Raw genomic sequence first — 144,179 nt, forward strand, 5'->3', positions numbered from 1 at the left:
GTTGATGTCTTCACTGTTATTCTACAATGTAGAAAATAGTAAAAAATATAGAAAAAAATAAAAACCTTGAATGAGTAGGTGTGTCCAAACTTTTGACTGGTAGTGTATATCACTTGTTGGTTGATCTCTCTGTACTGGTATAGATCTACTACTCACACCACTCCTCACAGGATCCCTCCGTCTTGACCAATTTTCCTCTTCACTGCCTCAGCGATGACAACTTCCATACTACTCCAACCCTGGAAACCTCAACCTGCCTCTCTCGCACGGGACATTTCTGATCCCCAGCCCCATGGGTACCTTTACAATTAACACATACCAATACATTCCCCAATGCTACACATTCCTTTGTCTCATGCCCTTCTGCACACTTCTCACACCTAGGAACCTCCCTCCCACACACTGCTGCCACATGCCCATAAGCTCGACACCTGTAACAACATAATGTATTTGGCACAAAAGCTTGTACATGACAACTTATATATCTTAACATCACTTGGTCGGGCAAACACTCAACATCAAAACTCAAAAGAACAGACAACGACTCTTCTGTTTCACCACTCATGCCACCCTGTCTGCGTCGCACTAAACGACGAGCATCACTCACAAACACCGGGAATCTTCCCCTTCAGCTGGTCAACTTTTACATTTATCGCTACCCCAGTAATCACTCCTTTCAATAGCGCCCTTTTCTTGAGAGCAAAACAATTCACATCTCTTGCACCCACTTGTTAACATGGGGGGCCTGCTCCCTCTGATCAGCAGAAACACAAACAATTATCACAAGACTACTTCTGGTTACCCTCACCGATTCCACAGCACCCAACTCTGTTTTCACACACACTGAAACTACAAATGGATCAGTCAAAAGGCAAGGGTCCACTTTTTCCAAAATCTTCACTCCTAGGGCTCCCGAGTGGCACAGCAATCTAAGGCACTGCATCTCAGTGCTAGAGGCATCAGTACAGACCCTGGTTCAATTCCAGGCTGAATCACAACCGGCTGTGATTGGGAGTCCCATAGGGCGGCACACCATTGGCCCAGTGTTGTCCGGGTTAGGAATTGGATGGGGTAGACCGTAATTGTAAATAAGAATTTGTTCTTAACTGACTTGCCTAGTTAAATAAAAGTCAAATAAATGTTTTTTGTCACAGACTCATCTTTATCCCGACCCTCGGGCTCCGGGAACTTCACCACACCTACCACCTCCGAAACTTTGCCCTCATTCACTTCCATTTCTCCTCCTGTCTTCAGCTCACTCTGCTTACACTTTCTATTATTCTTATTTAATTAACAAACCACCTCCTTTATCCCCACAATTTTTAACCGACTCAAGCTCGCCCTATTCCTCCCTCCCTCTCTTAGACCATCTCTGCCTCTCTTTTTCCCTCCATTCCTCCTCCGTCTCCTTATGATAATATTGCACTTCTCCTGAAATACATCTTGTTCTTGCATTCTCAAGGGACGCAATTTAATCGGCTGTCACAATCTCCGTATAATCAGCAGAAACCCCTCGGGATGTATCGCTCGCCAGTGCATCCCACTTATAAAGCAGCTGCCTTGTGTTGATGTTCTTCTTTATCAATAGCTACGCATTAATATTTTAAACAACCACGCTCTTCCAACCGCCATCCACTGTCTCGCTTCCTTCAGCCTCCCTTTCCTTGACCCAACACCTTCATCTTCTTCTTTGTAGGGGTTTTACAGCGGACTACATCCAAAAGTTGTATTGCTGCCTCCTACTGTGTGGGATGAAAATAAAAGACCCCAAAAGACAACAATTGCAGCATGTGGATAAAAATACTCATACTGACAACCAGAAAGTCACTCAATATGCTCTATCAGTCCGCTAATACAGGACTTGTATAAGCTCGGTGCACTACTTCTGGGGGGGTGGGGGGGAGGGGGGTACTTAGGAGCCTGGGATGGGGACACATCTTCTGTTGCTAATTCATGAAGCCCCAAATACTTTCCCACCGCAGCCACAATGATGTCCAATTTCTTCGACTTCCATGCTTACTTGAGCCTTGCAGTTTATCACAGTTGCAATGAATGCCACAAAATCCACTTTCTTTACATACAGCATGTCTGGTTTTCTTAGTTGACAAACATTCACTATGGGCTATGGTGCATTCACAACCATCTCTTAAACACTAGTGTCACTTTCTCTCTCAATACTTTTGATTGCCTCCACATAGGAGATCCAATTGACCACCCTAACTTTAGCCACCTTAACTTCCTTCACCCTTAGAGAGTACTCCATGAACACTGGGTCATGATCCCCACCACAATTTCAACATGGCCGTTCTTCACTTCGATCTCTCCATATACTCCTTCCATCTGCACACATTTGAAACAATTTTGCATTGTTGTGGTTTTGACACAAAAGATCTTACTCCTTACCTCTTATATTCTAGCTTTACATGCGTAGGGGGGTATTCACTATAAAAAACAAATGCTCCCTCGGACATACTGCTGCAAGGTCACCCCAGTTATCACTCCTTTTAGCTTTGCTTTGCTGCAGAGAGCAAAGCAGGACAAAACTCTCATCTCGAGTCGCGAAACGCATTGGCCCTCTCCCTCTGGGCAGCAGACACACAAAAAAATAACCACAAGTCCACTTCTAGATACTTTGACGAATTGATATAACCTTCTTCACCCAGTCTGATACCACAAACAGATTGGCCAAAATGCCTCTCTATCATGGTTGACAACTCCACGGTGTTCGCCTCCCAGAGCGAAAAGAACCTTGGTGTGACCCTGGACAACACCCTTTTGTTCTCTGAAAACCATCAAAGTAGTGGCTCGATCCTGCAGGTTCATGCTCTACAACATCTGTACCCCTGCAAGTTATCCATAATGCTGTAGCCCGCCTGGTGTTCAACCTTCCTAAATTCTCCCATGTCACCACGCTCTTCCGCACACTCCATTGGCTTCTAGTCGAAGCTCGCATCCACTACAAGACCGTGGTACTTGCCAATGGAGCAGCAAGAGGAACTCTCCCTCTTTACCTTCAGGGTCTGTTCAAACTTTACACCACAACCCAGAGGTTCTGCCACCTCTGGTCTCTTGGCACTCCCACACCCATGGGAGGGCAACTACCGCTCTGCCCAGTCCAAGCTCTTCTCTGTCCTGGCACCCCAGTGATATGTGGTTGTCTCACTTAGCTATCTTAAGATGAATGCACTAACTGTACATTGCTGTGGATAAGAGTGTCTGCTAAATGACAAAAATGTAAATGTCCTGGATTCAGTTTCTCCACGAATCATACTCCCACTGGGCCAGAGTCATCTCAGGTATTTTCCTGATCATTGGGGTGTGGCTTGGAAGTCTTCACCTCACCTGTCGGCACAAGTTCGTCGTCTTCACTTCTGTCAGGTTCAATTTCTGAGAGTTCACTCTCCGTTGACTGTTCAGGGTTTTCAGGAGCGTAACATGTAATTATCTCAAAATGACAATGTCCTTGGCTTGTATTTCGCAGATGTTGCTTTGGGTTTTGAACATCGTGCCTTTATTTTTGCTTTGCGTCTTCTCGCCATCCACCATCTTCTTCCTTTCTGGCCTCGGCCTCCTCCGATGCAGTTTTCATCACCCAAGGACTGCAATTAAAATGTACACTCCTGTTTCCTTCGGAAAATCGGTCACTTCACCGCAAGATAACAGTTGACCAACCATCAAATGGAATGTTTTCTAGTACCCCAACGACTTAGATGCGCTGTGATAGTAAACGTGTGTGATTGCATAAAAACGGACAGAAAACCCACAGTTCTGCGGAAGTCTACTGCCCACAGTGTGGAATGAGCACACAACTACGGTAACATTACCAGAAATTTGAGATGTTTGTCGAATGCAAATGACTGATACTGATTTGTAGTATAGTATACCCCCTTTTATAATAAATAAACAGCACCACTATCTTCAGCCAAAGAAACAAGAAAAAGAAGAATGGATAATCCACAAACTCACATGATATGATCAATTACTGACACAATTAACAAACTGTCTGAAAATGAACAAACTTCATGGCAGGTTGTGTAATTATACCAACTGTAACCTAGGGCCTATATGTCAGGGTTCCCCAACTGGCGTCCCGAGGGTCGAATTGTGGTTTTATTATCCCTCCAAGTTTTCTGAGCAAAAAAACTTTTTATATATTTTTTTTTATTGTTGGACATAAAATACTTTAAAAACAAGTGATTTCAATTGAATAAATCAGTTCCCAAGCATTCCTACTCTTAATAGTGAGACATGTGATTGGATACAAATGTAAGCAGGGTTTGAAATGATTATGTTTTAGTCAACCATTTATATCTATTTGGACTTCTTGCGGTTCATTTGCAGTCTACAAATTATTTGTAATTATGTTCCGGCCCCCGACCATCAGCTAGAGAAGAAATTGCCCCGTGGCTGAATCTAGTTGATGATCTGTGCGCTGAGTAGAAGTTGGAAAAAAAATTGTGGCATGTGTAAGAAAGTACAAGCAATGGCACTGAACTGGGACCCAGAGGTTTTTAAATGAACACTGCTTCATGAACATCTCTGAGGCAAGTTGTACCAACTGTATCAACACTGAAATTACTAGTTATTAGTCAGACTTTAATTACATGGAACAATTTTATGGCACGTAGGCCTACATCTGAACAAGGAGAGGACAGCTTTTTGTTAATGACTATACAATAACAAAAACAGAGGGGAGCTCATGTGGAACATGACTCATTGTGAGTGGTAGAGATTCCCACAGGACTAATTTTAAACACAGGTCTCATAACCCCTAGAATTGAGTTTAGCTCAGCTATGTGCATGACATCACATAGCGAAGGTTGACCCTAAGTTATTTCAAACTCCAAAGCAAAGTATTTGGATCAGTACCTCTGACCTATGGGCCCCTACATCAGGCTAACAAGGTCTATATGATCAACTGAAACCATTTCTGAGTTAAACATGGTCAATGGTTAGTGATGTTACGTTTGATTACGGAGCTCCGAGGCATGCGTCGAAATCGCTAAGCAGTATACTTCAAAGCAGAGTGTCGATGCCTTTATCACTTTATCAGAAGCACGTGATCAATGACGTCCGAAGCTTCATTTAGTTGAACCTGATTGGTTTGGTATTGGTTTCGGTAGAAGACAAAAAGGCTACGCTGCACAAGTGCTATGGCATGTGGGATGTTATGTTGAAAAATGTGTCTGTTCTAAATGATTTTGACCAGCAGGTGCCACTACTGTACACTGTTGATCAAAGCCTAGAGTAATGAACCTATTTTTGACACAATTGGCTGGAAAGCCCCAATGCTTCAGGAAGCTTTATTACCCCATCACTAACAATTCTGAGTCTAGGTAGCTACATTTTACACTAGAAGGTCTGAGCCATTTTTGTATCTAGATCCATCTCTGAGTTTGAAACACAATTTACCAATGTAAGGCAATTAACTCATATTGACACAGCTGAGGGGTAGCCTAAGAAGCATGCTAGATCTACGAAGGGTTCTCTAAAACTAACCAGCTTCAGATTCCAGCTCAGGCTTCACCCGAATTATGACGGTGGATATTGCTTGTCTGACCGTCCCTTCACCCATGATTATAAGGGCCATTCTGATCCAACCATAAATTCATACACATTTTACTCCTGGATGGAGAGGATAGAAATTCAATATGTAGCTAGATGTAGAAGGCTAATGGTAACTAGCTGGCTAATCGCTAACGTTGCCCATGAAAGGAAGTTAGGCTAGCGAGCAAGTATTTTAGACAGGTAGCCTATGACAACAAGAGTCAACATGTTTTTTACTACTTGCACACACACACACAAATCAAAACCATGGACACCAATATCATATTTAGCTAACAATCGTTTTAGTATATTTTAGTTGTCATTGTATTAGACTAAGCATAGCTAGGTGATTTGATGATGTTGTAGTTTGTAGAAGTGGAAATGGTGCTGTAATAGGAGGCAGCTGCTGTTTTCTTTGCGACTTGTGGTTTCTAAATTAGTTGTTTAGTAATCTAAACATTAACTTGATGGACCATGTTGTAGGTCATGTAACTATCTGTTACACGCAATAGATGTTGCTCTCCAGTTTTGTGATGAAACAAAAGTGTGGTTGAATATATTCTGCTACTGTGTCTCCTTATTGTCTCGGCCTTAGGGCTATATACAGTATCAATATTGGAAGGCATGTGAACAAACAGGTTATAGAGCAAACAAAGCAATTATCACAACACATAAACTCAGCAAAAAAAGAAATGTCCTCTCACTGTCAACTGTCTTTATTGTCAGCAATCTGAACATGTGTAATTATTTGTATGAACATAAGATTCAACAACTGAGATTTAAACTGAACAAGTTCCACAGACATGTGACTAACAGAAATGGAATAATGTGTCCCTGAACAAAGGTGGGGTCAAAATGAAAAGTAACAGTCAGTATATGGTGTGGCCACCAGCTGCATTAAGTACTGCAGTGCATCTCCTCCTCATGGACTGCACCAGATTTGCCAGCTCTTGCTGTGAGAAGTTACCCCACTCTTCCACCAAGGCACCTGCAAGTTCCCGGACATTTCTGGGGGGAATGGCCCTAGCCCTCACCCTCCGATCCAACAGGTCCCAGAACGGGCAGTATGGCTGGTGGCATTGTCATGCTGGAGGGTCATGTCAGGATGAGCCTGCAGGAACAATACCGCATGAGGGAGGAGGATGTGTTCCCTGTTATGCACAGCTTTGAGTTTTCCTGCAATGACAACAAGCTCAGTCCGATGATGTGGTGACACACCGCCCCAGACCATGACCGACCCTCCACCTCCAAATCGATCCCGCTCCAGTGTACAGGCCTCAGTGTCACACTCATTCCTTTGACGATAAACGTGAATCCGACCGCTGGCGAGACAAAACCGTGACTTGTCAGTGAAGAGCACTTTTTGCCTGTCCTGTCTGGTCCAGCGACGGTGGGTTGCTGCCCATAGGCGACGTTGTTGCTGGTGATGTCTGGTGAGGACCTGCCTTACAACAGGCCTACAAGCCCTCAGTCCAGCCTCTCTCAGCCTATTGCGGACAGTCAGAGCACTGATGGAGGGATTGTGCATAACTGGTGTAACTCGGGCAGTTGTTGTTGCCATCCTGTACCTGTCCCGCTGTGTGATGTTTGGATGTACCGATCCTGTGCAGGTGTTACACGTGGTGTGCCACTGCAAGCACGATCAGCTGTCCATCCTGTCTCCCCATTGCGCTGTCTTAGGGGTCTCACAGTAAGGACATTGCAATTTATTGCCCTGGCCACATCTGCAGTCCTCATGCCTCCTTGCAGCATGCCTAAGGCACGTTCACGCAGAGTAAGGCCTCTTTAGTGTCCTAAGTTTTCATAACTGTGACCCTAATTGCCTACCGTCTGTAAGCTGTTAGTGTCTTAACGACCGTTCCACAGGTGCATGTTCATTGATTGTTTATGGTTCATTGAACAAGCATGGGAAACTGTGTTTAAACCCTTTACAATGAAGATCTGTGAAGTTAATAGGGTTTTTATGAATTATCTTTGAAAGACAGGGTCCTGAAGAAGGGACGTTTCTTTTTATGCTGAGTTTAGGTTGTAGTAAGACTTTTTTTCTGGCTTGGCTTTCCCAGTGATTTTACCCACACACTGGCAGTTTTAGGAAATGTTTTTCTTCCTGTAAGCATTACATGGCAAGGCAGGTATTTTGATAGCGTACAGGACTGCAGGCCAGAAGGTTGTGGGACAACCATGAACAAGAGTAGGCGTGGAAAGATCTCCTTTAAAGTAAAAGCATTGCATGAGTATCTCATCGTATTTGCAGATCAGAGAAAAAATGGCACTTTATAAAAATGTCATGCAATTCTATCAAGAAAAAATTATACCACACAAGTTACTGAAATTACAGGCTAAGAATGGGTAGAGAGATAGAGATGTGTACATCTTATCATACTTCTCCAATGCCAAATGTCTTGTTAGTAATGAAACTGTCCCTGTTTGCAAATAATTAAATCTACAACATCATTAGAAATCTGAACATGGGTGTCAGGTAGCCTAGGTTGCGGGATCAATTCCCTGAGTTGACATGGTAAAAATCTGTTATTCTGTCCTTGAGCTAACTCACTGTTCCCTGGGTGCTGTGGATGTTGATTAAGGTAGCCCCTTGCATCTCTTTGATTCAGAGGGGTTGGGTTAAATGTGGAAGACACAATCCAAATGTTCAACTGACTAGGTATCCTACTTTCAAAAGCTGGGCCTATCTTTGCACCCAAGACAGGCAATGCCTACAGATGAATGTGAGTTTTAACTGCTGGCTACTCTTCCGTAGCTTAACCCAATGAGAGAAGGTCACACGTGTTTCCCTAAAAGCTGTCTCGGTTTAAACACCTACAATCTAAACTTGATTCCCTCAATCTCACACAAATTATCAATGAACCTACCAGGTACCTCCCCAAAGCCTTAAACATGGGCACCCTCATAGATATCATCCTAACCAACTTCCCCTCTAAATACACCTCTGCTGTCTTCAACCAAGATCTCAGCGATCACTGCCTCATTGCCTGCATCCGTAATGGGTCAGCGGTCAAACGACCTCCACTCATCACTGTAAAACGCTCCCTGAAACACTTCAGCGAGCAGGCCTTTCTAATCGACCTGGCCGGGGTATCCTGGAAGGATATTGATCTCATCCCGTCAGTAGAGGATGCCTGGATATTTTTTTAAATGCCTTCCTAACCATCTTAAATAAACATGCCCCATTCAAGAAATGTAGAACCAGGAACAGATATAGCCCCTGGTTCTCCCCAGACCTGACTGCCCTTAACCAACACAAAAACATCCTATGGCGTTCTGCATTAGCATCGAACAGCCCCCGTGATATGCAGCTGTTCAGGGAAGCTAGAAACCATTATACACAGGCAGTTAGAAAAGCCAAGGCTAGCTTTTTCAAGCAGAAATTTGCTTCCTGCAACACTAACTCAAAAAAGTTCTGGGACACTGTAAAGTCCATGGAGAATAAGAACACCTCCTCCCAGCTGCCCACTGCACTGAAGATAGGAAACACTGTCACCACTGATAAATCCACCATAATTGAGAATTTCAATAAGCATTTTTCTACAGCTGGCCATGCTTTCCACCTGGCTACTCCTACCCCGGTCACCAGCACTGCACCCCCAACAGCAACTCGCCCAAGCCTTCCCCATTTCTCCTTCTCCCAAATCCATTCAGCTGATGTTCTGAAAGAGCTGCAAAATCTGGACCCTTACAAATCAGCCGGGCTAGACAATCTGGACGCTTTCTTTCTAAAATGATCTGCCGAAATTGTTGCCACCCCTATTACTAGCCTGTTCAACCTCTCTTTCGTGTCGTCTGAGATTCCCAAAGATTGGAAAGCAGCTGCGGTCATCCCCCTCTTCAAAGGGGGGGACACTCTTGACCCAAACTGCTACAGACCTATATCTGTCCTACCATGCCTTTCTAAGGTCTTCGAAAGCCAAGTCAACAAACAGATTACCGACCATTTCGAATCTCACCATACCTTCTCTGCTATGCAATCTGGTTTCAGAGCTGGTCATGGGTGCACCTCAGCCACGCTCAAGGTCCTAAACAATATCTTAACCGCCATCGATAAGAAACATTACTGTGCAGCCGTATTCATTGATCTGGCCAAGGCTTTCGACTCTGTCAATCACCACATCCTCATCGGCAGACTCGACAGCCTTGGTTTCTCAAATGATTGCCTCGCCTGGTTCACCAACTACTTCTCTGATAGAGTTCAGTGTGTCAAATCGGAGGGTCTGCTGTCCAGACCTCTGGCAGTCTCTATGGGGGTGCCACAGGGTTCAATTCTTGGACCGACTCTCTTCTCTGTATACATCAATGAGGTCGCTCTTGCTGCTGGTGAGTCTCTGATCCACCTCTATGCAGACGACACCATTCTGTATACTTCCGGCCCTTCTTTGGACACTGTGTTAACAACCCTCCAGGCAAGCTTCAATGCCATACAACTCTCCTTCCGTGGCCTCCAATTGCTCGTAAATACAAGTAAAACTAAATGCATGCTCTTCAACCGATCGCTACCTGCACCTACCCGCCTATCCAACATCACTACTCTGGATGGCTCTGACTTAGAATACGTGGACAACTACAAATACTTAGGTGTCTGGTTAGACTGTAAACTCTCCTTCCAGACCCATATCAAACATCTCCAATCGAAAGTTAAATCTAGAATTGGCTTCCTATTTCCACAAAGCATCCTTCACTCATGCTGCCAAACATACCCTTGTAAAACTGACCATCCTACCAATCCTCGACTTTGGCGATGTCATTTACAAAATAGCCTCCAATACCCTACTCAACAAATTGGATGCAGTCTATCACAGTGCAATCCGTTTTGTCACCAAAGCCCCATATACTACCCACCATTGCGACCTGTACGCTCTCGTTGGCTGGCCCTCGCTTCATACTCGTCGCCAAACCCACTGGCTCCATGTCATCTACAAGACTCTGCTAGGTAAAGTCCCCCCTTATCTCAGCTCGCTGGTCACCATAGCATCTCCCACCTGTAGCACACGCTCCAGCAGGTATATCTCTCTAGTCACCCCCAAAACCAATTCTTTCTTTGGCCGCCTCTCCTTCCAGTTCTCTGCTGCCAATGACTGGAACGAACTACAAAAATCTCTGAAACTGGAAACACTTATCTCCCTCACTAGCTTTAAGCACCAACTGTCAGAGCAGCTCACAGATTACTGCACCTGTACATAGCCCACCTATAATTTAGCCCAAAAAAACGACCTCTTTCCCAACTGTATTTAATTAATTTATTTATTTTGCTCCTTTGCACCCCATTATTTTTATTTCTACTTTGCACATTCTTCCATTGCAAAACTACCATTCCAGTGTTTTACTTGCTATATTGTATTTACTTTGCCACCATGGCCTTTTTTGCCTTTACCTCCCTTCTCACCTCATTTGCTCACATTGTATATAGACTTGTTTATACTGTATTATTGACTGTATGTTTGTTTTACTCCATGTGTAACTCTGTGTCGTTGTATCTGTCGAACTGCTTTGCTTTATCTTGGCCAGGTCGCAAGATTGAGAACTTGCCTACCTGGTTAAATAAATAAATAAAAATCTGTTTGTCATTGTACAGAATGTGAACAGCTTAATCAATTGATAGTGACATAATTAGTTCACTTCCCAAGCAAAGTACATTTTTGTATCCTCGGCTATAGAAGGTTGTAGCTCAGCCTCTCAATGTCAACTAAATTAAATAATGATATCCCCATATGCATCGGAGTCACTTCTTTCCAGGGTATTTTACTGCTTGTTTCTAGCATAAAGATATACGGACCAAGGCGCTGTTCTAGACAAATTTATTTAATCACATCCGTTTAATTTTCTTTAAAATCTTAAGCTAACAAGGGGTAGGCCTGTGCTTTTTGAAATGCTCTTTAATAAATAGAACCCCTTCAATTTGAGTCTTGGTAAAATATTTAAAGAGTGCATGGTGGGTGGAGGAAATGACCAACAAATCTATGGATATAGCAGCCTATAACCTAATTTAGTCTGTCAAACAGGTAAATGTACACTACCTCTCATTTATTAAATAGGAAGAAATAGGCTCCAACACAAATCCCTCTTGTTGTTTGTAAGTCTAATTAAAATGAAGCCAGTTTAAATGAATTATGACTACTTGAATTTGCCTACTTTCAGCACCATGAGCTGTCCATTTCTGATTGAATGTGCCATGTCTGCTGCTTCAAGTTTCAGCAGCACAATGTAAGTTACTCAAATATGTCTTATTGTCAGGTCAATAACTATGATAAATAGGCCTACATCATTGGCAAAAAACATATTGTTTTTAATAAAAATCAATATAGGAGTAGCACGTTATCAAAGTTGACCTCTGGTCGTTAACTTCGCGCTCTCCTTCTCAAACTGAACAGAACATAAACTGCGTCCTAGATTATTTTCAAGATTATTTCCCCTACTAAAATACTTAATCAGTCGTCTTCATCACATGAAGGGGATGATGACACCATCTTTGTGAAAGGGAGGCTTTCTGATTTTATTGGTACTCAACTCGTGGCTCAGACACTTCATTCAGGATAAATGGAGTTAGCCCAAAGTTAGCCTGCCCCAGTGCAGGTTAGTTCTGAAGCAAGTTATCCCGAGTTGAACTCAGAGTTGATCAAAGTTACCTCGCTAACTCCTCAATTCTGCTTCGTAGGACACCCCTCAGGGCTAATAGACAAAGCTTACACTCTTGGAAAAAAGGGTTCCAAAAGGGTTCTTCGGCTGTCCCCATAGGAGAACACTTTTTTGGCTCCAGGTAGAAACTTTTTGGTTCAAGGTGAAACACTTTTGGGTTCCATCTAGAACCCTCTGTGGAAAGGGCTATGCATGGAACCCAAAAGGGTTCTACCTGGAACCAAATAGCATTATTCAAAGGCATCTATGGGGACAGCCTAAGAACCCTTTTAGGTTCTAGATTGTAGAGAAATGAGTTAATGCCCTCATGAATCATGACCCTAATGACTGATGGTTTGGGCACAAACCCTGGCAGAGCATTAGTAGACTTCATACATAGGCACACCCTTCCCTTCACAGCTGAATCCACGACTACACTCATGGAGTGACATATGCATGATGTTTTCACTGTCTCTGGGTCAGTTAGCAACCCCACTGGAACAATGTTTTTGCAGAGTGAAGGCTATCAATGCAACACTTTGAAACATCTGTGTGACCGAGACAGAAAAAGTGAAGTGTTTTGATTCTGTGTACCAGGATGTAGTGTTTCATAGAACCGTGAGATGGCAGCAGTTGCTTAACATGTTTCCTTTTTACTGTACTTGAAAATGCACTACATCTAATGTATCATGTTATATAAGCTCTCCTCTTCATGTTACTCTGATGTGTAGCATGTGAATACTGAATTGGGAAGATTAAAATCCTGAGCCTCACCCTCTGCACTATCTCCTCTAGGTGTGATTAAGTGGTCTTGATCATGTTATTCATCCACTGAAATCAGTTAGAATCTAGGCCTACACTAACTGAACTCCAGCATTTTTGGGATACTATAGGGCTATTTCTTTCACCTTAATTTATTCAACATAAAAACTATGAATATTCATTTCTCAAGTCTTATTTTTTGACATATTGTTTGGAACAATATACTCTTCAAACATATCAAATTTCCAGAGTGGGCTCTCTGGTACTTTTAATTATATTACCAATTTCACACATAGAAATGTACATTACAGGTTATTAACCAATCACAGTCCTCTTTTAGGATGGCACATTCTGAAAATCACCAGCAGAGGGAGGTGTCGTTGAATCCATTTTCCCATTCACTCTATTGGTGCTCATAAAATTCATCAGAACTTCAGAATTAGCAGAGAGCCCACTCTGTGAATTTGATGTACTTGTAGAGTATATTGTTGCAAACAGTAAGTCTTAAAATGAACTAAATCTAAATCTACTTTTGAGATATTAATATTTTTAATGTTGAATAAATCAATGGGAAATGTGTCTAGATTCTGAACTAAAATACTTGATATGTTACAACACACTATAAGGAGTATAATGACACTAAGATGTTGTCTGTATCATTTACGGTGTGTTCATGTGAGTGTCTCATCTGTAGGACCTTGTCTGGATAACGTGTATGGACCATTATCCTCTCTGTGAGGTCAGCCCAACTGCCACAGCAGGCCAGTATCAAACCCTTATGGGGGCAGTAAAACAAAATATAAAACAGCCCCACATCAATTTTATGTCCTCCTTGTGAGTGTGCGTGTGTGTGTGTGTATGTGTGTCATGGCTAAACTCATACACATGCAAAGAAAATATTGTAAATCTAATCTGTCAGGGAGCAGTCCATCACAGTGTGTGTGTGTCTGAATGTTTGTGTGTGTGTATGAGTGAGTGAGTGAGTGAGTGAGTGAGTGAGTGAGTGAGTGAGTGAGTGAGTGAAAGAGAGCGATACAGAAAGAGAGGTGGGGAGAGAAAGTGCTTGAAAAAGATTGTGATACGTGAGCTCTTCAGATTGATCCTTTCATCTCCAACATCAAAGTTACCATCATAAAACACTTAAGACTTTATTCTCTTCTCTGTAAATGTCATCAACAAATACACCATAAAACTACAGTACTTAGAATAGGAATTTAGAAAAAAATAATTGCAAAACTCGCTCAGAGCTGCTCTCTACATTGTTTTACATTGCCACGGTGGGCCTCCATCTGAACAATCAGTCAGTATAAAAAAAAACACAGAACAAACAAGTCAAAACAGGTCAACTAGCTAGTGTTTAACAGTTAACAGTACTAGAAGCATACAATAATAAAAGTGTAATACACATGGATGAGGAAGTACAACTCTGCTGAGATGCTCTATACAATCGTTCCTTTTCAAGACGGAGTCCAGGTGCATGATGCCACAAAGCCCACAGATTGGGGCGCGATTAAACACACATGTCCATATAAGGTCCATTGGTGATGCTAATGAGCATCAGCTCATGGGTGGGGCTGGGGGGTCAGGGGTCGATCTCCATGGGAACGATGGTGATGATGACATCCTCGTTACTACGGCGCACCACCACCTGCAGCGTGGCATCCTTCTTGATGATGGTGCTCACGTCGGTTGCAGAGGAAATCCGCTGGCCATTGATGGAGATGATGACATCATGCTCCTTCAGACCGCCACTAAGAGAGGAGGAACACAACAGAATGAGAACTACAGCAACAAACATGCTTGATAGAACGGTTAGCTATAATAATAAGATTGTTATTTCAAGGTATTGATTGCTCTTTATTGCACCTACATTCAGCTAGGAATGGATTGGCCTTTATATTTCTTCTTTTTTTTTTTACCCCTTTTTCTCCCCAATTTCGTGGTATCCAATTGTTGTAGTAGCTACTATCTTGTCTCATCGCTACAACTCCCATACGGGCTCGGGAGAGACAAAGGTTGAAAGTCATGCGTCCTCCGATACACAACCCAACCAGCCGCACTGCTTCTTAACACAGCGCGCATCCAACCCGGAAGCCAGCCGCACCAATGTGTCGGAGGCTACACCGTGCACCTGGCAACCTTGGTTAGCGCGCACTGTGCCCGCTGGTGCGCGATGAGACAAGGACATCCCTACCGACCAAGCCCTCCCTAACCCGGACAACGCTAGGCCAATTGTGCGTCGCCCCACGACCTCCCGGTCGCGGCCGGTTACGACAGAGCCTGGGCACGAACCCAGGGACTCTGATGGCACAGCTGGCGCTGCAGTACAGCACCCTTAACCACTGCGCCACCCGGGAGGCCGCTATATTTCTTGTTAGAAGGTAAATATAGTTCACACATTATTTGATGCTTTAATCTGTAGTGCAGGACAAATGTGTTGGAATGAACTGAAATCTGCGGCAGGTAGCCAAGCGGTTAAGAGCGTTTGGCCAGTAACCGTAAAGGTCGCTGGTTTGAATCCCCGAGCCGACTAGGCGAAAAGAAAAATCGGCCGATGTGCCCTTGAGCAAGGCATTTAACCCTAATTGTTCCTGTAAGTGGCTCTGGATAAGAGTCTAAATGACAACCGACTTGTCAAAACTATAGTTTGTTAACAAGAAATTTGTGGAGTGGTTGAAAAAACGTGCTTTAATGACTCCAACTTAAGTGTATGTAAACTTCCGACTTCAACTGTAGATGTTTGGTTGAGATGGAGACGTGAATCCAACATACAGTAAGTATCAATCACTAATTTGTCGACAAACTGGAATCAAAGCAAGACTAAGTCAGTGACATACAGTGCCTTGCGAAAGTATTCGGCCCCCTTGAACTTTGCGACCTTTTGCCACATTTCAGGCTTCAAACATAAAGATATAATACTGTATTTTTTTGTGAAGAATCAACAACAAGTGGGACACAATCATGAAGTAGAACGACATTTATTGGATATTTCAAACTTTTTTAACAAATCAAAAACTGAAAAATTGGGCGTGCAAAATTATTCAGCCCCTTTACTTTCAGTGCAGCAAACTCTCTCCAGAAGTTCAGTGAGGATCTCTGAATGATCCAATGTTGACCTAAATGACTAATGATGATAAATACAATCCACCTGTGTGTAATCAAGTCTCCGTATAAATGCACCTGCACTGTGATAGTCTCAGAGGTCCGTTAAAAGCGCAGAGAGCATCATGAAGAACAAGGAACACACCAGGCAGGTCCGAGATACTGTTGTGAAGAAGTTTAAAGCCGGATTTGGATACAAAAAGATTTCCCAAGCTTTAAACATCCCAAGGAGCACTGTGCAAGCGATAATATTGAAATGGAAGGAGTATCAGACCACTACAAATCTACCAAGACCTGGCCGTCCCTCTAAACTTTCAGCTCATACAAAGAGAAGACTGATCAGAGATGCAGCCAAGAGGCCCATGATCACTCTGGATGAACTGCAGAGATCTACAGCTGAGGTGGGAGACTCTGTCCGTAGGACAACAATCAGTCGTATATTGCACAAATCTGGCCTTTATGGAAGAGTGGCAAGAAGAAAGCCATTTCTTAAAGATATCCATAAAAAGTGTTGTTTAAAGTTTGCCACAAGCCACCTGGGAGACACACCAAACATGTGGAAGAAGGTGCTCTGGTCAGATGAAACCAAAATTGAACTTTTTGGCAACAATGCAAAACGTTATGTTTGGCGTAAAAGCAACACAGCTCATCACCCTGAACATAGCATCCCCACTGTCAAACATGGTGGTGGCAGCATCATGGTTTGGGCCTGCTTTTCTTCAGCAGGGACAGGGAAGATGGTTAAAATTGATGGGAAGATGGATGGAGCCAAATACAGGACCATTCTGGAAGAAAACCTGATGGAGTCTGCAAAGGACCTGAGACTGGGACGGAGATTTGTCTTCCAACAAGACAATGATCCAAAACATAAAGCAAAATCAAAAATAAACATATCCAGGTGTTAGAATGGCCAAGTCAAAGTCCAGACCTGAATCCAATCGAGAATCTGTGGAAAGAACTGAAAACTGCTGTTCACAAATGCTCTCCATCCAACCTCACTGAGCTCGAGCTGTTTTGCAAGGAGGAATGGGAAAAAATGTCACTCTCGATGTGCAAAACTGATAGAGACATACCCCAAGCGACTTACAGCTGTAATCGCAGCAAAAGGTGGCGCTACAAAGTATTAACTTAAGGGGGCTGAATAATTTTGCACGCCCAATTTTTCAGTTTTTGATTTGTTAAAAAAGTTTGAAATATCCAATAAATGTCGTTCCACTTCATGATTGTGTCCCACTTGTTGTTGATTCTTCACAAAAAAATACAGTTTTATATCTTTATGTTTGAAGCCTGAAATGTGGCAAAAGGTCGCAAAGTTCAAGGGGGCCGAATACTTTCGCAAGGCACTGTATATGTATCCTTCATCAGGACCACAATAATTAGTCAGGGGAAAGTGCTTTGCGCAACACACTCCCACAGACCAAACACACCCGGAATAGAAATCTAGTAAAACCAAATTACACAAAGACTGGAGTGGTTCCCAGAAGTGATATCAAAGCCTCCACTTTCACACAACTACTCTCCCACCACCACTGATAATACTCTCACATTCCCCTCATTGTACTCAGGCTAACAGGACTAACACTTACACCACCAATGAGACACAGAAGGCCTAATATAAGAACTAGGGCAGGGTGAGAGGGACGAGGAAAACCACAGCAAACCCCTTGCTACTTGAGGGATGAATGGAATAGCTGACCTCAGCGTCTCTCCAACCACAACCCTTCTCTGGTAGAACTGTGGTCACCAGAGATGATCACACTGAAAGTGCTGCTGAGGATGTGGCAGGAGGATGATTTTTGAGTGGGTGAACAAGCAATGTTTTACTAAGGGGGGTTGTGTGTGTATGCATTTGCACGTGAAAATGGGAGAGTGTGTGAATGTAAGTGGGTTTTTGTGGGGAGAGTTGGGCGTTGAAGGTCTATATACATTTTAAACGTGTACATACAGTGGAAAGAGACAAAGACAATACCCCTGAGCAAATAAAATGTCAGACAACTTGTCCTCACACTCATAAGAAGCTCATATTACTGGTGAGATGGAGTGTGTTTGTACTTTCTTTCCCTGTTAGTTTGTACTTACGCTGCGGCCGGCGTTTTGGAGATCACCTCCATGACGTACGCTCCAGAGGTGATATCAGGGAAGTCTTTGTGTCGCACCTTTAGCTCCTTGGTCAACCTAGAGAGTGAAGGGGAAGAAATTAAGTAACCCATTAGGAAAAAGTGCTTAGTTGTCTGTATCCAACTGAAATGCAGTTTACCAGGCCCAGTTCAAATATGTTATTTTTGACAGCTTTGGATAACTACATTCTCCAGTTTAGTGCACACTTTCACAGTCTCAAGTCTTTCATTGTATTTATCAGGAGTTGACAAAAGAAAACGTGCCATCCTTTTCATGACAAATATTAGGATCTACTTACGCTGGAGTGAGTGTCATCATCCTCACACCAATGTATCTCTTCTTTGCCCCAGCTCTTCCTAAGGGAACACAATAAGAAGGAGAAAAAAAATCAGGAAGAGGGCAGCTCTTTAATCATATGCAAAAGGGGTTTCCTTTTGACTCGAAGAATATCTGGGTGATTCTGAGGCTGGGTCAAATCAAATGTTATTTGTCACATGCTTTGTAAACCACAGGTGTGGACTAACAGTGAAATGTTTACTTCTGGGCCCTTTCCAACAATGCAGAGAGAAAGAAAATAGAGAAATAATAGAAAAGAAAAACACATCATACTAAAAGTAACAATAGATACACAATCCATAATGATAACTTGGCTATATTCAAGGGGTACCAGTACAGAGTCGATTTGCAGGGGTACGAGGTAATTGAGGTAGACATGTACATATAACTAGGAATAAAGTGACAGATAGTAAACAGTAGCAGCAGCGTATGTGATGAGTCAAAAACGTTAGTGCAAAAAGGGTCAATGCAGATAGTCCGTGTAGCTATTTGGTTAACTATTTAACTAACTATTTAGCAGTCTTATGACTTGGGAGTAGAAGCTGTTCAAGGCCCTGTTGGTTCCAGACATGGTGCATCGGTACCACTTGCCGCGCGGTAGCAGAGAGAACAGTATGACTTGGGTGGCTGGAGTCTGAACATTTTTAGGGCCTCTGACACCGCCTGGTATATATAGGTCCTGGATGGCAGGGAGCTCGGCCCCAGTAATGTACAAGCAGTTGCCATACCTCCCTATAGGCTGTCTCATCGTTGTTGGTGATCAGGCCTACTGTACCCCCGTCGTGTCGTCTGCAAACTTAATGATGGTGTTGGCGTGGCCACCCATGACTGCGTGTGTGGCCACGCAGTCGTGGGTGAACAAGGAGTACAGGAGGGACTATGCATGCACCCCTGAGGGGCCCCTGTGTTGAGGGTTTGCGCAGCAGATGTGTTGTTGCCTACCCTTACCACATGGTAGCGACCTGTCAGAAACTCCAGGATCCAGTTGCAGAGGGAGGCATTCAGTCCCAGGGTCCTTAGTGATGAGCTAGGTGGGCACTATGATGTTGAAAACTAGAGCTGTAATCAATGAGCAGCATTCGCACATCGGTGTTCCTTTTGTCCAAGTGAGTCAGGGCTGTGTGGAGCAGTGTCGTCATTAGGCCTGGACTGCTGGGGCTTCAGCCCCAGATGTTTTTGGTCCAAAAAACATATTTTTCACAAAATGTTTTTCACATTTCAGTCTATGAGTTTCCTATAACTACACATCACTTGTGAGATGCAGTATACTGGCAATTTTTTATGACAAAAATAAACAATACAATATACTGCACTAGGCAGTATAAGCACTGCAATAAGCCTTTTGTGTCACAGTGCCTGCTGTGATTGGTCAAGATTTCACAAGACAGTGCACTGCTCATGTCCCTTGACCCCTTGCCCACCCTTACAGCACTGGTTAGATGTCAATGTCATCACTCAGCAAAACGCATGTCACTCAGTCAGAGTTTTCAGCATAGCACAGAGCGAATATGGATATTTTGAACTTCTTCCGAAAGAGAGGCAAAAAAAAGTGAGCCGGTTGAAATCAGCAATGAATGAGGTGGAGCGGACTGAACAGTCAAACTGCAGCTAAGCAGCAGCAGATTTAGCCACATGTTTGTGCAGGGTTGGTGGTAGCGAACTAGCTAGTCTCCTTTAGCGTAAGGGCTGGCTAATGCTAATAAGCTAGCCTTAGCGCTCAGCATCCTAAAGCTATTGGGTGTCATTCAGAGTTATTTAACAGTATATTTAGTGAATGCGCAAGCAAAGAATGTTGATATAAGTTGTATTAGGACAAGTGTATATTTACTGCGAGTGTATTTAATGGGTTTCGTATCTGTAGCTAGCTTGGATGGCTAGCCACTTCGGTAGCTACTGACTGGCTAGCTAGCTGAGACCTAAGAAATTTTTCTGACTGAAGCATATACGGTATCTGTGGACTGAAGCTCAACTTTACTACAACATTATATTTAACCTTTTATTGCAGTGGGCTAAATCAGGGTCGCACAGAGTGTTTCTTGGTAGTCTTAAACTAATCTACTTTGAAACAAAAGTATATACCTCACACACATGGTTATTGGGCTTCAAAAAAGAAGACACCTGTACCATGTCAGATATAGAATTGAAATGTATTCAATTTTGAGTTTGCATCCTAATATTACACTTTATACACATAGCAGAAGAATGAAATATAACAAAACCATTTGACATAGAAACACCGGATTTTGGGCCGTTAAAAAAAAATATGTTCATTAATTATGAAATTATGAAAAAGATTAATAAAATCCCACTCATGAGGCCACTAGAGGGCACTTTGGTTATTCGACTGCAGGAAAGGCTACCCCTGTTGAAAATGAGCAATGTTGAGTTGGTAGAACTGACTAAATTAAATGAATCACAGAGGTCTTATAACCTATTCCACTCTAAAGGTAAACATGCTTGGCTCATGTCTGTTATTTCCATATAGGCTAAGTAGCTATTTGTAAAAAAAAAAAACTGGCCATTAGTAACTTTAAAGACAACTGCCCCTATAAACCAACTTCTCATTTATAAACAGCTTATGTGGCATTGATATGAGTCAGAAACATGTATTGTACTGTCAAAATGGACTAAAAACAATAAATAGGATAATTTTGGGAATAAGGTCAGTCTCATCCAAAACAGAGTTTTGTGAGACTTGAGGTCGTGACTTCATAAATTATGGTTGGGTTTGTTTCAATCCCTCCTACATGCCCACAGCACACAAGTAGGCAGCACACAAGTAATCATCAATTCGGAGTACAGCTGCACGCGGCATGATCTTAAATCCTGTGGTAAATTTGGGTTGACTTTGAATATCCCTATGGGGCTAGTTAGGGACAATCGGTTAATTACAAAATGTAATGGGACAACATGTTAAAATTCCAATAGCTCCAAATATCAATTACTTAAAAACCTCAAACCAACTATACATTTCAGAAATGCATACATAAATATGGAAATGAGAAAAAATGAAAAGGTGTGCAACATGAAAATATTGTCTCATTTACATTCATTTATTGATGGTCCCTAACTTGCCCGAGAGATAGGCTATCCAAATTCAGTCAGGTTGTACACCAGCTGGCTGAAGCTAATTGGCTAAATAATTTGGCTAACTCTTCCCTCCAGCGAACACACACAGGAGACACCCACATCAAACCACACCCCGAAACCAACTCACATTTGAATTCAGTCATGGACGCTAGCATTTCTTAATAAACTAAATCTATAATGCAGTCACCCTTTAAAACTAACTAATGACATGCTGCACCTCTACCTTGAGACCTTTCTGATGAGGCAGACAAGAAAAAAAGTGATGTAAAGAAAGCGATATAGAGAGGCAGAGGAGTAGACCGTATCACTTAAAGCTGCTCTATGGATTCTAATTACGACACAGTTTGTGTGTGTGCGTGTGTCCCTCTCAATTTGTGTTTGAAGTTGTTGAGTGGTTTTTGGCAATACACTGTAGATGTATGTGTTCCAGAGTAGAGACCCCCACAGTAGCAACTGTAATTGAGTACTGGCAGTGTCTGCTGTGTCAGGTAGGAAGGTACAATTTACCTGAACATTTCCTAAACTCTAAATGTTCTAATCTCTGTGTTTGTGTCAAAATGCGCCAAATTCAAGCATTTAGCTGTTGAAATTCCTTTCTTTGGGGGCCAGGGAAAAATGCCCATGGCTTTGGGCCCGAATGTCTTCAAATCCAAGAAATGCCCCTGGTGTAGAGTGCAATAGAGATTGGTGTGGATCTTTTTTTGCAACTTGGAGTGGGTCCAGGGTGTCTGGGATGATGGTGTTGATGTGAGCCATGGAATATGCTTAGTTATAATGGGGTCTGAATCAAAATGTCTGTAAGTGTTTATGGTTATCCTCAAAACATGGCTAACATGCTGACCAGACCGGACACGTCATGTGCGCGAGCGTCGCAAAATAAATGTAGAAATCCATGTTATTCAATTATTGCACACACACTGCTCGCACGTGGCAACGAGCGCCTGCGATGCCAAGGGCTAAAATATAACCCCTTTCTATTTCTGACGCAGATCGCGCTGCAAGTCCTGCCTCTCCCATCTCCTCATTGGTTTATAGAAGCAGGTACCCATGTGCCATCTCCTCATTGGTTATACCCATGTGGGTGATTGAAAGACAAAATGTTTTGCAGGTTGTCGTGGAAATACTGTGTAGATGCCAATCACCATATAAATTCAAAGAGGAAAAAGCCTGGAAGGAGGAGAGATGACTCAATTATTTGGTTGGCCATTTTATGTGTGGATTAATTGTCGGAGTAGAGGACCTTGTGCATTTCAGGTAAAATAACAACTCAATGTTTATATTCCAGGACAAATTAGCTAGCAACAGCAAGCTAGCTAAATAGGACAAATTAGCTAACTAAATAGGACAAATTAGCTAGCAAGTGCAAGCTAACTAGCTAAATTGCCATACATATTTAATGCTTTTCGACCTGTCCCCAAATTCATGTCGTTGGTTCAGAGTTTGTTTTGATATTTTAACCTGTGTGTCGTGATTGCGTTTGGTGTAGGGGGACAAAATACATTTATGCACGATAGCGCACGATGGCTCAAGCGCAGCCGGTTTAGGTTCCGTGTAAACAGGACCATACACTAGGGGGACATATTTAGATGTTACACCCAGGATGATTATAGGGATTCAACGTCCTACCTCGGGACTGTCTGTCGTAGGATTCAGTCAGGAACTCTCTGATCTTATCAGAGGGAATGGCGAAAGAAATACCAGCTGTCACTTTCAGAGTGTTGATCCCGATCACTTCACCATCCTACAATAACACCGTCAATAATGAAGTCAATAATACAATCATCCAACAACAATATACAATAGTCAATATAGTGTCTGAAAACCACACAGTGACACACTAATAATACTAACATAATCACACATTTGCATTTGCAGTTTCAAACTAGAATGTGCCATCATGCAGACACAGTGTCTGCCTTCTATTAGACATGTAGAACTACTGTTTAACTGTCAATAAACAAAGAGTATTCTCACCAGATTCACCAGAGGGCCTCCTGAATTACCATACTGTCAACAAAAAAAAAGGACATCACTTCAGTTCTCAGTTCACAATCCTTTGGGATGTGTGTGCATGTGTTCACAGACTCACGTTGATAATAGCGTCTGTCTGAATGTATTCCATTTCAGAGTTGCGTAGGCCCAACTCCTTGCCCCCTCGTTGGGTTGTGCTGACTATCCCTGTGGTAACTGTGTTCTGGAGTGAGAAGGGGCTTCCGATGGCCACCACAAACTCCCCAGGCCTCAGGTCTGACGAAAGCCCCAACATCAGCACAGGAAGCTTGATCTGTAGGGGGGACAAGTTAGGGAGGGCATATTTATTTACAGCATTAATATTTACAGTGAAGCTAAAGTCCTTCAAGCACAATTCCATAGACCCTTCCAATTCTTCTCACTCTATGGTCAGTCCACCCCCTCAACAGTGCATCTATTTTATAAGTGACTACTGGCCGGTACCTCATGAAACACTACAAATCCATTTATGTTAAACTCAGGGACCACAGACTCCATGGCTAGGCAACCATGACAAGCCAGAGACAGTGCCTAGACAGACAGACAGAGGGTATATTTATCCAGCCACAGTTTCTCTCTGCATGAAATAATTTCCATTCCGTCCAGTCATAGCCAATGAGTGAATGGTCCTAGCCAAAGCGTCACTGCATCACGTTGAGCCGATAGTGCCCACCATGAATTCCCTGACAACAGCACCATCTTGAGACCTTTCCCATGTGTTCCTTGTATCCATTTTGTTTACCCTGGGTTATAAATAGAGTCACCGTGTGGGAAGCTAAGGTAACTGAGACTTACTGGCCAACAAGCCAAAGATCTACACAGCCAAAAGTCTCTGTATGCAAACACCAAAACACGCCCTGTGGTCAACTACCCAGGCGTATTCATATTGCCATCATGAAATATGATAACGCTACATTCCCCTTTCCAATATAGTGTATACACATGTTGATTGGCATCCCTACACAACATTAGAGTCATGTTTTACTGCTGACTGTTGCCTACAATAGCTGAATAGGCCTACAAATAGTATTAATCCATAAAAATTGATGTAAATTATAAGACGCCATTTTAGCTTGCAGGAACTCGATGTGAACTCGGCCCGAGTTGTAGCGTAAGTATTAATAGTAGATGACAGTGAGAAGATGAGTGCGTAACTGAGGGGAACTTTTCACATCCCCTAATCTCACCTTCTCTTCCTCCCCCTTCTCATCCCCTTCATCCAGACATGACACCGGAATAGCAGTCTGAACTGCTATTCAGTCTGTGACTCCCCACCCTCACACTCACTCACACACACACACACACACACACACACACACACATACACACACGCGAACAAAGACACACACACGTTTGTTTTACTATCCTTGTGGGGACCAAACAATTGATTACCATTCAAAATCCTATTTTGCCTAAACCCTAACCCTAACCTATAACCTAACCCTAACCTTAACCTCAAACCGAACCATAATTCGAACCCTTACCCTAATTGTAACCCTAACCCCTAAGCCTAAAATAGCATTTTTCCTTGTGGGGACCGGCGAAATGTCCCCACTTGTCTCAATTTTCTTTGTTTTGTTATCCTTGTGAGGAAGTACACACACACACACACACCGCCCCTACCCCTGACCAGGGTGAGGGGATAACCAGATAGAAAAGGCACACGGTGGCAAGAGGAGGTCAGGTGAGTCTTAGTCACTGAGACAGTCAGGACTGGTTGTCTACCAGCCGCTTGCTGTGGTGATAGTGGTAATAACAGCGTGATTGTTATACAATCGACTGGTACTTATTGAAATGTCTCGGCCTAGTGAATGATGAAAACACATCTTGACACACACCTGCACATATCCATCTGCTTACACACAATGCTGCCACTGTCTTGAGGGCGGTACAGTCATGCTTACACACATTCACTCATAAACTGTGAATGCCTAGACTAGCTGATATGAGCCCTTTGAGAGTGGGAGTGTCTGTGTGTGAATAGGCACAAAGGAAACATTAAATGCAGTGACTCTTCATGTGTGATGACTGTTAGTCTAGCTATCACCTACTAACCACTTGCAGCTACTTTTTTGTCCTTGTGGATTCCGTGTCATATACTGTATATGTAATTTTTGGTGGTTCTGACCTTCACTTGACCATAAGTGACTCACCAGGTTATTTTGAACCATGGGCTGGTCTTAATGCCTTAACACTCATCCCCAACATTTACCACACTACAGTGTGCAGTGATGAAGATAATAAATGTCCTGGACTGTGAGAAGCTCCCGTACTGTTCTTGCCGGACAGCCTGTAGTGAGTCAGAACCAAGTATATCAGCATTCAGTCACTAGCGGGTGAGAGGGCGCAGAAGCCAACTGCACAGACAGTTTTTTTTTCTCTTCATGGATCTTGCCGGATTTAACTACCAACAGTTTTTACACATTAAGAAGAGGTGGTTGAAGGTAGAAGACGAGGAGCAGGAAACCCTCTCCTGCATTGGCCGCCCCCTGACATCATGCGAGATGCTTTCAGTTAAAGGCCCTAATACCTGGTCCTCAGCCTCAAGTTAAAACTTTTTAATTGAAATTTCAACCACTCTATTCTTAAACAATGAATGTTTTCCAAGCTCTTGATTGCTTCATACATAACTGAGAATGGCACAATTTCAGATTTTAATAGAGGCAGAGATAGTGACAGAGACAGTATACTTCATCAGAAAAGCCCATATTTACTAGTAGCCATCCAGAAAAAGTATTGCATGACAGGGGCACCTAGAAGTGGTGGTATCATTCCAGATATTCATATATTCATCATCTCAACCATCTCTAGAAAATTGTACAGTACATCTAGAGTGTCTGCTATGGCAGTGGGTGGAAGGACGGACAGGGAAAATGCCTCCTTTGTTGCCATAGACGAGCCTTTGTTTCATATTACAGCTTTGGCAGTTTGGAATCGCTTTTAAAACCTACTACATTAACTCCTATTTTATGACTTGAGCCTAGGTGCAAACTTGTTTTGTCAAGCTTCATGCTGTGATGGACTGTCGCTAATAGTTTAAAAGGCGCACGTAAATATATGAAAACGGGTTCATTTGACTTAACCCAACAAATTCACAACTGTAAACTGACACCAACACAGCTGGCACCCGTTAGTTCAAAGAGACATGCTAGTGAAATACATACACCCTTTGTTTGGTGATTAAACCTATTACAACTTCTACGGTCTTTACTATGGTCACGACTGTGTTCTTCCTATAGGGGAAATCAAGGCAGTGGGTATTATGTTATCTTTGTAGCACTGTGCTACCATGCAGAGATCATATTGTAGGTATCATGGGGAGGACTAGCAAGTGGTGTGACTGTTGGTGGGTGTACAGTACTTTGGCTACACGTGAACTTTTAGCCCAAGGGTTGTGCCACAATGAATAAAGAGGAGCGTGATCTGACATGCTCACACCAGTAGAACCATCAGCTCTGGGGATCGGCATTAGCTGAGGGGTGGCAGGAAACGTATGTGTGTGAGCTCAACATAACAGTTAGTTTCAGGGAAAGAGTAACGCGTGGACCCTAACTATATCACAGGGGCTGGGGAAAATCTATGTCATAAGAAAAAGAAATGTCCCTTCCCTCACTGATTGCTAGCCATCTGAACAATATTTAATAGCATAGGCTAGTTAATATAAACACCTTTCAACCATACTGGCTAACCTAACCTTCACTGATATCGGACAGAAAAACAATATGCGCACATTGTTGTAAATATCCCAGCCAACACGTGGTCAAAAGCTCCCTCTGTGTTTCCTTCAGGTTTACAGACACCCTGGATGACATCTCACTGACGGCGGCTAGATGCCACACACTTTTGATCTCTGGGCCATGCAGACCTGACGAGATGCGGTTGGGATGTTTGGGTCTCTCTTCCCTGCATCGCTGGCTTGAAAAACAACCACCTACAAACTAGGCCAAGTCTGCAGCGTGGAATAGAAGAGCAAGACCAGTCGGCTTTCCTTGGCCCTCGTCCGCACACGCTGCATCCAAATGGATGAGAACGATTGTGGGAGAGCGAGTGAAATGGAGGATGAGACGAGGATGTGATTCATTTACCCTCTGCTTCTTTCTAGAAGAACACCACTTTTTCCACAAGATGAGGAGCAGAGCATGTCCTGGATGACTCGTAAACCAATAAGAGCTAATGCATTTAGTGATGATGATGTGGCGTCCTCTTTTGGCTAGGTATGTTTAACCGCAATCAGTCTGTCGACATGACTTCCTCAGTTTTTATTGGCATTGCCCAAATTGAGGACATCGTCAGTGAACTATTGTGTATGAGAGACAAGTTAGGCAGTGAGTTGATAGGGTTAACAAGCTGCTCCTTCCCCTGCATGATGACCTCTCTCAATATCTTCCCAGCGCTACATCACACAGAGAACTCATTAGCCTATTAGCACACTTAGCTTTCCAGACATATGGAACTGTTTCCCTCTCTTCCTATCCCACTCTCTTTCTGTCAGAAAGGAGTGTAGCACTTTTTCCCTTCCCATCCTCTGAAGTCCCAGCTGCTGCAGACAGACTAATGTCTTCCCCAGAGACGGGGGTACACCACACCACACCACAACCCAGGAACGGACCAACCCAGCCACCAATAAACTCTGCTTCTCATGGAGCACCGAGGGGGAAGAAAGGGTATTCTACATCCAAAAAATACATTTTCAAAGCTCACATGTGTGATTGATTCTTTCTCAGTGGGCTTATATACACTACAAAGTTTGACAATAGTAACCCCTACTCATAATGACTCCCAATTGAAGCAAGAGAGATACAGAGAAGGAGGGAGAGTGAGGAAAAGAGGGAAAGAGATGAATACTTAAAAGAGTACAGACCTGAAGCACTGAGGACAAAACTGTGACAACTGACTATATTTCAAATGAAGAAATTCCAACATTCCCTTTATTTTCCCGTCTAATTATCTCCCTCCCTCTCTCATCCTCTAATTTCTCTTTCACTGACTCTCTCCATCTCTATTCGACTCTTTCCCTCACAAACACCCTCCCCTACCCCCTGTATCATTAGCATTAGGGATGTGCTGTCCCCCATGGAACTGGGTAGACACTGTCTCACATAGAAGGGACAACTGGGGCAAAGATTTCAACAGTTGGCTCAACAAATTGAGCCATTTTGTGACTAAACATAAAAAAATAAGAAATTATATTCCCAAACAAAGATAAATGACATAAAACACAATGGAAAAAAGACTTTGGAGTACCTTAAATGATGTCATGGGCAGAAAACCCATTGAAGGTAATGGGTTATCGATAACAAACCTTTCGATATTGCCAATCATTTTAACGATTATTTCACTCGTAAAGTGGAAAAACTCAGAAGTGAAATGACAACATTGAACAGTGAACAATCATATTAAAAAAAAAAATCAAATATCTAATAATGAAAGAGAAGGATGGCTGTTTTGAATTTGGTCAAGTTAGTGTGGGAGAGGTGGAAAAGGTATTGTTATCCATCAATAATGATAAGCCACCAGGTATGGAAAACTATTGAGAATGGTAGCAGACTGGATGTGCCAATCCTATTTGCTATATCTTTAACCAAAGCCTAAAGGAGTGTGGGTGCCCACAGGCGTGGAAGGAAGCGAAAGTAATTCACTGCCTAAAAATAGTAAAGCACCCTTTGCTGGCTCTAACAGCCGACCAGTCAGTTTTCTGCCTGTTCTTAGTAAACTGATGGAGAGGATTGTTTGACCAAATAGAATAATATTTTTTCAGGGAACAAGTTAACTACTGACTTTCAGCATGCCTACAGAGAAGGGTATTCAACTTGTACTGCACTGACTCAGATGACAGATGATTAAAATAAATGGATATTAAGATAATAGTTGGAAATGTATTGTTAGACTTCAGTGCAGCCTTTGATGTTATTGATCCTAAATTGTTATTGAAAAAAACTCACTTGCTATGGCTTCGCATCACCTGCCATCACATGTTTGGTGAGTTATTTATTCAATAGAACCCACAGTGTGTTCCTCAATGGAAGCTTCTCTAACATCAGATATCTACAGTGCCAAATCCCTCAGGGCAGTTGCCTTGGGCCGTTACCTTTCTCTATTTTTACAAATGATTTGCGACTGATCTGAAGCTAGAATGACTATGTATGCTGATGATTCCACACTCTACATGTCAGTAGCCAAAGCCAGTGAGCTCACTGAGATTCTAATAAGGAGCTACAGTCCGTATCAGAATAGGTTTAAAATAGATCTAAAACTAGAAGCATTGTATTCGGTTCAAAACATTCTCTAACACCTAAACCTCAACTGGAGTTGTACATAAAGGGTGTGACCATTGAGCAAGTTGAGGAAGCTAAACTCCTAGGTATAACATTGGATTGTCAATTGTTACATTTTTTAAAATTGAACCTTTATTTAAGTAGGGAAGTCAATTGTGCACCACCCTATGGGACTCCCAACCACAGACAGTTGTGATACAGCCTGGATTTGAACCAGGGTGTCTGTAGTGATGCCTCTAGCACTGCGATGCAGTGCCTTAGACCGCTGCGCCACTCGGGAGCCCAAATTATCATGTTCAAGTCATATTGACAAAGTTGATCTGAGGAAGGGGAGGGATGTATGTCTGTTATTAAAAATAAGTCCTGTGTTTTTGACACAAAAATCAACTGTACTAGCTATTAAGGTTCTGGTCCCATCTTGATTACTGGCTGGTAATATGGTCCAGTGCAGCAAAGAGAGACATTGCAAAGCTGCAGCTGGCTCAAAACAGAGCAGCAGGCCTTTCCATTAACTGCACATACAGAACCAACATCAACAACATGCATGCAAGTCTTTCCTGGTTGAGGGTTGACGAGAGATTAACGGCTTCTCCTAGTTTTTCTGAGAAATATTACTGTGACTTAAATTCCAGATTGTCTGCATAATCAAACAACATTCAGCTCAAACACCCATACATACTCCACAAAACATGCCACCAGGGGTCTCTTCACAGTCCCCATGTTCAAAACGAGTTCATGGCATGATACAGAGCTATCATCACATGGAACTCCCTTCCACCTCCAATTACTCAAGCAAACAGCAAAATTACCTTTAAAAACAGATTAAATAATAACTCCTGGGACTGTGATGGGGACACAAACAAACACAGACACAAATATATATTTGTATTGTTTGTATTATTTTTGTTGTTGTATTGTTTGTATATCAATGGTGTGACTGTCCTTGCCTATCAGTGTATCAGTGTTTTGTTACTTGTCATGTTTTGTGTATTTTGTGGACCCCAGGAAGAGTAGCTGCTACTTATGCAAAAGATAATGGGGATCCAAATCAACTAAATATAAAGAAGTCTTAGCTATGGAGCCACAATGGGGCCCCGGGTGTATGGTCAATCCACAATCAGCGCTGGGCTGTCATGGTCCACCAGTCGTTGGGTGATAGGTAGTCTTTACCACCATGGAACAAAGCATTCGACTTTTCAGTGTCTTGCAACTGGTCCTGTTTTGAGAACTATAATATTTATGCTGGTTTTCATTACAACAACTATTTCCATCCATAATATTTTCTTCAGACATTGATGGATCACTGCCTTGGGTCTGATATCACCTGGCTGTTGTCTAGCATAGGTCTTGAATGTAGACCTGAGAATATAGCACAGTGGTCTTCCAGGGCCAGTATGGGGAACCAATGTAGGCTGCATAAAAGAAAACAGAACCTTGTGCTTGTCTTGACATTTTGGGCTGATGCAGTGTGTAGCCCTGTTCTTGTCGTGAGTGTCTTTTCAGCTGTGCATTGAAGCAAGGGAAAGCTTGGTGAGGCATTCTGCTGTGCAGTTACTCCTAGCCCGTGGCTTTGACTAGGTGCCAGGCATTCCTTCATATGGTTGTCGACTATGATTCATGTGGGATGTGTATCCCGCTGGTCCACAAAGCAACAGCCTCTCAATATTACTGTACTTTCCCGTGGCAAAAACCTTACATGGCCTGTAAGGCCATTTATGAGCAAAACTTTTGCAATCCAAACTATTTTCTCATTGGAGCATAACATGGGTTTTCATCTGCTGTTAATGAGTCTTTGCGGAATATCTTCCAAGTACGGTATATTTCTGAGAATCGTTGTGTAATGACTGCTGTTTTATGAAGTTTTTTTTTCTGAATGCCATTTGCCAACAGCATTTACAAGGACCATTTGGTTGCATCACTCAAACAATCACCTCTCTATTTTATCAAGCTGAACAACACTTTTCTATCAATAACATCTTGCAATTCTGACTCCCCTGCTGTTTTATAGGGAATAATATTGAGTAATTGCTGTTCAATTGTTGCTCACGTTGCCAACGGTGTCTCGATATGCAGTTGTAAAATATAGGAAAGTACGGCACCAAGATGGCTGCTGTTGACCTGGAAGGCTGTATTTAAAATCCAATCTGCTTCCCGGGTGTTGAAACTGTCAATGTCATTCCCACACACTCTCATAGGCAGGAATGAAAAAGCACTGAAGCGTGGGAGCTACTGTGTAAAGTCACACTCCTCAAACCCACTATTTATGCCGCTTATAATATTCCATAAAGTTTCCATTTGAAGAAATAATGGGACAATCTTTGTGAAGGAGTGGGTGGCACACACAGGCAAACTAACATGTTGCAAATGTTTCTAACTGCAAACCCATTCCTTATGCCTCCGTTTGGCTCCTATGTTAACTATTGATGTGGTAAGTTGTTTGAATAAAGTTATTTCAATTTGGATTTGTAACTATGACCGTGACCTCTAGTGACCACTCTTACTGGTGAGTCGATCTTGAGGAGTGCGATGTCGGACTTCTCATCCACGTCTTTGATCTTGGCGTCGTAGGTGGCGCCGCTCTTCAGCTCCACCTTTACTCTATGCTTATTGGCCACAACGTGGGCGTTGGTCACGATCTGTCCATCCTCCGACACCACGAACCCTGAGCCACTGGCCACCGCCACCTCCCTCTTAGAATATGCCATCCTGAGTGAGAGGAAGATAGAGAGAGAGAGAGAGGTAGAAAGGGAAAGAGATACAGAGAAAGGGAAAGAAAGAGATGCAGAGAGAGAGAGAGATACATTTATAGAGAAAGGGAGGAATAGAAATAGGGAGAAGGGTGATGGAGAGACAGGGGATATGGAGAAAGAGAATGAGAGGCAGAGATAATGAAAAAGGATAAGTACTTAAGTGTTGTCCCAACTAGTGTATTCTTACATCCAGGTGGGTCGTAAAGAAAACTCTGGTATTTGTCTACAGATATTCAAGGACCTACACACACACACACAGCTCTTACTTGCGGTAGAGTTCAATGTGAACCACGGCCGGAGCGATCCTCTCCACCACGTCAGCGATGAAGTTGTATTTGTGTCTCAGACTGTTAGGGTTGTCCTGGGCTAGAAATACAACAAAGACAGGATGTTGCAATAAGAATTTACTCACCAGAAACACAAATACAATGACAAAATGTAACAGCAGTGCAAGAATAAGTCCAGCATATGAAACTGGTAATTATCTGAAGAGAAAGGGAACGATGACAGTTTGTGGCATAGACACTATCCTGTGTTTGTGTCTGTAAGTGCCTTTTGAAGTCTTCTGTAAAGAAGACAAGTCAGGAAATGTTGATGATATACCGTGTAATTATATCATGCTGTCTTTTTCCAGGTTGTGAATTAAGCCTTTTCTGAAGATTATCATAGACATTTTGCTTTTTAAATCGGCAATCTGTGATTATTTATATTTTATACTTTTGAATTAATATACACTCTGTGGCCAGTTTATTAGGTAAACCCATCCCAGGTTGGACACCCCTTTACCTCCAGAACAGCCAGAATTCTTTGTGGCATGGAAACATTGCGCAATAGGTATCGAGATGTAAGGTGTGCCAGGAAAACATTTCTCACACCCTTACACCACCAGCCTGTACCATCGACACCAGGCACGATGGGGCCATGGACTCATGCTGCTTACGCCAAATCCTGACTCTGCCATCAGCATGACGTAACAGGAAACAGGATTCATCGGAACAGGCAATGTTTTTTCACTCCTCAATTGCACAGGGTTGGTGATCGTGTGCCCACTGGAGCCACTTCTTGTTTTTAGCTGGTAGGAGTGGAACCCGGTGTGGTCGTCTGCTGCAATAGCCCATCCATGACAAGGACTGACTAGTTGTGCGTTCTGAGATGCCGCTCTGCACATTACTGTTCTACTGCGCCGTTATTTGCTTCTTTGTGGTTCGCCTTTTAGCTTGCACGATTCTTGCCATTCTCCTTCAACCTCTCATTAATGAGCTGTTTTTCGCCCACAGGACTCCCGCTGACTGGATGTTTTTGTTTGTCGCACCATTCTCTGTAAATCCTAGACACTGTTGTGTGTGAAAAGCCCAGGAGGCCGGCCGTTTCTGAGATACTGGAATCGGTGAGCTTGGCACCAATGATCATACCATGCTCAAAGCTGCTTAGGTCACTCGTTGTTCCCATTCTAACGTTCAATCGAACAGTAACTGAATGCCTCTATGCCTGTCTGCCTGCCTTACCTAGAAAGCCACGACCATGCAAACCTTTTTCTTAAAAATGCCTAATGAGCTTAGTTCAACTGTTGTACCCGATCAGAAACCCCAAATATAAGATTGTTTTACTCCAGTTTGTAAACAATGTAATTGTAAACAAACATTGACTATGTAACCTCAAAACATGGTTAAAACTATAATTTTGACATCATGGATGGTCATTCCTTGCTTTCATAGCTCAGTCTATGAATGTGAGAGAGGTTACATTTCTCCAACCCAATTCCTGAGCTGTTGACCAAAACCGAGGTGGGGTGTCCGCTTTGTTATTATTTGAACTGCAGATTGCCCATTTAAGTAAATACAACAATCATGCTTTTAACAACTCTTATCTTTCCACATCCTCTTCAAATAATTATGTTATTACCATGGAAAGAGAGCACAAAATATGTTTTGTCGTACAACCCCACACCTTGCTGTAGTGGACTTATAAAGGTTGTTAAATTCAATTATATTATGTGCCTTCCAATGCAAAGTGGTGTGCATAAACATAGAAGAATAGGTCTACCAATGATTAGAAGTTACTCCGAAATCTCTTTTAGTCTAACTTTAAAGTTACTGTGATTGGTTGAGAAAGAAAAACGTTCTACTTGAGGCCCAAGACAGGTGTAGAATGAGCCTGACATACTGCACTTAATTATACGTTCAGAATACCCTATTTCTTTACTGTTCAAGAGGGGAAATTCCTAAATAGCTGTAATTTCCCCCCAAAATAAGGCGGTCATATAGCATGATAACTTCAGGCAACTTGTTTCATTTTAGTCTAACAAAAGCCAATGTTAAAACTTCATCCATGAATGACTGGGTTTGTTACACCCAATAGTATCTTAAATCAAATCAAATTGTATTAGCCACATGCGCCGAATACAACAGGTGTCGACCTTACAGTGAAAATGCTTAGCTACGAGTCCTCAACCAACAATGCAGATTCAAAAAATATAAGAAAATATAAGAATAAGATATAAAAGTAACAAGTAATTAAAGAGCAGCAGTAAAAACCACAATAGTGTGACTACATACAGGGGGGTACCGGAGTCAATGTGTGGGGGCACTGGTTAGTTGAGGTAGTATGTACATGTAGGTAGTTATTGAAGTGAACATGCATTGAAGTGACAATGCAAATAGTCTGGGTAGCCATTTGATTAGATGTTCAGGAGTCTTATGGCTTGGGGGTAGAAGCTGTTTAGAAGCCTCTTGGACCTAGACTTGGCACTCCGGTAATGCTTGCTGTGCGGTAACAGAGAGAACAGTCTATTACTAGGGTGGCTGGAGTCTTTGACAATTTTTAGGGCCTTCCTCTGACATCGCCTGGTATAGAGGTCCTGGATGGCAGCAAGCTTGGCCCCAGTGATGTACTGGGCCGTTCGCACTATCCTCTGTAGTGCCTTGAGGTCGGAGGCTAACGTGATGCAACCAGTCATGCTCTCGATGGTGCAGCTGTAGAACCTGTTGAGGATCTGAGGACCCATGCCAAATCTTTTCAGTCTCCTTAGTCGGCGTAGGTTTTGTCGTGCCCTCTTCACGACTGTCTTGGTGTGCTTTGACCATGTTAGTTTGTTGGTGATGTGGACACCAAGGAACTTGAAGCTCTCAACCTGCTCCACTGCAGCCCTGTCAATGAGAATGGGGGCGTGCTCGGTCCTCTTTTTCCTGTAGTCCACAATTTTCTCCTTTGTCTTGATCACGTTGAGGGAGAGGTTGTTGTCCTAGCACCACATGGCCAGGTCTCTGACCTCCTCCCTATAGGCTGTCTCGTCGTTGTTGGTGATCAGGCCCACCACTGTTGTGTCATCGGCAAATTGGATTGGGTCTAGGGTTTCTGGGATAATGGTGTTGATGTGAGCCATGACCAGCCTTTCAAAGCACTTCATGGCTACAGATGTGAGTGCTACGGATCAGTAGTCATTTAGGCAGGTTACCTTAATGTTCTTGGGCATAGGCACAATGGTGTTTTGCTTGAAACATGTTAGTATTACAGACTCGGACAGGGAGAGGTTGAAAATGTCAGTGAAGACACTTGCCAGTTGGTCAGCGCATGCTTGTTGTACAGGTTCTGGTAATCCATCTGGCCCTGAGGCCTTGTGAATGTTGACCTGTTTAAAGGTCTTACTTACATCGGATGCGGAGAGCATGATCTTACACAGTCTTCCGGAACAGCTGGTGCTCTCATGCATATTTCAGTGTTATTTGCCTCGAAGCGAGCATAGAAGTAGTTTAGCTCATCTGGTAGGCTTGTGTCACTGGGCAGCTCTCGGCTGTGCTTCCCTTTGTAGTCTGTAATCGTTTGCAAGCCCTGCCACATCCGACGAGCATTTGAGCTAAGCTGGTGTAGTACAATTCGAGTAGATCTGCAATGAAGGTCAGGGTCTGAAGTATTCTCCTTAAAGTTTAAAACAAGAAAATCACGGAATGGAAAAGAACATAGCTCAAACACAATGGGATTGGACAGTAGGGATAAGTCTCACATCTAGACCTAAGATCAGTCTGAAGTCTCTCTAGAGAGGTCATAATTTACAACCTGTCTTCTTCACTTCTCAACGTTATGATGATACCTGGCTCTCCCTCTTGACAGACATACCTGATTTTTTTCCACAGACACATCATTGCAGTGGAAATGAAGGAGAGTGGGTTTGTGCCAGTTGATGACGAAACCTTTCTTGCGGACTTGGGAAAATCACAAACCAGATGTAGTCAGTAAGGTACTGTTGCCTTGTACGTAGACCGTGACAGGTTATTTATTAATGAAACACTGTCGGAGGAGCTGGGGTTCAGATCAGGTCAACGCCGGATGGAATGAAGTCGACCACGAGACAAATCAAAAAGCATATGGACCAAGGATGGAGAGCATCTACTTAAACCTGGGCGGCAGGTAGCCAAGTAGTTAGAGCATTGGGCCAGTAACCAAAAGGTTGGTGAATCGAATCCCCGAGCTGCCAAGGTCAAAATCTGTCATTCTGCCCCTGAACAAGGCAGTTAACCCACTGTCCCTAGGCTGTCATTGTAAATAAGAATTTGTTCTTAACTGACTTGCATAGTTAAATAATGGTAAAAAAAAAAAACTCCCTCCAAAATCGTGAATATCATTGGAATGCCTTTGAAAAACGACTATCAGTTTTTACTGTTCTGAAATAGAGGACATCTGCATAAGCTTCCTTACAGAATTATATACTGTATAAGTTTAGTCGACCCACATTCACTGGCAATATTTATTTCAATGTTGAATTGTGTCAAATAAAATATACTTAAAAAGGTCCTACAAACAAATAGTTAAACTGAGACAAATGGCTTTTTGATTTGAGTGCTCAATCCCCAGGCAGGCATGCTTTATTACAGACTGAGACAGAGGAAGAGAGAGGGGTACCATCAGAAGCAAAGAAAAGCCTATCGTCAGCTAAGGATGAAAGGGGGGGATACCTAGTCAGTTGTACAACAATGCATTCAACTGAAATGTGTCTTCCGCACTGAACCCAACCCCTCTGAATCAGAGAGGTGTGGGGAGATGTCTTAAACAGCATCCATGGCACCCATGAAACATTGGGTTAAATGCCTTGCTCGGGGACAGAACAGATTTTTACCTTTCGGTTACTGGCAAAACACTCCTACCCTGCAGGCTACATGTTAGTCATGTCTTTTCTGGCTCCCTGAATGGTGGTCCACATTGTTTTATCAGTTACCTTCGTCTGGCCTGGCTGTCTGGCAGAGTGGCCGTGCCCTCAACTTTGTGCCCTCAACTTTACCTCCTCAGAAGTGGGGGAACTGGGGGAAAGAGTAGAGGAGGATGGAGCCACATTTTCTCTCTACATGTCTCGTTATGTCTATGCAACATGTAGCAACACACAAAACCACTCAAATGCTCATGAAACAATGAGCTTCTTTAGATGGTCATGATCTCCAAGGGCCAGCTCAGTAACCTCCTCTCAAAGAGACATTCCACCCAGGTATGTATCTCTCCCTCTAATTAGACACACTCCAACTCACTAACCTCATCAAGAAACCAAACTTCACTCTTGTATCAAGCACTCCCCAACACACACCAGTCTGTGTTTTACTTTATGAGAGTTTCCCTAAGGAAGCTGCTCTTCCTTATCCCCATCCTACATGCAGAGGGATTGGGTTGCAGTGTCAGATGGATTGCATTCCTTCTGCAGTATTACTGTAATTCGCAAGGCTGTGATGCAGCAAATGCATTGGCTGCACTGAATACACATTCACTAAGCCTTCGAGAGAGTCCCTAAGTCAAAGGAAACATAGTCACTGAGCTCTGTGAACATACACAGAAAAGCACAATCCCAATTCAATCCCTGGTCACTGTCCCTAGGGCCTAGACCCTTGCTGATGAACTGAAAGTGTGAAACTAGAAAGGGTATAGTCTAGAGGACTGGGTAGTGAACTACAGTCTGGGAATGTGCCTTATATTTGGGATCAGAGACTGGGAAAGGAATGGGGAAAGAAATATGGAGAATGATAAAGCAGAGGAAGGAGTAAACTAGGTTCTCTTCAAATTGCCGACATATTTTCATGAGTATATTCTAGACTCCACATAAAGAAAATATGCACATTTTCTCCACCAATGGTACAGTATGTTTCCACCAAATGGACTTGTTGCAGATAAAAATCACTGCGTGATGATGTAGTGAACACAAAATATATTTTTTCACTTAATTTCTCATGTACCGAATACAAATCTAAAGTTCAATGCGTTTCCATTGCATTTTCAACTCTACCGATAGTTTTGTCACAAAAACTGTTGCGTTAAATACCAAATGGCCTCCTCCGGTCTTGGTACATGGGCTCTAGCCAACAGCTCGCAGACAGTACGGGTAGGCTGTGCAGGTTGGCTAGTCTACATGACGAGATTCACCAATTATGGATAACATCAAGAATATTCGTATTTGTGAAACGGCAGTCAAGCATCGATCATCATGTCACCAGAATGGGACCTTCAACATTTATTGGAAAGGAGCATCATGCTCATACATCACCCTGTGAAGTTCATCATCATTTATTTAATCTATAGCCTGAAAACTGCATGGTTTCCCAAATTTTAGTGGGAGGACCAAACACCATATCATCGCATGACTCCAAATGTACTTTCGATATGATAGTTATTATATCAATATTTTCGCATAAAGGGGTTTCCAATGCCATTTCCTGCATAATTCATTTTAACAACACAAAAAGATCCCACCATATAGAACGAACACATTATCTGTAGGCATTTATAAAATTACACCAAACCCTCCTGTTTCCAAACTTTTTTTTTTAATACAATATGACTTGACTCCCTGAAACTGTGGATGGAAACATGGTGATAGAGAAAGAAAGAAACAGGGGAAGAGTGGCAAAAGCGAGGCAGAGACGAGGAGGCTGGGAGGAAAAATGTGCACGGTCAGCATACTGTATATGAGCCACCAAGCATAATCAAAGACAATTCACATTCCCCATTGAACACGACCAATTAACTTTCATTTGATTTGAAAGCACATCAACACAGCTTGCCATTGTAAAAGCAGCAAGCCCCAATCACTCACCAGAGATATGCATAATGTTGCTGTTCCTTTGGGTGTGAATTTAAATGAATGAAAAGGTTGTTCTCAACATCCTAAAGTCAACATTTGTATTATCTTACCTCTTGTAAAATACAAATAAATCTAAAACTAGTTTTTGCAGGTCATATATTCCAGTCTGTGACTAAATGAGTTGAGAAAACACAAGAGGGGCCCATGGGACAGCAACATTTTACCTAAATCATGTGCCACTTCAAACAACTTGCATAATCGACAACTTCAGAAACTAGATCCAAATTACATCATGTACCAAGTGTAATTTCATGCGTTTGCTTTAAGTGAGGCCAGTAGTCTGGAGCCTCTCTTTACTTGGCCAGAGGCCTTCATGTAGCTTGGCACAGAGCTGCACTTTGCTTTTTTAGGCTGACTGGAGCTGGAGAAGAGCTGGATCAAGTATTTGCATCCCAAATGTTTGCTCAATCACGGAGGAGACACTCTCAGACATAACTTTGGCCTGCCTTGTGTGTCCTCATGTTGGAAAAGGTATACACATGGAGACCTTCAAAAAGCTTCAGATAGCCTTCTGCACACTTACATTAACTGTCTGACAATGAAGCAGCATTTTGAAAACAAATACTGTGATATGCACTGGGCACATGCACACACACAGCAGCTGGCGCAGTGAAAGTGTCCTCGCCTAGAGGTGGATTCTGCTACAGGTGTTGCGGCGTGGTCCAACTATAAGAACTAAACACATCAGACATACACACAGTTAAAGAACACAGTTAAATAACCTCACACTCAACGTCAACAAAACTAAGGAGATGATTGTGGACTTCAGGAAACAGCAGAGGGAACACCCCCCTATCCACATCGATGGAACAGTAGTGGAGAGGGTAGCAAGTTAAGTTCCTCGGCATACACATCACAGACAAACTGAATTGGTCCACTCACACAGACAGCATCGTGAAGAAGGCGCAGCAGCGCCTCTTCAACCTCAGGAGGCTGAAGAAATTCGGCTTGTCACCAAAAGCACTCACAAACTTCTACAGATGCACAATCGAGAGCATCCTGGCGGGCTGTATCACCGCCTGGTACGGCACCTGCTACGCCCTCAACCGTAAGGCTCTCCAGAGGGTAGTGAGGTCTGCACAACGCATCACCGGGGGCAAACTACCTGCCCTCCAGGACACCTACACCACCCGATGTTACAGGAAGGCCATAAAGATCATCAAGGACATCAACCACCCGAGCCACTGCCTGTTCACCCCGCTATCATCCAGAAGGCGAGGTCAGTACAGGTGCATCAAAGCTGGGACCGAGAGACTGAAAAACAGCTTCTATCTCAAGGCCTTCAGACTGTTAAACAGCCACCACTAACATTGAGTGGCTGCTGCCAACACACTGACACTGACACTGACTCAACTCCAGCCACTTTAATAATGGGAATTGATGGGAAATGATGTAAATATATCACTAGCCACTTTAAACAATGCTACCTTATATAATGTTACTTACCCTACATTATTAATCTCATATGCATACGTATATACTGTACTCTATATCATCAACTGCATCCTTATGTAATACATGTATCACTAGCCACTTTAACTATGCCACTTTGTTTACATACTCATCTCATATGTATATACTGTACTCGATTCCATCTACTGTATCTTGCCTATGCTGCTCTGTACCATCACTCATTCATATATCCTTATGTACATATTCTATGTCCCCTTACACTGTGTATAAGACAGTAGTTTTGGAATTGTTAGTTAGATTACTTGTTGGTTATTACTGCATTGTCGGAACTAGAAGCACAAGCATTTCGCTACACTCGCATTAACATCTGCTAACCATGTGTATGTGACAAATAAAAATTTGATTTGATTTGATTTGTTGATCTCTCTACCACCAGTGGGTGAGGTGTGAGCGTAAAGGTCGTCTCTGCATCATCCTCCTCAGAGTCATTCACATTTTGAAAATGTTAGGAACAGATGCAGTCCCAATATTTATACATGAATTTCTACAACTTATAGTTGGTATGACATTAAGTCATTAATATTGTGTGCCTTTGACATTTAAAAATATTGTCCCATTTACATTATGTAATGTAAATGGGACCTTTTTTATTTATTTTATTTAACCAGGCAAGTCAGTTAAGAACAAATTCTTATTTTCAATGATGGCCTAGGAACAGTGGCCCTTGAAAAGGCCTGACATTTTAGCCTATTTTAGTGGGATGGATTTGTGGCCAATGGTGACATCACCAATAAGAAAGAGTTCCAAACCTCTCTGAAAATAATAGCTAAATTCTTGCTTGAGAAATTGCCCTTTGCTGAGAAGCTATTTTTGTTTCTCATTGACCATTTCATTGAAAACAATCACAGTAAGATACTTCATTGTTACCCAGAAATGATTAGCATTGGACCTTTAAGAAATAATTTATCCCCTCCGCAGTGACAATCCTAAATAAGATTCTGATGAACTGACGTGAGTTAATGCCCAATTGTGTGTAATGTGTATGTTTTATGTCTGTTTTTATATTTTTTATGTAAGTGAGAGCGCCAAAGACAATTTTCCATTCTGTGTAACTTAATGGACAATTTTTCTAATCTAATCCTGGAAATTAATATAGGCAACAAGTCAGCAACAATGACCTATTGCAATAAATGCAACGTTGTTCATCCATCCTCAGTTTTCTGACATCACAACAATTAAACTCCGGAACTGTTTTAAAATCACCATTGGCCTCATGTTGAAATCCCTGAGCAGTTTCCTTCCTCTCCGACGACTGAGTTAGGAAAGACGCCTGTATCTTTGTAGCGACTGGGTGTATTGATACACCATCTTAAGCCTAATTAATAATTTCACCATGCTCAAAGGGATATTCAGCTTCTGCTTTATTTATTTTTGCATACTGTATCTACAACCAGTGTCTATCTTTGCGAGGCTTTGAAAAACCTCCCTGGTCTGTGCTTTAAATTCAGTAGTCGATTGAGGTACCCTAATAGGGTAGGGTGCCATTATCAAATCATGTTAACCACTATTATTGAAAATGGAATGAGTCCATGCAACTTAATATGCAATTTGTTGAGTAGATTTTTTCTACAAACCAAATTTCCCTCTAACATTATTGGGTATTGTGTGTAGATCAGTGACATAAAATCTTGATTTAATCAATTTCAAATTCAGACTAACACAATCAATTGTTGTTTTGAGGGCGCCCCAAACCAAAGAGTATTCTTTGCTTGACATTAATTCTGAATAGTCGTACTTCTTCATTTCTCAAAGGAAAAACATCAACCAATTTCCAATAACTGTTGATATCTAGTGGAAGCCATAGAAACTGGCTTCCACTAGTTTTGTTATACTCACATACATTATTCAAACAGTTTTAGAAACTTCAGAGTGTTTTCTATCCAAATCTACTAATAATATGCATATCATAGCTTCTGGGCCTGAGTAGCAGGCAGTTTACTTTGGGCACACTTTTCATCCAGATGTCAAAATATCACCCCCTATCCCAAAGAAGATTTATAGCCAGCATGAGAAGAAGAAAAAAACAGCCTGGGGAGCACCTCCTACTGGAGAGTTAATCTATAAACAGCTATTCATTTGATCTCCCATCCAGGGTTTTAACCAAGCCTAGCTCTGCTTAGCTTTGAAGTTTGTCACTGACTACAACCAATGTGGTATCATGAGAACGATTATTGACAGTTATTTTAATAGCTAAATATATTCACTAATGCTATCAGTCATTTCATAGGGTAGATTTAACAGGGGAAATTAAACTTAACCATACTTTATAAATCATACAGTATAACAACAACGATACTATTTTGGACTATATAGCATTTTCAACGTCATCAACAGCTGGTGTTTCAATTCAACCCAGGGTTCAACTTAAAATAGACAATACATATAGGCGGCCTAGGTTTTCAAGCTTAGGTTGATTTAAAAAATAATCATTGTGTTGGATTCACAAGTTAAAGAATAGGAATAAATCAAACTTTATTTAAAGTGCATTTCAAGTTTAATTAGATTTAGTCCTATTCTATAACACACAGTTGAAGTCGAAAATGTACATACACCTTAGCCAAATACATTTAAAAACTCAGGTTTTCACAATTCCTGACATTTAATCCCAGTAAAAAGTCCCTGTCTTAGGTCAGTTAGGATCAACACTTTATTTTAAGAATGTGAAATGTCAGAATAAGAGTAGAGAGAATGATTTATTTCAGCTATTATTTCTTTCATCACATTCCCAGTGGGTCAGAAGTTTACATACACTCACTTAGTATTTTGTTGCATTGCCTGTAAATTGTTTAACTTGGGTCAAACGTTTTGGGTAGCCTTCCACAAGCTTCCCACAAAAAAAGTTGGGTGAATTTTGGCCCATTCCTCCTGACATAGCTGACGTAACTGAGTCAGGTTTGTAGGCCTCCTTGCTCGCACACGCCTTTTCAGTTCTGCCCACATATTTTCTATAGGATTGAGGTCAGGGATTTGTGATGACCAATCCAATATCTTGACTTTGTTGTCCTTAAGCCATTTTGCCACAAATTTGGAAGTATGCTTGGGGTCATTGTCCATTTGGAAGACTCATTTGCCACCAAGCTTTACCTTCCTGACTGATGTCTTGAGATGTTGCTTCAATATATCCACATAAGTTTACCCCTCATGATGCCATCTATTTTATGAAGTTCACCAGTCCCTCCTGCAGCAAAGCACCCCCGCAACATCATGCTGCCACCCCCGTGCTTTACGGTTGGGATGGTGTTCTTCGGCTTGCAAACCTCCCCCTTTTCCCTCCAAACATAACGATGGTCATTATGGCCAAACAGTTCTATTTTTGTTTCATCAGACCAGAGGACATTTCTCCAAAAAGTATGATATTTGTCCCCATGTGCAGTTGCAAACCGTAGTCTGGCTTTTTTTATGGTGGTTTAGGAGCAGTGGCTTCTTCCTTACTGAGCGGCCTTTCAGGTTATGTCGATATAGGACTGGTTTTACTGTGGATATAGATACTTTTGTACCTGTTTCCTCCAGCATCTTCACAAGGTCCTTTGCTTTTGTTCTGGGATTGTTTTGCACTTTTCGCACCAAAGAACGTTCATCTCTAGGAGACAGAACGCGTCTTCTTCCTGAGTTGTATGATGGCTGCGTGGTCCCATGGGGTTTATACTTGCGTACTATTGTTTGTACAGATGAACGTGGTACCTTCAGGCATTTGGAAATTGCTCCCAAGGATGAACCAGACTTGTGGAGGTCTACAATTGTTTTCTGAGGTCTTGGCTGACTTCTTTTGATTTTCCCATGATGTCAAGCAAAGAGGCACTGAGTATGAAGGTAGGCCTTGAAATACATCCACAGGTACTTCTCCAAATGATTCAAATGATGTCAAATAGCGTTTCAGAAGTTTCTAAAGCCATGATATCATTTTGCAGAATTTCCCAAGCTGTTTAAAGGCACAGTCAACTTAATGTATGTTAACTTCTGACCCACTGGAATTGTGATACAGTGAATGATAAGTGAAATAATCTGTCTGTAAACAATTTGTTGAAAAATTACTTGTGTCATGCACAAAGTAGATCTCCTAACAGACTTGTCAAAACTATAGTTTGTTAACAAGAAATTTGTGGAGTGGTTGAAAAAACGTGCTTTAATGACTCCAACTTAAATGTATGTAAACTTCCGACTTCAACTGTAGATGTTTGGTTGAGATGGAGACGTGAATCCAACATACAGTAAGTATCAATCACTAATTTGTCGACAAACTGGAATCAAAGCAAGACTAAGTCAGTGACATAGAATATACATCTTCAAATGTTGATATTTGGTTGCGTTGAGAACCAAACACAATTCAATATCACTTTTTTTTTCAATATCACTGTATTTTTTTGTGAAGAATCAACAACAAGTGGGACACAATCATGAAGTGGAACGACATTTATTGGATATTTCAAACTTTTTTAACAAATCAAAAACTGAAAAATTGGGCGTGCAAAATTATTCAGCCCCCTTAAGTTAATACTTTGTAGCGCCACCTTTTGCTGCGATTACAGCTGTAAGTCGCTTGGGGTATGTCTCTATCAGTTTTGCACATCGAGAGACTGACATTTTTTCCCATTCCTCCTTGCAAAACAGCTCGAGCTCAGTGAGGTTGGATGGAGAGCATTTGTGAACAGCAGTTTTCAGTTCTTTCCACAGATTCTCGATTGGATTCAGGTCTGGACTTTGACTTGGCCATTCTAACACCTGGATATGTTTATTTTTGAACCATTCCATTGTAGATTTTGCTTTATGTTTTGGATCATTGTCTTGTTGGAAGACAAATCTCCATCCCAGTCTCAGGTCTTTTGCAGACTCCATCAGGTTTTCTTCCAGAAAGGTCCTGTATTTGGCTCCATCCATCTTCCCATCAATTTTAACCATCTTCCCTGTCCCTGCTGAAGAAAAGCAGGCCCAAACCATGATGCTGCCACCACCATGTTTGACAGTGGGGATGCTATGTTCAGGGTGATGAGCTGTGTTGCTTTTACGCCAAACATAACGTTTTGCATTGTTGCCAAAAAGTTCCATTTTGGTTTCATCTGACCAGAGCACCTTCTTCCACATGTTTGGTGTGTCTCCCAGGTGGCTTGTGGCAAACTTTAAACAACACTTTTTATGGATATCTTTAAGAAATGGCTTTCTTCTTGCCACTCTTCCATAAAGGCCAGATTTGTGCAATATACGACTAATTGTTGTCCTATGGACAGAGTCTCCCACCTCAGCTGTAGATCTCTGCAGTTCATCCAGAGTGATCATGGGCCTCTTGGCTGCATCTCTGATCAGTCTTCTCCTTGTATGAGCTGAAAGTTTAGAGGGACGGCCAGGTCTTGGTAGATTTGCAGTGGTCTGATACTCCTTCCATTTCAATATTATCGCTTGCACAGTGCTCCTTGGGATGTTTAAAGCTTGGGAAATATTTTTGTATCCAAATCCGGCTTTAAACTTCTTCACAACAGTATCTCGGACCTGCCTGGTGTGTTCCTTGTTCTTCATGATGCTCTCTGCGCTTTTAACGGACCACAGTGCAGGTGCATTTATACGGACACTTGATTACACACAGGTAGATGGCATTTATCATCATTAGTCATTTAGGTCAACATTGGATCATTCAGAGATCCTCACTGAACTTCTGGAGAGAGTTTGCTGCACTGAAAGTAAAGGGGCTGAATAATTTTGCACGCCCAATTTTTCAGTTTTTGATTTGTTAAAAAAGTTTGAAATATCCAATAAATGTCGTTCCACTTCATGATTGTGTCCCACTTGTTGTTGATTCTTCACAAAAAAATACAGTTTTATATCTTTATGTTTGAAGCCTGAAATGTGGCAAAAGGTCGCAAAGTTCAAGGGGGCCGAATACTTTCGCACGGCACTGTACTTTCAATGTAAGTACTCAACCCCTTTGTTATGGCAAGCCTAAATAAATTCAGGAGTAAAAATGTGCTTAACAAATTGCATGGACTCATTTGGTGTTCAACAATCGGGTGTCATTAATAAATAATAATAAAAAAATAACCACTATCTTTGTACCCCACACATACAGTACAATTATCTGTATGGTCCCTCAATCAAGTAGTGAATTTCAAGCACATATTACACTAAAGACCGGGAAGGTTTTTCAATGCCTCAAAGAGACACCGGATGCTAGATACAGTGTGTAAATTTTTTTTTTTTTAAAGCAGACGCTGAATATCCCTTGGAGCATGGGGAAGTTATTAATTAGGCTTTAGACGGTGTATCAATACACCCAGTCACTACAAAGATACAGGCATCCTTCCCAACTCATTTGCCGGAGAGGAAGGACACTGCTCATGGATTTCACCGTAAGGACAATGGTGATTTTAACAGTTACAGAGTTCAATGGTTGTGATATAAGAAAACAGAGGATGGTCAACAAGATCGTAGTTACTACACAACACTAACCTAAATGGCAGAGTGAATATAAGGAAGCCTGTAGAGAATAAAATATTGCAAAAGATGCATCCTGTTTGCAACAAGGCACTTAAGAAATACTGCAAAGAATGTGGCAAAGAAATTAAGTTTTTGTCCTGAATATAAAATGTTATGTTTGGGACAAATCCAACACAACACATCACTGAGTATGACTTCATATTTTCAAGCATGGTGGTGGCTGCATCATGTTATGGGTATGCTTGTCATCTGCAAGGACTAGGGAGTTTTCTTTAGGATAAAAATAAACCAAATAGCACAGACAAAATCCTAGAGGAAAACCTGATTCATTCTGCTTTCCAGCAGACACTGGGATGACAAATTCACCAGGACAATAACCTAAAACACAAGTCCAAATCTACACTGGAGTTTCTTACCAAGATGACATTGAATGTTCCTGAGTGGCCGAGTTACAGTTGACTTAAATTGGCTTGAAAATAAATGGCTGTCTAGCAATGATCAACTTGACAGAGCTTAAAGAATTTAGAAAAGAATGGGCAAATATTGTACTATCCTCGTGTGCAAAGCTCTTAGAAACGTACCCAAAGAGACTCACAGCTGTAATCACCGCCAAAAGTGCTTTTACAAAGTATTAACTCAGGGGTGTGAATACTAATGTAAATGTGATATTTCTGTATTTCAATACATTTGTAAACATTTCTAAAAACGTGTTTTCACTTTTTCATTGTGGGGTATTGTGTGTAGATGGATGGGAAAAAAATATTTTCAATTCAGGCTGTAACACAACAAAATGTGGAGTAAGTCAAGGGGTATAAATACTTTCTAAAGACATTGTATTTGCGTCTATAGTTACACTAGCACTGATTTAAAGTTAGGAACCCACCAGAAGGACTGATCAAACAATTAGAACATTCAAGTGGTGGAATGAAAGAATATGCCTAATAAATAAGTTACCTTTTCCACAAGCTCCCCGTTGAATGAACAGAACAGGTGGCTGCTGAAGTTTCAGCGCCCGGTTGCTGACTCTCTTGAGCTCGCAGATGTTACGATATGATACACCGTCGCTGCCACATACAGGGTCGGTAGTTTTGCAGGCGCAAACGCCGCTCTTCCCTCTCCTTCTGACGGTGGCAGAGTAGCTCACTCCGCCCGATACCGAACACTCCAACCCCTCTGCACACACCGGGTCTCCAAGCTTCCCATTGCCGCCGCACGCTTCGCCCTCTCCAGAGGCGCACACCGGGCAGCAGTTGCAGTGGTCGAGGATTTTTCCTGCTAAGCACTCAACTGGCATACGTGGGCACATCGCCTTGTCACAACGACTGGGACAGCCGATAACGTACCTATTTGAGATCTGTGCTTCGGCAGGTAGGGATGCCAAGCAAACGGTTACGCACAATAGTGACCAAAACATGGTGGATTACTGTGAAACGGACTGTTGCCCAAAAATTGTGAAGTAAACAAAAAGTGTCAGGGCTACTCTAAAACTTGCATTACGTTTGAATATGTTAGCTGAAAATTGTGGAGCAGAGCAGCCACTGCAGATACAGCGGGATTTGGAAAGCTCCACTTCCACTGCGCACCAATATGAGATTTAGCGTTTTTTAGCTGGCACTGCATTTTTAAAGCCTATTCAATTCCACATGACCCGGCACACTTTCCAGACAATAAAACGCATTGCAATTGGTGTATGAGTGTGACGCCCTAACGCTTCAGTATTTATTTATTTTGCATTTAGGCCTATTTGAATTAATTATAGGCTTAACTTGGAATATGCTACACTTATAGAATATACAGTGGATCGAAGTACTGGACTGGCCTGAATGACTAGACCCTTTGAACAGGCTGGACGAACCCACGATGGTAGTTAGATACAGTGCATTCGGAAAGTATTCAAACCCCTTGACTTTTTCCACATTTTGTTAGCTATAGCCTGACTCAAAATGGATTACGTTTTTCCCCCTGCATCAATCTACACACAATACTCCATCATGACAAAACAAATACAGGTTTAGATATTTTGGCAAATCTATCAACAAATAAAACTCAAATTTACATAAGTATTTCTCAGTACTTTGTTGAAGCACCTTTGGCAGCTATTACAGCCTCAAGTCTTCTTGGGTATGATGCTACAAGCTTGGTACACCTGTATTTGGGGAGTTTCTCCCATTCTTCTATGCAGATCCTCTAAAGCTCTGTCAGGTTGGATGGGGAGCATCACTGGACAGCTATTTTCAGGTCTCTCCAGAGATGTTTGATCGGGTTCATGTCCGGGCCACTCAAGGACATTCAGAGACTTGTCCCGAAGCCTCTCCTGCATTGTCTTGGCTGTGCGCTTAGGGTAGTTGTCCTGTTGGAAAGTGAATCTTCACCCCAGTCTGAGGTCCTGAGCTCTCTGGAGCAGGTTTTAATCAAGGATATCTCTGTACTTTGCTCCGTTCATCTCGATCCTGACTTGTGTCCTAGTCCCTGCCGCTAAAAAACATCTCCACAGCTTGATGCTGCCACCACCATGCTTCACCATAGGGATGGTGACAGATTTCCTCCAGACGTAACTCTTGGCATTTAGGACAGTGTTAAATCTTGGTTTCATCAGACTAGAGAATCTTGTTTCTCTTTTGTCAAACTCCAAGCGGGCTGTCATGTGCCTTTCACTGAGGAATGGCTTCAGTCTAGCCACTCTACCAAAAAGGCCTGATTGGTAGAGTACTGCAGAGAAGGTTGTCCTTCTGGAAGGTTCTCCCATCTCCATAGAGGAACTCTGGACCCTCTCCTCTAATTGCTCAGTTTGCCCGGCGGCCAGTTCTAGGAAGAGTCTTTGTGGTTTCAAACTTCTTCCATTTAAGAATGATGGAGGGCACTGTGTTTTGGGGGCCCTTCAATACATTTGCAAAAAAATCTAAAAACCTGTTTTCGCTTTGTCATTGTGGGGTATTGTATGTACATTTTTTATTTCATCCATTTTAAAATAAGGCTGTAACGTAACAATGTGGAAAAAATGAAGGGGTCTGAATACTTTCCTTATGCACTGTACCTGTAATGGATGGAGTAATCCAAATATGTACCTTTAGATAACCATTTTAATTTAGCTGTTTAGAAAATTAAATAGTGAATAATAAATTCCCATTAATTTGTGTGGGCCATTATAACATTGATTAACTTGATATGATAATTCTCCAATCAATAGGAAGCTATAAACAGACTGCCTTACAACAGGAGAGATTATGAGAGGTCATAAACAGTGGTGAAAAGAGTACTAAATTGTAATACTTGAGTAAAAGTAAAGATACCTTAATAGAAAATCAATCAAATGTATTTATAAAGCCCTTTTTACATCAGTCGATGTCACAAAGTGCTGTACAGAAACCCAGCCTAAAACCTCAAACAGCAAGCAAAGCAAATGTAGAAGCACGGTGGCGAGGAAAAACTCCCTGGGAAGGCCAGAACCTAGGAAGAAACCTAAAGAGGAACCAGGCTCTGAGGGGTGGCCAGTCCTCTTCTGGCTTTGCCTGGTGGAGATTACAACAGAACTTGGCCAAGATGTTCAAATGTTCATCAATGACCAGGAGGGTCAGATAATAATAATCACAGTGGTTGTAGAGGGTGCAACAGGTCAGAACCTCAGGAGTAAATGTCAGTTGGCTTTTCATAGCCGATTATTCAGAGTTAGAGACAGCAGGTGCGGTAGAGAGAAAGTCCAAAACAGGAGGTCCGGGACAAGGTAGCACGTCCAGTGAATAGGTCAGGGTTCCATAGCCGCAGGCAGAACAGTTGAAACTGGAGTGCAGCATGACCAGGTGGACTGGGGACAGCAAGGAGTCATCAGGCCAGATAGTCCTGAGGCATGGTCCTTGGGCTCAGGTCCTCAGAGAGATGAGAGTAAGAGAGAATTAGAGGGATCATACTTAAACTATTGCAGCACAAATACTGGAGGCTGAGACAGGAGGGGTCGGGAGACACTGTGGCCCTGTCCAACGATACCCCCGGACAGGGCCAAACAGGCAGGATATAACCCCACCCACTTTGCCAAGGCACAGCCCCCACACCACTAGAGGGATATCTTAAACCACAAACCTACTACCCTGAGACAAGGCTGAGTATAGCCCACGAAGACCTCCCCCACGGCACGAACCCGAGGGGGGAGCCAACCCAAACAGGAAGATCAACCCACTCAAGTGACGCACCCCTCCTAGGGATGGCATGGAAGAGCACTAGTAAGCCAGTGACTCAGCCCCCGTAATAGGGTTAGAGTCAGAGAAACCCGGTAGAGAGAGGGGAACCGGCCAGGCAAATACAGCAAGGGTGGTTCGTCGCTCCAGTGCCTTTCCGTTCACCTTCACACCCCTGGGGCAGACTACACTCAATCATAGGCCCTACTGAAGAGATGAGTCTTCAATAAAGACTAAAAGGTCGAGACCGAGTCTGCGTCTCTCAGATGGATAGGCAGACCATTCCATAAAAATGGAGCTCTATAGGAGAAAGCCCTGCCTCCAGCTGTTTGTTTAGAAATTCTAGGGACAGTAAGGAGGCCTGCGTCTTGTTACCGTAACTTTCAAGGGTAAAAGTAAAAGTACTTGGTTTTAAATATACTTAAGTATCAAAAGTAAAAGTATAAATCATTTCAAATTCCTTATTTAAAAACCAGACGGGCAACATTTTCTTGTGTTTTAAATGTTTTATTTACAGATAGCCAGGGGCACACTCAGAAATTACTAATAAACAAAGAATGTTTGTTTGGTGAGTCCGCCAGATCAGAGGCAGAATTGGATGATTTTCCTGTCCTGCTAAGCATTCAAAATGTAATGAGTACTTTTGGGTGTCAGGGAAAATGTATGGAGTAAAAAGTACATTTTACATTTACTCTATACATTTTCCCTGACACCCAAAAGTACTCATTACATTTTGAATGCTAATAATTAAGATAAGATACTTGTCTTTACTATTTAGATTTTTGTATTACTTTTACTTCACTACATTCTAAAAATCTAAATAGTAAAGTGCATATACCCCCAAAAAACAACTTAAGTAGTTCTTTAAAGAATGTTTTACTTAATTGCTTTACACCCCTGGTCATTAAGCATGTATATAGGTCTGCCAGGGAGATTATGGAGTTTCAGCCCTAAACATCCAGTTCTTTACTGTTCCCTATACGAACTAGTCACTCTTAGCAACTTACTCAACTCATGTAATTAGGCTACAAAAACAACAGCGAGTGATGGTGTGAGGGGTTTTATGGTGGCTGTGGGTTATAAGCCAGTTATAAAATCATTATTGCTCAATCTTATAAAAAAAATACACAATTTCTTCATTCATTAATTATGCCATATGTGTGGTCAGAAATGAACAAAACTAAACAGAAACCAATTTGAGGGGAACTTGGGTGGGGATGAATCATAATAAATTTTGTAAGCAAAGCTAACATTCAAAGCTTTTCATTTCAACAAACATTGATCCTATGATAATTAGCAAACTGTTCTTCCTGGTATTCTAACAGAAATCTAAACAGTTTTCTGAAGTTACACATATTGAAGATTAAACAAATTGTTGTTATTGGAGGAAATATAGGCCAATTGCATGTGTGAGAAGCGGAAATTCCTATGTTATAGCTAGTGGCTTATATAGTGTAGTGAACAACACAGCTCTGTTACGTTAGATGCCTGTGGTGGGCTGTAAAAGATCCAGCAAACAATGGACCAATGAATCACGGTCATAAACCGCTCTCACATACGATTGGTTATGGGATATTTTAATGACTATGGTTTAATGAGGTGGTTGGACCAATACTCATGGCCCAGGCATTGGGATGGAGGTTGCCTAGGGCCCCCGTGTGGTGCTATGGGGCTTGCCTACCATCCTCCTCCATCCCAATGGAGAGGGTCCTGTTTTCATAATGGTTCACTTTGTCTTGCATTGCTAAGAAGAGGGGAGTTCATGACATTTGGTGTTGTAAACACTCTTGCCATTTGAATGTATTTTGTGAAAATGACATGGCAACCTATAGGGTCAATATTAACCCAATAAAACACCTTTGGATGAAATCGACTTTAGGTTACACCCTAATAAGTCAAAATAAAGCAAGACAAATCTCAACTTGGACACATTGTTGGTGTGATGTATCATTCTGCATGAGTACATGCAAAGGTCACTTAGGGCCAACTGCAGCTTTATTTGTCTCTCAGAAGCCCCACAAAAGCCCGTTGTAGGCCAATAAAGGCAGAGAGACTGAGCTACTCCAGGCGCTGAGAGCCGTACCGGCCCACAGTCTATCCAGATGTTGTTTTTGTTGTCCACAAGCAACTGTATGACATCACTGTCACCGTGGGCCTCCATTCAACCACACACAACTTATATCACACACTGCTCACACAGAACACCAAACAATGTTGACTGCTAACTGACTATTACAAAAGGTCAGTCTGTATAGGAGCGAGTTGTAGTGACAGTTCTACTCTGGGAAGAAAGCAAAATGTTAATATTTCACCACCAGGGGGCAGAGTAGTCATACAATTAACTATTAGGCTGAGTAACAGAGGTTGAACCATTTCTTAGTATTTAGCCAGGTTTATGATTTCATAGAATTGAAATTGTCTGGGTCATCTGGATTTAGTCCTTGATTTTATTAGTGTAAATGGCAAGTGGGAAAGTTGGATGAGCAGATCATGAGCCGCTGCTCATCTAGGTTGAACAGAATTGCAATAATTCAAATCAACACATGAGCATTTTCTAAGTGTTTATTTCTTTCAAGTCATCCACATAATAAATAGTGACAATTAAAATCTAGTACACAAGACAAAATGGATTAGAACAGCTTTGTTTTTTAATAGAATTTATGCAGGCACTTGAGCAGCTGTATGGTTTTGCAGAACCACTAATGAGATCTATTAAAATAAGACCATTGAGTAGCATGGTTGGGTTGACCTTCACTACCTTGCAATACAGGCACAGGGAAGTTCAAACGGAAATATACATCTAAACACATAACATAAAATAAAGCAATCCCAACAAACTGTCACCAAAGAAAACCATGTTTTCACACACGCAGAACAAAGCAGTCAGTGTCAATTTTGTCATAACTAAACAAAATCGGGCATCAGTCACACAAAAAAAATGGTTAAAGCCACTGTTCAGTATACAGGTATGAAGAGGTCAGGGGTCAAGCATGTTGGTGGCCAGTAGGAGTATTAAGGAGTATTAATTTAAACATCTCTGCAAGACAATGACCATCCCTACCCTAGAAGTAACTGCTTTTCACTTTGGTCCCTTAATGAAGCCACCCCGCTCTGTTGCACAACTCACTCTCTCACCGAAGTCCTATTGGTACAAATCCAAACCCCATTACAGTACCCAGCAGGATTAGGATTAGGCAAATGTACATGGCTTGGTTTAGAACTGCACAGTCCTCTCGTACCAGTCCACAGTGTTTACCAACAACTTTCTAACTGTAATAATATGGTGTGGGAAGAGTGGGATTGTTGTAGGTTTTAAAGTCAGATAAAGAAAATGTATGTTAGAATCATTTGGTCATACACCATAAATTAAAGTAAATAACTAAAGACAACATTAGTTCAACAAAAACAACAGTGAATGCATGAAATGAACAGGTATGATTAGTTCTATGTTACTTGACAACTATTCAGTCATTAGAGAATATAGCTTGCTGCCTTAAAGGCGCAGTGCAGTCAAAAACATGATTTTTCTGTGTTTTGTATATATTTCCACACTATGAGGTTGGAATAATACTTTGAAATTGTGAAGATAATGCAAGTTGGTGGGATGAGATTGGCTTGCCTGGTGATGGTATAAATGAATAAACTACAACCAAAAAGGAGTTTCAAACTTCTGCCAGTAACAGATGGTTTTCAGGTTAGATATCCCTCCCATTAGGGTCTTCCAATTATGCCCCTCACTCAGACCACTCCCAGAAAGACTAAGCAAAAATCTTGATTAATAAATAGCCCTTTGCTAAGAAGCTATTTTTGTAATTTTAACAGTAATGCACTTAATTGTTACCCAGAAATTCTTTGATATTGAGATAAATGTTGCATTGTACCTTTAAAAATATCCACTTACTAGCTTGCTTGGCACAGAGTGGTATAACATATTAGCCTCACAAATGTCTGAATTAATCTGTGTGAGTCCACGTAGTCATGAGCTGCAGGTATACACTGAGTGCACAAAACAATAGGAACACCTGCTCTTTCCATGACAGGCTGACCAGGTGAATCCAGGTAAAAGCTATGATCCCTTACTGATGTCACATGTTAAATCCACGTCAGACAGTGTAGATGAAGGGATTTTTAAGCCTTGAGACTATTGAGACATGGGTTGTGTATGTGTGCCATTCAGAGGGAGAATGGGCAAGACAAAAGATTGAAGTTCCTTTGAATAGGGTATGGTCGGTGCCAGGTGCACCAGTTTGAGTGGGTAAGAACTACAACACTGTTGGGTTTCTCGTGTGTATCAAGAATGGTCCATCACCCAAAGGACATCCAGCCAACTGAACAACTGTGGGAAGCATTGGAGTAAACATGGGCTAGAATCCCTGTGGAACACTTGACACCTTCGACTCCATGCACTGACCAATTGAGGCTGTTTTGAGGGCAAAAGGGGATGAAACTTAATATCAGGAAGGTGTTCCTCATGTTTCGTACACTCGGTGTGTATATTTTAAATCAACATAAAAAAAGTTTTCTAAACTGAATTAACCCTATTAAATAAATAAGAACAGAGCAAGCAGGTGGGAGACAATGGCAAATAGCGCAGAATTTTTGGTGTAGAGTTCAGTGTGAATCTCACCCTCCCAGCCCACACAGAGACAGCGGATTCCAGGACTTCATGTGAGTGTCCACATGCCTTGACCACTGAGTAGATGCCTAACAATGAAAACGAGAGAACAGAACCCCCCTGTCTCATTGTCTGAGTGACCTCCAACTCTAATGTGACTAGGGTTGACTAGCTGGGGTAGATTAACAGCTTCACGAACAGGGGGTTGAGATGGTTGGAAGTCAGACACATTATACAGACCAACTTTGGCTTGGAATTCAGTGCCTGCTTTCTGTCATTTCCATCCAGATGACTTCTGTTCAGTTTTGTGGAAATGAGACAAGCGGCCCACTGTTCAGCTACTCTCAGATATTCAAAAGCATTCTTCTCATTTCCCCCGTTGTCATACAGCCTCTACTCTGTAGCCCACCCCCTCTGCCAGGTTATGGGGTAGTGTGGGGGTAGTTCATGGGTCAGACTTCGCTGACCGGCAAGTCGTCAGCGTCCAGGTCAAGGGGGGGTTCAGGTGGGTAGGGCTCGAAGCTGCTGCGCCGTCTCCATGGCGACTCGAGGGCAGTGTCGGCGGTCACTTGGACAGGCGTGTCTCCTGCAGGGACAGTCGGGCGTGGTTGGGTCGCGGCAGGAGGCTCATGAAGTGCTCGCTGTCCCACGCAAGGCTCCGAGCATGCACTGCCCGCGACAGAAGGGCACCCTGGGTAGGGTGGCACTGCAGATATGGGCGAGCGAGGGACGGGGGGCCCCGGTTGGCTGCGGTAGAATGTGGAAGGGGAGGAACGGCCACAGTGCTCCTGCTGAGAGAGGAGGGAGGGGTGTGTCCCACAGAATCACAGTCAGATGGGAAACATGGTGAGTTGTGAATAGAGCCCGTGCCAGACTTTTGGTGTAGCGGCTGATGTAGCAGCAGTGGTAGTAGTAGAAGTAGTGGTAGTAGTAGAAGTAGTGGTAGTAGTAGAAGTAGTGGTAGCCGCAGTTGCAGACCGTAGAAGTGCTAGCAGAGCAGTGACGGGTGCTGGGAGGAGTGCAGTGGTAGTGAAAAGCAGAAGAAGTGGTAGTGCTCATTTTTTTAAAGTTAGTATTTCACTGTCAGATTTCAATCTCTGTAAAAAACAAAAAAAAACAAGAGGGGGTGGGGAATAAAGTAAAAAAGAAAAACATGTCAGTGACCAGTTGGTGTTGTTATTGGGAGGCAACATACGCAGCTGCACCTACTTACCCAATCCATTTACCCAGGAAAAATAGTTAGTGACAGATACTTAAATAACTCCTGATTGCCTTTGCTGGCTATTCAAAAATATATTTTCTCCCAAATCTGCTGTGCAAAGCATCACCAAAATCATCATAATTCTGCATCATGCAGCTGGGCACAGAACATTTGCCAAAACATATGTGCATGACTTGAAGCAGACCATGCAACGGCAACACCTACACCGCAACGGCTTATGTGCGAGTAAACAAAGGGCTGAGTGATTCTTCAAGTATGCCAGGGCGGTTAGTTTAAGAGCTTCAGAGTACATGTGCTTATACAGAAGTCGTCATCATACAAATATGCAGAACACAAAACACACCAACAGCTAAACTGTTTTTTGATGTTAAGAAGACTAGGGTTTAGTTCCCAAAGACAACATTCATTCAGACTTGCACGTTGTCTTGGCTTAGAAAATGAGAAGTTAACTGGGTTATGTAAGTCAACAGTTTGAGAGAGTAAACACACATACAGGCAGCGGACAGGAGGTAGAACTAGAGACAGGCAGGATGTGAGACATCTAAGACAGGTACACAGCTGCAGGAGACTGCAGAGAGAAAGAAAGACAAGGAGAGTCAGAGACATATGAAGAGACATGACAGGACATAGACAGACAGGAAACAGGTCTGTGCAAGAGCTTTCATCACTGTACAAGAGAGGCATGTGTGTGTGTGTGTGTGTGTGTGTGTGTGTGTGTGTGTGTGTGTGTGTGTGTGTGTGTGTGTGTGTGTGTGTGTGTGTGTGTGTGCAGTAAGGATTTCAAAGTTAGAGGGATGTTTAAAAAGTTTTGTCATCTTCAACAATGGTGACAACAGCAAGCATAGCAAGAAGTGGGAGTGAGTGGGGTGTGGAAGTGAATGGGAGGTTGTGACTAGCTGCAGAGGTCCAGGGAGGTTAAGCTACATTAAGTCAAGGGAATGAGTTTATGGGACTAACCCCAGGGCTGAGGTAGAGCGTGAAGAGGAAGACAGGAAAAGCAAAGAAGCAGAGGTAGAGGAGAGGAGGACTTTGAGTTGGAAGTTATGGAATGGGCAGCGGGGTGGAGGGGTTAAAGCCCACACAGGGAGGGACATGTACAGTTTGGTTTTTAGGGAGGCAGATGGGTGACTCTCCAGTACACACCATGACATAAAAAAACTAAAAGTGAGTGAAAACCAACAGTATATAGAAGGCACTTTGGGGTACAGGAGCTGACATACGTGCTGCACTCCCCGATTCGGGCCGTATACCTCTGTATACAGGGGTTTGACAGCCGTCTGGCCTGCCGCATCTGCAACAACACAGTGGACAGCTGGATTAGAGCAGGCTGGGGAGGGCCAGCCTAGCCCACAGTACAGGGGGAAGAGAGGGAGTGGTAGAAAGAGAAGTATACATGTGGAGCAGGGTTTCCGTTAGTCGGTAATAGCCTGCTTTTGGCCGATAAAAAAAATTAAAAGCTGATAAATCAAATTGGCGCAAGTCAACTGTCCGGGAGAATTTAAAAAATCCCATTGCAAAATGCTTTCTAGCCTATTCATTAATGGAAATACCCATCAATGTCATGCTTATTGGTCGATGGGTTCATTTGCATAATTTGGTGGAATAAAATTGGCACAGCATAAAGATACAGAGCCTAGTTTAATCTCTCAGACAGTGCGAGAGCTGCTGCTACAACTCCTGGAGTGAAATGAGCTTTTATAATCCCAATCACTGTGAAACAATTCTTAATAAAATTGTGTGTTAACTGCTTTGATTGCAACCATTAAAAAGAGCTGATATTTTTATTTCAACTGATAATTGAAGCACACTTCCCATTCAAGTGGATATAACGGTAGGCAAGCTTCAGCGCACCACACCACTTTGCAATGATCTGGAAACAGTCTGCATTTTTTTTTTTACATATGCTTAATTATTTGAAACCTGAATGTTGTACTACATATTATGAGGCTTGTTTACCTAGCTTCAAAGTAGCCTAGCCAAAAGATGACCAAACGTGGAGGCAAATATTTTATCAAGTCTTCCATATGCCATTGAAACCAGTAGCCTATTTCTCTCATGTTCTACTGGCTTTCAAATCAATTATCTTTCATTGTCCAGCAGCCAAAAGATTTCCCCTCTCTTTTTTTGTAAGATTTCATTTTGTTGTCAAACAATAAACCTAAAACAGACAAACGACGACAGACGCACACAAACTTCGACATCGCATCTGCCCAGACCCACGTTTCCACCACCACAATCTCCAGCGCCTGCAATACTCTACTCCACATGGCCTCAAACTGCGCCACTCTGCCCTTCTCTGTCGCCCACACCCTTTCAATCTTCAAATAATAATGCATTTGATTCTTCCACCATCCCAACAATGCAGGATCACTTGATTTTCAGTTAAGCAAAAGTTTTCTACATGATTGATGAGAAAAGTACAGTACAAACCATTGGGTCTCAACCAACCCTCATATGCCATGTCTTGAAATATGCAGACAGAATTAAAGTAAATGTATATTGTAAAACTTCTGACAGACAACTTTCTAACTCCGCCAATTACGTTCAGACTTTACAGCACTCCCAGAAGGCATGAATCATCGAGTCAGTGTTGGTTTTACACTTATGACATGATTCAACCGTTGTGCTGTAGAATTTCTGAATTTTGTCTCTTGTATAATACATTCTGTACATTAGTCAATACTGGATTAAGCATACATTTTAATTAACTATCATTTCGTTAGTTTTGTTCCAATACTCCATCTTGTGCCTTTTAGGTCTTGGTACCAGTAGTTTATATTTTTTTCTAAGAGACTGTCAGTTGGATAGGATCTCTGCAAGGTTTAGTATATCTTATCTATCATTTGAGTATCGTTTTCTGGCTCAAATAGAATTCCCCCAACATTGCTCTGAAATCCGAAAGATTTTAAATCGAAATGTAGTGATCTAAAACTTGCATGTATTTGAAAATATCTACATTGGTCAGTCCAAAATTGCTTTTTAATTCTGTCATGGAAATAATTGTATTTCCTATTACCAAGTAATTTACAGTTTCTATGCCTTTAGTTTTCCATGTGGGACAATTTATCTGTGAATTTTTAAAAGCTATCCAAGGATTGTTCCATAGGGGTGTGTTTTTAGGGAGTGGTATTGATTCTTGCAGAATCCGTTACATTTTCTAACATATTTTTACCATGTTCTTTGCTCCATCATTTGAAAACAGACCTCCCCATTTTCAGACAGATATTTTCATCTCAGTCTCATGAAACCGCTCACATGTGCAGTGCGCTTTTGACTACAGTGTTTTACTGTTAACTGCATTATGCAACGAACATCAGCAAGTAGTCTACTGCCTTGTGCACATTGCTGCTCCTATAATGTGAACAAATAATAGTTGATCAACATTTTAAGCTAAATGTTCTGCTCTGTTGCATCAGCCTCATTGCTTTTTTAAAATGTTTTTGATGTAGTCTAGGCTACATGAATATTGATGTATCCTCCCACAACTGTCCCAGAGTTTGTTTGGAATACGCCATTTCTTTCTCGCACAAAACGACAAGCTGAACAATAGAATAGGTACACTTTTCTACTACGGGGGATAGTAGAGGGGACATAGTGATGTTGCTGTTCATTACTCGTCTTGTTGGCTGAGGAAAAGTACATGTGGACAGTTATTCTAACATCTTCAAACGCACAACAGAAGTCGTCGTTGCATCCTTGACTTGCATGTTCCGTTAAGATGAATTACCATCATCTAAATGTGATCTGTCATTTTGAGCACAGTGGGTGGACGCCCTTATCAGGTTACGCACCCAATGGATACATTTCTCAAATGTCCAGTAAATTAAAATGCTGCCGGTCAAATGTCCGGTGCCACAGTTTTCTAATGGAAACCCCGATGTGGCGATTGCATATGCAATGCCACGAAGAGGGCAAACACCTACAGTAGAAGGGGGACCCGGGTGAGGATGCCAACCTCTACCCTCTGCAGTCAGTACAGAATGTGACATACTTTTCACTCCTCCCTGCATCCTCACTGTTTGTGTGTGTGGTGTGTGTCTGAGCCATCGTTCTTGGCTTGGGCTGCCATGAACACGTGAAACAAATGGAGATCAGATCAGTTTGTGTTGCTACTAAGGGCCAGAGAGACAGGAGACTCGCCAGAAGTGACAGCGCATGCAGTAGCCCTATAAACCCAGTGGCCTGCTGGGTGGTTACATACTGTGGCTGCCGATCTCCCAGGTCCCCGCTGGGCTACAATGGCACCAGAGACAGCCTTGATCCAGCTGTGCATCTCCTCTGGACTGTCAGCCTGCAAAGAAAGAGGAGACGGGGGAGGATGAGAGAGGGGGGTGGAGGAAGGGAGTGGGGATAAGGGGCAAATAGTAAAGTGGGTGAGGGAAAGAAATATACCGAAGGGGTAAAATTCTTGACATTAATCTACACCAGAGACGGGCAACTGGCTGCCAGCCTGTGGATCAATTTCCCCAAAATATATTTCAAAACATTATTGGGGTTCTCAATTTACGGTTGAGTTACAATAGTAGAATACACAAGGTGCGATTTTGAAATGTAGTTGTGCATCAGCAGTTTTTTTTTGTGTTATGTCAGTCACAGGTTTACATTTATTGTCTCCCTCCAAGTCTTGTCCTGGAGGGAGAACTGAGCGATATTCCCTTCGATAGGCCTTCTGCTAAATCAAAATTACCTATAAAATTACCCAAAAAATTCATGAAAACTAAAATGAGCTTTTTGATCTTAATTTGAAGTTAGGCATTAGGGTTAGCAGTGTGGTTAAGGGTAGGTTTAAAATCAGACTATATGACTTTGTGGCTGTGCCAGCTAGTGACCAGTGCAGAGCTGCTTTCAGAACACGATTCATTATCACTCAATTAGCCCATGTCAGCAATGTTTTTGGGGGGGATTGGAAAATTAGTCTGGCTAGCTATCTAAACTTGTCGTAATCATGGTTGAATTACTGACCGGTGGGGCCCCAATGATTTTAAATCACTCTCACTCAGATATTATAGTAACATGGCAGAGGGCAGGGCAAAATGTATAGAATTGCAGGAAATTAGCCTAAAAATGCAAACATTTCTCTGCACCCTATGTCAAAATGTGTAGAATTGCAGGAAATGAGCTGTAAAACTGCGAATTGTCCCCCAAGGTGAAATCGGGGAGGGAACTGTGGACCTGTCGCTGTACGTGATATCTCAGACAGCACTGGACCGATTCTGATGAAATTTGGGTAAATTATGCGTCTTACCATAGAGCGCCAGCATTTACAAAAATACACTGATTGGCCCAAGGCAGGAGCTATCGTAATTAACTGAAATGTATTAGGTCACACGTGATATCTCAATTTGCCCAAAGGGGGACGACCATAGACCCTCTGGTAATTTAATAGAATCTATGTCATAAACCCTCCAAGTTCCAGAATGGGGTGAAAATGGCAGACATATTAGTCAGGGAGAATATCAAACCAGTCTAACTGGAATGAATGGCTGTAGAGGCAAAATCCTGATTTTATTTATGCAGGAGATATCAGAAATTGCGTAATATAATTTGTCAACCTAAAACATTGTCGTATACTCATAAATACAGTTTGTACTGGTTTTACACATTTTCTGTATAAATAGCCTTTAAAATATATGTAAACAGACCATACATCTCAATTTTTGTATGATAAAATATCAGTACATGTTGTTGTATTTACAACTTGTCTATGTCCTATCATCGACTGAATTCAGCCAGTGTATGGTTGTGGGTCCCCCGGGTGGTACGCCAGCGGCCACTCCAGCCCCTCATCATTAGTTCAGATTTTTTGTGGCCCCACCAAATTTGCCCATCCCTGATTTAGACATTATGTAATAGTGTGTTGGTAAAAAGATGTTGGGTCTCTTCTCACCTGGATGTAAAAAGTCCTAGAAGTGGTGACGACCTCAAAGAGATTATCCCTCATCATGATGTCACTGGAAATACAAATCCAACAGTGATCAAAATCAAAGTTGGCTACATGCCAAATGTAGGTAGATGTAGAGGCTATGTTCTACCATGACAATGTTGAGAGTTGTGTAGTACCTCTGTTTGCACTCCTGAACTTTGTGGACCTCCTTCAATGGAATCATTCTCAGAGGCTCCTTCTCCTGAAGAGAGAGGGGGAGCGGTTCAAGAAAATGAAAAATAACATTTTAAAAGAGCCCAAAATGTATAACATACTGCTATAACGTGTGCTATGACACTTGCTCCACAGTCTTTAGGAACCATCTTTGTTGAGTAAAACCAACTTTCAAGACCTTATTGATACAGTATATTTGGAAGACAAGGGAGAAAGACTGTCCACACCAAATAGACACATGCTGGTGCAAAATATAGGCAAGCATGGAAGTGCTTTGTGGAGTGTGTGTGTGTGTGTGTGTGTGTGTGTGTGTGTGTGTGTGTGCGTGTGGTAGGGCACAGAGACAGGGGCATGCTAGGACATGTGTAGCAATGGCACAAGATTCCAAGGACTTGAGGTGGAGCGTGTCAGGACAAGAGGACAAACCCAGTGTGAGTGTGTGAGTGCGTGTAATAAGTCATTCCGGTATTCTTTCCAGTGTTAATGAAAATTGCTTACCAGATCTGATTTGAAGTAACTCATGGTGTTATCCTCCAGTAAGAAATATCTTCTTTTCCAATTTCTCATCTGGGGGAAAAAAATTGCAATTTACTTCCTCATACTCATGGCCTCATACTTTAACCTAAAGTACCCCAAACTCAGAGCCTCTCACTGTACCACACCATAGTCCATTACACACACCACAGCTCCCTGCTTCACACAGTATCCAGACTTGATGACCGCCCGGTCCTGGGTCGGCCTGCCCAGGAAGTATGGCAGCTGGCTGTACGACCTCCGCAGCAACTCACGCTCCGAACCCTCCTGGCCCTCTCCCCCTTCCTGCTGTTGGAGGGAAATACACCAAAGGTGATTTACATCCACAACATCTCAGTTAAATTTACAACTTATAAGAGGCTGACTAGGTAAGGCAATATCTAGTGAGGCCGAGTTATGGGGGTAGACATAAGTCATTATGTCTAAAGAAGGACCCTAAAGGACTGTAGATGCTCAAACTATCAACTGCAACTCTATTGACATGCAACTAGCTAGGGTTAGGGATAGGTAGGGCGGCTAGCCTTGGCTACCTGCGTCTGGGTGATGATGGGAACTCCCCCAATGATGTCAGTCCTGTAGGAGACCTGCTTCTTGGGTCCCAGGATGTCCAGAAGAGCTTTCTGGTTCTCCACATTCTGTTGGGCATTACATGACTTTGGCACCTGCAAGAGAAAACAGTGTGACAAACATTCATAACATGTACAGTAGACCTCGATTCTGTGACTGTTTCTGTGTATGTTGGTTAATCACTTCTGCAGACATCCTCTCCTGTTTCTAGCCCTTTTTGAGGTTGGAGAGATTCCAAGATTAGAGTGGGAGTACTGCACAGCTCCCCCAAATCAAGGGCAAAAAGGTCTACCAAAAATACACCATCCTGAGTCACTCTCTGACTCACACACACAAGTGAAATCTTGAGTTCTTACTCACTTTAACAGGAAATATTCAGTCATGAACAGGAAATCATTGTTTTCTAAAGAGGACTAGGCTGGGTCTTCAGGTCCTTAGTAATAGAAGACAGTGCAGAATTGAGTGAGACTCACAGTGATTTTGGTGGCCTTGTTGAGAGCATTCACCCATTCCACCAGGTCCTGCTGATCATTGGCCTGGAGGAAGAATTTCCTCATGCCAGCATTGATGACTGAGAAATAGGAAGGGAAAGGCCAAGAAAGAGAAGACAATAGTGAGTGACCCAACTCAAAAGTTGACAACATAAAACACTGTAGCTTAATTAGAGCTTGGTTGAGAGGGAAGAAAGAGGATTGTCTGCTGTTACGAATAAGACGAGGCATAGCAGGAGCATTGGGTCCATTTTATGAGAGTGGAAAATGGCATCAAAGCCATCAGCAGCCCTACCCATCCCCTTTGTAATGACCATTCATCTCCAATGTTAACAAAAAAGGGCTGGAGGCATCACAAATCACACACGCACTTGTCAATCACAAAGGGTTTTTAGGTCAATTCCTGATTCCGGCACAGAGAGCACTCCTGTCTCCATATATCGTTATCTCTTAATCATTTAATCCCCAACTTCCTCTACTTTTCGCCTTCTCCCCTTCTGATCAATGTGTTAAATTACATTATAGCCGAGCCTACCAGACGGGCATGCGCGGACCAACAGGCAATAGTCTTCACCAATATTTTCAACCTCTCCCTGACCGAGTCTGTAATACCTACAAGTTTCAAGCAGACCACCATAGTTCATGTGCCCAAGAAAGCTAAGTTAACCTGCCTAAATGACTACTGCCCGTAGCACTCATGCCGGTAGCCATGAAATGCTTTAAAAAGCTGGTCATCAACACCATCATCCCGGAAACCCTAGACCCACTCCAATTCACATACCGCCCCAACAGATGACACAATCTCAATCAAGACCCCAGTAATAAAGACCTCCCTCCACTCCCAGTTTGTAAGGGTAGGCAACAACACCTCTGCCATGCTGATCATCAACACGGGGGCCCCTCAGGGGTGAGTGCTTAGTCCCCTCCTGTACTCCATGTACACCCATGACTGCATGGCCAAGCACAACTTAAACACCATCATCACTAAGTCTCTCTCTCAGCGTGATTCATCACTCCAGAGAACAAGTTTCTATTGCTCCAGAGAGCTTTACACCACTACAGCCGACGCTTGGAATTGCACATGATGATTTTAGGCTTGTGTGAAGCTGCTTGGCCATAGAAACCCATTTTATGTTTGTCTATGGAGAATGCATGGCTGGTTGCTCAATTTTATACACGTCAGCAACAGGTGTGGCTGAAAGAGCCGAATTCACTAATTTGAAGGGGTGTTCACATACTTTTGAATATATAGTGTATGACAATCTGGATACCGCCCAAGCCTAGATAAAATGACAAATTAATTTAAATATTGTTTGGGATGATTTACCCACAGATTACCCATTATATTGACCAGATACCGCTCTAACATTGAAAATACATTTATTCAAAAATGGAAAACAGTCGGGCGGAGGCAAGATCAGGTGGGCCAATGAGGGCTACACGCTTGTGAACAAAAGGCACAATTCTGATAGTGTTTCTTCTCAAAGTTAAATCAGTACACTCATAACAACCTAAGCATTATAAAATATCTATACAATCAAATAAGCCACACGTAGCAAATAAGCCATAAAATGTTTTATCCAAATTCGACACTCATTGACCGTCAATACAAAAACAGCACCTGCTGGAGAAGACAGATTTTGGGCTCTTATTATCCCTCTAACTTCGCCGCCTTCTCTCCGTTTTAACCTATTTTCTTCCAACAGGAAATCCGGTTGACTGCCTCCAATCTTTCAAATGTGCCTGAAGGTATCCTGTATTAGTGTACCAAGCTTGATACTTGCATCATAAAAAGGAACAATTATTTCATCTGCAGGACTAGAGATAACATGACTGACAAGGTGTTAATGGCCCGCAAGTGGTTTTGGAACAGCCTGCGACAGTTTAATAATGTAAAATGCGACCCACCAACAGAGATGCATCCAGACCAGCGCGCAATAGAAGGAAAAAAACGTTATGCCGGTAATATGGGTGACAACTTTTGAGACAAGTGGCTCTCTGTAGTAATGGTGCAACCACCATGGTCACGAATCTGTGCTCTAGGGCACTGAGAAACAGCGGTACAGCGAAGCCTAATCATTACAAAGGTTATCTGGCACAGCAAAATATTTGATAATAAAATGGTTGCACTTTAGAGTCCTTCTCACAAGTCATGTCCACACAAGTCCCACAGTGATAGAAACTGAAAGGAGAGAGAACATCACCATTGATTGAACATTAATGCTGTGGAATAAATGAGTGATTCAATGAGTGGGAGAGAATCAGTAACAGGCAGACATGGCATGGGCATTTTGTTAAACATACTGAGACAAGTAGACCATGGAATAAAATAAGATTAGGCAATTAATCTAAATGTGCTAAAATGGTATCTGACAGGGGTGTGTATGCCATGTTACCACAAACAATTTACCCCACTTTAAGCTGTACCAACACAGTCTGGCTGAAGAGGTGTGTACCAAAGGTGGTGGGGGTTATCAATAGAAGTGAATAACAAGCTGGGAGAGGTCGTCTAAGATCTGACTCACAGCTGCAATCACACACAAAAAACGTGTGTGGTTGAGTCACACAGCAGCATCAGAGCCACGACTAGGCTTAGGCGGTATCCAGATTGTCATACCAACCTTGTGCCACCAAGATATTCGGAAATACCGAAACTCAACACAGGTGCACTATTTTCAAACCCCACTGATCCACTGACCTATTTTAAGGACATATATGCCAGCTTATAAAGCTATACAAATAATAAAAAAATGTTATATGCCGTTTCATGTACAAAACAAACATTGGGGATTCTCTCTCTCAAGTGAAGCTTGATTTTGGAAGAAGCTAACCCCTTCGCTAGACAGTCAACTAGCTACTAAATGATCAAACCAAAAATGCACAATTGCAAAGCATTTAGCACATTTCAGACTTAACTTAATGTTAAAAAATATTTATCTGGCAAACATTTAGTTGTGAATTCCATACTGTAACTAAAATCACCTGGCGTGTACTGCACAACAGTGAGTGACTCACAAGGCTCTCTCGTCGTTGTGTGCTTTTAAAACAAACATCACCTAACTGGGGACTACTGGTAAGCTTCAAATTGAAAATGTATCTCCTAACGTATTGCACAAGAGGACTGCAGGTATTTACATAAAACCAGTTAAATGTAAATCTGCGTAACCCCCAAAAGTTGTTTATAATGAGATGGCCATAAACAATAACTAGTAATGCTGCATACTCAAATAAAAAAAGGTTCAAATCTCATCTTTCTGTGAAAAAGAAAATGTTAAACTGCTGAGGAGTAGTCACTTTTGAGGACACAAGTTCAAGTATAATATGAAATATTTTATGATGCATATCCTATTCAACAAAACTGTATGAACAAGGCTTGAACGGACTTGTATGCTTTATAAATATAGTGTCATCAAATTATAAAATTATTATTATTATTATACTTCCTTATAACTGCAAAATACATATTTGTATGTTAAGTGTTAAAGAAACATTGAAAATGTTCTCTCTTGATCAAAACGTCTGCCCCCATCGCTGTGAACGGCTCACAGAGCTCTAGCTTGGCTTCCTGAACTTGCTAGGAACTCACCTTTCATCCCATTAATATTGACCTAAAAGTGTATGTGTATATATATGTGTATATATATATATATGTGTATATATATATATATATATATATATATATATATATATATATATATATATATATATATATATATATATATATATATATATATGTGTATATATATATATATATGTGTATATATATATATATATGTATATATATATATATATATATATATATATGTGTATATATATATATATATGTGTATATATATATATATATATGTATATATATATATATGTATATATATATGTATATATATATATATATATATATATATATGTGTATATATATATATATATATATATATATATATATATATATATATATTATTATTATTTTTATTTTTTTGTAATCTGATTTATTTTAGATGAATGGCTATAAATCAATCTCTGAATATGCTAGTGATGAAACCACTCTCTCCTACTGCATTACATTGTAAGGATTGCACGCATGTGCTTTGTCAGTGGGGAGTTCAGCCAAGAGTTGATGGAAAGTCGGAAGAGCGAATTAAATGGTACGAGGGACATCCCAGATACAAGTGGTTTCAGATCTCACATCCTACGTCACACGGGATAAAAAAAAATGTTACACTACTGTGTCTGTTGGGAACCAGGGCTATCGCTCAATTTATAAGCAAAGATGTCGGTCAGAACCGGTACCAGAACAGCGCAAGTCCCCCAAACGTGGGATTTCACATTTAAGAGGTTAGAAAGTAGTTACAAATATTCAAATGTTTTTAAAAAAACTTCAAAAATAAATAGTTAACGGTATTGACATTATTGGAAAAAAATATTTAAAAAAATAAACATACAGTGGCTATTTCCAAATATGCCGCCATAAGGTATACCCCCCAAGTCTAAAAGCCAATTTATGCAGAGAGAGGTGCGACGCACAGAGGGTGCGACGCAACTGCGGAACCTCTGCAGGCTTGTGAAGGCCAAATCAAGCTCCGTACTTCATGGCTGTGCACCTCCCAAATGTTTTAGCAATGCGGAGGGCTCTGTATAGCTGCACACTGACATGATTGGTTGACGGTAGGTGGGGCTGTACGTCCTGTATAAACACAAACTCACATCTGTGACAACAGCTCTGCACCACAAAGCACTAGTAGTATGAATGCCCTGACTTCTACGGAGGCCACATCGCAGTAAATGCTGTACAGCCAATGCAGATGCCGGAATGACCATAAAATCGTCTTTAAATGCTGACACACACACACACACACCTGAACCAGATAAACCAAGAGGGCAAGAAGGGACCTTATACAGTAAGTACCCTGGTCAGCTGCTACCCTGCATACCTCTGTTGAACCTAAGCAGGGATGTCCTTAGCATGCCAAGGGGAAAGCATGCAGAGGTGAGAGAAGGGCAAGTATGCATTCCTCCCTCAGGTTCAAGTTAATCTAAACACTCTAGCCTTGTGTACATAGTGGCATCTGTCAGGGCAGACAGATGGTCGTTGTCAATCCTGAAAAGATATGAATGTATTGCTGGACAGAAACATGGACTCAGCTACCCCCATATGTATTCATCATTTGGCCAATTCAGCTTAACACAACTGGGGAAAAAGAGCCCATGGCCAAATAAACTTTATTTCATTTTTTATTATTTCACCTTTATTTAACCAGGTAGGCTAGTTGAGAACAAGTTCTCATGTGCAACTGTGACCTGGCCAAGATAAAGCAAAGCAGTTTTGACACATACAAAACAGAGTTACACATGGAATAAACAAACATACAGTCAATAATACAGTAGAAAGTATATATACAGTATGTGCAAATGAGGTAAGATAAGAGAGGTAAGGCAATAAATAGGCCATGGTGGCGAAGTTAATACAATATAGCAATTAAACACTGGAATGGTAGATGTGCAGAAGATGAATACGCAAGTAGAGATACTGGGGTGCAAAGGAGCAAGATAAATAAATCTAGAACTAAGTTTACAGAATCTGTGGCTATGGGTTATAAATACTGAAGAGGTCATAAAAAGCCCGGCCAAGTTGCAAACATTTCCATATGAATTGAGCAGAGGAAAGAGAATAGTTATTCTCAAAACAATCTTACCAAAGCAAAACTCCGCCTTTGGTCTTTGCTTAGTGGCGTCGCTGACCTACGAGGCAAGAGAAGTACAAAAACCACAATTAACGACTGCTCACAGTGAACGTACACAGAGAATTTTTAAAACCTGCTCTTTCCATGAGAGTGACCAGGTGAATGCTATGATTCCTTACTGATGTTAAATCCACTTCAAATCAGTGTAGATGAGGGGAAGAAGCCAGGTTAAAGAAATATTAAATACCAGGCACATTGGTTTGTGTCTGGGGGGGGGGGGGGGGGGGCTTCAACTCAATATTAGGAAGATGTTCTTAATGTTTGGTTTACTCAGTGTATATTAATATCCCTTTTTTCAACAAGCACCTATCGAGACTGTATAAAATCAATGATGTGCAAATTCATGGGTAAATCTCTTACCTTGGAGATGTATGTGAGTTTGAGTGAGCCAACACAGTCCGCACCAATGGGCAGGTTCTATTTGGGAAATAGTTAGGTGAGGAACTATTATACAGCATTGAATACTGTAAATTGTTATAAACCCTGATGCAAACCATGACCTTATATGTGGGGTGCTCTCATATTATGCATTTGGGGTATTCTAAATAAGAGACAGTGGGTTACGAGGGAACTTCAACAAAAAATGAGAACAAAAGTGGATTTAAGCTACATTGTTCGGTTATTAAGATTCTGATTGAACTTAGATTCTCTCTCTATTAAATGAACATGGAGGAATTATTCACTCTCCGCAAAAGGCATGAATAACTTATAGCACACTCGCTAAGTCTGTAAAGATTGTAGCGCTGGCACAGGGAGGAGGAGCTTCATTTCCAAAAGTTCCAAATACACAGGGGGGTGTCACCAAAGTCGTGTTTTATTCATTAGGTATGTCATAGTTATTTTTCAAAGATGCATTATGATGCATTACAAGCGCAAAACATTTGAACAAAAACAACAATTTTGACATTAAGCGGGGCCATTTCGCATAACAATTATGCGTAAAAATATCATGGCTATATACAGGGAGTAACAGTACTGAGTCAATGTGCTGGGGTAATTGAGGTAGCTACACAATATATTCAAAAGTATGTGGACACCACTTCAAATTAGTGGATTTGGCTATTTGTGTATAAAAAAGTGACTACACAGTCTTTCAATCCCCATCAACAAACAAGGGCTCAGTGACATTCAACACGGCACCATCATAGGATGACACCAACTAGTCAGTTTGTAAATTTTTTTGCCCTGCTAGAGCTGCACCTGTAAGTGCTGTTATTGTGAATTGGAAAGTCTAGGAGCAACAACGGCTCAGCCGCAAAAAGGTAGGCCACACAAACTCACAAAACAGGACCACCAAGTGCTAAAGCGCGTAAAATTTATGTCCTCGGATGCAACACTCGCTACCGAGTTCCAAACTGCCTCTGGAAGCAACATCAGCACATTAACTGTTTGTCAGGTGCTTCATGAAAAGGATTTCCATGGCTGAGCACAAGCCTAAGATCACCACGTGCAATGCCAGGCGTCGGCTGGAGTGGTGTAAAGCTCGCCGCCATTGGACTCTGGAGCAGTGCCAGGAGACCGCTACCTGCCCGAATTCATAGTGCCAGTTGTAAAGTTCAGTGGAGGAGGAATAATGGTCTGGGGCTGTTTTTCATGGTTCGGGCTAGGCCCCTTAGTTCCAGTGAAGAGAAATCTTGACGCTACAGCATAAAATGACATTCTAGACTCCTCCATGCTTCCAACATTGTGGCAATAGTTTGGGGAAGGCCCTTTCCTGTTTCAGCATGACAACACCGCGTGAGGTCCACACAGAAAAGGTTTGTCGAGATGAACTGGCCTGCACAGAACCCTGACCTTGCTTCCAGACAAACTAAACACCTTCTTTGCCCGCTATGGAGATGATATAGTGCCACAGACGAAGCCCACTACCAAGGACTGAGAGCTGTCCTTCTCCGTGGCCGACGCGAGTAAAACCCCCACAAGCTGCCAGCCTAGACTGCATCCCAAGCCGAGTCCACAGAAAATGCGCAGACCAGCTGGCTGGTGTGTATACGGACATATTCAATGTCCCCACATGCTTCAAGATGGCCACCATTGTTCCTGTACCCAAGAATGCAAAGGTAACTAATCGCCCCATAGAACTCACTTCTGTCATCATGAAGTGCTTTGAGAGACTAGTCAAGGATCACATCACCTCCACCTTACCTGTCACCCTAGACCCTCTTCAATTGGCTAACCACCCCAATAGGTCCACAGACGATGCAATCGCCATCACACTGCACAATCCCATCTGGACATGAGAAATACCTATATAAGCATGCTGTTCATTATTAAGCTTGAGGCCCTGTGTCTCAACCCCACCCTGTGTAATTGGGTCATGGACTTCCTGACAGGCCACCTCCAGGTGGTGAAGGTAGGAAACAACATCTCCACCCTGCTGATCCTCAACACTGGGGCCCCAAAAGTGTGCGTGCTTAGCCCCCTCCTGTACTCCCTGTTCACTCATGATTGCGTGGCCATGCACGCCTCCGACTTAATCATCAAGTTTGCAGAAGACAACAGTAGTAGGCTTGATTACCAACAATGACGAGACAGCCTACAGGGAGGTGGTGAGGGCTCTCGGAGTATGGTGTCAGGAAAATAACCTCTCACTCAACATCAACAAAACAAAGGAGATGATCGTGGACTTCAGGAAACAGCAGATGTTAGAATTGTTCTTCGACTTGGACAGAGTATTTTGTGTATACCGTTGACAACAAAAAAAATACAATTCAATCCATTTCAATCCCACTTTGTAACAACAAAATGTGGAAAAGGCAAGGGGTGTGAATGCTTTCTGAAGGCACTGTACGTATTGTATGGTCACTGTGGGGACAACGTTGTTGATGCACTTATTAAGTCTTAAAAGTCTAAGCTGACATTTGGAATTGTTTTAAGGTCAAACCATGGATAATTTGGATATTTGATTATGAATTTAAGGATCAATTTAGGTATTTAAAAAATTGTTAAATTATTTGATCAAATATTGAATTTGGCCTTTACTACTATAGTAAACTGAGCAAAAAAAGTAACGTCCTCGCACTGTCAACTGCGTTTATTTTCATCAAACTTAACATGTGTAAATATTTGTATGAACATGACAAGATTCAACAACAGACATAAACTGAACAAGTTCCACAGACATGTGACTAACAAAAATGGAATAGTGTGTCCCTGAACAAAGGGGGGGGGGGTCAAAATCAAAAGTCAGTCAGTATCTGGTGTAGCCACCAGCTGCATTAAGTACTGCAGTGCATATCCTCCTCGTGGACTACACCAGATTTTCCAGTTCTTGCTGTGAGATGTTACCCCACTCTTCCACCAAGGCACCTGCAAGTTCCCGGACATTTCTGGGGGTGGCCCAAGCCCTCACCCTCCTATCCAACAGGTCCCAAACGTGCTCAATGGGATTAAGATCCAGGCTCTTCTCTGGCCATGGCAGAAGACTGACATTCCTGTCTTGCAGGAAATCACGCACAGAACAAGCAGTAAGGCTGCTTGTCTTTTCAGCACCATGGTGTGAATCCTTACCACTGCTACACCTGGCTATCAGCGGAACCTTGTCTGGCAGCGAAACAGTTAATTCAGCCTCATTTACTGCCTTTTAAAAAAAACATAGCTGATCAGAATTCAGAACATGGGCCGTTCTTACAGTATTCTCCTGTACACAAAGTCAGTACCATAGGATAAATAAAGGGGGCATATAATTGAAGTTCTTACAACATGTGCACCACCAAGTCAAAACAGTAGGCTAAGTTATGAGGGGGAAAGGGACCAAATTACTGGGTTGAGGCACATGGGCTATTAACAGCTTAATACACAGCATACACTTAGTAATACTGTCTTTGCTACAGTATACATATCTCGCTGGCATATTACATAATTTATGCATCAGCATACAAGACATTTTTGGACTCATTTTTGGATTTTTGGTGCTCACTTGAACAAGGTGGCGCGGCAGTCATTCTTGTTGTCAAATTTTGTCATCAAACTTTGTCAAAGTCTGGCGTTCTCTGGATTTATGGTGCTTTCAAGACAACTGGGAACTCAGAAAAAAAAACGAGGTCGAATCATGATGTCAATGATCTTCAGCTCTAGAAAGAGGCCCGAGTTCCCCACTTGGAATTCCAAGTAGGATGACCATTCAAAACGTATTTCCCCAGTCAGAGCTAGTCTTTTCCCCCCAGAACTCTGTTGTCTTGAACTCACTGAAATCTGAGATTTCCCAGTTCTAAGTTTCCATTTGTTTTGAGCGCGGTAGAAGTCATGCTTGATTGGCCATACTGTCAATGTATTCAACCTTTTCTGGTCCATGGTGTTGCATGTTTATCCTTTTAAGCTTGGAAAAAATCCAGACTTGGACCACATACCCTCTCCCCGTATAGCAGGCTAGTAATTGCTTTGCAACATTTGCAGTTAGCCACCGATTCTTTCCAAACCAATCATTTTTTTATTTGCGATTTCCAACTCGTATCGATGAGCACCGATACGTTATATCTTCAATTTCTCTTCATATGACAAAGATTGAAAAATATTTGCCAGTAGATTGTCGACTTGATTCATGATGATGCCTGCTTGTCTAGCTGCCTAGCTAAGCTTTTGAAAGTATGATGTTGACATGATCAGTCCAATCAAAGCTACGGTAGATATAACGTGATTTGATGTCATTTTATCTGTGGCCAATGACCTTGAGCCTTCTTGGATGGACACTTCTAATATAAATCTATGGCAGCACCCAAGGGGCTTGAACTTTCTACCTCTCCCTGTAGATTTTGCGCTGAGTGTCCCCAAGAGTGACAGAACACTGAGCCATTTCCAGCACAACTAGAGAACATAAGAAAAGCCCTACGCTGTGTATTTTCTGCTGACTGCCCCACCACAACAGAAAGCACTGAGCAAGGCTGAAACACCTCCATTTTGGAGCTGCCTTAAGAAAGAAAATAAGAGACCATAGTTGTCTTTGGCCTTATTAACTTGTATGTGGCGCTATTAACTTTGACATTGTTTGCAAACTGATATGTGACATGTATTAACACCAAAAATAACATGCAAAAACAGGAAACAAAAAATATATTTGTTTTAGCTAAACAGGTGTGGCTGAAAACAGGTGGCTCTGCCCCACCTGCCCTGAATGGCGGGTCGCAACTGCTTACTAGTAATACATGTATTGTTTTTGAAACATTACAAAGCACGCTCATCTGTTTTTTGTTTTTGGTGTAATAATGGCACAAACATGTTTGCTGGTAAACCATCTGTGGCTGGTAGATTTGTAAACAAAAAAGTTAGTGTCAGGCCCTGAAGTGATCTATTTTGTTATCAAAGCTCTAGTTTTGAAATAGAATATGGTCTGAGAAGAACAATATTGGCAGGCGAGGCATATAGCCAATATACTGTGATAATGTATTAGGCCTGCCTACTGCACAAAGCACATTCCTACAGAACTATTATTTTTTTTTTTTTTATGCATTTAGTCTGTGAAAGTGATCTTTACTCACAAAAAGTTTGGTGACCACCGCTCTAGGGGTTTAAAGAAGGCAATGAGTGATGTGTTAAACTCCTCAATGTTATCAGATGAATCAAGGAACATATTCCAGTCTGTGCTGGTCCTGTAGCTTAGCATCTGCTTCATTGGACCACTTCCTTCTTAAAAGGAGTATAAGGGGTGGGGTTTAAAGGGTGTGTGTCTATCACCAGATCTCAACCCAATTGAACACTTATGTGGGGCCATATAAAATCTGCAAAATGGAAAACACGGACGGAATCACGGAATCGAGAGAATAATATGTAATTCAACAATATTAAAACATTTATTTAACTTAACAAATAAAAATAAAGTTTATAATAAGACATGAACAGAATGCATCAGTGACTTGGATTTCCTGCAACATTTTGAAGTGGCAACGAGTCCCCCTCTGTGTATGTACGGTGTGCACAGCTACCACTGTGTAGCCGTTAGCGATGATGCTAATGAAAAATCTTCTGGTAGATGGAAAGGCTTTCCCAAAAACAGTTCAATGTTAACTACAAAGTAGCATATGCTTACCTGGCAGAATAAAATCATGATTATTTGCCTCAACTCTACCATCATGTGCACTACAAAAACAGCATTAACCAACAGCCTCTTGCTATGTGCGTACTGGAATTAATGAGCACATAAAAAAATAGGCATAGAAAAACTCAATTGGATGTTCTATTAAAAAAAACGTGTGATTTTGCAAGAAAAAAGCTGGGGGGTAAACAGAAACCTGGAAAAATAAAAAGGACTTGGGGGGGGGGGGGGGGGGACTTTTACAGGGCCCTACTTGTTGGAGATTCTTCAGCGGCACCTGAGACAGCGTCTTCCACCACCACCAACAAAACACCAAATGATAGAAGGCAATGTGGAAGAATAGTGTTGCATCCCTCCAATAGAGTTCCAGACACATTTAGAAACCATGCCAAATTGCATTGAAGCTGTTCTGGCGGCTTGTGGTGGCACAACACCCTATTATTTTGGCAGTTACCTGTAATATATAATATTTCAAAATGCCCATCCCTGAAAGTAACATCCATAATGCTAACAGATAACTGTATGTTACCTGAGGGTTATCCATGTACCACACCAGGCTGCCCGGCTGGGTGTCCAGGATGAAGTAGCGGCGCAGGAACTTCCCACTGCTCTCGTTTTCCTCGATGTCCAGGAAGCCACAGATCCGGTTCTGCCGATCCACGTAAGGCATCTCCGGGGCTGGCACATTCCCTGACCCAGGGGCCGGGAGAGAGGAGGAGAAGGGGTTAGATGGAGGAGAGCCTGGAGGGAGGGAAGAGAGGGAAGTGAGTGGATAAGGTGTAATGAAGTGTTGTCCAGTCCAGTGTTCTCTGGCAAGCCTTGGCAGCCTCTCAGCCACCTGGTACTAGGATCGTGTGACAAACTTAAACTCTATCTCATTTATCCCTTTCCATGTAATCAGTTTCCTTCTGTCACCTACTCTACCATCCCCCCTATCCTTTTTTCTCTTCCCTCCCTTCACATCTGGTAAGCCTTTGCAGTCTACCCAAGCCTTTCTTTCGACCTCTACAAACTCAAAGCTGAGAATTAGCTGAGAAATAATTTCATAGACGGTAACTTCACTGAGAAGAGTTTCATTTCCAGTACAGACCTGGAGCTCAGTCAACATCTCAACAACCAGATACTCTGAGGAGCTGGGTTGAGCAATATTTATTAACTCAAAGACTGAGCAGCCAGCCAACCAACTGACTGACATCTCCTGGTGGTTCAAATTACTCATTTTGATTTCAACTCTCCAAATCAAGACTAGTGAAAGCTTACAACATGTAGGTAAACGTAAAACTTGTGTGGATATAATACTGCACACATTGCTGTAGCATGGTTAAACTGTTATCTAGGGATGCAAATTTCTGTCAATTTTGCTGCTGACTAACTGACCCTCGTTAACTGCTCAACAAAAATGATTACATTTTTTCCAAACAGTAAAATGAAGTGACCAACAGAAAATACTATCAGAGATCTGTATAAAATGACGGGATGCTTATGTTTTCGCCCTAACGAACGGGAATCGTACCCAGGTGGGAAGGCAGGGGACAAGCTTAGGCCCAAAATAAGCCATAGAAAATGCATTGTACTTATTTTGGACAGAGAGTGAAACCTCTTGCTTCGCCTCTTCCTCTCTGAAACTATGCATGCATACAAGGATGCCATTAAGCTCTTATTAAGAGCTTAATGGAAACAGTGAAAAGGCTATTACCTATTATTGAACATGAAACTCCTGTAATGAAGCACCTAATATAAATTATTTTCAAACACTTGCCCAAATGCAATTTGCGGAAATCACATTTCTAAACTGCACACCTAATGTGAGTAGTTCCACGTGACAGATGAACATTTCCATTAGAAACTTAGAAAGAAATATGACCAGGACTGTGCTTTTTCGCTTCTGGACAACAAAAGAAAATTGATATAAAAACCAATAAAACAGGAGAAAAATGCTGGTTAACGACATGAGCAATTCTTTATAAAATAATTATAATTGCCTCTACATTTCTATGGATGGAATTTCTGCAAGGCTACTTTGGAACAGGGTAAGACTTACCGTATAAGTAAAGTAAAACGTTCAGGTTTCAAACAATTATACTGCCTCAAGCTCACATTGCAAAGTGGTGGGAGGTGCGCTGATAGGCAGGCTATAGCCTATGCATCAAAATGAAGAACGGGAGGTTCGCAAACTAACCTACAGACCGATATGCATGAGAAGTCAAACGTATTTCCGCTGGCTAACCGATTAACATCCCTACTGTCATCATTTCTGATTGAAGGAATTGGCATGAAACAGACCTTTTGGTGTCCACGATAAAGGACCCTCTTTCTCTCCCTCCCTCTGATTCAGAGAAAGAGTTCGGGACATTATGAGTAGTATGTGGGAGGATAAGGGGGACAAAAGGCCTGCTTGTTGTGCATTGTGTAAAGGGGTGACGTCAGGGCTAGCCTCCGCATCCACTGGAGTCATTCCATAGACACACACACGCTTGACAAACAGCCTGTCAGGGCTGATCCTAAACATTGGCTTTAAAGAGTGTATGAAGGTGAGGTTCAGACTAGCCTGAGATGTTTCTTGGTCAACAGGGACACACACACACACACACACACACACACACACACACACACACACACACACACACATACTTCCAGTAATATCCTCTTGGAGAGATTTCAATAGTGCTGCAACATGTAGGCTTATAACTCCAATTGACACTGACTGTGTCAGGCATCAGAGGGTTGGTGGAAATACATTTCATATTCTGACCATCTCTGAAACTCAGACAATACCTTTGATGATACAGTGGAACACTTACAGAAAATACAAATGCCAGTGGTGGTGTTGCATTCAGAGCCACATGCCTGTAAAGATTAGAGAGGATCTGAAGTTAATTAAATACTGTTGAATTAATATGGCTACAGGCTCATCTGCCTCACCTAAAGCCCATTCTTGTGGGAAGCTGCTTTCATCAAGCTGCCCACTCAAGAAAAACATTCATACCGTAACCAGTGCCTGCAACCTGGTCCAGGTTCAGTCAACCTACCAGGGTAGTCACAAACAACTAGGGTTGGAAACTTTCCAGTAAATTTCCAGAAATTTTCCATGGGAAGTGTGAGAATTTTGCTTAAATTCATCAAAAGAGTCTTATGGCATATTTTGGTTAAACTATCTCCAATTCAATTGGAACACTCTGCATGCACAGTGCATTCTTCAATCACATGTGCAGTGCACTCGTCCAACACATGTACAGCTGATTCTCAAGATCTTGCACACTAATGAGATGCTATTGAGCCCACATTAGTACACTGAGCCAAGGCCTACATGCTTTCTGGTAAGTTTTGATTACAATACTGGGTGGGGTAAATATATTTTATATGACTCCAAAAGTTTCGAAAACTGTTAAAATAATGTCTGTAAATATAACAGAACTGAAATGACAGGCAAAATTGGGATTTGTTTTATGTTTGTAGTTTTCCCATTGACTGCCTATACAGATTCCATTGACTTAGGACTCAAATTGCACTTCCTATGGCTTCCACTAGATGTCAACAGTCTATAGAAATTGTTTTAGGCTTGTATTCTGAAAAATGAGGGAGTAAGACCACTCTGAATGAGTGGACACTGCAGTGTCCCAGAGGTTTATCATGCGCACAACCGAGAGTGCGCCTTTCTTGTTTTAACCTTTTGTCCAGTTGAAATATTATTGATTATGACTAAAAACAACCTGAGGATTGACTATAAACATCGTTTGACATGTTTCTACGAACTTTACTGATACTTTTCGTATTTTTCGTCTGCCTGTTGTGACTGCCTTTAAGCCTGTGGATTACTGAACAAGACGCGCAAACAAAACTGAGGTTCTTGGATATAAAGAGGGACTTTATCGAACAAAACTAACATTTATTGAGTAAATGGGAGTCTTGTGAGTGCAACCATATGAAGATCAAAGTGATTCATTTTATCGCCATTTCTGAATTGTGTAACTCCTCTACTTGGCTGGTAACTGTTTGTAATGATTTGTCTGCTGGACACTGTTCTCAGATAATCGCATGGTATGCTTTCGCCATAAAGCCTTTTTGAAATCTGATGGTTTAACAAGGATTAACAAGAAGTTAATCTTTAAACTGCTGTATAACACTTGTATGTTTTATACATTTTTATAATGAGTATTTCTGTTTTTGAATTTGGCGCTCTGCAATTTCACTGGATGTTGGCCAGGTGGGACGCTACCGTCCCACACCCCCCAGAGAGGTTAACAATTTCTGCTAATTCGTTAATGCTACCATGTGTTTTTTTTTATAAATGTTTTATTTCACCTTCTATTTAACCAGGTAGGCTAGTTGACAATGAGTTCTAATTTGCAACTACGACCTGGCCAAAATAAAGCAAAGCAGTTCGACACATACAGAGTTACACAGAGAATAAACAAACATACAATCAATAATACAGTAGGAGAATCTATATACAGCATGTGCAAGTGAGGTAGGGCAATAAATAGGCCATGGTGGCAAAGTAATTACAATATAGCAATTAAACACAGGAATGGTAGGATGTGCAGAGGATGAATGTGCAAGTTGAGATACTGGGGTGCAAAGGAGCAAGACAAATAAATAAATAACAGTATGGGGATGATGTAGATTATTATTTAAAAATTTTTAACCTTTATTTAACTCGTCAAGTCAGTTAAGAACACATTCTTATTTTCAATGACGGCCTAGGAACGGGGTTAACTGCCCATTCAGGGGCAAAACGACAGATTTGTACCTTGTCAGCTCAGGGGTTTGAACTTGCAACATTCCGGTTACTAGTCCAGCGCTCTAACCACTAGGCTACCCTGCCGCCCCAGATTGGATGGGCTATTTACAGATGAGCTATGTACAGGTGCAGTGATATGCTCTCACAGCTGGTTCTTAAAGCTAGTGAGGCAGGTAAGAGTCTCCAGCTTCAGAGATTTTTGCAGTTCGTTCCAGTCATTGGCAGCAGAGAACTGGAAGGAGAGGCAGCCAAAGGAAGAATTGGCTTTGGGGGTGACTAGTGAAATATACCTGCTGGAGAGCGTGCTACGGGTGTGTGCTGCTATGGTGACCAGTGAGCTGAGATAAGGCGGGGCTTTAGATGACCTGGAAGAGACTTGTAGATGACCTGGAGCTAGTGGGTTAGGCGACGAGTATGAAGCGAGGGCCAGCCAAAGAGAGCATACAGGTCGCAGTGGTGGGTAGTATATGGGGCTTTGGTGACAAAACGTATGGCACTGTGATAACAAATTGGATGCAGAACTTCTGGAGAGAGTTTGCTGCACTGAAAGTAAAGGGGCTGAATAATTTTGCACGCCCAATTTTTCAGTTTTTGATTTGTTAAAAAAGTTTGAAATATCCAATAAATGTCGTTCCACTTCATGATTGTGTCCCACTTGTTGTTGATTCTTCACACAAAAATACAGTTTTATATCTTTATGTTTGAAGCCTGAAATGTGGCAAAATGTCGCAAAGTTCAAGGGGGCCGAATACTTTCGCAAGGCACTGTACATCAATGCAACAGGTTGACCAATACAAGGGTTGAAATATTGGTGGCCACCCGGCGAAATTCGAGTCTTTTTGAGCCTGACAACGAGCCATCCTCAACAAGGTTGGAAAGTGACAGTGAAGAGAGGCCTCAGAGTCTGATGTTCAAGGCAAAATACATTAAAGCCAAGAAAATGGACCCTTGACAATCAACCGTTCTCTATCGTAGGTGATGTTGGCTTTCACCGACTGCTCGAGCACTGTTACACACTACCAAGTGCACTGTTTTTCAGATGTTGCCCTACCGGAGTTCCACAGTAATAATGGTGTCACTGCTATTAGCTTCACAACATACATACTATGGAACGCCGTTTGGGTCTTTGCGTGTCAAAAAAGTTACAGTAGCACTGTCAAAGCTGTACAAAAAAAGTCTGCAAACAAGCAAACACCGGCCACGAACGATGTGCTTACAATACTGCGTTGGTAATTAAGCATCATTTGATCGACCGCAACTTCTGGGGTAGCTAGCTTCAGCTTGGTACCTAGCTAGCACCAACTGCAGTCATTTTCATTATTCTTAGCAATGATTTAGGAATCCTTGTGAATAAGTATTAGCTAGGTTGCCACTTGTCGTTCGCCTAATGAAATTGAACTTCAGTACATAAATAAATAGCCAGCTACTTAATCCTGTTGCACAAAGCTAACGTTGCAAGCAGCCAGCTAGCTTCATCTGTCTAGTTAACACGTTGCGGTCGAGCCTATCTTTTTTAAAACTAGCCACAATAAGGACTGGGCACAAAGTGGAATTTGTGGTTTGCCTTCAAAATAAAAGTGTCTTTGACAGTGATGCAAATGAATGCATATAGTAGAATTATGCCATACTTTTATTTTGAAGGCTAACCATAAAGTCTACTATTGTGGCTAGCTTCACATAAGAACTGTCTTATAAATTGGGGTTATTTTAGATGATGACACCTAGCTATATAGTTAGCTAGCTAACTATAGCTACTGAAACAGATTGTTGTTTTGCTTTGTTTTTGGGGAAAAACATTGGATGCATCCATAGGCTACCTAGCTTTTTTTTAATGACCAGCACTATAGGTGTGTGAGAACTTTACCAGCATCATAGCATACGTATAATTGAATCGTTGTGATATATGAAATACGAGTGAGTGTAATCAGTGTGTAATTAGCAAGTAAAAAAAATGTATGAACGCATTAAATTATCATGTAATGTGCAGTCATATTCAGGTCCTGATTGGTCAATAGGCTTATTTGACACGTCAAATAGTGCTAAATTGTATCTTTGTTGACACACAAAGACCCAAACGGCATTCCATAGAAATCCTGGTTGAGAATGAAAAGACTGAACAAATGAACAACGAAACAGAACCTCAAGTAAAAGAAATCGGTTTTGATGATGTCTTACTGGTAATGGGTAATCAGTTAAGAACAAATTCTTATTTACAATGACGACCTACCCCCGGCCAAACCCGGACGACACTGGGCCAATTGTGCGCCGCCATATGGGACTCCCAATCGCGGCCGGATGTGATACAGCCTGGATTCGAACCAGGGACTGTAGTGATGTCTCTTGCACTGAGATGCAGTGCCTTAGACCGATGCGTCCATGTGTGTGTGTTAACTATTTAACTGTACTAGAAAGCTTAAAAATGTTAATATCGGTGATCGGTTTCTTTGGCAAGGAAAATATTGGAATCTGTATCGGCCAAAAATGTTATACCGGTGCATCACTAGTGAAGTCAACTCATTTAAAGTTCAATTCATAACTTAGTTTTTTTTTTTTTATATTGGAAGGATTTAGTCATTAGCAATTATGTTTACTTATGATAAGGTAAAAGGTTGATGTTTCTGTCTCCATATGATATGGTAAATATATACACAATGAAAAAAACATCTGCATTTAAATGGTAATAATATAATTTGCATATATTTCTGATAATTCCCATATTCCGGGTAATGCCCACGGAAAGTTTCCACCTCTGAATATTCCCCAAAATATGCAACCCTACATACAGCACAGGAATGAAATCAACATGTATTGATCACATCCCACAGCAGAAATGTGCTTGAAATTGCTTATCCCAATTACGAATAAGCACCCATTAAGAAAAGGACTGTAAAAACTGTTAAACCCCTGTGAATTGATGAGGAATTGAACAATTATATGGTTGAGAGGGATGAGGCAAAAGGAATGGCAAATAGGTCTGGCTGCACAAAAGATTGGCAAACGTACTGAAAATGTGTAAAAATCATGTGACTAAACTATATAAAAATAAGAAACCACACTATGAGACAAAGATAAATGACAAAGAATGATAGAAAAAAGCTTTAGAGGACCTTCAATGAAATTTTGGGGAAAAATGAAAATTCAACAACATTATTCATTGAATCAGATGACTCATTCATCACAAAACCGACTTACATTGCCAACTACTTGAATAATTTTTCATTGGCAAGATTAGCACACTTAGGCATGACATGCCAGCAACAAACGATGACACTACAGATCCAAGTATATTTGAACAAATTATGAAAGACAAGAACTGTAATTTTGACTTCCATAACGTGAGTATGGAAGAGGTGAACATATTTTTGTTGTCTATCAACAATGACAAGCTACTGGAGTTTGACAACTTGGAAGGAAAATTACTGTGGATAATAGCAGACGATATCGTCACTCCTATTTGCCACATCTTCAATTTAAGCCTACTAGAAACTGTGTGCCCTCAGGCCTGGAGGGAAGCAAAAATCATTCCGCTACCTAAGAATAGTGGGTGGAGCAGCAGGTAGCCGACTAGTAACCGAAAGGTTGCAAGATCGAATCTGACAAGGTAAAAATCTGACTTTCTGCCACAGAACAAGGCAGTTAACCCACTGTTCCTAGGCCATCATTGAAAATAAGAATTTGATCTTAACTGACTTGCCTAGTTAAATAAAAGTTAAAAAAATGTAAAAATGTGATACAACAGTAGCTAAGATGGGGAGAAGTTTGTCCATAATAAAGCACTGCTCTACCTTTTGAACAGCACTATCAACAAGGCAGCTCCTACAGACTCTAGTTTTGTCGCACCTGGACTACTGTTCAGTCGTGTGGTGAAGTGCCACAAAGAAGAAATTAGGAAAATTGCAAATGGCTCAGAACAAGGCAGCATGACTGGCCCTTGGATGTACACAGAGAGCAAACATCAACATGTCAATCTCTCCTGGCTCAAAGTAGAGGTGAGATTGACTTCATCACTACTTGTATTTGTGAGAAGTATTGACATGTTGAAAGCACTGAGCTGTCTGTTTAAACAACTAGCACACAGCTCAGACACCCATGCATAACCCACAAGACATGACACCAGAAGTCTCCTCACAGTCCACAAGTCCAGCACAGACTATGGGAGGCGCACAGTACTACATAGAGCCATGACTACATCAAACTGTATTCCACATCAGGTAACTGATGCAAGCAGTAGAATCAGATTTTAAAAAACAAAAATACACATTATGGAACAGCGGGGACTGTGAAGCAACACCAACATAGGCACAGAGACATGCATACACACATGATAACATACACACTATACAATCACGTGCACATGGATTTTGTATTGTAGATATGTGGTAGAGGAGTAGGGGCCTGAGGGCACACACACAACGAGTTGTGAAATCTGTTATGAATGTTTTGTAATGTTTAAAAATTATATAACTGCCTTAATTTTGCCAGACCCCAGAAAGAGTAGTAATGTGGATCCATAAATACAAATGACAAGCAACAGCCTCTGTTTTGTGCAGAAAAACTGGGGTTTTCGATGTGTGAGGGAATAGAGCGCTCAAAAACTGAGATGGAAGAGGGCAAGCTATAGACTGCAGAGCCACCATGTTAGAAAGGTCAAACAAGAAGGTCAGAGGGGGGAGTGAACCGAACCATAGACTCTGGGCTTAGTCCTAACTCAAACATCAGCATCCACACTCATTCTTCGTATGTGAGAGAACGCTTTGTCCACCATTGGTAACCAAGTGGCCGGGCAATAAAATAGCACCAAAGTAGAGGGGAAGGGAGGGAGGGAGAAAGTAAGAAAGATCATGGGGGAAGTGAGAGACAGGAGAATTATGGAAACAGTAAAAAAGTGATGTTGGGGTGAGGGCTTGTGGAACAATGGCTACCTTACTGTGTCATTGTGAGTAATATCCAAACTCTAAAAAAAAAATGTATATATATATATATGCCTCTCTCCTTCACCATAAGTTTCCACCTAACTGCATTAATTTCTGGCATGCTTCTTTCAGATCATAGCGAAGTCAGTCACAAATTAAATGAGCCATGGGCTCGGCTCCTGCTGCAGATCAAATGTATTTTATAAAGCCCTTTTTACATTTGCAGTTGTCACAAAGTGCTTTACAGACACCCAGCCTAAAATTCCAAATAGCAAGCTATGCAGAGGCAGAAGAAAAGGTAGGTAGGTCACAGGGATGCCAAGGGAGAGGCATTTGTAATAATGACGAATACAACAATAATGAATGAACACTTATTTTAACTTAATATAATGCATAAATAAAAATCTATTTAGCCTCAAATGAATAATGTACCATTTTCAATTGGTTTAAATAATGCAAAAACAAAGTGTTGGAGAAGAAAGTAAAAGTGCAATATGTGCCATGTAAAAAAGCTCATGTTTAAGAACATGAGAACATATGAAAGCTGGTGGTTCCTTTTAACAGGAGAATTCAATATTCCAAGGTAAGAGGTTTTAGGTTGTAGTTAATATAGTATTTATAGGACTTTCTCTCTATACCATTTGTATTTCATATACCTTTCACTATTGGATGTTCTTCTAGGCAATTTAGTATTGCCAGTGTTAACAGTATAGCTTCCGTCCCTCTCCTCGCCCCTACCTGGCCTCGAACCAGGAACACATCGACAACAGCCACCCTCGAAGCAGCGTTACCCATCACTCCACAAAAGCCGCGGCCCTTGCAGACCATGGGGAACAACCACTCCAAGTCTCAGAGCGAGTGACGTTTGAAACGTTATTAGCGCGCACCCCGCTAACCATTTCACATCGGTTACACCAGCCTAATCTCGGGAGTTGATAGGCTTTAAGTCATAAACAGCTCAATGCTTGAAGCACAGCGACGAGCTGCTGGCAAAACGCACGGAATTGATGTTTGAATGAATGCTTACGAGCCTGCTGGTGCCTACCATCGCTCAGTCAGACTGCTCTATCAAATCAGACTTAATTATAACATAATAACACACAGAAATACGAGCCTTAGGTCATTAATATGGTCAAATCCGGAAACTATCATCTCGAAAACAAGACGTTTATCCTTTCAGTGAAATACGGAACCGTTCCGTATTTTATCTAACGGGTGGCATCCATAAGTCTAAATATTCCTGTTACATTGCACAACATTCAATGTTATGTCATAATTATGTAAAATTCTGGCAAATTAGGCGGCCCAAACTGTTGCATATCGACCGACTGCGTGCAATGAATGCAAGAGAAGTAACACAATTTCACATGGTTAATATTGCCTGCTATCCTGGATTTCTTTTAGCAAAATATACAGGTTTAAAAATATATACTTCTGTGTATTGATTTTAAGGCAGGCATTGTTGTTTATGATTAGGTACACATTGGAGCAAGACAGTCCTTTTTCGCGAATACGCACAGCATCGATTGTATGCAACGCAGGACACGCTAGATAAACTAGTAATATCATCAACCATGTGTAGTTAACTAGTGATTATGATTGATTGATTGTTTTTTATAAGATAAGTTTAATGCTAGCTAGCAACTTACCTTGGCTTCTTACTGCATTCACGTAACAGGCAGTCTCCTCGTGGAGTGCAATGTAATCAGGTGGTTAGAGCGTTGGACTAGTTAACTGTAAGGTTGCAACATTGAATCCCCGAGCTGACAAGGTAAAAATCTGTCATTCTGCCCCTGGACATGGCAGTTAACCCACCGTTCCTAGGCCGTCATTGAAAATAAGAATGTGTTCTTAACTGACTTACCTAGTTAAATAAAGGTGTAAAAAATAAAATAATAATCGGCATACAAAAATACCGATTTCCGATTGTTATGAAAACTTGAAATCGGCCCTAATTAATCGGTCGACCTCTAATCACGACCAAGTCAATCGCCGCAGTCCACCCACCAAACATTGTTAAAACTATAGCTGGATGGTCTCAAAATACACTACAACAGCAATGCATTGCGATAAATATGAATTGCTGAGCGCTAATGTGACAAGACAGAGGAGCATGTGTGGTGTTTTGGCAATTAGCATTTGTAATATCTGTGGCTTGATCACTCCACTGTGTTAATTCAATTTACAGGTCAATTCAATTCTGTTTGCAAGCTAGCTTTTGTCCATATTACATTTTTGAGAGGGACCTTGTAATGTCTCACAAAAGGCCTGGGCTTGAACAACGCACTAAAACACACTCGAGGCAAGAGTGGCACAGAACCCCCTTCTCTCTTGGTCCTAAAAAAATTGTATGATGTGCACCATCGTATTGGCAGTATTTGATGCAAGAAAATACTGTATGAATCAATAGTAGGTTACATCACCTGCCTAACAGGTTGGTTAGTGTTAACAAAAATATTGCCTTTGTTATTTTATAGTGAAAACAGCTAAAGTTCTCTATACAATTATGCTGTCATGCAAGGCAACAAAACAAGTGTAATAGGATATCTCAAAGCCCCCCTAGCAAAGCTTGAGATAAACCCAGTGTGGTGTGTCAATTCAACACTGATTAACCACAATAATAGTCTGACCTAGCAGCAACCAGAAGCATACCCGAACGAATGACAGAACTTGTGAAAAACCTCAAGAGGTTGCACAAAACCACACCATAACACAACAGTGACAGGTTGTGTATTCACCACTATTTTTGACCCTGGTATTATGACTATGGTTTACTACACTTCCTGACCAAATCGCTGCTCACCATGAACTGGAGATGCAGCTGTCGAGAAACGAGATCAAACAGATTTGAGTAAAGAGGCACATTTCATAGTTGGCAGTAGACCCTATGGAATATAACGTTTGTAACCGAGGTATTTTTCTGACTGTAAACCAGAGGGAGAGTACATCCCAATTGGCACCCAATGCCCTATAGGCTAGTAGTGCAAAGTAGTGAATGAATCTGGTCGAGCACGTGAGGCAAACTTTGGACCTGAATGACTTGAATTAATGTTTTTTATATATAAGAAAAAGTGTAAACGTCATCAAGAGAGCTAATTTAGTACAACCGTCTTGGCTAGTAAGGTAGATAGCTAATTAACCCCATCATAACTTAAAATATAGCAACTGTGTAAAGTAACTAGCTAATGTTAGCTAGGAGGCCCATACTAAATACAAATGACTGGGCTGCAGTAACGTTAGTTTGGCTGAACAAACGTTAGTTATAACGAATTGCAGATTGTGGCTTTTAATTACGTTATGAAATAGCTAACGTTAGAATGCTAGCGCTAACTTGACAGCTAAAAACAACACTTCACATGTAGTTAGTAGCTATCAGTTCTAGCTAGCGAACGCGTTATCTAGTGAACTACAACCAGCCAAGTTAGTCGGGATATAGCTAGCTAACGTTAACTTGTTAAGCAAATAATACAGCGGTTTGACGTTCTCAGTAGTTAGTTATTATTAACCTGGCTCAGAATGAAATCTGACATCTAGATGACGTTAGCTGGTAAGCATAACATTAGCCAACAACGCATGGCACGTTCAAAACGCACTTCAAATGCTAGCCAGTTCACGTCGAAGCCTTTACTACAGCTTGGTAACTAGCTAGCTACCAATACGTCAATCTCAAATAAACTCTACATTGGTATTTGGCGGCTTGCAACTTACACAAGTTGTCTTCACACAGGAGTGCTTGATTCAGCCTAGCCCATTCCCTCGTCCTGTGCTGGGGCAAACAGGCTGCCGTTAGCGTAGGCTAACTATGTCAAATAATGCGTTTATGCCCCATCTAGCGTCCAAAAGAAGAACTGCGTTTTTTTAATGCAAAGGCAAAGACTTTATATATTGGTCAAAGAATGCTCCATCACCGTTGCCCGCTATTACGCTCATGGCTCCTTTGAGAAACTTGCCGGATCTTATTGCGATCACATCAACTAGACACAAACGTTAGTAGCCTACTCTCATATCATGTCGTATACAACACAGGCATAGCACACATTGGCCTATCATATGCAGCAGCTAGGCCCAGTATTCTCAAATTGATGATCAAACATACCTGCAACAATTTAACAATCTAACAAATATTATTTCAACAATTAATCTAATTGGCATATCTAATGTAAATAGCAGTAAGCAAATACAAGGATAAATGTATCCCACTGCTGTGCTTTTCAGTTGACCCTAGGCCAATGCATAGGGTAATACTACAATTTACCAGGATAATGCAGTTTAGTCGGACTCTATGTACTGTACAGTGCCTTCAGAAAGTATTCAAACCACTGTTTCCACATTTTGTTGTGTTACAAAGCGGAATTAAAATGGATGTAATTGTCAATGATCTACAGAAAATACTCTGTAATGTCAAAGTGTAAGAAACATTCTAACGTTTGTAAAAATGAATTTAAAAATGATTGAAACATAAAACACAGCATTTCTTGATTAGAATCACCTTTGGCAGTGATTACTGCTGTGAGTCTCCTGGATTGTGCAACATTTATCCATTATTATTTTCAAGAATCTTCCAGCTCTGTCAAGTTGGTTGTTGGTCATTGCTAGACAACCATTTTTAGTTGATGCCATTCATCCTTATTAGACACCTGAGTCAACATGGCTGCACAAACAAGATGTGGAAACATTGTACAGCTGCAGTAGCAGGATGATTTCCAGACATATCTATGGGCCTCCTGCTCTTAGTGTAAGTTGTAAATTGTAGAAAGCATAATGCCATTGCACAACACTCCTAAACCCCTCATTCTAACAACACATCATACTTGTTGTTCTGATGTGTATAATGAGAAGCATCCAGAAGCTGCACTTGATGCATTTATGAAATTGTTTCTTCCAGTTATTTATAAGCATGCACCTACTACAAACATTTTTAAATCACACTTAGTACAAAACTCCAAACTGGTCACACTTTTAACCAGTAGTGTAATGTACTAAAGAAAAATACTTTAAAGTACTACTTAAGTAGTTTTTTTTAGGTATCTGTACTTTACTATTTATATTTTTGGCTATTTTTACTTCACTACATTCCTAAATAAACTTCTTACACAATAATGTACACTTTCCATACATTTTCCCTGAAACCCAAAAGTACTTTTCAATGCTTAGTAGGACTCACTCACTTGTCAAGAAAGCATCTCTAGTCACCCCTACTGCCTCTGATCTGCAGGACTCACTAAACACAAATGCTTAGTTTGTAAATGATGTCTGCATGTTGTAGTGTGCCCCTGGCTATCGGTTCATTTTTTTACATTTTTGTGATCTTATTATTATCAATTTTAAATTGATACTTTTACTTTTGATACTTTAGTATGTTTCAAATCAAATACTTTTAGACTTTTACTCAAGTAATATTTTTTCTTGGTGACTTTCACTTCTACTTGAGTCATTTTCTCTTAATGGATCTTTACTTTTACTCAAGTATGACAATTGTGTACTTTTTCCACCACTGCTTTTAACGCACCCAGTCTTTCATTCATTTGGATTCATTTGGATTGTAAACATCTCTCACAACACAACAATTTATTCAAAATAGGTTTATTGTCAAATATAATGAGAACATTGTTTTAATCACCAAAACACAACATAATTATATATTTTAAATTGAGTTGTTTTAACTACCAGTTAATCCAATAGCAAACAATGCAAGATACCTGTTTTAAATCGCCCTTATAAGTGCTGAAGCAATATGATACAGTATTGTAAATGACAGCAGATTACACCGTTTTCACATTAGGCAATACACTTACATTAGCCAACAAAATTGACAGAAAATCTATAATTTCCATAATATCTATCCAATTTATAATCAAAGGTGTGATCAATGAAGACATCATCTACAATCATTCATACAAATAGAAACTGTATTTTTCAGATATAATTGCAACATATGTGTACTGTCTGTAATTAAATATAATACATTCATTGAAACAAATGACATTAATGAAAATTAAACATAACGTATAAGCACGCATTCATTTGCATCAAGCCTGTCTCGAGCATTTGGCCATAAATTCTCATTCACATCACAGTGAATGTCCTCATTGTTCATGCACGCGGGAAATACCATTTGGCATGGCGAATCCAAGCTTGACACTGGTCTGCATTGATGTCATCGCATGCCTTATCCATGGCCAGAGGGAGGGTGACACTCAATAGGGTTGAGGAAAGGAGACTATGGGTGCAGGTATATGGTCACAAATCAGGGATGGGCCCAAAACCATGCCTGACCCACCTCTGCATGGTGGAACCTGAAACTTTCCCACACAATGATATTGGTGACCCCTTCACCTTGACAGGCCTGCTCAATTTAATCGAGAAACACAATGTGTGCAGCGTTTTAGGATCCAAGTAATGGCATAGGTCCGACCACACCATCTTCAGAGATAGCTGTGCACATGGAGATGTTTCCCCCACGTTGACCAGGCACTTGGACGGTCACCTGTTGGCAGATGAGGTTCTGCCCACGGCGCCAAGATTTGGCCAGGTTGAAGCCTGCTTCATCAACAAAGACATACTTGTGATGGTTCACTGCAGCATCAAGCACCATCACCCTCTAAAAGTATAATTTGGTTAGTTATTTTTACAGTACAGTTACAATATGATATTGTGAAGTAGCATGTGCATCAAATAGTAACAGTAATACAGTATATAGTGCTGTACCTGAACATAGTCTGCCCGCAGTTGTTTCACCTGGTCATTGTTTGTCTCAAAAGGCACCAGGTAAATGTGTTTCATAGATACCTGGTGCCTCTTCAAAAAGCGAGTGATTGTTGGTAGGCTGATGGATGCCACATTGGCAAAGGTGTCATCATTCTCCTCAATGGCCTGCTTAATTTTGGACAGCCGTATGTCATTCCTGACCCTCACCATTTCCACCACTGTCCACTCCTGCTGGTCGGTCAGCACACAGCCATGGCCACCACCATGGGGTCTTCTGTCAATTCTGAGGGTATAACAGAGTGTACAGTCAATAGATGTACATGCATTACAATATGTAATTTACTGTAAATGTAATGGTAAAGCACAGTGCACATCCTGCAGACTTACCCCATACATAACATTCTTTTGGCGAAATGTTCTCATGATCGAATTGACACCACAATCTTTTCAGATTGTCATTATTTGAACTAATCTGGCAGCCTCTGCAATGGTAAGGCCTCTGTTTACCACACTGTCATGATTGTGGCCCGGACTTCATGAGACACAACAGTTCCTTGCTGTCTGCCTCCCTCTCTCCGATGTCCACCTCTTTGAGGGGGCCCACGCCCACCTTTTTCACCTCTTTGATGGGGCCCATGCTTGGATTAAGTGATGGTCAAATGTATTTTTGAACAAATGAGGAGTGAATCATATGAAAAGTATTGTGAGTGTTGCATTGTGAAAGGCAATTACTTTATTTGAAAGGTATTTCTAGATGAAACACTCATTATGTTTGGTGAAAAAGCTACTGTGTGATTTTGTGTGTTGTACTTGGTCAATTGTAAAAAATGTCAAATAAATAAAAAATAAAATACAAATAATACAAAAAAGCCTTTTTGATGATCTGTTTGGAGTTTTGTACTAAGAGTTGTGACATTTTGTGGAGTTAGTGTGGGTGGCGTGGGGAAATGATTGTTGTCCATCAGTAATGAGAAACCACCTGGTATTGACAACGTAGATGGAAAGCTACTGAGGATGGTAGCAGACTATATTACCACTCCTATTTGTCATATCTTTAATCTGTTTGTCCTCAGACCTGGAGGGAAGCCAAAGTTGTTCCGCTACCCAATAATGGCAACGCACCCTTTACTGGTTCTAACAGCTGACCAATCAGCTTGCTCCCAACTCTTAGCAAACTTTAGGGAAAAAATGGTGTTTGACCAGATACAATGCTATTTCTCTGTAAACAAATTAACAACAGACTTCCAGCATGCTTATAGAGAAGGGCTCTCAACATGTACTGCACTGACACAAATGACTGATGATTGGTTGAAAGAAATTGATAATAAGAAGATTGTGAGTGCAGCCTTTGATATTATTGACCATAACCTGTTGTTGAAAAGGCATGTGTGTTATGGCTTTTCAACCTCTGCCATATCATGGATTCAGAGCTATCTATCTAATAGAACACAGAGGTTTACTTTATTGGAAGCTTCTCTAATGTTAAACGTGTGAAGTGTGAATGTACGGTACACTTAGCCCTCTACTCTTTTCTATTTTTACCAATGACCACTGGCATTAAACAAGGCCTGTCTGTCTACACTGTATATATGCTGATGAATCAACCCTATACGTGTCAGTTTTAGAATGGGTGGCCAGTAATAAACTGGTTCTGAACATCTCTAAAAGTAAGAGCATTGTATTTGGTACAAATCGTTCCCTCAATTCTAGAATCTGGTAATGAATGGCGTGACTGTTGAGCAAGTTGAGGAGACTAAATTACTTGGTATTACCTTAGATTGTAAACTGTCATGGTCAAACATATTGATTGAATGGTTGTAAATATGGGGAGAGGTCTGCCCAATAAAGAGATGCTCTACTTTTTCTTTTTACATTTAATCATATTAGGGATTAAAACCAGCATAGTGTAGACCCTCGATGCACACACAAGGTGAGGGAGCCCTGACAAATTTATGGACCCAGCTAAACACTCACCAATAGTTTCTTGAATGTTATGAGCCTACCAAATCATGCATGCTTATTTATCTGCTATTTTAATATTAACAGTTGCACACCACTAAGGAAAACACAGTAAAGCATTTATGATCACTACCTGCTTTACTCAGGTCTTGTTTAAAACCATTTGTTATACTGTACCTTTCAGACTACTATGCTGTTCATGACTGCGTGCCTGTAGTAGTTCAGTAAACACGTGGAAGGGTCATAGTGAAACAGACCAACAACCCAACACTGATGAAGAATCTGTTTGTCCATGGGAATGATCCTGACTCTATCAGCCTGTTCTAGGTAATGGTGCGTCACCTTATCATAAAAATGAATTATTTCATATGCGCTATATATCTTCAACAAACCCCATAAAACAATCCCCCCCCCTCTCTGTAGCTCAAATTAACACTTGTTGTGTTTGTGGACAGTCATTTTAATGTGTTCACCGTGTGAACTGGCTACTTTATGACCACAAGCCCAGGTGGGTCATTTCTCACACACATTGAGTATTAAGGGATTTCTCGCATTCAGGATTTTATGGGCGCTATAAGGATGTTTAAAGGCCTGCCTTTAGGTATATAAACTGTCCTGTTTTGGGACTGTGTCATCGTCAAGGGGAAGGTGAAACATGGAGATTGCTACCACTCTTCTTGTTCTTTGCTCTGTGATAGTCTCACATGGAGCTCAAGGTAATGTATTCACTTATACTGCACTGTATATATGTTTTGTTGGTATCGATCTCTCATTGTAAGTGTTGTTTGTTCGTAACAATGGCTTCCATTTGTGTATGATTATAGGGTTGTTGTAACACCTCTGGTGTCTCTCTCTTATGCAAAGGTTCATATTCAATTACTCTTACTTTCTCATTGCAGGTCAGTGGGACACATGGACCACAGCAGGTAAGTTCTGTTGATGAGCTGATTTCTTACCCCAAATAACATATAGTCCTGTCTCTTTGCTTTGTACCAATTTCTAGAAATGACTTAATGAGATGAAGAAAGACTGCACTCCTCAGGGTCAATACAAATGTCAGATGTATTGTGCAATGACCATACGTTTGCAAAGGTTTCATTATTTTCACTAATCTGACACCTTCCTGCACCTTAGCATGTATGTTAGGTGTGCAGTGCAGTAGTAACAGTATTACTACATGGAACCTAATGACATTTGTGTTTACAGAACCTTGGAGAACAGTTGACCCATCAGGTATTCCAAACTCTGAATTTTGTTACTATTTCTGAGCTGTGTTTATGTTGCTCTGTTTATCAACAATTTTGATTAACTAACCCATGTTTGTTTATTCCTCTTGTTCGTTAAAATACTTCACTGTATCAACATTCCAATTAATCAACAATGTTTTTTATTGTGCCAGTCGACACTGCCAGTCAGTCTCTGTCGAACTTCTCATTCTTAACGTTGTCATTTTTTGGTTGTTTTGCTCAGGCACCAGTGCCCCATGTGGTGGCTACCTGACTGCATCAAAGGGCCAATTCAACAGCCCCAACTACCCCAGCAACTACCCCAACAATGCCTACTGTACATGGAACATTCAGACCCCACCGGGCAGCCAAATCGTTCAGCTGGAATTCCCCTATGTCAAGTAAGTAGGTTTTGGTTCATGTTTATTCTTAAACTTGGATATGTTCGAAAACCCTCAAAATCCATAAGTTGGTCTTTCAAATGATCACCTATCTAAAAAATGATTTGATAAGTGAAAGCAAGTCCAGGAGACTAATCAGATCAGTCACCAGAGGTAATAAGTGCTACGTTAGCAGCGTATATTAGGCAGCCACCTCCATTGTACGCCATTCATCTTTCCTGTCTCCGACCACAGTCTTGAGGGTGACTTCAACTGTAGGTATGATTCCATCTCCGTGTACGATGGCTATTCCACCTACAACCGACTCCTGGGAAAGCTGTGTGGAGGACAAAGCTCAACCTTTTACTCCACCGGAAGTTCAATAACTGTGCAATTCACAAGTGACAGCTCCTCAACGTACAAGGGGTTTCAAGCAGAGTATCGTGTCGTAGGTAAGGAATTGAGATTAAGTAAATATATGTAAAGAGACATTAACTGCATACAGTGCATTCTGAAAGCATTCAGACTCCTTCCCTTTTTCCACATTTTGTTACGTTACAGACTTATTCTGAAATTGATTAACTAAAACATTTTCCTCATCAATCTACACACAATACCCCATAATGACAAAGTGAACCTGTTTTTTAGAAATCCTTGCAAAGGTATTAAAAATTAAAAACAGAAATACATTATTTACTTAAGTATTCAGACCCTTTGCTATGAGACTCGAAATTGAGCTCAGGTGCCTCCTGTTTCCATTGATCATACTTGAGATGCTTCTATAACTTGATTGGAGTCCACCTGTGGTCAATTCAATTGATTGGACATGATTTCGAAAGGCACACACCTGTCTATATAAGGTCCCACAGTGGACAGTGCATGTCAGAGCAAAAACCAAGTCATGAGGTCGAAGGAATTGTCCGTAGTGCTCCGAGACAGGATTGTGTCGAGGCACAGATCTGGGGAAGAGTACCAAAAAATGTCTGCAGCAGAAGGACCCCAAGAACGCAGTGGCCTCCATCATTCTTAAATGGAACAAGTTTGGAACCACCAAGACTCTTCCTAGAGCTGGCCGCACGGCCAAACTGAGCAATCGGGGGAGAAGGGCCTTGGTCAGGGAGGTGACCAAGAACTCCAATGGTCATTCTGACAGAGCTCCAGAGTTCCTCTGTGGAGATGGGAGAACCTTCCAGAAGGACAACCATCTCTGCCACACTCCACCAATCAGGCCTTTATGTTAGAGTGGCCTGAATGCCAAGCATCACTTCTGGAGGAAACCTGGCACCATCCCTACGGTATAGCATAGTGGTGGCAGCATCATGCTGTTGGATGTTTTTCAGCGGCGGGGATTGGTAGGCTAGTCAGGATCAAGGGAAAGATGAATGCACAAAAGTACAGAGATATTCTTGATGACAACCTGCTCCAGAGTGCTCAGAACCTTAGACTGGGGCTAAAGTTCACCTTCAAACAGGACAATGATCCTAAGCACACAGCCAAGCCTACTCAAGAGTGGCTTCGGGACAAGTCTCTGAATGTCCTTGAGTGGTCCAGCCAGAGCCCGGACTTGAACCCGAGCGAACATCTCTGGAGAGACCGGAAAATAGTTGTGCACTGACACTCCCCATCCAACCTGATAGAGCTAGAGAGGATCTGCAGAGAAGAATGGAAGAAACTCCCTAAATATAGGTGTGCCAAGCTTGTAGCGTTATATCCAAGAAGACTCGAGGCTGTAATCGCTGTGCTTCAACAAAGGACTGAGTAAAGGGTCTGAATACTTAGGTCAATTATTTCTGTTTTATTTTGAATACATTTGCAAAAAAGTCTAAACCTGTTTTTGCTTTGTCGTTATGGGGTATTGTATGTAGTAGATTGATGAGGGAAAAACAAACAATTTAATACATTTTAGAATAAGGCTTAAAAAAGTGAAAAAAGTGAAAAAAGTTAAGGGGTCTGAATACTTTCCGATAGCACTGTAGGTATTATTTTCCTCCCTGTACTCAAACATTATGCAAACATTTTAACTAAACAAATAATGATACATGCATACAAATGTGCTGATCATTTTAGCAGCTTGTTGGCTTGGTATCATTGCTGAATTATGATCAGTGAACTATGATTCGTCTGTTTGTTTTTCTTGTAGATGGAGGTTCTTGTAGACACAACTGTGGCTATCAGGTTGGCAACTGCTCCTGCTCATATTCCTGTGAATACAGGGGCAACTGTTGCCAGGACTATCAACGTAAGAGCAGGGAGTTAGGATCAAGTTTAGAATATTGTAACAGTGTGTGCTCCTCCCCCGTTAAAATGTTCCCTTCTGTGCCATTTAATCTACTTTGTATAGAGATCTGCTATGACACAACCGCAGAACCCAGCACCACAGATGCAGGACCAACAACCAGAGGTATTTCTTCAGCTCTGTTAGAATTTGACTTTACAGCTAGTGTATTTCAGAAAAATTCACAAAAACAATTTGTACTATTTGAAAGCTTTTTGGAGAGCATGATGAAGATGTAACATAACATCTATTATTATTTCACCCTGCTGGTCATCTATGAACATTTGAACATCTTGGCCAAGTTCTGCTTTAATCTCCACCCAGCACAACCAGAAAAGGACTGGCCACCCGCCATAGCCTGGTTCCTCTCTAGGTTTCTTCCTAGGTTATGGTCTTTCTAGGGAGTTTTTCCTAGCCACCATGCTTCTACACTTGCATTGCTTGCTGTTTGGGGTTTTAGGCTGAGTTTCTGTAAAACCTTCAGTTTTGTCAGCATATAGATTGGTGACCTGAACATGTTGTACACGTTTTAAAGCTTTAGTCTCAGAAGTAATGTTAGAGCAACTGAGAGTTAGTTTGAAAATTGCCTTCTCTCCTACAGCTCAGCCGTCCTGTAGGTACAACTGTGGTTATAATCTTGGAAGCTGTTCCTGCTCCAGCTCCTGTCAATACTATGGCAACTGTTGCTATGACTACAATGGTACGTGTCCAATACAACAGATAATATTGTATTGAGTGCATGGAACTCCTTTACATATTATGTTGCGCAAGTGAACAGAAAACCTGTTTTCAAAAAAGACACACACACTACATGTTCATTTAAAAAAAATGTATGTCAATTGTACTCTTTTGTCTGTAATGTATTTTTCGTAATGTATCGGTCACCAGTAAGACTAGCTGTAGCATTGGCGTCGGCTAATGGGGATCCTAATAAATCAAATAATATATGCACTTTAGCAAACATTTTTATCCAAAGCAACTTAGTCGTGCGTCCATTCATTTTACGTATGTGTGGTCCTGGGAAGCAAACAAACAACCCTAGCAATGCAAGCACCATGCTATACCAACTGAGACATACAGGACCAGATAGATCAGATGGGTTCAGGTATTGTCTGAGAAAGAGCACACTACAAAATGTGGATGAAGTCAAGACAAGAACACAAATATCTACCACCAAGACTTGTGTGCTCTTCAATTCTAAAATAAGTATGCAAAGTCTCAGATAATCAGAAAATAATTGTAAAAATTATATTGTAACACTGTGTGCTCGTCCTCCGTTAAAATGTTGCCTTCTGTGCCATTTTATCTACCTTGTATAGAGATATGCTATGGCACAACCACAGACTCCCTCACCACAGCTGCAGATCCAGCTCCTGCAACAACCGGAGGTATTTCTTCAGCTGTGTTAGAATTTTACTTTACAACTAGTGTAGTTCAACAAAATTAACATATTTTGGTCAAATATTATTCTTTTTTTTGGGGGGGGGGTCTATGTCCACAGCCACAGGAATTTATCTTCATCTAGTTTGCTGATCTGTGTAAAAAAGAAATCTGACAATATTAATAATAAGAAAACAATCATCAAATGCTGTTCATGAACTTTGGTCACAAATGAGGTCTGTCCAATACACTAGGTTGGGGTTCCTGTAGATACAGCTGTGGTTCTTATGCCGGTGGTTGCTCCTGCACCTCATCCTGTCGATACTATGGCAATTGCTGTCATGACTACAATGGTATGGTGTTAAAGAGCTGTTTGTGATTGTTAGTACTTGGGAAGGCTCACATTGTCTATGCTAATGTCCATCCCTATCTTTCCTTCTCACAGATTATTGCCAGAGCACAACATACGAACCTGGTACAACCTCAGGTATTTCTCTCCCAAAACTTAAACCCAAATTTGAAAACCCTCAGCTTTGGCATCATCTAGTTTGGTGACCTGTGTAGAAAATGTTGTGCTGTTAATGTTCTAAAGATTTGGTCACAGAAGTGGTGTTATTGTAAACTGGTGTTATTGTAAAGTGGTGTTATTATTGCCTCCTGCAGAGGCTTCCTGTAGGTACAACTGTGGTTTCAATCTTGGAAGGTGTTCCTGCTCCAGCTCCTGTCAATACTATGGCAACTGTTGCTATGACTACAACAGTACGTGTCCAATACAGTAGATCAGATGGGTCCAGGTATTATCCGTGAAAGAGCACACTGTAAAGATGGCAAATATGTGGAGAAATTCTGGATAAAAATACAAATCCCTGTTGCCAAGACTTGGGTTGCCCTTCCACTCTAAGTAGACCTAAGCAAAATATGTCCCAGCTAATCTGAAAATAATATTGAGTCATACATTCAGTTAAAATGCAGTTGAAGTTTAGCTTTAAAAAAAATCTTCAACAATGAATACCAGACACACTCCCTAAATGACTGTATGAGCTTTAAGCACAATTGCATTTAACCAGTTTGGTTTGGATATTGTTCATTCTTATTTTTTTCCTTCACATAGCGTACTGCCCCACCACCCCACCAGAATCAACAGGTATTAACATTTCCCACATCATCCATTTAAAACGGGATTTGATCTAATAAGCTGTATAATGACAGAACAATACAAGTAGACATCAATGTGTTGCACAAACGTAACTAACTGAACCTTTCTTGATGACAAATGTGATTTCCTGAAGATTATCTACAGGAAATCACATTTGGTGTCACAAGATGTCTGACTCTTGAATTCCAAATGGATTTTGAGTTTAATTTCTCTTCCCCAGTCTCAGGGACTCACCCCACCTGTGGAGGAAACCTGCATGGCTCTGGGTCCATCTCAAGTCCATACTATCCAGAATATTACCATGACAACGCCTACTGTGTCTGGCATCTATCGGCCCCCTCTGGCCAAAGGATCTTTATGTCATTTACTGACCTGGAGTGAGTTAAGATTCCTCTTCAGAAATGGTTCCCTTGATTACCCTGGTTTGTTGCATCTTAATGTAAAAGATTTTAAAATGCTTCACCTTGACACTTCCCTTTGATCAACTATCTGATGGATTTCTATCATTCTGAATGTGCATGAAGACAGATCTTGAAATGGACCGTCCGTATTGACTATGAGTTCACATTTAGACATATTCTATAAGTGTATGCTCTTTGTTGGTTCAGGTTGGAGAACTGCTGCTCTTGTGATTACATCTCTGTGTACGATGGATCGTCTGTGCAATCTCAAATGCTAGGCACAATCTGTGACTTCAACAACGACACCTCTTTGGCTGCCTACCACTCCACCTCTAACTACATGACAGTTCTCTTTCGCTCTGACCAATCAGTGGTCAGCAGGGGCTTCAGGGCCATGTTCAGCAGCTCCCTCGCATCAAACCAAGGTAGTCTGATTGATAATTTGGTGAAGTTAATCAAACACTAAACATTTATTTATTCTGACATTGATATTATAGCTCCGGAGCCTCGGGTTGGTTTTATTTATGTTGTGGTGTTTCAGGTCGAGTAGACTGCTCCTCAGACAACATGAACATAGTGATCCAGAGATCCTACCTGCTCTCAATGGGCTACGATGGTAACAATCTGTACCTGAACGACCAGCATTGTAGACCTCAGGTCAACAGCTACCAGGTGGTGTTCAGCTTCCCAATCAATACCTGTGGTACCCAGCGAAAGGTAAATGAATTCACCAAACGCAAAGTGATTACCAGATTACGTAATGGTATATAAAAAGCTACATAGAGATCTAGTGTGCTGCAAACACTGGATATAGTCACATCAACTATCATTCACATTTTCCAATAATTTTCTGTTTCTTGTACAATAACTTTTTTTTATCTCATGCTCTAAACAGTTTGAGAAAGGGAGAGTCGAGTACATCAACGCCGTCCGTGCCTACCGGTCCGACTCAGGCGAGATTACGCGGCAGTCTCATTTTCTGCTGCACGTGGAGTGTCGCATGGAGCAGGACACCATGGTCCAGGTTATGTACAAGACCAACGATGAGGGTAACGGTACCATAACAGGCACAGGCAGATTCAACAGCACCATGGCCTTCTTTACAAACAGCAACTTCTACAGTGAGATAACCCAGACTCCATACAAGATTACCCTCAACCAGAACATGTACGTCCAAGTCCGCCTGAGGAGGTCAGACAGCAGTCTACATCTGTTCCTGGACACCTGTGTGGCCTCTCCCTCACCTCATGACTTTCAAACCAGATCATATGACCTGGTGCGCAACGGGTAAGAAACAGGCACTGCTGATCTGACCTGCAGAAATTGTAGGGCCAAGAGATATTGCTGAGAAGGAAAATCTGTGTTTATAAATTTTTTAAGGGGTGCTTATGCTTCAATGACACTCATAGGCTCTTGATTAAAAACAACATTTGTTTCTGATGCACCCACAGATGTAGGAGGGACCCCACCTACTACTCCTACACCTCTGGTACCAGTAGCTACGCCCGCTTCACCTTCCAGGCTTTCAAGTTCCTGCGAGCCGATGAGTCAGTGTACCTGCAGTGTAAAGTCACCATCTGCCAAGCTTCTGACTACAACTCCCGCTGCCGCAGAGGCTGTCGCACCCGCAAGGCCAGGGACCTGGGATCCTCCCAGGGGAGCCACACCCTGATCCTGGGCCCCATCCAGCTCAAAGGTCAACTCTTAGTAGGGCTATGATGTCTCTAGACAGATGTGGGACACCCTAACCTGTTCGCAAATTTGTATGGCTAATTTGCGCTAATGTTTGCATTGGGCTGTTGAAAACACTCAAACAATTAGGAGCAGTGGAGCACTCTGTAATACTGTTCTGAACATGTTCCGGTATGTATATTATCACTCTGGTTTAGACTGTGCAGACACAAATGTATGCAAAAACAGGTCTTTCTTTTCCCTCCCCAGATCTGGAGAAGCCAGATGAGAAAGTGGCTGAGAAGGAGGAGATCCAGGCTAAGGTGGAACCTTAAGACTAAGCTGACCAGCCTCAACCAACTACTCTAATCATTAATACTATAATTCTGATTAATTTCACCTGAGGCATTAAAGTAGCCAATATTCACTGCTACTGTACACTATAATCTTGTATCTCTTTCCTACTTTGGCTAAATGATTAAAAACATTCAACATACAATTATTGGTGTCTGAACATCTTATTCCATGTGCTAGCATTGAAATAGATCAAATGTGTGAACTTTTGAATTCTGACTGAATGTCAATTCATAGATACCAAGAAAAAGGACAAAGGACAGAAAAGATCTGTTTAGAAAACACTTTACTTAGAAATGTGTTAATATTCCGCTCACATAAAACAATTTGTCATCCAAGGGGACATGATGATCGCCAAAACGCTTCTACATTCACCTGCTCTATCAAGATACAACACATTAAACAAACTCCCTTACAAGGTCTTCCCCTTTACGTAACCCCTCAATCATTGGACGCCTGTAAGCATGGTGACATGCAATTAGTCCTAGAAACAGTAACTATGTTCTCCACAAATGTTGCTATGCAGACACAACAGTATCCAATACAAAACAACCCTGCTAAGGCAGTAATATTCACTTCAGTATAATTTCAACTTCATTGACACAACACCTAACCGACCGGGAAATGTAGATTACAATGCTCAATAAATATCTAAGAAAGCACAGATCCCTAATATGCAATGCCTTGATTATATAAGGACAGAAGAAATCCAAAAGGCATGGCATGTATGCTAAAACATGGCATCTCTGGTGCTACTTGGCAATTCTGGACTGAACGGGATTGATAAAAAATAGAAAATATATGGTGATAATGCTTTGACAGTAGAGGTATTGGATCTCACAATGACATATTCCATTTAAATGTCACGATGTATAAGGTTATGCTTTATCTTCCACGACACCCAATTAGCAAAAAGCTGATGGTTAAGGAAGGAAGGGCACTGTTTACAAATCCATCAAACGACAACATAACATCTGCATCTAAAGAAAACAAACAGAAAAAAAATAAAGATGTCAAATGTACAAATGTAAAGTGATTGTGAATATGGTAGGCACTGTTGGGAGGCATGAATGGTGCCGTCGTTGCACTCTGAAATGGTGTGGTGGGTTACGGTTAAAGCCGATAAACGAGCGCTCTCATAAAATGTTAGCATCTATAACTACAGTATGTTAGTAAGGCTGAAAATGGTGTTCATGTTAAAAAACCCACATAAGGAATGTTTAACGATCAAACCGGTCAAGTGAGTTGTACCTCTAAACCACTCCATCCCTACACATTACATTCACATGGGCACTGTCAAATGTTATTTTCTTTCCTGTAAAATCAAATTCACTCTACAGAATTTGCAAAGGCTACATCATGTCCAATTTCAGAAAGATCAACAGCAATAAATAAAAATCACCATTATGGAATTAAATAAAAACACCTTCAATCATCTCCAGTCCTTCGCCACTGACCCGGTGACAAGTCACTGCTTATGTTGTCCCCTGGCAAAATGACAGGCAAAGTCATATTTGCTCCTGCACTTGTGGCCACAGATGTTGCACTGGAAGGGGTTCTCGTAGCCGTGGCAGCCCATGTGGATGGTGTACAGGATGTTGTCAGGGAAGTAGATGTCACAGTGCTGGCAGTGGTGCAGCATCTGGGGGTCTTGATGCAACGAGGGCAGGCCCGGGACTGGTGTGCTGGGCTGGCTATTGGTGATGCTGGGGGTACTGGTGCGCCCGCTGTGCTCGCTGCAGGGACCTGCCCCGGGGCTGCAGTTGCTGTGTGGTGGGGGCCTGGGCTCTGGGGTGATGGGGGAGGAGGAGGCAGCATGGGCAGTGCTGGCTGACGCAGCAGCAGAAGCGGTGGCTGGGAGAGGCTGCTGGATGAGGAAGGGCTTCTCGTCCACACAGGACTCTGCACCTGGAGATATGGGAGGCTGTTGGGTCTCGCCCTCAGCTTCAGAGGGGAGGTTGGCCAGTTGACCAGCCAGGGTGGAGAGCTGATTGAGGGGGTTTTCCATGACCAGGTTGTGGTGGTGATGGTGGTGATTGTCCCTGGAGCTTCCATCTCCACCAGCACCCTGGTCGTCGTAGGTCTCCTGGCGCAGGTGGGGCAGTTCGTGGGAGTAGTCGTCCAGGTGCTCAGCCTTGTGCATCACCATGGAGGGGGGGCTGAAGTTGATGAGGAGCCGGCGACCATAGCCCAGGCTGGTCTTCTTCTGCAGGACGCTCAGCATCTTCTTGTGGGAGAGAGAAGAGCGAGCACCTTTCATGGGTAAGAGCTTGTGGCGGCGGCGCCGGTGGTGTGAAAGGTTGCTGCGGTCGCTGCAGCGGAAGGAACACAGCTCACACTTGTAAGGCTTTTCTCCTGTGTGGGAGCGCATGTGGGCCTCTAGGTGGCGCTCATAGGCAGAGGCAAAAGGACACAGATGGCATCTGTGGGGTTTCTCTCCTGTTTGATCAGAGGAAAGAGGAAGAATAAAGTCTTAGGACATTTTAAATGTCATGTTTTTTGCTTTTTGTCTGATAACTAACTAACTAACTAACTAGGCCTAATGAAAAGGGTGAAAGCTTTGTATAAGAGAAAATGCTCAGCGAGTGATCTTCATCTGGTAGCATCTGCATGGTGTTATCTGTTCTATTCAAGCTCACCAGTGTGAATGCGGATATGTTCAATGAGTCGTGCTGTGCCTCTGGTAGCATAGTTACAGTAACGGCACTTGAGTTTGCCGTCATATGTTCTCTCGAAGCCATCCACCAGCATCCCTGAGCCGTCATCAAGGGACATATCCGCTGAGGGGTGGTCTAATCCATTCTGACTGCAATCTGCACAGGTACAGGAATAATCACAACACAGGTTCAAGAGAAATATCTATATTTGTATTTATTATGGATCCCCATTTGCTGCTGCCAAGGCAGCTCTTCTTTGAATCCAGCAAAATTAAGGCAGGTATATATTTATTAAAACATTACAATACATTCACAACATATTAAGTGTGTGCCCTCAGGTCCCTACTCTACTAACACATATCTACAACACAAAATCCATGTGTATGTGTGTGTATAGTTCGTATGTTATTGTGTGTTTGTATGCATGTGTCTGTGCCTATGTTTGTGTTGCTTCACAGTCCTCGTTGTTCCAAAAGGTGTATTTTTATCTGTTTTTTACATCACATTTTACTGCTTGCATGAGTTACTTGATGTGGAATAGAGTTCCATGTAGTCATGGCTCTATGTAGTACTCTGCACCTCATATTGTCTGTTTTAGACTTGGGGACTCTGAAGAGACCTCTGGTGGCATGTCTTATGGGGTATGCATGGGTGCCCGAGCTGTGTGCCAGTAGTTCAAACAGACAGCTCGGTGCATTCAACATGTCACCTCTCACAAGTACAATTAGTGACAAAGTCAATCTCTCCTCCACTTTGAGCCAGGAGAGATTGACATGCATATTGTTAATGTTACCTCTCTGTATACATCAAGGGCCAGCTGTGCTGCCCTGTTCTGAAACAATTGCAATTTTCCTAAGTCTCTCTTTGTGGCACCTGACCACACGACAAAACAGTAGTCAAGGTGTGACAAAACAATGGCCTGTAGGACCTGCCTTGTTGATAGTGCTGTTAAGAATGCAGAGTAGCACTTTATTGTGGACAGACTTCTCCCCATCCTAGCTACTGTTGTATCAAAACGTTTTGACCATGACAGTTTACATTCCAGGGTTACTTTAGTCACCTGAACTTGCTCAATTTCCACATTATTCACTACACGATTTAGTTGAGGTTTAGTGAATGATTTGTCCCAAATACAATGCTTTTATTTAGGACTAACTTATTCCTTGCCACCCATTCTGAAACTAACTGTAGCTCTATGTTAACTGTTGCAGTCATTCAGTTGCTGTAGTAGCTGACATGTTTAGTGTTGAGTCATCCGCATACATAGACACACTGGCTTTACTCGTTAGTAAAGATTGAAAAAAGTAAGGGGTAAGTTACCTGGATTTTTGGGGGGTTTCCAATAAATGAACACCATCTGTGTTCTGTTAGACAGGTAACTCTTTATCCACAATATAGCAGGGGGTGTAAAGCCATAACACATACATTTTGCCAGCAGCAGACTTTGATCAATGCAGCTTTTGACATTATCGAAATCTAACAAAACAGCTCCCCCAATCTTTTCATCATCAATTTCTCTCAGCCAATCAGTCATTTGTGTAAGTGCTGTGCTTGTTGAATGTCCTTCCCCATAAGCGTGCTGAAAGTCTGTTGACAATTTGTTTACTGTAAAATAGTATTGTATCTGGTCAAACACAATTTTTTCCAAAAGTTTACTGCGGGTTGGTAACATGGTTATTGGTCGGCTATTTGAGCCAGTAAAGGGGGCTTTACTGTTCTTAGGTAGGGGAATAACTTTTGCTTCCCTCCAGGCCTGAGGGCACACACTTTCTAATCATTACACTCCACTCACATTAATGGTTTTTAGAATGATAACATAATCATACATGAAACAGTCTGGATAAAACTGTTTGAATCAGATAGTTTACTTAGAGGACAAGAGTCAGTTGACAGTCAAAATGGTGGTTTGTGTTGATGCCATAGTAAGGCCTACCTGTAGCCCAATACTAGACCTCTGATACATTATTTAATTGAAATGAGGTCTAAGGGCATTCCATAGCGACTGCGTTCGAGAGAACTCATAGTCAAATGGCTGTACCTGCTTAACAGCATGTGTCCAACATCCGGAGCTACTGATTGGAGTGCACCGTTTGTGTCGCCAAGCAGAACAATAAACTATTAAATATGGAAATGTTATTTTGTTCTCACTTTGCACACACACATTTCTTCTGCTTCCAGTCTGGGGTTGCCAGACAATCAGACTGTGTTACCTCTGGTTCACAGTCTGAGATTAATGCCATACATTTCCTCTCACAAGCTCTACAAACCAGAATGTTTAAAAAATATATATATATATTTGAACTTACTTTACCGGTTGTTTGTGCAGTTGGTCCTTTTGCAGGTAGGGATGTGAGACAACATATCAGCAGGAAAGTAGAATTAAATACATTTTTCAAAGCGCTGGCAGTTCTTTCAGGTTTTCATCACCTGAAGCATGCGCAGAACCACGTAAACACGTGCACGAGCTCGCCAAGTATGCATGCACCTCGTATATGTATTTTCGTCTTATAGGCGCATGCGTCATGTGATAGAAATCTCAACGCACTACCAGCACTTTGAAAAGTTGAATTATACATTCCTGTGGATATATTGTCTCACATTCCTACCTATAAAAAGGACCAACCACATGGACAACTGGTAAAGTAAGCTGAAAGTAAACAGGTAAAGTATTTCATTCAACATTCTGGCTTGTAGATGTCGTGAAAGGAAACTTTCATGATGCAAATGCAAATTTCTGCCCAACGTACAATTCATCATGGGGTCTTCAAGCTACGTCTAGGGCAGCATGGTGCCCATATTGCAAGCCGGAATAGGTCAACAAAACACAGGCGAGGCGAGAACACAACATGGAATCCATGTTTGGTTTTGATTTGGAGGGGGTAGTAGCATCTAACAATTGGATTTAAATTATTTCCTGGACACCGCTCCGCAATGCAAACGACGACCTCCTAATCAGAACAGTCTACAAATTACGGATATAGTTTAGGAAGCGGGAATAGTGTAGCAAACAGGAACGGTCGGCAAATAACTTGCAAGGTGGGTAAAAGTTCAAACCAGACGTGAGTTTCCCTCAGGTCTAAACTGGGCTAGGCTTACCTGCTGGTAGGTCGTCCATCTCTTTGACTCCACTGACGGAGCCCGAGATCATGTTCACATGTTGAGTCTGCTGGCTGAGATACTCTTGGAAGTCTTTGACAAAGTCCAACGTCTCTGGCTTTTCCTCGCCCATTGGAAGGTAGAGATGCTTTCAGGTGCAATAAATCAACTGTATCCATAACAGCACATGATGATGACAGTGTCAATAGGCAGACAGATAAGCGAAAAACAACATGACAATACATTGACATAACTTGTGATTTAGAACGCAGAGTTAATTTCAGTCTATGCTGCCCTTCAGGTCGTAAACTTTTTGACAAGACATGGATCACCCTAGAGAATACTGCTACTCCAGTTGCTCTCTCTTCATCTGACTAGTTCTCTCTCATAGTCCAAGAGCATCTGGTCGTTGGAGTGGTGGCACAAGGCTACTAATTTCTCCTAACTAGAGATACTCTCACCTGTCCATCTACTCATTTTAATTCAATGCGGTCACTGTCACTTGTCCACTCAAGCTTGTCATCTATCGCCCACTAGGTGCCCTTGGCGAGTTCCTCAATGAGCTTGACACCTTGATAAAAATCATTTCCTGACAATGGCTCTTTGGCCCACCACCTCAAGCTCAACAAGAGCTTCGGGGAAGATATGCCTGCTCAAAGACCTCTCCATCACATTTGACAAGTCCACAGTGTCACCCTCCCAGAGTGCAAAGAACCTTGGCGTGACCCTGGACAACACTGTGTCGTTCTCTGCAAACATCAAAGTAGTGACTCGCTCCTGCAGGTTCATGCTCTACAACATCTGTAGAGTACAGCCCTACCTCACTGAGGAAGCTGTGCAGGTCCTAATCCAAGCACTTGTCATTTCCCGTCTGGACTATTGCAACTCGCTTTTGGCTGGTCTCCCCGCTTGTGCCATCAAACCCCTGCAACTTTTCCAGAATGTTGCAGCTTGCCTGGTTTTCAAGCTTCTCACGTTCTCTCGTCACCCCACTCCTCCGCACACTCCACTGGCTTCCAGTCGAAGCTCGCATCCACTACAAGGCCATGGTGGTTGCCTAAGGAGCAGCAAGAGGAACTGCCCCTCCCTACCCTCAGGCTATGCTCAAACCCTACACCCCAACACTCCGTTCTACCACTTCTAGTCTCTTGGCTCTCCCTGGAGGGCAGCTCCCGCTCATCCCAGTTCAAGCTCTTCTCTGTCCTGGCTCCCCAATGGTGGAACCAGCTTCCCCCTCAAGTCTGGTTGGGCGATATATAATGAATTAGAATGTATGTTTTTGCGCAATATTCTAAATGCCTGTAATCGGTCTCATCTCCTTTGCTCGTCTATGCTGTGTGAACCTGTATACAACGAGATTGTAGCTTGCTAAAGCTCTTTCGTATTTTTGTGGTAGTGAAATAAGTTTAAAAAGTTGAATTTCAATTATATTATTTTAATAGTGAAATTTTAAATTCCCATCAATAGTCAGTAGTAGCGGTCAGTAGTTGTGGTCAAAAGTTGGTGAGACAACATAGTAGTTATATGGTCAGATGTGTGGTTGTGGTCTGTAGATGTGTAGTTGTGTTCACTAGATGTGGTCAGAAGTTGTGTGGTTGTGGTCAGTAGTTGCTGTCAGTAGCTGTGGTAAGCAGCTTTGTGATTGTGGTCAGAAGTTGTGTGGTTGTTGTCAGTAGTTGTGTGGTTGTGGTCAGCAGTTGAGTGATCAGTAGTTGTGTGGTTGTGGTCACTAGATGTGGTCAGAAGTTGTGTGGTTGTGGTCACTAGATGAGTGGTCAGTAGTTGTGGTCAGGAGTTGTGTGGTTGTGGTCAGAAGTTGTGGGGTTGTTGTCAGTAGTTGTGTGGTTGTGGTCAGCAGTTGAGTGATCAGTAGTTGTGTGGTTGTGGTCACTAGATGTGGTCAGAAGTTGTGTGGTTGTGGTCACTAGATGAGTGTTCACTATATGTGGTCAGAAGTTGTGTGGCCGTGGTCTGTTGTCAGTAGTTGTGTGGTTTCTGTCAGTAGTTGTGGTAAGCAGCTTTGTGATTGTGGTCAGAAGTTGTGTGGTTGTGGTCAGTAGATGTGATCAGATGTTGTGTGGTTGTTGTCAGTAGTTGTGTGGTTGTGGTAAGCAGCTTTGTGATTGTGATCAGAAGTTGTGTGGTTGTAGTCAGTAGATGAGGTCAGCAGTTGTGTGGTTGTGGTCAGCAGTTGTGTGGTTGTGGTCAATAGATGAGTGGTCAGTAGTTGTGGTTGTGGTCAGGAGTTGTAATTGTGATTAGGAGTTGTGTGGTTGTGATCAGGAGTTGTGTGGTTGTGATCAGGAGTTGTGTGGTCAGAAGTTGTGTGGTTGTGGTCAGTTGTTGTGTGGTTTCTGTCAGTAGTTGTGGTAAGCAGTTGTGGTCACTAGATGAGTGGTCAGTAGTTGTGGTCAGAAGTTGTGTGGCTGTGGTCACTAGATGTCGTCAGCAGTAGTGTGGTTGCGGTAAAAAGTTGTGCGGTTGAGGTCACTACGTGGTCAGAGGTTGTGTGGTTGTGGTCAGAAGTTGTGTGGATGTGGTCAGTAGTTGTGTTTTGTGATCATTAGATGTGGTCAGCAGTTGTATGGTTGCTGTCAGAAGTTGTGTGGTTATGCTCAGAAGTTGTGTGGTTGATGTCAGTAGTTGTGTGGTTGATGTCAGTAGTTGTGTGGTTGTGGTCAGCAGTTGAGTGATCAGTAGTTGTGTGGTTGTGGTCACTAGATGAGTGGTCAGAAGTTGTGTGGCTGTGGTCACTAGATGAGTGGTCAGAAGTTGTGTGGCTGTGGTCAGAAGTTGTTTGGCTCTGGTCAGAAGTTGTGTGGTTGTGGTAAGAACAGATGTTGTTTTGCTATGTTTTTAGGGAAGAACGCTGTTTGCATCCATGAGCTAGCTAGCTTTTTTTTATGACCAGTACTGTAGGTGCGCAAAACAACTTTACCAGCATCATAAGATAGTTGTGACATGAAATACGAGTGATAGTGTAATCAATGTGTAATAACTACATAAAAAATGTATCAATGCGTTGAATTATTGTGACGTGCAGTCATATTCAGGTCCTGATTGGTAAACAAGCCTATTAAAACATGTCAAATAGTGTTATTTGATGTGTATCTTTTTTGACACTCAAAAGACCCAAACACCGTTTGATCACAACTACACAACTCCTAACCACAACCACTGACCACTCATCTATTGACCACAACCACACAACTGCTGTATGACGTCAGCATGCCACTTTTTGTCACTCTAAAAACTCTGGCAAACAGCGGTAACTTACTATTGGTAGAAACTATTCCAAATCTGCTCTTTCCAATCAGAGGGGTACAGCCCAACCTTATTTTAAGAGACAGGAAAACTAGCATTGCATGGCAACACTGCTGCCTTTTGGCTAAAGAAAATGTGAGAAACATGCTAACGCACAGTAAGTTTGTGCTTTAATATTAACTAAATACTGCACTCTGGCCCACAAAATGGCTTTGCTAGATTCTTGATAGTGTTATTAGACAAAGCAAAGAAAGTGAACTTTAAAACATGTAGTTTTATTGGAATTTGCAGCTCTTGTTGGTAAATAATTAATCTGCTAGCTTCTGACATGATTTACCGCAGCTATAAAGAGTGCAGTTGATGGGTTACTAATACAGCTGTATCTACAGATTGGTAGATGTTATTCCTAATCCGTTTTCGGATTTGACAAACAGAGAAGTAGGGGAAGTTAGAAGAAAATGGTAATGCAGCTCTACAGTAAGATCCATAGTGAATATTTTGGTTCCGCAAACAGATATGAATAGTAGAGAAGTAGACAAAGACTCCATACGCTCTAACGTTTTGGGGTAGTAGTCAAAACGGCAGCTGTTTGCAAAAAGATTTTAGCAAGAGTGAAACCTCTTGCTTCCCCTCTTTCTCTATGGTTTACATCAAGCCCTCCCCTGCCTCTAAACTCTACCTACATGTACAGTCGTGGCCAAAAGTTGAGAATGACAAATATTAATTTTCACAAAGTGAAAGTTTGTACGATGGCAATTTTGCATATACTCCAGAATGTTATAAAGATTGATCAGATGAATTGCAATTAATTGCAAAGTCCCTCTTTGCCATGCAAATGAACTGAATCCCCCAAAAACATTTCCAATGCATTTCAGCCCTGTCACAAATGGACCAGCTGACAACATGTCAGTGATTCTCTCGTTAACACAGGTGTGAGTGTTGACGAGGACAAGGATGGAGATCAATCTGTCATGCTGATTGAGTTCGAATAACAGACTGGAAGCTTCAAAAGGAGGGTGATGCTTGGAATCATTGTTCTTCCTCTGTCAATCATGGTTACCTGCAAGGAAACACTTGCCGTCATCATTGCTTTGCACAAAAAGGGCTTCACAGGAAAGGATATTGCTGCCAGTAAGATTGTACCTAAATCAACCATTTATCAGATCATCAAGAACTTCAAGGAGAGCGGTTCAATTGTTGTGAGGAAGGCTTCAGGGTGCCCAAAAAAGTCCAGCAAGCGCCAGGACCGTCTCCTAAAGTTGATTTAGCTGTGGGATCGGGGCACCAACAGTACAGAGCTTGCTCAGGAATGGCAGCAGGCAGGTGTGAGTGCATCTGCACGCACAGTTAGGCGAAGACTTTTGGAGGATGGCCTGGTGTAAAGAAGGGCAGCAAAGAAGCCACTCTCCAGGAAAAACATTAGGGACAGACTGATATTCTGCAAAAGGTACAGGGGTTGGACTACTGAGGATTGGGGTAAAGTCATTTTCTCTGAATCCCCTTTCCAATTGTTTGGGGCATCCGGAAAAAAGCTTGTCCGGAGAAGACAAGGTGAGCACTACCATCAGTCCTGTGTCATGCCAACAGTAAAGCATCCTGAGACCATTCATGTGTGGGGTTGCTTCTCAGCCAAGGGAGTGGCTCACTCACAATTTTGCCTACGAACACAGACATGAATAAAGAATGGTACCATTACATCCTCCGAGAGCAACTTCTCCCAACCATCCAGGAACAGTTTGGTGACGAACAATGCCTTTTCCAGCATGATGGAGCACCTTGCCATAAGACAAAAGTGATAACTAAGTGGCTCGAGGAACAAAACATAGATATTTTGGGTTCATGGCCAGGAAACTCCCCAGATCTTAATCCCATTGAGAACTTGTGGTCAATCCTCAAGAGGCGGGTGGACATACAAAAACCGACAAATTCTGACAAATTCCAAGCATTGATTATGCTATAATGGACTGCCATCAGTCAGGATGTGACCCAGAGGCCATTTGACAGCATGCAGGGGGGATTGCAGAGGTCTTGAAAAAGAAGGGTCAACACTGCAAATATTGACTCTTTGCATCGACTTCATGTAATTGTCAAAAGCCTTTGACACTTATGAAATACTTGTAATTATACTTCAGTATTCCATAGTAACATCTGACAAAAAATATCTAGACACTGAAGTAGCAAACTTTGTGGAAATTAATGTGTGTGTCATTCTCAAAACTTATGCCATGACTGTACATATTACCTCAACTAACCTGTGCCCCTGCACATTGACTCAGAACCGGTAACCCTTGTATATAGCCTTGCTTGTTATTTTACTGTTGCTGTTTTAATTATTTGTTACTTTTATATTTTCTACTGATCTCTTCTTTAACACTTTTCTTAAAGCATTGTTGGTTAAGGGCTTATAAGTAAGCATTTCACTGTATACAATCTGTTGTATTCGGCGCATGTGACAAATAAAATGTGATTTGCTCTAACCACTGCCGTCCCTAATGCCTGTTAAAAGAAGTTGAATGTGCATTATGCATGGTTATAGTTGAATTTGTAATAAAAAATGTCATTTTCATAGACAGACTTCAATGCCAGATCAGTGATTATTGCAACAACAAAAATAGCAGGTTAAACTATTTTGATAAAATAATTAAATTATTAATGGTTATGGATTATATTTAGCCTGGGTATAACTTCACAAGTCCTGAATTCATTAGATTATTGCTGACTGTTCGAAATGCAGTATATCTGACCTTTAATTGTACAATACTTATTTTGAGAATTAAAAAACAGAAAATCTAGATATACATCGTTAAGTAAAAAAAAAAATCGATATGATTTTTAGGCAATATCGCCCAGCCCTACCCTGAAACTAGGACAGCAGTGTCCTGCCCATCTCCCGAAAGCACCAGAAAACCTCTTCAAATAGTATTTTAAATAATCCACCTCCTCACTTCAAACCTCCCGTTCAAAAAAACATTTCCTGAACCATCACTTGCACTTAACTTCCTCTCCCTCTTGCTCTGTACATTCTATGCCTGTGATTGTCCCACCTACCAGTAGCTAAGTATCTTAAGATGAATGCAATAACTGTAAGTAAGTCTGCTAAATGACAATTTTTTTTTGCTAAATGTAAACTTTAGCAGGTCCTTTTAGCTAGCCAATGTCATCGACAGAACATCGATTCCACCATTGATTGCTGGAACACTCAGCTGGCCAGGTAACCAAGGAGCTAGCTTACTAGCTAGCGAATCAACTTACCTTTTCAAAATGTCAACAAATTGTTAGCAAGTATTAATATGTCTCTAGCCAGCTAGTGAAAGACAGACGATTATTCGTGGCAAACTCAGTAATTGACCGGTGACGACAAGTGTCCAAGTGACTGATCAGTTCCGTTGAAATAGCGTTCATGTTGTTGTTGCTAACTTCAGGTTAGCCAGCTGGCTACTGTCTTTCGACCTAAACAACTGTTCCGTTTACATAGGCATCACTCAACTACGGCTGCATCGAGTTCCTATGGCGAATAGCTAAGCGTGCTACAGAATCAGTCGGTTGGTCTCTAATCACATAAATGTGCAATATAGAGCTAACGACGTTATCTGAATCAAAACAATGAAGCAATTTGTGGAGGTGAGAGTTCACCCAGTGCACCCGCGAAATTCGTCCCGCCTCAATGTGCAATAATTGCGCGAAGAACAGTTCCTAGGAAATAACTGCTGTCGTAGCTCACATACTGTGTACCTCAGTGGTTGTAGCCCACCAAAGATACTTTTAAAACTCTGTGGTAGTACAGCAGGGTGAGTTTAATTATTTCTCAAGATCTTATTAAATACAAGCAGACTACACTAATCAACTAGATGGTACATACATATTTCCAAACTTTGTTTTGCTGTCAGTGCCAAATAATAGTCACCTGTAATTAACACAATTTTGACAGGCTTAACATTGCATTCTGCTGCATTCATTGCATTATTATTTAATTGAATTGTGGAAACTGTTGCCTTAATTTGTCAGTGTCCACTATATATAAAATGTTGACTATTTTGTACCCATAACATTAGGCGATTAAACCGCTCACACTTCCAAACATAGACGTTTAATTACAAAGCGCTACATTTGAGCAACAGCAATTTCATTACTTTAAATAGCTAGATTGACTCATTTATGTTTCATCACTATCAATAATTGAACAGTTAAGACATTTGGAGAAGATCATATTTCCCCATTTGTGTCAAGTTGTAGGGAAACCATTGAGAAGCATTGAGAAGAGGGTGATAAACTAGCAGTTTGAGTGAGGCCATTGTATCCTTTTCAGTGCCACATTGCCTTGTGATGTTACAAGAGCAGTACAGCAAGTAATGTACACGGTCTAACAGCAAGGCATGGTGGCATGAACTGTTCAAGTTGAACCAAGGACCACTCAGAATAAAATCTTTACAATGAAATCTGAAGTCTGTCTCGAGCAGCACGATCATGAGCAGATTTAGAAATACAATGGATGAGAACATCCAGTCAGTTCAATTATTGTTTTTATTCCAGTTCAGTTTCTGTACACTAGATGGTGTATTTTGTCCATAAATTAGCAGTGTCCAGCATGCATCCATCCACTCATAACATAAACATGAACACAAGGTTATAACTTGAAATAAACTTCCACTCTAAATATTGGTGAAGGCAATTGTTGACATCAGGTATATTAAGATTCAAAATGTCTACATGATAAGTCTGCTAATAGACCTGCACAGAGTTTCACTGCCAAGATAACAAGGCTTCTCCATGTCAGCTGACAATAGCAGTCCCAGGGGACTAGGGGCTGAGGCCTAAGGCAGACATGACAGTCCAGCTCACTGGATTAAACTACGACCCAGAGAGCAGTCAATAACATCACCTAATAGCTTGTCAACACTAATGTTATTTTATTGCAATGTAATTATGCTCAGGTTTCCAATGGGGCAGATGCCTTTAAATCATTTACACACACTGACAATAATTTGTCAGTTGGAAAAGACAAAGCACATTTTTGTGTGTTTAGGGGGTTTCATTTGTTCAGGCCGAAATATTTTTGTTTTTGTAAGCCTTCCACATGGATTGTTTTTGCAGATAGGCCTTATTAGAAAGAAGACCCGACAGCATAGTTAGTTGGGCTGGCAGCACTTAAATTGGACAACAGACTTAGTAGTGTGATCAAAAATTGTTTTTATTTTAGTCAGTGTTGTAGTCCCACAGTGTAAAAGTGATGACGATATTTATAAATACACAGTCCAGTAATTCAAGTCAAAATAAATGGTAATTTCAAAAATGTTTTCTAGTTGACAAGAAGACAGTACTAAAAGGATCCAAAATTGTATTTGTCGCTTGCCGAATACAACAGGTGTAGACTTTACTGTGAAATGCTTACTTACGGGCCCTTTCCCAACAATGCACAGTTAAAAAGTAAGAAAAATGTACCAAATAAAACAAGGAAATAGTAACACAATAAACTAACAATAACGAAGCTAGAAACATGGAGTACCAGTACCGAATCAATGTGCAGGGGTTGAGGTAATATACAGTTGAAGTCGGAAGTTTACATACACTTAGGTTGGAGTCATTAAAACATGTTTTTCAACCACTCCACAAATTTCTTAATAACGAACTATAGTTTTGGCAAGTCGGTTAGGACATCTACTTTGTGCATGACACAAGTAATTTTTTCAAAAACTGTTTACAGACAGATAATTTCACTTATAATTCACTGTATCACAATTCTAGTGGGTCAGAAGCTTACCTACACTAAGTTGACTGTGCCTTTAAACAGCTTGGAAAATTCCAGAAATTGATGCCATGGCTTTAGAAACTTCGGATAGGCTAATTTACATAATTTGAGTCAATTGGAGGTGTACCTGTGGATGTTTTTCAAGGCCTACCTTCAAACTCAGTGCCTGTTTGCTTGACATCATGGGAAAATACAAAAAAATCAGCCAAGACCTCAGAAAAAAAATGTAGACCTCCACAGGTCTGGTTTATCCTTGGGAGCAATTTCCAAACGTCTGAAGGTACCACGTTCATCTGTACAAACAATAGTACGCAAGTATAAACACCATGGGACCACACAGCCGTTATACCGCTCAGGAAGGAGACGCAGAGATGATGTCTCCTAGAGATGAATGCACTTTGGTGTGAAAAGTGCAAATCAATCCCAGAACAACAGCAAAGGACCTTGTGAAGATGCTGGAGGAAACCGGTACAAAAGTATATATATCCACAGTAAAACAAGCCCTATATCGACATAACCTGAAAGGCCGCTCAGTAAGGAAGAAGCCACTGCTCCAAAACCGCCATAAAAAAGCCAGACTACGGTTTGCAACTGCACATGGGGACAAAGATTGCACATTTGGAGAAATGTCCTCTGGTCTAATGAAACAAAAATAGAACTGTTTGGCCATAATGACCACCGTTATGTTTGAAGGAAAAAGGGCGAGGCTTGCAAGCCGAAGAACACCATCCCAACCATGAAGCACGGGGTGGCAGCATCATGTTGTGAGTGTGCTTTTCTGCAGGAGGTACTGGTGCACTTCACAAAATAGATGGCATCATAAGGAGGAAAATTATGTGGATATATTGAAGCAACATCTCAAGACATCAGTCAGGAAGTTAAAACTTGGTCACAAATGGGTCTTCCAAATGGACAATAGCATACTTCCAAAGTTGTGGCAAAATGGCTTAAGGACAACAACTTCAAGGTATTGGAGTGGCCATCACAAAGCCCTGACCTCAATCCTATAGAGAATTTGTGGGCAGAACAGTAAAAGCGTGTGCGAGCAAGGAGGCCTACAAACCTGACTCAGATACACCAGCTCTGTCAGGAGGAATGGGCCGAAATTCCCCCAACTTATTGTGGGAAGCTTGTGGAAGGCTACCTGAAACGTTTGACCCAAGTTAAACAATTTAAGGGCAATGCTACCAAATATTAATTGAGTGTATGTAACTTCTGACCCACTGGGAATGCGATGAAAGAAATGAAAGCTGAAATAAATTCTCATTCTCTCTACTATTATCATGACATTTCACATTCTTAAAATAGAGTGGTGATCCTAACTGACCTAAAACAATGAATTTTTACTGGGATTAAATGTCAGGAATTGTGAAAAACTGAGTTTAAATGTATTTGGCTAAGGTGTATGTAAACTTCCGACTTCAACTGTATGTAGGTAAGGGTAAAAGTGACTAGACAATCAGGATAGATAATAAACAGAGTAGCATTAGTGTATGTGAAGAGTGTGAAAGAGTATGAAATTGTGTCCTGTATATGTGTGAGTGTGTTTACAGTATGTGTGTGGCATCAATATGCATGTGTGTGTACATGAGTGACTGGGCAGAGTCTAGTGCATTTGCATAGAGCCAGTGCAGGAGAGTCATTGCAAAAGAAGGGTGTCAATGCAAATAGTCAGGGTAGCCATTTGATTAACTGTTCAGCAGTCTCATGGCTTGGTGGTAGAAGCTGTTTAGGATCCTTTTAGTTCCCAGACTTGGCACTCTGGTATCTGTTGCTGTGCGGTAGCAGAGAGAACAGTCTATTGCTTGGGTAGCTGGAGTCTTTGACAACTTTTAGGGCCTTCCTCTGACAACGCCTGGTATAGAGGTCCTGGATGGCAGGGAGCTCGGCCCCAGTGATGTACTGGGCCGTACACAGTACCACCTCTAGCGCCTTATGGTCGGATGCCAAACAGTTGCCATACCAACCGGTGATGCAGCCAGTCAAGATGCTCTCAATGGTCCAGCTGTATAACTTTGTGAGGATTTGAGGGCCCATTCCAAATCTTTTCAGCCTCCTGAGGGGGAAGAGGCGTTGTCCTGCCCTCTTCACGACTGTGTTGTTGTGTTTGGACCATGACTGGTCCTTAGTGATGTGGACACTGAGGAACTTTGAGCTCTCGACCCGCTCCACTACAGCCCCGTTGATGTGAATGGGGGCATGATTAGCCCTCCATTTCCTATAGTCCACAACCAGCTCCTTTGCCTTGCTGATGTTGATGGAGAGGTTGTTGTCCTGGCACCAAACTGTCATCTCATCGTCATCGGTGATCAGGCTACCACTGTTGTGTCGTCTGCAAACTTAATGATGGTGTTGGAGTCATGCGTGGCTACGCAGTCGTTGGTGAACAGGGAGTACAGGAGGGGACAAAGAACGCACCTTTGAGGGGTCCCCATGTTGAGGCTCAGCGTGGCTGATGTGTTGTTGCATACCCTCACCACCTGGGGGCAGCCCATCAGGAAGTCCAGGATCCAGTTGCAGAGGGAGGTGTTCAGTCCCAGGGTCTTTTGCTTAGTGATGAGTTTGGAGGGCGCTATAGTGTTCAATGCTGAGCTGTAGTTAATGAACAGCATTCTCACATAGGTGTTCCTTTTGTCCAGGTGGGAAAGGGCAGTGTGGAGTGCAATAGAGATTGCATCACTGCAGATCTGTTGGGGTGGTATGCGAATTGGAGTGGGTCCAGGGTGTCTGGGATGATGGTGTTGATGTGAGCCATGACCAGCCTTTTAAAATATTTCATGGCTACAGATGTGAGTGCTACGGAGTGATAGTCAATTAGATAGGTTACCTTGGCGTTCTTGGGCACAGGGACTATGGTGGTGTGCTTGAAACATGTAGGTAGAGACTGGGTCAGGGAGAGGTTGAAAATATCAGTGAAGACACTTGCCAGCTGATCTGTGCATGCTCTGAGTACACATACTGCTAATGTGTCTGTCCCTGCGGCCTTGTGAATGTTAACCTGTTTAAAGGTCTTGCTCACATCGGCTATGGAGAGTGTGATCACACAGTCATCCGGAACAACTGGTGCCTCATGCATGGTTCAGTGTTGCTTGCCTCGAAGCGTGCATAGAAGGCATATAGCTCGAGGCTGGGTTTCCCTTTGTAACCCGCGATAGTTTGCAAGCCCTGCCACATCCGACGAGCATCAGAGCCGGTGTAGTAGGATTTTGCATACTTGTTTATTGCCAGGCTACTTACTGTAGCAACCTAATGGATAGAGCAAAATGCTTAAACACTGCAAAAACTGCAAAAAAAAACTGACAGCTTAGTCTATACTCATACTATTATTAGGTAGGCCTAGGTATTAATATACTAATACCTGAGAGCTAAATCAACAGCATGTTTTTTATAGGCCTACACAACCAGCGTTCTCGACTAACATGAGTAAATGGCCTGAAACAGTAGTCCAATAGGATATAGTCTATCAATTACAAGGTGGATCCACACATGAAACAAAAATACACCTCAGAATGAGGTAGGTCTACAATAACTATTTATTTTAAATAAACAAATAATGGTAATTGGTTTTTAATTTGTACAAAAGACTAAACGTAATACTATGTTACTGACATTTCCCAGTTTGCAGAGTGGTAGGCAGGCTATATATACAGAGGCCCACTAGGCCTAGCACTGCACATGGCCTACTAAAGTTATTCACAGTGAGAATGATTAGCCAAATTCATGATCATTTCAAATTAATGATATGCCCACTATGATGTAGTGTAGGCTGTATAGTAAAGGTCATTGTGTATTAATGAGGCTTAGAGCAGGTCTACACTGATGCCTAAGTTGACATTTACAGCCATTAATACTTAGGCCAGACACTTTGGAAAAGTAACATTGGAAAACTAAATGGGAATAACTTCATATGCTCCAGGAACACGTATAGTTTATTGAATGAACTGTATGCCGACAACCAATAACGTAGCTTATAGCATTGTGTGTCAGGCCACTGCTACTCATTAGTTGATTAGGTAAATGATCAACTTTTTTGTTTTAACATGCTAATTGACATAGTTTAGTGTTTTATAAAGCACAATAGTCATAGAAGTTTTCAAAAAAAAACATTCAAAATCAGTAAATTTGGTCAAATGATGTCAAATTGTGTTTCTGTTTTGAATTTGCCTGTCACATATAGGCAGGGTGAAACAGGCCTAGGGACAACACCTGCCTTTGAGGAGGTTGAAGAGTTATCCACTTGGCCTAATTCACATTTAAAAGGGCTGGATGAAAAGACTTCCTTCTCTTCACAACGGCCCGGTTTATGTTCTGTTTGTGGTTTTATAGAACATGAAACAAGTAATTCCCTCCTCCTGAAACAAATTGGGATTTAATTTGAGAAGGCCCCTAAGCAGTTTTCTAAGACTTCAGTCATATGTTGGGCTCTTGTAAAAGCTGCATTGGACATTAGCCTCAAAGAAAGGCTTTTTAATCCATGACAAGTGCAGCCATAGTAACGATAGCCAGAGCCGTCACTATGGCAGAAAGGTGAAGGGGGACTTTGACGGGATTTATTCTTTTAGTAGCGAGACTATGCCTTTCTTGAGATCCCTCGCTCTGCGTGGAACATTTGAAAAAGGCTGGAGAGATGAGGAATAGGATAAAGGAGGTATATATTAAGCTTTTCTTTTCCTTCACCACTTATTTTCCTTGCAGCCGTGCCTCGCGCCACTGTAATTCATGTAATTGCCGCCTTTAATGAGAATGTTATTATCTGGATCACACTTTACATTGGCAAACAAGACTGGCCCTCCCTCCACCCGCTTCTTTTTTTAACGCAGCAATGAGACACCCCCCAATTATACAGAGAACAAAACAAGTGGCCTTTCACAAAGCTACTGTGAAGCCCCCGATTGGTAAGGTTTGGAGCAGTCTATATCTGCACAAAGGACGGATTAGATTTAATATAAGCACATCAAAAAAAACATTTCCTTCAATAATTTGCTTGATTATAGAGAATTCTCTCACCACAGTCTTTACTAAATTGTCTTTTCTCCAAAGACAAACTTTCATCTTCTAATAGATGTAGCAACTCAGTGGACAGACAAATATTTTATTGACCAAGGCTGCCAAGGCTTTGGGAGGGGTAATGAGCAAAAATGTGACACTTCTATGACAGTGAAAGGGCTTATTTTTTGTCTCATCTTAACACACAGCAATTTATCCTTTATAAAATATTATGTATCATGTAATCCTGAGACTTCATATTTCTGCTCCTTTTGTGTTTCAACAGGAATTGTTGAGGCCCTTAAACCTATAACACCCATCACAGACACGACACAGACGCATGTTAAACAGACATTTTATAATAGTGGTGAACAGCATTGATGTGACTTTATGAGGCGACGCGCAATAAAGCCGTTGTCACCTTAAGAAGTCTGAAGTCGGAATGTTCCTGTGACTGCCTTATTACGGCATTTAAGGCCCCACTAGAATAATTTACACTTCACCCATGATAGCCCAGTTCGGCTCTGTCTGATTTTTCACAGGACTGAAATATGAAATATTGAAAACAATCAAATAGACTGTCACCAGTGACACATTGTACAGTTACTCTTGAAAGACTATCATTCTTTAAATATATTCAAAGCCATTTCTTCTTTATAGGCAAGTGATTATTCAATGATAAGTTCGTAATCAATTAATTTGACTATTGGGCTTTGGTGAGGACGGAGCCTCAGGGAACCACTACTGGCCACATCTATTCTTTTGCATATCCTATTACTTGTGATGTTGTTTGGGACTGACTGATGTTCTGGTGCCTGACCACATGACTCTTAAAGGTTTCTAACATCAGAAACAGGTTGCCAACCCGATCCAGACAAGTCAGAGAAAGAATTTGACAATATTTTGGACTGAAGTGGCATTTTAGCAGTATTTATTTGAGAGCCTGACTACCAAAACTACGGGCCACAAATAAAGAAGATGGTATAATAGCTTTTGACTGGCCAGCTCGCTCACTCCGTTAAATGAAGTGTCCAGTTGTGAGTTATCGTGGCCAAACGTCATTTGTACAGCCTGAAAAGTGGGGGCATTTTTCTAGCTTGTCACTCCTTGGCTATAGCTCATTGTCCTGAATGATGCCTCTGAATGCACAGTTGCCCTAATACGAGTATTTCACTCGCACCGCAAGAAGGGTTGTAACGGATTAGCCTGTCCATAGGAGGATAATATAGTGTATCCACTGGCACATCCTTAAACACTAATGCTCTGCTGGTTTCTGGTAACATGTGAAGCAGCAGCTTGCAACATGTCGGCTACACTGCTCAAAACAGAAGGAGGCTGATGTTCTCCCTTTGGATTAAATGGATTCATCGCACAAATCCTAGTTTCTTGGTCATATATAATGGGCAAAGTCTGTGTTTCACTGATAAATTAAGATGTAAAAAATGGGTGTACCTTGATTTTTAGAGTTTGACATATTGTTGTGTTACTTCGGGGAAATAACCATTTGGAAGTAACATGAAACAGGTTACCGTTATGGTTAGTGTAGCCTGCAATGTATGTCCTATTCACTTACCTTCCTGGTAGAAGATAACTACACTTTAAATGAACAGTTTTGTGGGGATCACTAAATAGTTTGAGTGGAGTGGTCATTGAGTCAGGCTAGGTAAAGAAAGAGTAGTCTGAATTAGACAGTGCTCCTTATGTGAGGGAAGTTGTAGATTAATGAGGGCTCTGCCCTTTGAGTGTATTGATTAAAGCCAATCTTGACTGGAAATGATTTCCCATGCTCCCCTGCTGGTTTCTGTTCTATTCTATCCAATGACTCATGAAGTTTGCCCAAGGGCCTTATCCTATAGACGCTGTCATGCTCTGGTTTTTGAAACATCAAACCTTTCCATATAAAAACCATCAACATTCATATAGGCCTTGCAGTTTTTTATATACCAACCACGTAACCTGGAATAACTAGCTCTAACGCTATGACCAAGCCCCAACCCTAACCTAGGCTAAGCCCCAGCCTCAGCCCCTGCCCTAGTCCCAGACTCAGCCCTGTCCAAGCCCCAGCCCTAGTCCCAGCCTCATCCCCAGTCCAGGCTGCTGCAGGCATCGTTAGTCAGGCAATGATGGGAGCGGCCCAGCCTAATAGGAGGCTTGACTGACCCCTGACCTCTGATCGATCCCCTGACTATGTCCAGCTGGGCCTCCCTAAAGCCAGTGAGCTGGAGAGATGTTTAAAAGCTAACTCTCCGGCCCCTATCCGCTCCCCTACGCACTCATTAATTACGTAATTTACCTGTGACAGTGACAAACCTGCTACGCCACACCATAATTTATTATGGTCACTGTATAAACACATAAAATACAGACCAAACCCTGAGCGAGCGAGTGTGTGTGTGAGGGGGGCATTCAGATTCACCATGTACAGTATAGAATAATGAGTATGGATGCATCCTCTATAGGGGGGTGTATAGACTGCTTTGTCTGGCCCTATCGTTAAGCCATGACTGAGGATCTTTCTTTTTTATATGTTTGTGCTGCCAGTTTTTTTCTCATATGGACACGAATGAAACCCAAAGTTTTTCAATTATACATTCATAAAACACCAAATATCCTGTCAAAGTGACAAGTTTAACATTTTGGTCACTGGAATATGAAAGTCATCTTAAATATACCCCAGTGTTTGCTCAGCATGTAATCTTTGTATCTTAAATGTGACATATTATTTCCAGTGCCCCATTGTATAAGCCCCTCTCTGTTGTCCTACTCTTATTTTGTCATAGTAGCTGTATTTCTCTGTATCATTTTCCTGTTTCTCTTCCTTTTCTGGTCAGTTGTTTCTTCATTTCACATTCTTTTTCTTCATAACCTTTCCCTCTTTTCTGACCTCTCTCTGTTGACCATCCTCCTGTCTTCTTTGTGCCTTCTCAAAATACCCCCTCTTTACTTTATTTTTCTTATTGCCTTCATCCTACCCTTCCTTCATCCCCCTCTCTCACTACTTTCTCACTCTATCTATCCTGTGGCTCCTGTCCTGCTCCCATGGTCTTAAGTGTCCTTTTCATCCCTCCCTTACCTTCTTCTTACTGCAACCTCCATCTATCTGTCTTCCTCTCCACAGCTCTCCCCCACAGCAGCATTTCAATGCCAACTCAATCGAGAGGAGTGACCCATAGACATAAAGAAATGGCTTTAAGGCTTTCGAAGTAAACCGAATCTGCTGCAGGTCGCACTGGGGGAAAATAAGCGGGAAATGTAAGTAAGCACAAAATAGTTTTTCATTAATAATCCAAATGACAACAGGCTTCTCTAATGGTGTCGGGGGGTTGTAAAATAATGTTACAAATGTTTTCGCTATTAAAGTGAAATGGAAAGCCAAATATATAACACTGCTGGCAGAAAAGTTGCGTTCTAGGGCCTGGGAATGGATTCCTCTCTGGCATGGGGAGATTGAGGACACAGTTAGGTGCTAGTGATGGTGATGGTGGTGGGAGGGAGAGAGGAGTTAACGTTACAGTCAAGGTCTTTCCAGGGGGGAAAGACGTACAAAATCAATTGGTCAATAACTGCCCCCATTTTCCTAAGTGTGTGCAGGTAGGCAGGGCGTCATCTGTTCTTCTTGTGCAATGCTTATTTGAACTTGTGTTTTTACAAATAATCAATGCTCCATTTTGACTGGTTAATAGACAGGCCAATAATAGCACACCTACTCAGAGAGAAGAAAGAGAAAATAAATGAGAGAGGAAGTGAAAGGCACACAAACAACAGAAAATTGATAAGCACCAGGATGTATGGTTTTCGCCCCCACACTACTTGGAGCCTAAAACAGACAGCATCTTTTTAGTTTATTCAAGTTATTCAGTTTTTATAGTGCCTTTTCCCAAAGATGATTTTTTTTATATTAATGAACTGAGAGGGCGAGGGAGGGAGGGACAGTTACGCTGGGGCCAACATGGAGCGTTCAATTGTCCTTACTGTGTGTATACCTGTGCGTGTGGGTGTGTGTGTGTGTGTGTGTGTTTGGTCGATTTATGGTCCTTCTGAGACAGAATAGTTATTTCTAACAATTAAATGGTTAATTTTCCCCACTGCCACGAGGACTTTGTGATGGATCTCTATACCCGGTAGTGTCAGAGGAAGGTCCAAAATCTTGTCAAAGACTCTAGCCAGCCAAGCCATAGATTGTTCTCTCTGCTAATGCACGGCAAGCAGTACTAATGCACCAAGTCTGGAACCAGCAGAACCCTGAACAGCTTCTACCCCCGAGCCATAAGACTTCTAAACAAGGCCGCTAAATAGCTAATCAAATGGCTACCCGGACTACCTGCATTGACATTTTTCTTGCACTGAATCTATGCGCACACACTGGACTCTACACAGTCACTCCCACATACTTACCCTGACAACACAAAACACACACACCATACACCCACACATACATAACATGCACACACAGGCATAATGACGCCAAACACACACACACTCACACATATCATGTTGCCAAGTCACATTACCCCTACCTATGTGTACAGTACATAGTTACCTAAATGACCTCGTACCTACTAGAGGTCAACTGATTATGATACCGATTAATCTGCCAATTTTTTTTATTTATTACAAAATCTATTTGTAATTATGACACTTACAACAATACTGAATGAACACTTTTAATTATTTTAATTATTAGTTAATTATTAACTTTATATAAAACAGCAATAAAATCAATTTAGCCTCAAATAAATAATGAAACATGTTCAATTTTGTTTAGATAATGCAAAAACAAAGTGTTGGAGAATAAAGTAAAAGTGCAATATGTGCCATGTAAAAAAGCTAACGTTTAAGTTTGTTGCTCAGAACATGAGAATATATGAAAGCTGGTGGTTCCTTTTAACATGAGTCTTCAATATTCCCAGGTAAGAAGTTTTAGTTGTAGTTATTATAGGAATTATAGGACTATTTCTCTATACCATTTGTATTTCATATACCTTTGACTATTGGATGTTCTTATAGGCACTTTAGTATTGCCAGTGTAACAGAATAGCTTCCGTCCCTCTACTCGCCTCTACCTGGGCTCAAACCAGGAACACATCGACAACAGCCACCCTCGAAGCATCGTTACCCATCGCTCCACAAAAGCCACGGCCCTTGCAGAGCAAGTGACGTCACCAATTGAAACGCTATTAGCGCGCACCCCACTAACTAGCTAGAATTTCACATCTGTTACACCAGCCTAATCTCGGGAGTTGATAGGCTGGAAGTCATAAACAGCTCAATGCTTGAAGCACAGCGAAGAGCTGCTGACAAACGCACAAAGTGCTGTTTGAATGAATGCTTACGAGCCTGCTGCTCTTGCACAACCTTCAATGTTATGTCATAATTACGTAAAATTCTGGCAAACTAGTTCGCAACGAGCCAGGCGGCCCAAACTGTTGCATATACCCTGACTCTGCGTGCAATGAACGCAAGAGAAGTGACACAATTTCCCTAGTTGAATATTGCCTGCTAACCTGGATTTCTTTTAACTAAATATGCAGGTTTAAAAAATATACTTCTGTGTATAGATTTTTTAAGAAAGGCATTGATGTTTATGGTTAGGTACATTCGTGCAACGATAGTGCTTTTTTCGCAAATGCGATTTGTTAAATCATCCACCGTTTGGCGAAGTTGCGTGTCTTTGTTAGGAAGAAATAGTTTTCACACAGCTCGCAACGAGCCAGGCAGCCCAAACTGTTGTATATACCCTGACTCTGTTGCACAGAAGCAAGAGAAGTGACACAATTTCCCTAGTTAAAAGAAATTCATGTTAGCAGGCAATATTAACTAAATATGCAGGTTTAAAAATATATACTTGTGAATTGATTTTAAGAAAGGCGTTGATGTTTAAGGTTAGGTACACATGGTGCTTTTTTAAACAGGCACCGTATCGATTATATGCAATGCAGGACAAGCTAGTTAAACTAGTAATATCATCAACCATGTGTAGTTAACTAGTGATTATGTTAAGATTGACTGTTTTTTATAAGATACGTTTAATGCTAGCTAGCACCTTACCTTGGCTCCATGCTGCACTCTCATAACAGGTAGTCAGCCTGCCACGCAGTCTCCTCGTGGAGTGCAATGTAATGTAATCCGCCATGATCTGTGTCCAAAAATGCCGATTACTGATTGTTATGAAAACTTGAAATCGGCCCTAAGTAATCGGCCATTCCGATTAATCGGTCGACCTCTAGTACATACACATCGAATTGGTATTGGTACTCCCTATAAACACTATTTATACAAAAGTAAGTGGATACCCCTTCAAATTAGCGGATTTGGCTATACAATTTAGCACATGGCCATGCAATCTCCATAGACAAACACTGTCAGTAAAATGGCCTTACTGAAGAGCTCCGTCATAGCATGCCACCTTTCCATCAAGTCAGTTCGTCAAATTTCTGCCCTGCTAGAGCTGCCCCGGTCAACAGTGAGTGCAGTTATTGTGAAGTAGAAACATCTATGAGCAACAATGGCTCAGAAGTGGTAGGCCGCCAAGCTCACAGAATGGGACCGCAGAGTGCTGAAGTGCATAACGTGTAAAAATCATCTGTCCTCGGTTGCAACACTCACTACCGAGTACCAAACTGCCTCTGGAAGCAGCGTCAGCACAAGAACTGTTCTTCGGGGCTTCCATGGCCAAGCAGCCGCACACAATCCTAAGATCACAATGCACAATGCCAAGCGTCGGCTGGAGTGGTGTAAAGCTCGCCGCCATTGGACTCTGGAGCAGTGGAACTATGTTCTCTGGAGTGATGAATCACGCTCCACCATCTAACGAGTCTGGGTTTGGCGGATGCCAGGAGAACACTACCTGTCCGAATGCATAGGGCTCCCGAGTGGCGCAGTGATCTAAGGCACTGCATCTCAATGCACGAGGCCTCACTATAGACACCCAGGTTGGAGTCCCATAGGGCTGTGCACAATTGGCCCAGTGTCGTCCAGATTTGGCCAGTGTAGGCAGTCATTGTAAATAAGAATTTGTTCTTAACTGACTTGCCTAGTTAAATAAAGGTTAAATATATATATTTTTTTATTATTTAAAAATAATTAAAATAGTGCCCACTGTAAAGTTTGGTGGATATGGAATGATGGTCTGGGGCTGTTTTTCATCATTCGTGCTAGGCCCCCCTTAGTTCCAGTGAAGGGAAATCTTAACGCTACAGCATGCGATGACATTCTAGAGAGTTCTGTGTTTCCAACTTTGTAGCAACAGTTTAGGGAAGGCCCTTTCCTCTTTCAGCATGACAATGCCCCCGTGCACAAAGCGAGGTCTATACAGAAATGTTTGTCGAGATCATTTTGGAAAAACTTGACTGACCTGCACAAAGCCCTGACCTCAAACCCATCGAACACCTTTGGGATGAATTGGAACCGCCGACTGCGAGCCTAATCTCCCAAGATCAGTGCCCGACCTCGCTAATGCTTGTGGCTGAATGGAAGCAAGTCCCCGCAGCAATGTTCCAACATCTAGTGGAAAGTTTCCCAGAAGAGTGGATCCTGTTATAACAGCAAAGGGGGGACCAACTCCATATTAATGCCCATGATTTTGGAATGAGATGTTCGATGAACAGGTGTCCACATACTTTTGGTCATGTAGTGTAAGTATGAGTGTCATAGAGTTGTGTTCAAATGTAATTGACCCCAACACTTCTCAAATTAGAGCAGATAAGAAAATCTGGTTCCATTTTAACATGGAGTGCAGTGCGTGTCTGTTATGTGGCGGAAGGGTAGCCTAGTGGTTAGAGCGTTGGACTAGTAACCAAAAGGTTGCAAGTTCGAATCCCCAAGCTGACAAGGTAGAAATCTGTCGTTCTGCCCCTGAACAGGCAGTTAACCCACTGTTCCTAGGCTGTCATTGAAAATAAGAATTTGTTCTTAACTGACTTGCCTAGTAAAAAATGTATTAAAAAATAAAGAATGTGCCAAGGCCTAAGCCTTTCTTTGTAGTGAATTTTTATTTTTTTATTTCACCTTTATTTAACCAGGTAGGCTAGTTGAGAACAAGTTCTCATTTACAACTGCGACCTGGCCAAGATTAAGCAAAGCAGTGCGACACAAACAACAACACAGAGTTACACATGAAATAAACAAGCTTACAGTCAATAACACAATAGAAAGTCTATAGACAGTGTGTGCAAATGGCGTGAGGAGGTAAGGCAATACATAGGCCATAGTAGCAAGTAATTACAATTTAGCAAATGAACACTGGAGTGATAGATGTGCAGATGATGACGTGCAAGTAGAAATACTGGTGTGCAAAAGAGCAGAAAAGTAAATAAAAACAATATGGGGATGAGGTAGGTAGATTGGATGGACTATTTACAGATGGGCTATGTACAGCTTCAGCGATCGGTTAGCTGCTCGGATAGCTGATGTTTAATGTTAGTGAGGGAAATATAAGTCTCCAGCTTCAGCGATTTTTGCAATTCGTTCCACTCATTGGCAGCAGAGAACTGGAAGGAAAGGCGGCCAAAGGGGGTGTTGGATTTGGGGATGACCAGTGAGATATACCTGCTGGAGCGCGTGCTACGGGTGAGTGTTGTTATCGTGACCAGTGAGTTGAGATAAGGTGGAGCTTTACCTAGCAAAGGCTTATAGATGACCTGGAGCCAGTGGGTCTGGCGACGAATATGTAGCGAGGGCCAGCCGATTAGAGCATACAGGTTGCAGTGGCGGGTGGTATATGGGGCTTTGGTGACAAAATGGATGGCACTGTGATAGACTGCATCCAGTTTGCTGAGTCAGTGTCTCGAGTGGTTACCTACTCCGGTCCTGGCCCTACTACTCAGCTCTGTCTAAAATAACACTTTCCATCCTCCAAGTGATCACACCCTAAATACTCTTTCATTATGCAGTGTCACAGAGAGTTAATCTAGCCCAGTGAATCTAGCCCTCGGTACATAGTTTCATTGAGTACATGTCTCATTGGTTTTCTATGTCAAGGCCTGCATAGACAAGCACTGTAGTAGATGACTATGAACGTCTTTATGTCAGTTAACTTTGGTCAGATTTTCAAATAGGGGGTGCATTTACATTGTAGCTAGATGAGAAAGTGTGCACTAGTGTTACCAAATTGACTGTGCATAATGAGCTAGTTGCTAAGACTCAAGAAGTTCTTAACAATGACTAAAAGGCAAATTACATGCTTGCTAAGTGCTCCATACAATGTTTCCTATTTTGAAGTGTTCAGTCTTCTGGCAGATTTTTCACTCGATCAATACACGAATCCTTGGTGTGACTAAAGAGAACTGAACCAAATGGGGCCTATTTTTTTTTTACTACACACTCGGTTGAATAGGTCGCTTGGGTCACATTTAGATATTGTTAAGTGGCTTTGAATAGCTCCCTCGATTTCACAGTTCCAAATGACCCGCGATAATCAGCCCATTAAAATGAAACCATTCCCCACATCTGACACACTTCCAGTCGCGGCTCATCTGAATAACAAATCAGGCCTGGAGTGCTGTCTCAAAAATGTACTCCTAGCACCTTTCATTTACCCATATCTCTATGTTTAAAACTACAGATGGGGAGTAAGCCTGGGAGCAGGGGGGAAAAAGGTCCTGTCAAAAGTGCCAGTGCCTTTGTGAAATGACCCGATTTTCTTAATTCATCCCTTAGGAGCGGATAAGTCTATCAATCTGTTAGATTGGAAAGCCATTAGGTGCTGTGGTTTATGTGTTTCAAGCTGTTAACTAGAAGCTGATTGATTATTGTTCCTTTGATGGGATATGCTGATCTAATCTCACTGTGCTAGAGTTTGCAATAAATTACACAATTCATTTCCCCCATTTAGAGGGAGAAAATCACACCTCCAGGCATGCCTGTGCTCGAGAGACAAAAGAGCAGGGAACCTATTTTATGGTGCCATTTAGCCAGCAAGCTTTCAGCAATCCCAGCTTCCACCCCCCCCCCCCCCCCCCCCCCCACTCAAACAAAAAAATCGAAGCATAATCAAGGTGTATGTTTAGAAAATTTATTGTTATAATTTCCCCCCACAATCTCTTCCATTTTCCAGCCACGACCACGACATAGATCATCATCTTAAAAGAGAAAATGGATAGCAGTTTAAAATTTATCGGTCTTTGATTCTCAATTATACGTGTTTATGACTTCATCTGTCTTCAGTGACTTCAACCTTTTCCATTATGGTGGAATATTATTTGTACGGAATCCATTAAATTCACAAGGCAGGACTCTAATGGTGGGGCTGCAGCAATTTGCAGAGGGAAAAGTTTTTGAAAGGTTGGCTTTAGGAAAAGCGCAGCTGTTATGACACTAGAAATTGCTTTATTGATGGGCTGCTCTGCTGCCTGTGCATTTGGCCATTTGTTACTCTGCCCATATCTATATCTCAGCCTGACACTGATAAGAACCTTTCTTTTGCCCGTATCAGATTACTGGGTTGTAATGACACGTCGAGGCAGGTTGGGTGAGGGCGTGTAAAATCCAGGGCTCAGTGGTGATTCTGGCCGTTTTGGAGGAGGAGGAGGACGGGAAGCCTATAGGAGCCTGCACAATTCTGTCAGAGTTGCTCATAATGGTGAAATACAGCTACATCGCTCTGACTGTGTCCATCAGAAACCAATAGAGGTCATCATCTCTGCGGAGAAACGATAAAGGGAAAGAGTAGGTGATAAAGGGAGAGAAGGAGAGAAAATAGAGATAAAGGGGTGGAATGCCCTGTTTTTGAAAAGTGTTTTTATTATTTATAATATGACGCCACATAGTAACCTCATAAAACTACCACAAATACTTGAAATGTCTTTGAGTCTGAGTGAGAACCCCAGATGATCTCAGGACTGCAACATCCACCACAAGCTTTGTCAGTAGAGAACAAGGCCACAACTATACAAATCCACAATACATCCACCTCAGACCCACACCACAGCATCCATAAGCAGGCCAAAGCTAAGGTCGAGTACAATAGATGAACTTAACACGGACTGGATAACATGTCATTTTGACATAGGAAGTGCTACGTTTTTCCATCACTAAGTAGGGTCCCCATCGTCCCAATGCATGTTTAAAGCCTACTCAACCTTCTGAATGACATTGAGATCCCAGCTCAGTCCATTGGCTGTAACCTGGTGCAGACACCTTTCTCCTAATCATGCTTTAACTCAGGCCTCGCCCCACCACTCACCAATCAATACCTGCAAAATCCCAATTAAGGCTTCCCGGTTCATTGAGGGGCCACCAATTGCTTTACAAGTTAAATGCAATGCTTAAATCCAGGCAATCTCAGTGACCTTTAGTAGTTTAATGGTTTGTTCAAACGGCCAAGGCCATTAAAAGCAAAAAGAGGGACACGTGATCGTCAGGTTACACTGACCGTTACTACCAAGATCATGTGCTGCTGAATATCTTTAACTTTATTGAACAACTGGGGTGAAGGTGCTCAGAAACGTAGTCTCTAAATGGAGAATGTGATACAGCAGTGTCCCATTATTACTTTGACCTGACTCTTCTCTGACATTGTGCCGTGTCTTCAGTGGTGGAAAAAGTACTTGATTGTCATACTTGAGTAAAAGTAATGATATCTTAATAGAAAATGACTCAAGTAAAAGTGAAAGTCACCCAGTAAAATACTACTTGAGTAAGTCTAAAAGTATTTGGTTTCAAATATAATTTATGTAAGTATCAAAAGTAAATGGAATTGCTAAAATGTACTTAAGTATCAAAAGTAACAGTACAAATTATTTCATATTCCCTATATTAAGCAAACCAGATGGCACAATTTTATCTATTTTATATTGACAGATAGCCATGGGCACACCAACATACAGAAATAATTTCGAAACACAGCATTTGTGTTTAGTGGGTCTGCCAGATCAGAGGCAGGGGATGACCAGGGATGTTCTCTTGATAAGTGTGTGAATTGGACCATTGTCAAAATGTAACATGTACTTTTTGGGTGTAAGGGAAATGTATGGAATAAAAAGTACATTATTTTATTTTGGAATGTAGTGAAGTAAAAGTAAAAGTTGGCAAAAATAAAAAATAGTAAAGTAAAGATCCCCCAAAAAATGACTTAAGTAGGTCTTCAAATTATTTTTACTTAAGTACTTTGCGTGTGTTATCCATAGTCTAGGTAGTAGTTACACAGCCATGAGGCATAGGGTTTGCAAAACAGTCTAGAAACCAATCAAGGAACATATCATCATCACCATCATTTTGGAAGGGCTGTTCGAGCCGGGACTAGTCAGAGATTACCCTTTTTCAAGGTCTACATAGCAAATGCTCTGGCAAACCAACAACCAGCAAAATAAGCAGAAACCTGAAAACGCCATCCAACCTAGAACTGAGTGAGTAATGTTTAGTCTGAAGCTAATTTTAAAGCCAAGAAGAAAAATAAATTACTATGATATATTTTACTTTATAAGGACTGACTGCTAAATTAAGGTACCAAACTTGCTAGGACAGAACAGATCAGATCAATTAGCACTGATGTGTGAAGTGAGAGGTGTCGAAGCCCTTGACCCCAACAATGGCATGAGAGTTTCACAGCCTCCCCCACCCAAAAGCAGAGGCCTTTTAAGCCCCCTCCATCTGTGTAGATGTCATTACAATACAGTACCCCCTGGATTCATCTCTAATTTGAACTGATATGCAGCCAGGACACTTCAATTGTAAATGACCTCAATAAGAAACAATATTGTTGCTTTGATCACATCAGAAGATATCCTAATCGCAATCTCCAAAATACAACAGCCACATGACAACTTTGTTTGGGCGTGATAAAAGACCATTCACTGAAACCGAAGAGATATCTAGCTAATGACCTCCTTTTCCACGTGGGAAAAAAACGGTGGGCAGAGACTTGCTAGCTACATTAACTAGCTAGCTGGGATTTTCTACATGGATTCTGCCTCCAGAAAAAAGCTTCTCCCAAGGTGTTGTGACACCTACTCCCGTTTCCTGCTGCACTGCTGCTTGAATTCCACCGTCTGCCCTGGCCTGTCTACCCCTGTCCGGTACAGCTACCCCTGCCACACTTCCCCTTCTCTCGCGAGCTTTCGCTCGCCTCCAGCACACACGCACTGTTGGGGCGAGTAACTCTGAACATACAATGGCTAGCCCCAAGTCGTTGCTTTATGCTATTTGCCTCATGACGGTAGGCCATCTTTGTTAATAAGAATTTGTTCTTAACTGACTTGCCTGGTTAATTTTTATTTATTTATTTATAAATAGAAAATGACTCCTGCTTGCTTTGTTGACTATGAATTTGCTTGTTTACCCAACCATGGGACAGACTATGTTTGTTCCCACACTCAGGACTCTGACTCTCTATTCGTTACCCAGACTTTTGGCCTCCCATCCTATTCTAACCACCTCTGGCCAGCTTTGTATTCATGTTACCTGATGAATATGATATCTGATGATAGCTGGAAATGTGCATGTACACTCTGGCCCATCTACTGTTGCTAGCCCTAATTCTGGCTTGTGCTCTGATATCTGCTTCACTGATTTCTGCTCTTGTAAATGCCTGGGTTTTCTGCGTGTTAACACTAGAAGCTTATTACCTAGGATTTTAACACTTGAAAGTGTGGGTTCACAGCTCCTAAACAGATGTGTTGGTCATTACTGAGACTTAGTTAAGAAGTATTTTTAACACTGATGTTAACCTTTCTGGTTATAACCTTTTTCGGCAAGACAGATCTTCCGAAGGTGGTGGAGTGGCAATCTTTACCAAGGAACAGCTTCCGTGCTCGGTTGTCTCCACCAAGTCTGTCCCAAACAATTTGATTAGCTGGTTAAGCATTACACTTTCAAATAGCTCTTTGTTGACTGTTGCTGGGTGTTATCGTCCACCATCAGCACCGGCCTGTACCCTAAATTCTGAAAGCGCTCTTCTGGCCCCTTACAGTAAGTTTGAATTTGTCCTGCTAGGTGACCTAAACTTGGACATGCTTAAACCACCTAACCAAGTCCTAAATCAATGGGACTCCCTAAATCTTTGTCAGAGTATGACCAATACCAAAAGGTATGACTCCAACCTCCCAGAAAAGACTCCTAGATGTTCTCCTCACAAATAATCCTGATGTGTATCAGTCTGGTGTTTTCTGTAATGACCTTTGTGATCAGTGTTTTACAGCCTGTGTTCGTAATGGCTGCTCAGTGAAACCAGCTGTCCTGACTTGTCATAGACGTTTGCTAAAAAACTTTAATGAGCAAGCCTTCCTTCATGACATGGCCTCTGTAAATTGGTATAGAATCAGCTTGATCCCCTCTGTCAAAGACGTTTGCACCTTAATTTTTATTTAATTTTCAGTGGTATTGTTTACCAACACTCCCCCATAAAGAAAATTTGAATTAATAACAGCCCCTGGTTCGACTGTGATCTGGCAGAGTTACTCCACCTCAAGAATTCCATTTAGCGAAAGGCTCGGTACACGCATACTCAGGCTGACTGGCACTTAGGCTACCCGGAAGGCCAAAGTTAGTTACTTTAAGGAGCAGTTCTCTCTCTGTGGGTCTAACCCCAAGAAGTTCTGGAAAACGGATAAAGACCTGGAGAATTAACCCTCCTCCTCACAGTGGCCCATGTCCCTTAATGTTGATGATGTGGTTGTTACTGACAAGAAGCACAAGGCTGAGATCTTTAATCACTACTTCATTAAGTCAGGATTCATATTTGACTCAGCTATGCCTACTTGCCCATCCAACATTTCCTCATCTCCCACCCCCCTCTAATGTGACTGTCCCTGACGTTCCTCCCTCCTTTTCCCCTGCCCCGCTACAAAGTTTCTCCCTGCAGGCGGTTACTGAGTCTGAGGTGTTAAAGGAGCTCCTTAAATTTGACTCCAAAAAAACATCTGGGTCAGATTTTAGACCCTTTCTTCTTCAAGGTTTCTGCCCCTATAATCGCCAAGACTATCTCTGACTTTATTAACCTGTCTTTCCTCTCAGGGGAGGTTCCCATTGCTTGGAACGCGTCCTGTATTTTAAGGGGGAGATCAAGCTGATCCTAACTTATCGGACAAGTTCTATTTTGCCCTGTTTATCAAAAGTGTTGGAAGAACTTGTCAATAATCAACTGACTGGCTTTCTTGATGTCTATACTATTCTCTATGGTATGCAATCTGGTTTCCGCTCAGGTTATGGATGTGTCACTGCAACCTTAAAAGGTCCTAAATGATGTCACCATTGCCCTTGATTCTAAGCAATTTTGTGCTGCTATTTTTATTGACTTGGCCAAAGCTTTTGATACGATAGACCATTCCATTCTTGTGGGCCAGATAATTAGTATTGGTGTCTCTGATGGGTCTTTTGGCCTGGTTTGCTAACTACCTCTTTCAAAGAGTGCAGTGTATAAATTCAGAACATCTGCTGTCTCAGCCACTGCCTGTCAACAAGGGAGTACCCCAATTCTCGATCCTAGGCCCCATGCTCTTCTCAATTTACATCAACAACATAGCTCAGGCAGTAGGAAGCTCTCTCATTCATTTATGTGCAGATGATACAGTCTTATATGGATTTTGTGTTAAACAAAGCTTTCTTGGTGTCCAACAAGCTTTCTCTGCCTTTAACCTTGTTCCGAACACTTCCAAAACAAAGGTCATGTGGTTTGGTAAGAGTTGAGTTGAGTTAATTTTTATTTTTACAGGGACAGTGCACATTAATCAACATTTCAGTAAAAGTGCCGGTTTTAGCCAACCGGCTAATTTTCAACCGCAGTCCCCGGGCAGGTTATTAAAAACAATTACAATATAGACAATAGCAACATAGAACAAGCAAGACATAGCAACATAGGACAAGCAAGACGTAGCATACAGACAGAGCAGCATAAAACAAAAAGCAGCAAGACAAAATTCATAAAAGCAACAAAGTGTTTCCACACCTCACAAGCTACAGACAACAGACAACATGGAGAGTGGCAACACACAGCTAGGGACCATGTTCACAAATCTGATTGACCTTTAGCCATGTCTTCAAGCATTTTGTGAAAGTGTGATATGTGGTGCAGTTATGTGTGTCTGATGGCAGTGTATTCCAGACATGGGAAGCTCTCACAGAGAATGCAGATTTACTAAAGGTGCTTTTCCTTAGGGGAACTATACAGTCACCTCTCATGGCAGACCTTGTGGATCTGCTGCCATATGTCTGGGTTTTCTGTTTAACAAAAATATTGAGTGGAGGGGGAGCCAGGCCATTGAGGATCTTGAATACAAGACATGCGTCGGTGTATTGCACAAGATTTTCCCAACTCAAGAGCTCATGCTTTCTAAGGATGTGACAATGATGATGGCAATTGGGCTTCCTATCAAGCACTTTGAGAGCCTGTTTGTAGACAGACTGAATAGGTTTTAATGTTGGACAGCAAGCTTGGGCCCAACTAGTCAAGCAGTATGTTAAGTGGGGGAGTATCATAGATTTGAAGTACAGTTTTGCTACCTCTGTAGTCAAACAATTTCGTATAAATCGGAAATTAGCTAGGTTTAATTTGGTTATTTGAATTACCTTTTTCACATGCTTTTTAAAAGAGAGGTTGGAATCAAGTATGATGCCAAGGTACTTAAAATCGGATACCACCTGGAGCTTCTCCCCTGACACATAGACATCTGGCTCAGTAGCATCTGTTGCTCTCTTTGTGAAGAACATGCAAACAGTTTTTTTCACATTGAGATGCAAACACGAGTCACTGAGCCACTTTGTAACCTGGACCATTACAGTAGTGAGTTCTTGTGCAGCTTGTTGTTTGCTCTTTGCATGCACATATATCACTGTATCATCTGCATACATTTGAACTTCAGACCCAGTACAGACAGAAGGCAGATCATTAATGTACAGGCTGAACAGGAGGGGCCCCAGTATTGACCCTTGGCACGCCCACATCATAGCTACGAGTGGGCGACAGCTCATTGCTCACTCTGACACACTGAGTTCTGCCTTCAATGTATGATTTCATCCATCTCAAGGCATCAGGGGAAAAGTTGAACTTGGACAATTTTGTGATGAGAATCTCATGGTTAACAGTATCAAAAGCCTTCCTTAGGTCCAGAAACACAGCCCCAACAGCACCCCCTTTGTCCATCTTGGACTTCACATTTTCCAGAAGAAAGCAGTTGGCCGTTTCTGTGGAGTGTTTCGCTCTGAAGCCAAACTGCATGGAGTGTAATGTGAAGGGGCTGTTGTTGAGGTGGGCAATCAGTTGTTTTGCTACACACTTTTCAACAACCTTTGACACCACAGGTAATATACTAATGGGCCTGTAGTTACTCACATTAGCAGGGTCGCCTGATTTAAAGATGGCCGTTATTATGGCCGACTTCCATACCCTTGGAAACACACCGAGACCAATAGATGTGTTGGTGACCTTAGTAATGGGGCCAATGAGTGACTCTTTGTAGTTTTTAAGAAAGGTAGAGTCCATCCCAAACACATCTTTGGCTTTAGAGTTCTTTAGTGAGCTAATCACCTTGTTCACCTTTGACTCAGAAACCTCCCTTATGATGAAGACAGGTTGAGTGTCATTCACTAGCACTGAGCCCAAGAAACAAGTGGAGGGGTTCTGTGTCAGTACCCTGACAGAGTCAATAAAGTAGGAATTGAAGGCTATTGCTATTTCGACTGCATCCTGTGTTAGATTGTTATTCACCATGATTTCTAGTCTTTTTGCAGTGTTACTATGGTCTTTCCCTGTTAACTTTTTTAGATTCTCCCATATCAATTTAGAATTTCCCTTTGCTTCACCAATTACGTTAATAAAAAAGTTTGCCTTGGCCTGTCTGATTTCTTTCATCACCTTATTTCTCAACATGGTAAACCTACGTCTGTCATGCTCTAATTTAGATTTTAGGGCTATTTTTAGAGCATAATCTCGTTCTTTCATCAATTTCCAGTTTTCTCCATTTAGCCAAGGAAGAGTGCTCTTTTGGCCAGGTTTGGATTTGATTTTCTTTAGGAAGCCATTTATTGTAGTCTGGATTGTGGATAGAAAAATCTGACTATCAGCTTCCACGTCTGTATAGGACAAGAGATCATTCCAGTTTATTCCCTTAATTGCTTTTTCAAAATTATTTAATTCACTCTTAGGTATTCTGAGTTGATCTGGCTTTCTAACAGTAGAGAGGTTAAACCTGCTCTTAGACAGCTTTCTGGCTATAAGTGTCAGATTATGATCAGACAGCCCAGTAACCATATTGAATGATTTAGTCACTCTCTCTGGTTTATTACTGAACACCAAATCAATCTGTGTTTTAGAGCAACAAGTCACCCTGGTTGGCCCTTTAACTAGCTGTGTAAGGTCAAAGGTATTAGTGATCCGTTTGAGGGTTTTCCTACAACACTTGTCTTCATAATTAATGTTAAAATCTCCCATTAAGATGACCTCTTTCCCAAAATCACATTCCCTAAGCATGGTATTAAACTGATCAAAAAACACTCTTTTGGTGGAAGGTGGCCTATACATTCCAATGAGGGTAAAAGACATTTGGGGAGACAGTGTAACGTTCAGGCCGATACATTCTAGTTCATTATCACATGACCACTCAATTTGTTTACATCGGATATGTTCTTTAATGTAAATCATCACACCCCCTCCTCTTCCCTCAATCCTGTCTCTCCTGAAAACATTGTAGCCAGGCACAACCAAAGCAGCACATGGAGAGTGTTTATGGAGCCATGTCTCTGAGAGGCAGAGAAAGTCAAGGTTGGAGTCTGTGAGTAGATGTTGAATTTGATCACTTTTTGGAATGACACTACGAATGTTCAAGTGCCCCCCTAGTAGTCCCTTGGGCTTAGCTCGTGGGTCCCAGATGACTCGAGAGTGATTGACACATTGAAAAAAGTTAAATTTTCTGTGTTTTCTGACGGCTGGGTTTAGGCCGTTTTGTTTCGTTTTGATTAGGGGCAGTTCGGTAGCGCAATCAACAATCCCTCCCGCCTGCACTGGATGCGGGGAACTAATTAAAATAGCTTGCGTACCAGAAGCAGAGTCAGGGATCGCATATAGCGACTCTGGTATGTTTGAAGAGTCAAAATCTATCCTGGAACCGGGTGAGTCGAGAGAAACCATAGGACCATAGCACTCACCCACCTCCACAGCGGCGACGACCAGTGGACGAGGCCATCCACCGCTCTCCACTCCGGTGCGTATCACTGGCTCGGTGATATTGGGCCCAGGATTGAGTTGTACATCCCCGGAGAGCAGGAGGGTAGCGAACAGGTAGTTTAACAGTTTCCGATAAATGTTGGACTTGTGTTTGTTACGCCTAAGCGGTTCAGTAGAATAAGGAGCGAGGTAGACTTTGCCATTATTCAGAACATTATGGTATGCTGTGTACTGTCCGCTCCCGTGGAACAGTGAACCAATGTGTTTGGTGTTGATATTCTCCGGTAGTAGACTGATTGTGTCATCCCAGCAAGGACGCACTGAGATTATCAGTAGAGCAGCTACATAACTGACAATCATGGCAGAGTACTGGAGATAAAACACATAATTGCGCTTTAACTCTTTGCATGAGTTACTTAGCTGGGATCGGCGTACACCTGATGGTTTAGATAAAATTACAGCATTCGAATGAGAAGCGGCACCTGCCGCACCACCCTGTCTTCCGTCCGCCATTTTGTTGGTCCGTATTCACTTCACTGCGTCATTGAATGCCCCTTTCCCCACCGGTGGGATTACTACCTCTGAGGGTTTATAGGTTGAGGTAGTCACCTCATACAAGTATTTGGGAGTATGGCTAGATGGTACACTGACCTCCCCTAAGGTTAAATTTAGACTTGGTTTCCTCTATCGTTATCGCTCCTCTTTCACCCCAGCTGCCAAATTAACCCTGATTCAGATGACCATCCTACCCATGCTTGATTACAGGAACCAATTTATAGTTTGCAGGTAAGGGTGCCCTCGAGCGGCGAGATGTTCTTTACCATTCGGCCATCAGATTTGCCACCAATGCTCCTTATAGGACACATTACTGCACTCTATACTCCTCTGCAAACTGGTCATGTCTGTACAGTGCCTTGAAAAAGTGTTCATCCCCCATGGGGTTTTTCCTATTTTGTTGCATTACAAGCTGTAATTTTAATGGATATTTTATTGTATTTAATGTAATGGACATACACAAAATAGTCCAAATTGGTGAAGTGAAATAAAAAAAAGTATTTGTTTAAAAAAATAGAATTCAAATTAAAACGGAA

General features: G+C 41.8%; 5 protein-coding genes across 26 annotated transcripts in view; 2 read left to right on the top strand and 3 right to left on the bottom strand.

The window, feature by feature from the left end:
* Positions 1-14,056: 14,056 nt before the first annotated feature.
* Positions 14,057-49,221, bottom strand: LOC109899116 (serine protease HTRA1A). Its single transcript, XM_020494170.2, has 9 exons — positions 48,579-49,221; positions 32,881-32,980; positions 32,366-32,570; positions 23,669-23,863; positions 23,554-23,586; positions 23,206-23,320; positions 18,452-18,509; positions 18,115-18,210; positions 14,057-14,684 (listed from the first exon to the last, which is right to left on the bottom strand). The coding sequence occupies exons 1-9, from the start codon at positions 49,036-49,038 to the stop codon at positions 14,516-14,518; spliced, it is 1,431 nt and encodes a 476-aa protein (XP_020349759.1). The 5' UTR covers positions 49,039-49,221; the 3' UTR covers positions 14,057-14,515.
* Positions 49,222-54,341: 5,120 nt separating this feature from the next.
* Positions 54,342-90,587, bottom strand: LOC109899744 (pleckstrin homology domain-containing family A member 1). 20 transcript variants are annotated; one of them, XM_031835662.1, is made up of 15 exons: positions 90,445-90,523; positions 79,884-79,929; positions 77,612-77,823; positions 71,415-71,471; positions 71,007-71,052; positions 65,302-65,399; positions 64,792-64,923; positions 64,409-64,549; positions 64,226-64,294; positions 63,691-63,755; positions 63,518-63,581; positions 61,832-61,921; positions 58,851-58,921; positions 58,124-58,198; positions 54,342-57,199 (listed from the first exon to the last, which is right to left on the bottom strand). In XM_031835662.1, the coding sequence occupies exons 3-15, from the start codon at positions 77,750-77,752 to the stop codon at positions 56,974-56,976; spliced, it is 1,275 nt and encodes a 424-aa protein (XP_031691522.1). In that variant the 5' UTR covers positions 77,753-77,823; positions 79,884-79,929; positions 90,445-90,523; the 3' UTR covers positions 54,342-56,973. The 20 variants fall into 20 exon arrangements, with proteins under 20 accessions (XP_031691522.1, XP_020350819.1, XP_020350818.1 ...); XM_020495230.2 differs by lacking the exon at positions 79,884-79,929 and having other exon boundaries at positions 54,342-57,196; positions 64,385-64,549; positions 90,445-90,576; XM_020495229.2 differs by lacking the exon at positions 79,884-79,929 and having other exon boundaries at positions 64,385-64,549; positions 90,445-90,576.
* Positions 90,588-96,032: 5,445 nt separating this feature from the next.
* Positions 96,033-104,391, top strand: LOC109899115 (deleted in malignant brain tumors 1 protein). Its single transcript, XM_020494169.2, has 19 exons — positions 96,033-96,119; positions 96,303-96,329; positions 96,610-96,636; positions 96,874-97,030; positions 97,265-97,461; positions 99,150-99,248; positions 99,351-99,410; positions 99,886-99,984; positions 100,604-100,672; positions 100,919-101,017; positions 101,110-101,151; positions 101,328-101,423; positions 101,776-101,808; positions 102,041-102,197; positions 102,429-102,646; positions 102,763-102,938; positions 103,117-103,508; positions 103,673-103,917; positions 104,163-104,391. The coding sequence occupies exons 1-19, from the start codon at positions 96,059-96,061 to the stop codon at positions 104,225-104,227; spliced, it is 2,319 nt and encodes a 772-aa protein (XP_020349758.1). The 5' UTR covers positions 96,033-96,058; the 3' UTR covers positions 104,228-104,391.
* Positions 104,392-104,515: 124 nt separating this feature from the next.
* LOC109899741 (zinc finger protein Pegasus) lies at positions 104,516-116,998 on the bottom strand. Of its 2 annotated transcripts, XM_020495221.2 has the most exons (4): positions 116,516-116,998; positions 110,000-110,168; positions 106,886-107,059; positions 104,516-106,685 (listed from the first exon to the last, which is right to left on the bottom strand). In XM_020495221.2, the coding sequence occupies exons 2-4, from the start codon at positions 110,130-110,132 to the stop codon at positions 105,715-105,717; spliced, it is 1,278 nt and encodes a 425-aa protein (XP_020350810.1). In that variant the 5' UTR covers positions 110,133-110,168; positions 116,516-116,998; the 3' UTR covers positions 104,516-105,714. The 2 variants fall into 2 exon arrangements, with proteins under 2 accessions (XP_020350810.1, XP_031691531.1); XM_031835671.1 differs by lacking the exon at positions 116,516-116,998 and having other exon boundaries at positions 110,000-111,736.
* Positions 109,481-144,179, top strand: part of LOC109899742 (homeobox protein HMX3) — a 52,003-nt gene continuing 17,304 nt past the window's right edge. The window contains exon 1 of one of the 2 annotated variants that reach the window (XM_020495222.2): positions 109,481-109,564. The gene's annotated coding sequence lies outside the window, so the exon portion shown is untranslated. Of the gene's footprint in view, positions 109,565-127,113; positions 127,248-144,179 lie in introns of those variants that run through there. The other variant, XM_031835673.1, reaches the window with a different exon arrangement.

This window comes from Oncorhynchus kisutch, linkage group LG11 (assembly GCF_002021735.2).
Source record: "Oncorhynchus kisutch isolate 150728-3 linkage group LG11, Okis_V2, whole genome shotgun sequence".
NCBI classification, from domain to species: Eukaryota; Metazoa; Chordata; class Actinopteri; order Salmoniformes; family Salmonidae; genus Oncorhynchus; species Oncorhynchus kisutch.

What these genes read in the sequence shown, in the direction of transcription:
- LOC109899115 (XM_020494169.2), top strand. Translation starts at nt 96,059, where the DNA reads ATGGAGATTGCTACCACTCTTCTTGTTCTTTGCTCTGTGATAGTCTCA. An exon ending in CTGGAATTCCCCTATGTCAA is followed by an intron (nt 97,031 to 97,264) that starts GTAAGTAGGTTT and finishes CTCCGACCACAG; the next exon opens with TCTTGAGGGTGACTTCAACT. An exon ending in CTGTTGCTATGACTACAATG is followed by an intron (nt 99,985 to 100,603) that starts GTACGTGTCCAA and finishes TACCTTGTATAG; the next exon opens with AGATATGCTATGGCACAACC.
- LOC109899741 (XM_020495221.2), bottom strand. Translation starts at nt 110,132, where the DNA reads ATGGGCGAGGAAAAGCCAGAGACGTTGGACTTTGTCAAAGACTTCCAA. An exon ending in GATGGACGACCTACCAGCAG is followed by an intron (nt 107,060 to 109,999) that starts GTAAGCCTAGCC and finishes GTACCTGTGCAG; the next exon opens with ATTGCAGTCAGAATGGATTA. An exon ending in ACATATCCGCATTCACACTG is followed by an intron (nt 106,686 to 106,885) that starts GTGAGCTTGAAT and finishes CTGATCAAACAG; the next exon opens with GAGAGAAACCCCACAGATGC.
- LOC109899116 (XM_020494170.2), bottom strand. Translation starts at nt 49,038, where the DNA reads ATGTTTTGGTCACTATTGTGCGTAACCGTTTGCTTGGCATCCCTACCT. An exon ending in AGACAGACGCTATTATCAAC is followed by an intron (nt 23,587 to 23,668) that starts GTGAGTCTGTGA and finishes TTTTGTTGACAG; the next exon opens with TATGGTAATTCAGGAGGCCC. An exon ending in TCCAAAACGCCGGCCGCAGC is followed by an intron (nt 14,685 to 18,114) that starts GTAAGTACAAAC and finishes CTCCTCTCTTAG; the next exon opens with TGGCGGTCTGAAGGAGCATG.
- LOC109899744 (XM_020495229.2), bottom strand. Translation starts at nt 77,752, where the DNA reads ATGCCTTACGTGGATCGGCAGAACCGGATCTGTGGCTTCCTGGACATC. An exon ending in GGTACATGGATAACCCTCAG is followed by an intron (nt 71,472 to 77,611) that starts GTAACATACAGT and finishes TTTCCCAAATAG; the next exon opens with AACCTGCCCATTGGTGCGGA. An exon ending in CTAGGACTTTTTACATCCAG is followed by an intron (nt 61,922 to 63,517) that starts GTGAGAAGAGAC and finishes CTTTCTTTGCAG; the next exon opens with GCTGACAGTCCAGAGGAGAT.